The 144,179-nt window shown below is 44.2% G+C and overlaps 2 protein-coding genes and 3 pseudogenes across 2 annotated transcripts; 2 read left to right on the plus strand and 3 right to left on the minus strand.

Moving 5' to 3' along the window:
- Positions 1 to 21,927: 21,927 nt before the first annotated feature.
- On the minus strand, positions 21,928 to 22,888 carry LOC148590967 (uncharacterized; annotated as a pseudogene).
- A 14,790-nt stretch (positions 22,889 to 37,678) lies between these two features.
- Positions 37,679 to 94,410, minus strand: LOC104566265 (tyrosine-protein kinase transmembrane receptor ROR2-like). Its single transcript, XM_088538255.1, has 8 exons — positions 94,323 to 94,410; positions 74,441 to 74,728; positions 73,404 to 73,434; positions 53,442 to 53,569; positions 49,188 to 49,502; positions 47,159 to 47,404; positions 45,348 to 45,550; positions 37,679 to 39,348 (listed from the first exon to the last, which is right to left on the minus strand). Exons 1-8 carry the CDS (start codon positions 94,393 to 94,395, stop codon positions 37,897 to 37,899), a joined length of 2,736 nt encoding a protein of 911 aa, XP_088394381.1. The 5' UTR covers positions 94,396 to 94,410; the 3' UTR covers positions 37,679 to 37,896.
- LOC148590968 (uncharacterized) lies at positions 39,573 to 41,489 on the plus strand (annotated as a pseudogene).
- LOC148590969 (uncharacterized) lies at positions 43,457 to 44,899 on the minus strand (annotated as a pseudogene).
- On the plus strand, positions 65,030 to 65,746 carry LOC148590970 (uncharacterized). Its single transcript, XM_088538261.1, has one exon. The coding sequence runs from the start codon at positions 65,030 to 65,032 to the stop codon at positions 65,744 to 65,746; it is 717 nt and encodes a 238-aa protein (XP_088394387.1).
- Positions 94,411 to 144,179: the final 49,769 nt, after the last annotated feature.

Raw genomic sequence — 144,179 nt, forward strand, 5'->3', positions numbered from 1 at the left:
TTACTATATGGTTATTGGCATCTTACACTGCAATCTTCCTAACAAAACTGCCGAAGCATTCGCTATGCTCCTAGGAGCTGACAGCTCATAATGATGACATCAGCCTGCAAAGGTAGAGCAGAAAGCATTAGCAGCCACCCTTATTCTCCAGGATTATGATTTCTGGTTTGTGGTCCTGTCGAGCCGGTGACGGCCAAAAAGTTGTAACTTTGCCACAGATTGCTTTTTTTTTTTTTTTTTTTTTTTGAGAGAGAGAGACATCCTAAAGGGAAAAAGAAAAGGCGAAAGGGTTCTACTTTTGGCAAAAATCCCAGGTTCTGTGGGCTTTGCCACAAGCATCTTTGGGCGATTGAGAGCTTAACGGTGAATCAGGAAGCAAACACGTCCGGACCTCCACTAACAGGGAGCGGGCTCTCAAATGCAGACATTTATTGACGTGCTTTCAAAGCACCGATGGTTGCCTGCTCCTAAGTGCAGAAGGGACACTTGAGTCACAGCAGGTCAACTGATTTTTCCAAATTCGACCTTACTGACACAAGTAGACAGATTGCTGGCTACTCGATGTAAAACAAGTTGCATTGTCAGATCATATAGTGGGTCTGCGGTATCTGCTTTGGGAAAAGCCTGGGAGCACACCTCGAGATGGTCATCTCTTCTGGCTGACCACCTCCAACACAGCTCCAAGTCCCAGCGGCACCTTTACCACATTACACATTACCTATTGCACTTTTAATAACTTGACCTTGCCCTCACATCATAGTCACTTCCCCAACTAAAGCCAGCTGGTGCATTTCCCTGTGCCTTCATGATGCAAAGAGGTCCAGGCTTTCCCACCACATCTCCTCTGCATTCACCTTGTGCCCAACTTGCAGCATCTATCCCGGGATAAAAGCATGTTTCAGGGTAGCTCTGCTTGCTACTGGTCTAGCGGAATTGCTTGCTATTTGTCCAGGACTCGCCTTAAGAGTCTCAAGCTTGATTGATTGATGTCTAAGTCTGCCCAGATACAATCAAGTGTCAAATAGGATGCCAGTGTGGCAGTGCTGTCACAGGACAAAATGAACAATGTATTTCTGTTTTGGTCGCACCCAGTAGCTCACCTGGGACTGGAAGAGTTTGCACCTCAAGAAAGAAGACACGTAGATAGGATACTGAACTAGGTACTGAACCCAAGGGTTCCTCCTGATCTAGGCATGGCAAGTGAAGGAAATGGGGCAGGTTTGGTGTTGAGATGAGCACACACTATCCCAATCTTCAAGGGGTGCCGCAGCAATCTCAGTTTTCCTTCTGGGGTGAAGCGATTCTGTAGCGTTCCTGCCACAGGCCTCTTTCTCAACATTGTAGTTGAGCCACAAACCTGGAAAACAAAGTTGTAATGGCTAGTAAATGCAATAGTGTTGTTGCCAGGTACTGCTCAAAGCCACTTTTAAGTTAGATGCTACAGAAAACATTACTGTTTGTTTGAAAGAAAAAAAAAGCACACTGCACCTGTATGTAAAAAGCTAATTGAAGTCAGCAATAAAAGGTTAGCCAATCCATGAAGTATTTACTAAATTCTCCTAGCTACGGTGTACAGTTTCCTTGAATTTAATATCTTAATTGCATCCACAATTTCTTTGGGCATGAAATGAGAATGCGCAAGGCTGTCGTGTCCCCTGGCATGCCAGCTGCAGTCAGCTCCGAGTCAGCGCACCTCCCATCTCCATCTAAACCTCATGGTACAGAACCATTCTGAGATGCAGAAGTCAAAAAATTTTTTGGGGTCAAAATGCATGAGGTCAACACAGACAGGTTCTGATCCCACCTCTTCCTTCTTACATTAACCACAAGGCACAATAGCCTCTCTAACAACTCCCATGTCCCCGGTTATACCAAGCCTTTTTTATTTTTTTCCTAATTAAAAAGAAAATCCCCCCTCCTGTTGCTGATGAGACACAATAAATCAAAATCTCAATGTATGAATTCATACTCTGTAAATAGGAAAACAAACAGGCCTCCATAATACAAGAGAATTAATTGGAAGGAGAACAGTCAGTGGACTTGAAGGTATCACGAATGACTTTTGCTAGAGATTAGGTATTTGCTTAGCTTTAATTCAAAGAAGTTGTTACTGCAAACCTCCCCAAAAGGGTACAAAATTCACAGGCCACATGCCAAGGCAGAAGGGTGGTAATGTCTGTGGTGACTCGGAGGGTGTCATTTCAAAATGCAGCAGTGAAATGCCTGATGCAAAAGACAGAAGTTAATTATATGAGTAAGTGAGGCAAAGACCAAAGAAAAAGAAATAATTAAAAGTTACTAATTCAGCAGTATCACAACATCTTTTGAGGTAACTTACAAAGATGCATTGCTGGCTCCTGGAGAGAATGTTGGCTGCATGTGTTGTGTATATTTGGTAGGTTCCACCAGAACATTCAGACATTAATTGAACATTTAAAATGATGTCATATTGGATAAAAGGTGAAATTACCACTTCCCACATTAGTATTAAAACAAGACTCATAAGTATATGCTGTAATAAGAAATGTCTTTAGCAACAAAATGTGAGTGATAAGCCTAATTTTACTAATATTGGACAGTTCTCCTGCATGTTTAAAATCTGGATGCGTAGATGGCCCTTCATAGTTTTCTTCTATGTCAGAAAAAGATTAGAACCATACAGGTTTCCCCTGGCATTTTTAATGAGACAGTAGCAAATGGCTTTGTGGCCATATGGAATGAGTTTGCATTAAATAGGAGAAAAATGTACAGTATGCTTAGAAGTGACTTTTCCTGCCTCAAGAAGAGTCGTGCACATAAATGCATGGAACAGCATGATAATGTCAATGCTACCCAAACCTTTGAGCAAGCATTAAAACACAGACTGCCCTGACTCATGGAGAGCAAAGCAAAGGCAGTAAAACCTACACTGTGTTTGAGTACCCTAAACTAGAGTTAAAACAGGCTGCAAAGAAGATATCAACCCCACCAGCAAACTCTTAGAATCATAGAATCATAATGGTTGGAAAAGACCTTAGAGATCATTGAGTCCAACCACAAACCCATCACCACCATGCCTGCTAAACCATGTCCAGAAGAAGGGGGAAGTCCAGAAATGGTCTTGCCAAGTAAGGTGACACATCAGGCTTTTCTCTTTGGCTGCTAAGTATTTCTGGGAGTTTAGAAGATTGCTGAAGGAACACATTTTTCCATTTTTCCTTTTTTTTTTTTTTCCCGCAATGGTTTACACCTCGGTTGACACTGCCTTCCTGTTTTCCATATGATGTCCAGCAGAAACACATGAAATGGAGTAGTGGTATTCCCAAGAAGAAGTGGCTTCTCCTGTCCCACAAGCAAAAGTCTTTGAACAGTAAAAATCAAGCCATTCGCCCCAAGGGGGATCTGAAGGCCAAGAAAGGCCTTTCTCCAGGATCCTTGCTGTCTCTTCCTGTGCAATGAAATTGGTCTTACAGACAGGCGCAGGCAGCAGGGACTGTTTTTTCCTGGTCTGGAAGTATCACCTCATTTCACACAATGCTCTTTTTTTTTTTTTCCTCCAACTTCTTTTGCTGCCTTTCAGGCTCTCATAGACAAACACAGCATTTGAGATGTGAAAGCACTTGTACCTGAAGTATTTGTAGAGTGCCTCAGCTGTCAAGGCTGCAAAGAAATTCAGTAGGGAAACAGACAGTAGCTCACTTTATAGAGAAATTCTTTTTAGACTCTGTGCTATTCACCTGCCTTACATATTTGCTTGTGATACCCCAGAATCCATCACTAGTTGTCATAGCTACCAAGAGGGCAGATTTTCAAAGTTACGTGCACGCTACCATCCATCTCACAGAAAGATAAAGCAGGTTTTAAACCTGTAGGTCTTTTCACTGGGAGTTAATGATGCAGCTAATTTAGGTATAGCAAGGTGCACAGACATTTAAAATGCAATGATTTTGAGAAAAATAAGGCATGACAAGGCAATTTGAAAAATGTGCTTATAATAACACTAAGCCAACACGAAGCAAATAGAAGCAATCAGCTCACAAAGCTGAAACGTGCCACAAGAATGCACTGCTGGCTGGCATTTACAAAGGAATTCTGCTGTTCAGAGTCGCTGACATTGCCAAAGGATGCAATAATTTTATGATATTGGCTTAATGCACAGTAAACTCCTCTGTGGAGAAAATGGAGAAAAACTGTGTGATCTTCCAAATAAGCAAAGTCTGCAAAACTGAAACATCTCAGCTGCATGCCTGGCTGTGAATCAGTCCAAAGTCAGTATTAAACAGGGAAATAAATTACCTATATTTTACCAAAGGTTCAACACCTATCTAATTGTTTCTACTGTTAATTAGATACAGACAGCTACAACAGCAGAAGTTTGGGGATCTGTGCTTAAGGTTAATTGCAAAAGGCATGTAGCATTAGGCAGCTAGTCACAGTGAAAAAAAGGGAGGTGAGATTAATCAACAGGATTGGATAGAAAATTTCTCTCCATATAATTGTAAGGAGTAACTGTGCTTTAATCGTAGCATTGAGAGAATATATCTTTCGAATACTAAATTATTCATCATCTTAGATACTTGAATGATCTTTTCTTAAATCTCCATGTAGGAGGTAAAAATTCCACAGACAATACTTAAAGGGAAGATACTAGAGGAAAATTTATATGAAAAATTTAAAAGTCTCTCATCTGCCTAGACTGATAAGTAGTAAATATGGGAGGAAGAGCGGGGCGGGGGGGGAAGAAGGGAAAAATGCAGTCTTAAGTATATGTCCTCTCACTTCCAGTGAGAAGACTTTCTCCCATCCACTTTTAAAGGGGATTAAATTAAACTGGTATGAGACATTGTTATCATTCATCTGTGGAAAAACTTAGAACACATTGTATTTTAAATTTGCATTTTATCTGAATCCAAATTATCTTTCAGTGTAAACAGCAAGGGTGTATTTTTACATTTTATCTTAACCTACTTCCAAAGGGGTCTGAAAAAGAAATATTGTAAATGAAGAATAAGGATGCCTGTATAGTGATATGTGGAACAGTGATCAGGCTTTATATTATCACACTCCTATGGTTCATTTCTGCATGTTGACAAGAGTTTGGTGTCCATACAGTGACAATGCTGTCTATGTTAGCTCTGTAAATAAAGACATTTATACTGGTCTGTAATAGGAGTATCATAAGCGGATGCCTACGTAATACAGGACCAAGTGAAAACAAAATATACATACATATGCAAAAGAAGAGAGAAACAATTCAGTTAGTGAAAAATACAGTTTGGTTAGTGAAAAGAAAAAAAAAAGGTTTGTCTAGCTGTGAAATTCCTGTTACAGCTTGTGCTAAAGACACGAACGCAATAAAAATATAATTTAAAAATTAAAGAGCAGTCGTGGACCCACAGTGGACAAAAAAGATAGAGCCCCAGCTATTCTCCTGGAAGAAGAAAGATCACCTTGTAAGAACATCTTGAAAGCTTCCTGTGTATACTTATACTTTTACTACCTCTGAAAGGCCCAGGTTATTTCTTCCCATCATTTTCTATTAATTTGCAAGTGTTTTCTATTTGTTTCCACTAGATCTAACACTGTCAACAAACTAAATAATTGCAGCTGACTCTGACCAGGAACGCTCTTTCCCAATTGCTTTTATATTTATGGCATGCTCAGGTTTACGCTGTACTCAGGAGCTGATCCAAAATATTTCAGTTGTTAAAAAAGGAGCTAAGTGAGCCAAAAGAACAGTTTATCTACATAAAGAAACAATACCTAGAAATGCAGACAAGTGAGAAAAAGGTCAGCAATTTAAACAAACAGTGAAGTTAACAAGTAGCCCCTCTAGGTCTGATCAAATCTATCATGTGGGAATCTGAAGAGGGACGAACTAGCTTTAGTTTTGTCTTGTTCAACTTAACCATTTCACAGCTACACTTCTTCCTTTTTTTTTTTTACAGAGGGCTCTTTCTATGGTGAGCACATTTTAGTCTTATTGCCTGAGGTGTTTCATATTCTAACTTGGCTCTTTTGGCATGCAAGATGATTTGAATCTAAAGGGAGGAGAGAGCCCTTTCTTTAAAAATTGCTTATGTGAATGAACTTATAATAGCACCGTTTTGAAGAAGAACTAGAGCTAGATGCACTGAAGAGCTTCAGCACCTAAGCCAGGATTTGGGCAGAAGTCAGACCCCCTCCGCCGTTTGGATTTCACTTTTCAATCATGAAATTCCCAAGCTCAGATGTCACTTCAGCCTGCAGCTGCCCCATGTCTGATTCCTGCACTCCCATGGCACCTACGGTGGGGAGTCCATGAGTCACAACTGCATGGCAGGGGGGATTTCAGCTGCTTCTTTACAAACTTTCCTACCTTTGTTCTAGGAAGCTCCTTATTCAGGAATAATACTGTGCCCCCACTGGCTTTTGGGAAAGACCTGTTGTTTTACACTGTAGCTCACCACAAGGAGACCTTTTCCATGCTGCGTGTGTGCGGTGATCTCTCCTGGCTCCCATCTGTGGCACTTTTGGCCCTGCACTATTGGCATTATTACATTAACATAGAACCCAGAACAGAGATAGCTGCAGTCTATTGAATGTGGATCTGACTTTTTTTTTTTTTTTTTTTTTTTGGAAGGATGTCAATTTTGAGGTTTCTGTGGTTGTATTAACTTTTTAGCATCAAATACATAGCAGAGTTTTAAAGCTGATGACATTAGAAGGCCATGAGAAAGAACATGAAAATCACTATCAGTGTGCTATATGTTGTACAAACTGTATTTAGGTGCATTGCATCATTCTTCCACATTGAGTAGATGAGAAAACACGTGAACTATATTCTGTGTTTATAAAACACCATGCAACCAGAAGTTTTATTCAAGGAGTTATACGGTGAAAGCACTGAGCAATTTTAAAACCAAACAAATATCATAATTCTCATTAAAATGCAAATTATTTATTCTTCTAAATTCACATTCAGGAAAAATGATCAATGTGTTTGAATTTACTGTTTATACATGCCAAGCATCTATGCAATCTTGAGGTGAATTTTATGTTCCAAAATTTTGTCCAGAAATGTTTTTATGCCAAAATAATATTCATTCCCTTGACATTCAAATTTATAATAGATAATTGACACACTAACTGTAGAATGGTAAAAATATACATGGAACTATTTTCAGCTGCTATCAATTGTACATGACTTTCTGAAGCACTTAGTGAGCATGGATTGCTGATACATTTTCTGAAGGGAATATGTTTTGCAGAATGTTTATCTCTGTAAAGAGATATATCACAGGATTTTGACTTCACTTTCCATAATGCATAGTGCTGTCTGAGAAAGTTAAGCACATTGTAGAGGAAGCAGATCATAGAAAATAAATTGAAACTATATTTTAATCCCATTTTACACCAGCAGTGACATTGTTTTAGATATCAAGAACACAGGATGCACAAACATTTTCTCATTTGGCTACTGAGATGGAGATAACATGACTGGAAAAAAAATGCTTCTACAACTAAAATTTCATACTAACTAATTTACTAACAACATCTGCCATTAACTGGCACGGCTGTTATAGGGATGGGCTTATCAAACAGCAACTAGCAATTAGCACAACTCAGTGGAGTACACTGGTTGTCCCAATAAAATGCTATGGCATTTCTTCACCCTGAGTGTACAGGGTGCTCTCAACCTTGCAAGGAGTTGACAAATACTAGTGTATTTCTTCTTCCTGAATGTTCAGGGGACTCTCAACCTTATAAGGAATTACCTTAGCCCAGCTCCTAGGTAAGGGGAGGAGGGTGATCCTCATGGTCCAGCTGGAGGAGTTGGTCAGATATTGTTCCCAATCCCTGCTCAACTCGTCATTACTAGACTCTGCCCTTTATACCCCTAGGGGAGACCTACATGATCAAAATGACCATTACCAAAAGTTCCACAGGAACTTAAGGAAAAATTTTTTAACAGTGAGGGTGACAGAGCACTGGAACAGGCTGCCCAGAGAGGTTGTGGAGTCTCCTTCTCTGGAGGTCTTCAAAACCCGCTTGGATGCAGTCCTGTGCCATGTGCTTTAGGTGACCCTGCGTGTGCAGGGGGGTTGGACTAGATGATCTCTAGAGGTCCCTTCCAACCCTAAGCATTCTATGATTCTATGACTGTGCTATGGTCATCCTTATAAGGGGATCCTTCCAGAACCTTTGGGCGAGATCAGTAAGAGTATCTGCTCTTTGCACCATCAGCGAGGCGAATTTTGCAAAGGTATCAGTTCTTTAGTGAGTTTGGCACTGTTGCAATTTTTAGTGAAGTGAGACTGCCCTGCCTCCACAAGGCTTCCCACTTCCCTACCCAAAGTTTCCCCATTGTGTTTCTGTCACATCGACACAGTTCATGCAATTCGGCAGTTTACTCTTTACAAGTCCATCAGCCGTGAGCCACTGTGTCCAGGGGAAGGAAGGGGGCTGGTCCAGCTGCTGGGGCACACGAGGACATTCTTGGTGGGGCTGTGCTGGTCCTGCACCTACAACAGCCCTCAGTCACCCAGCATCTACCTTACACCCAAGCTTAAGCGAGGCACCAGAAGTCCTCCTCTATAGGGAGATCAAGGCATGTCTATCATTCTGCTTAAGAGGTCATGAGCAGAGGAGCCAAGTTTCCTGCTGCGAAAGAAATACTTAGGAAATGCTGTAGGAGAGCTCTGGTGGAGCACCTCAATGGAAACATTTGCTTTAGGGAAAAGAACTGAAATAACAAGTATATTTTGGGTTCCACTTATTCATATGCTCTTACGTGTTCATGCTACAGGCTTCCTAAACATTTTTACAAAACCAAAGTTGTAAATTTTACAAGCAATGTAAAACCTCCTCAAACCAATGTCAGTGGCTCGCCAGAAAGAACGTCATAAAACCGTTCTGCAACAATATGCTGAATGTATATAAAATCTCTAATACATACTTTGTAAAGCAGTAGGTGAAGCTTTACTAGGATGTACATACAACCAGACTATGAGTTAGAGCTTCCAGACCCCCTTCAGATAGATAGATATGAAAAAAATGTTACCCAAACCTTAAAAATATGTACATGTAGTAAAAAAGTATCTGCTCCAAGCCGTTCTATAAATAGAAAGAGGTCAATTTAGAAAGAAAATATTTTCTCATCCATACAAAAATTAATCAACTGTGAATATCCTTATATTAACAGGATAAAACAGACAGACAAGTAGAGATTGCATAATGGTAATTTCTTCAGGAAACCATATTAAAAATTCCTGAGTCCTTAGATGTAATAATTACATTTATTACCACATAATACACATTTCCATTAGCAATAACTCATTGAATACAGATAACCTTTGGCATTTAAAATGTATAACACCTTTTTGGTCATAAAAAAATAAAAGATTTAAATCTGAGGCAACTAAGAGTGATTAAAGTAAATGACTGAAGAAGGCCCAGTTTTCAAATTCAAATACTCAAGCTAGCAAGATGTTTGTGTTCAGTTTTGGGCCCCTTGTGTTCAGTTTTGGACCCTTCACTACAAGAAGGACATTGAGGTGCTAGAGCATGTCCAAAGAAGGGCAACGAAGCTGGTGAAGAGGCTGGAGCACAGACCTTAGGAGAAGCAGCTGAGGGAGCTGAGGTTATTTAGCCTGGAGAAGAGGAGGCTCAGGGGAGACCTTATCACTCTCTACAACTACCTTAAAGGAGGTTGTAGTGAGGCAGGGGTCAATCTCTTCTCCAGAATAACTAGGACAAGAGGAAATGGCCTCAAGTTGCGCCAGGGGAGGTTCAGGTTAGATATTAGGAAGAATTTCTACATGGAAAGAGTAGTCAAGCATTGGAACAGGCTGGTCAGGGAAGTGGTGGAGTCACCGTCCCTGGCAGTGTTCAAGAAACGTGTAGATGAAGCACTCTGGGGACATGGTTTAGTAGGCATGGTGTTGAAGGGCTTATGGTTGGACTCCATGATCTTGAAGGTCTTTTCCAACCATAATGATTCTAAGGTAATTTCTACATTTGGGTGCTTTACCAATATATTTGATGCCATTAGTAACACACTCAAGTATTCTCCCAGAAATTTCAAAAGCTGGATGAGGTCCTGGGTTCCTTACTCTACACATACAAGACATCTAGTTCAGTTTCTTGCTGCAGGAGGTTATGGACGCTAGCGTTTTTCATAGATTATGAAAGCTATCAGCCAAACAGACAACGGGACACAAAAAGTCTGCTGGTTCAGGAAGCCTGTGAGCCAAAGACCACTGGACATCAAAGGATGATTTGGGGAAAGTGTCACTTTATGCCTTTGGTGTGTGCTATTGGCCACCATTTTGCTCAGTTTTAGCCGAGCGCACCCCCTAAGCTAGACACAGAGACCAGGTAGCATCCCATGTGACCCAACACTGCCTCTCCTAGCAACTTCCCAAAGACATTTGGTGCCGTCGTTGACCAGCTGGGTCTTGGGCTGGTGGCCCTTCCCCATGGTGGTCAGCAAGCTCAGCCCAACCAGTAGAGAAGATCTACATGTCAGAGTGTGCTAGGGGTAGCTGCGACTGCCCCTCTTCGCCTTCATGTCCTGCTGGGCCGATGTCTCATGGAGACCCTACCTGCTCTGTTATGTCCAAAATGTCAATTGGAGCAGATGGTGTTGGGAGAGGGACGCTTGGTCTGTCCCTCCATACAGGTCTCAAACTCCTCCAGGTTCTGGCCCTCGACTTCCCATGCTCATGGGAAGAGGCTGAGTGTGAAATATGGTGTGCTTCAACACTACTTTTCATTACCTATTTTGCTAAATTTTGCATCTTTGTTAATTTTATTTATACAAACCTTTTTTGGATACCTGTTTTCTTTAGTAGTCTCTCATTATAAGCTCTCACACCATAATTCTTAAGTTAGAGCTTTTCTAATTGCCAAACACATAGTGGTCAGAAGGCATCAAAAGTATTTTTCCATCAGAACATATTTCATTCCTTAAACATGACTTCACCCAGCCCTTTCATACTAATGCTAATACCAAGCTATACATTTTCTTGATGAAGGGAAAATAAAAAAGGCCAGCCTCCTATATGTTCTATAACTGTGGCCTCCCCTTTAGATATGGTTGCCTGTTTAATAGAAATTGTTCTATTTATCTTTTCAAGAAAGTTCCCATCCTGTTTCTGTGCATCTAATATGAGGTACTTACTTCCCTATATTAAATACACTTATGTTGTCCTTGTTTTGAAGCATGCTAATTAAAGGCACATTTATAAATATGAAGAATATTCTATAAATACAGTTTGATTGCACAAAGTATATTATATTTAGACAAATCACGGGAAGGACCAGGGAACTTTTTTCTTTCAGATGAACAGCACTGAAAAATGCCATTTAAGACTGATGACGAATGTGCAAATGATCTCAAGCATAAGAAATACTAAATACCAAAGATTTGAGTAATTTTAAAATGAATGCAACATTTTGCTGTTTTGTCTTAAAACAAAGACAAAAAATACAATTAATTAATTTTTAAATGATATCTTTCCTTGTTCCCAAAGCTAAACGTTTCATTTCAGGTCAAAGAATGATTTAATTTGACTCAAAACTAACTTTATTTTATTGTCCGGGCACAAAATTGAGACATTCATTATTCGCAAGACCTCTGCTTGTAGGTAAGCTCAAAAGGCCACACTTGCATAATATTACATAGAATTTACTTACTTAAAACCTAAATCTTACCAAAGTAAACTCCCAAGGCCACACTTACATAAAATTGCATAGAATTTACTTGCTTAAAAAAAATAAATCTTACCTAAGGTTCACTGATTTATTTAAAAGCTGGTCCGCATTATAAATGAGCCTGGAGGAATATTTATACTTTTTGGAAAAAAAAAATGCATCCTCATTATTTTGTTGAGTCACTCTAATTTTGGTGCTTCCTACCTCCAGAGAATTCAGGGCAGGCAAAATAATTTGAAGCCTCATCTAGCATAGATTACTCTAAATGCCACCGTAGACCAAACACAATCACTTTCTGGCATCTCTCTGCTCCAAGGGAGCACTTCAGTACACCGTGAAATCCAGACAACGTCCAGAGAGTAGCAGAATTGTGAGGAGACTACACAGAGAACTGTAAATTAAAAAGCACAGTGTTCAAACCTTCTACATTGTTTTTGCTTGTTTGTTTGCTTGTTTTTTTTTCAAAAAAGTATGCCGTACGTGCTTATTGCCAAAGTTTTAAAGACCGAACTATAGAACTAGGAAGTCACCTAATCATGCTTGGACGCCAAGAGTTTGTTCTGCCAATACAGAGAAGATACATTCTTCAGTTTTTCCAACGAATTCAGTCCTATGCATGAATCTACAGATAACTTGAATAAGATATAAACCCCCCCCCAACACTCACACTTTTTTGTCTTCCAGTGAAACAAGATGCAAGAGTATGAGATCTACTAGTTCTAGAGAGACTTGGTGACCAAAGCCAATGCATTCGTTTCCAGCTCTGTAGATAATACTTGTTTCCTTAACTACATTCATTTAAAATCCAAAACTTATTTTGATTTTTAAAATGCACTGAGTATCCAGCACATTTACAGTAGTTGTACTGGTTAGTAGAAATACTTTTAAAATGTCATTCGTGTTCATTTTCATTAAATTCCAACTCCATTCAAAAGCAATTTGACATCGGGCATGAATAAAGAAATAGTAAATCAGAATTGTGTCATTGACTATTTTCAACGTAATAAGATACAAACTTGCTTAAACAAACATACACAGGTATACTATAGGCTTTTGGTTAGCCTTATATGTAAATATTAACACTGAGTTTGCTAATTTGCAAATTGAAATGTTTTGGTTCTTACCACACAAGACAAATCAAATCTTCTTTAAGAAACTAAAATTGTTAAATCAAAAATAAAATAATTTGTATCAAGGTTGCTGGCTTGCTGATACAAATCAAGGTACCTGCAAACAAACAAACAAACAAACAACAACAACAAAAACACAACCTTGGACTACCTTAAAAAGTCTTGTGAGATTATCCTTTTCTTTCCACCAAGGAAGATACTAATTTTCAGTGATCCTGGGGCCACACAGATTTGTTCTTCTGTAGACGTGACCAAATGATGTCAGGTCTCCTTGTGTCTTAACTGGTCTCAAAAAGGGCTGCTATTTGTTCAGACTTCTGATAACTGACTCTTTAGAGATTAATCAAAACATGATGCCGGAAACTTGGCAATTGCCTCAGTGACTCTGCACCATGCATTGCACATGACCTGCATACTAAGGCAGACAAGTGCGAGTGGGGAGGAACGCTTTGCATCATTGCTCCAACTCACATCTCATTACATCCACTGCCTTGCAGGCAGTGCTAGTGTTTTTGCTACACAAATGCTCGTGTATTTCTTCTTCCTGAATGTGCAGGGGACTCTGAACCTTATGAGTTACCTTAGCCCAGCTCCCAGGTAAGGGGAGGGGAGGGATACTCATGGTCCAGCTGGAGGAGTTGGTCAGGTGTTGTTCCCAATCCCTGCTAAACTCTGTCCTTTATACCCCTAGGGGAGGCATATGAGACTGTGCTATGGTCATCCTCATAAGGTGATCCTTCCAGTATCTTCAGGTGGGTTTCGGATCATTATCAAGTGTTTTACAAGTGTATCAGTTCTTTAATGAGTTGGGTATTGTTTGCAAATTTTAGTGAAGGGAGACCGCCTTGCCTCTGCAAGACTTCCCATTTCCCTATCTTGTTGCTGGGGTGAGTATCCAAAGTTTCCCCATCCTGTTTCTGGCACGTTGGCAGAGCTCATGTACTTGAGCAGTTTTGCTTGTTAACTCTACTCGCCCATCACTCCACCCCATGACCATAGTCACAATCATGCATCTCCGTCACTGTGCCCCTACGGAAAATCATGGGTTCAATCTGAGTCTACTTGTTGCAAAGGTTGATAAGCCACCTGGAGAGAGTTTATCTTAACAGACAAGGTATTCAGGATTACTCACTTTAAACATGAGAACACAATGCATATAATGATAAGGATGATGGGGAATAATCAGGCTAGTAAGTGCCCCACCCATCCGGTCAATCCTAGTCCCTTTAGCACAGAGATGACCCAAGACACTGGGTTCTAGTCAACTGTGGAGAAGACAGAAGGGACTGTCGCAATCTTCATATCCTTGAGGTCTTGTAACATTTGGCTTAATACTTTCAGAGCATCCTGAACTGTGGAAGAGACGTTTTCTATAGTGACACAACATTCTCCCAGCATCTTATTAAGGATTCCACACACTCCTTGCTCCTTTCTCCTGTTCTGTTTGCAGATTTTTGTAGTTGTAGATCTGATGTTTCAAATGCACGCACAGTCCAATTGGCTATGGCGGAAACCTGATCCATTAATGCCTCAATCTGGATGTCGTGTGAGATGAGTAATTTAGGCCAGGTTCTTGCTTGCTGCCTAAGCTTCCAAATATACCCCAAGTCTACGGGCAGTGCCTGCCTTTGCCTCACAATGAGAGCAATGGTTACATTTGCGACAGGCATAACTGCCATATCTTGTAGGACACATAGTCAGGACAGCGTAGGTACAGCGCAATCCTCGGTGTTCCACAGGCAGTAAGTGTGAATACATTATATTATCAGAGCAAACCCACAAAGTATGGCATGGAGCTGGGTATAAATCAGGGTGACAGGATTTACCAGTTTGAGCTATGCCATAACTAGTTAGGTTAGTCGGAGGGCTGCTAATACTAATGATAAGTGCATGTGAGAAGGGCTCTAAAGACAAGTACCCCTTACAGATGCACATGTCCCGAAGGAATTGGCACAAGGCTGGGACCACCCAGACTTCTCAGGGAAAATCATTCCACGACTGATTGGTACACTTGAAAACCTTTTTGGAAGTAAGATGTTGGTCAGTGGGTCTTTTAGGGAGTCAGTGTCCCAGAAAATCAGGGTATCTTAGTGCCAAGTGAGTTCATGCTCACACTCACTGGTTAGTTGCCATCTAATGTTCTCATCAAATGGGGAATGACTGTGTTGAGCTGTGGAGTTCCACAGGGACCATGCACGTAGTTCAGAGAGAGACCGTATAAAAACTTACAGAGGAAGATTCTTTAGTTTGACAGGTGTCTGTTGAATTATCTGTGATCTGGAAGCACCAGGTGGCATTCAAATCATAATTGTAGTGATACATGAGCACAGTGCCAATAACTGGCAATTCTGTATGCTCAGCTTCGAGTGCATAATTATCTTTTAAATTAGTGATCTTGAGGTGTTCCATCAGATTAAAAGGAATTCCCCTAAAGATAATACCCCTACCCAGTGGCTTGTGGATAGTCAAAGCACACCAATTGATTTGTAAGGTTCCAGATACCCACAAAACCCTGGATTAACCGCCATGCGAGATTACTAGCAACTTCCGAGGGGTGTAAGGAATAGGGATATCATCTAAAAGTAGCTGTATTGAAGTGGTGCAGAAGATAAGAACAGAGAGCTACTAAACAGAGTGTGCCGATAAGGTGAGACGATTTGCTGGCACAGGCCATTATTTTTGAACTACAATTTGGGTTTACACACTATAATTCCTATGAGAAATAGCAATGAAGAGGGCAATGGCCAGTGTACATTTGAGATCTACATAATCTTCCCAATGCCCCCACATGGAGGAGTTCCCTGTATTCGCTGTATATATGCTAGAGAGGCTTCAGTCCAGCAGCGCAGACATAGCACTTTCGTCTGCCGCCTTGAGGATCACTGTAAGAGAAAACAAAACTTGTCTTGGTGTGGAGTATGGTTGAACAGGTTACCCCATTGGGAAAGAAAGAAAAAAAAAATACATTCATCGTGCACTAATTTTTCAAAACTGTTATCAGTAGCTTCCCAGGTGCATAGGCATGATTCATAAGCCTAGCAGAATCAAAATTAACTTTCTATAGGTCATCCTCACACAAGGCTTTCTTTCACTAAATCCTTCTCTCCTGTATGTCCTCTCAGAGCATGCAGCCACTCTGCTATTCTTTCCCAGTTTGTTTCGTCAATAACCACCTCTCGTACCTTCAAAAACTTGTCTGCTATGCCATTCCATTTCTCAGTAACGCTTCCATCTGAGTTATGGGCTTTTACCCATCCTATTTTGATTTCACATCTCCTTCCCTCCTCTAGGATCTCTTTTCAGTCTTCCTTCTGCCACATCTGACATCCATTGACCTGCCAGTCGTTGCTTTCCCAATATCCTACCCAATCAATCGCTCCCTTGTATACTGAGTATGAGTCAGTGTATATCACCTTTGCACCACGATCTATCGCTATTTAGACAGCTTTTAATTCTCCTACTTGGGCATTACCTTCTTCTTGGATAATAGTTTCACCTGGGGCTACTTCTACTGCTATCACTTTATATCTCCACCCCGTGGCTGTTTGACATGGCGAGGCATCCATAAACCACACTCCCTTGATTGAGGTCTGACTCAGCCGTCAGGGGTTCAGCTTCTAAACTGGGAGACTTAGGTAATGTACTGATTTGGGGCCTTGTGTCTATTAAAAAGGAGACTGCATGTTTGTTTGGTCCTACGGGGATGATAACCCATGGTTCATTTGTTTCAGGCCGTTGCGCTACTGATGACATTCGGATTGGCTGGCCTGTCCTCTGACTAGTGCCACTTAGCTTTCCAAGTCTCGCAATTCCTTTCTCGTCTTTGAAAAGCTAATGAAAGAAATGAAGCAAGGAGGCAAAAGTGATCAGCAGTCTGTTCCTCCAGATTGAGGAGAAGGCCTGCCTCCAAATGCCTGCAACCCTTTCTCAATGTCCTCTGTCTTTTGGTTGTGCAGCATAAACCGGTGCACACCTAAAACTAGTGTCCTTCTCCATAATGCATTCCATTTTTCCTTATCCCCCTCTTTCTCTCTCCTTTTCCTCGGGGGTGAATGGCCTCCCTTTGGGGTGGCTTGTGCCTGGCACACCTGCCTTGACCTAGGGCTTGCATCCATCCCCCTTCTCCTGGGCAGCTTGATGGAGTTCTAACAGGGTGTTTGCCTAGGTAGGGACATGCAAGGGCGGAACCATAGGATTACGATTACTGGCCTCAGTGGCTATTATATGATCTCTCAAATTTTGCACCTTAAGTTTCAGTACCATGGGGAGTCCTCTTATTAAAGGTTGTAAGTTCCCGGGATTTATGGGGGCCCCTATTAATGTGGAGACGGTCTTTCACAGCCTCAATTGGCACGTTGAAATAACTTTCCTTGCTATAGCCAAATCTATAGGTCATCCTCATACAATTCTTTCTTTCACTAAATCCTCTCCTGTATGTCCTCTCAGGGTGTGTAGCCATTTGACTATTCTTTCCCAGTTTGTTTCATAAAAGGGATGGCATGAGTACCTGTCCCCTCCATGGATATCACAGGCCGTGATGCCAGAAAGTGAGCCAACATCACAGTAATGCATATTTACAAAGTATTTTGGTGATTCCTATTCAGAAATGATTTCTTCGATGAGAGCTTTTTACACTTGATGAATAGCTGATGATTGTCACTATTTTACAAATTAATTTAAAAATAAATAGAAATATAATTTTCCAACTACAAAGTGCCCTGAGACTACTAAGAAATGAATCACATTAAATGAACTTGGTTATAAATCATCATCTTCGCATAACACTCAAAAGTATGCATTGGAAGAAATTAATGCATCAAAGCAGGATTCTCAATGTTTCATTTAAATTGAAAATGCATTTTAGAATTAGTTAAAATGAAAAACTCCAGGTGAATACTGAAGTTGTACGAAACTGCAACACCAGAGTTGAAGCAATAAACTTATACCTAGTAATAGCAGGCAAATTGGTAAAGCCCTGTGCAATTTGACACTTACATGTAAACTTGGGAACAAGAAAAGATAGCAATGCAGGAAGGAGAACAAACAATTTTTGTGTTACACTTTCTATATTTAACCATAAGATCTTAATATTAAAAAGAACAAACTTCCCCCCACCTACACACAAAAAACATGAAAGCAAAATTAATTTCTCAACTTTCTTTAAACTAATCTTTTTTGAGGAAAACAAAAGGGGACACTGTCAGATAAGAGACAAGGCAAATATTGGCAGCCACATTTCGTAAGCACAGTTTTGTCCTCTGGTGAAATCCAAAGAAAAAGAGACAAACTAGCTCTGCACCAAGGTGGAAGGTGGCCCATTTCTAGGAACACATGGATATTTGCAAGTCATTAGTGCAACAAGAGTAACCAGAGGCAACAGGTTGGGTATTCAAAGTGGTCAGCTGAGAGAGCTGTGCAGAATATATTTACTAAACCACCAAACTGCAAATTCAGAAAAATCTAGCTTGCTAAGTTGGCCATTGAGCAAGGTTTTAAATTACTTCTAAATAAACCATAGCAAGTTTGAACTCCTGCAGGAGGCTTCCTGTGTTAGTGCATGTATTGCTGTCACGGAACGACTGGTAGTGGGGGTGAGTGACACAATGCACTTCACTCGTGGGAAAGAAATAGGAATAGGTTTTATTGGTAATGACAATGGTTTCACGAGATTCTATGGCAAGGTCACTTATTAGTTACTGCATGGAGGTTCAAGACACACAGAATTACCAAGGACACCCTCCCATTGGGTCATGAGGTTCAGATTGGACCCCCTTGCTTTCCAAACTCCTTCTGAGAGGAGTCTGGGTGCGGCTGGATCCAGTCTTAGTCCCAAACCTGGTCAACGGTTTATGTCTAAGGGATTTGTGCACAGTTACAAAGTAAAGTTTGCAAATTCAAAAAGAGAAAGGTGCGCTATACTCACTTACCGCGAATATGTGGTGAGAAGGCTCTCTTAACCTCGAGGAGTATCCTTGAGAGGTGTCCCTGCTCAAGGGGAGATCCCGGTGTGCAGCTTGCTGCCATGCAAGGAGCGCTCCATGGACTCTTGGGCTGTCCCCGTATTTATGGGATAAGATGCTTGACTGATAGTCATTCTTTCAATTCAGAAATGACTGTTGGCTGGTGTACTCACAGTTAGCCTTATCTCCCCATCAGGACAGGGTCATCAGGACTGTTATTGATGGTTAACGTCTGGGTGGGGGAAGAAAACAGGGAGGCAACTACCAGGATCAGATAATGTGGTAGTTAACACCTGAACAGGGCTATGTGTGAGAAGTCAGGATGAGCTGCGGAAGGAGCATATAAGTCACAATTGCTAAATGTGTAAACAATGAGAGATATTACTGATTTATCACAGTGGCCTACATAATGCTATGGGCATCACTTTTAAGATTAGTTTAGGAACTTAAACTTGCCCTGCTCATCCAGTTTGCTAGCACCTGATGTTTTGCCGAGTGCAAAACAAGAATTTGAAAATATAAGCCTAAATGGTTTGACATAATTTCAGGATCCAACGTGGAGGTGGCAGGGCTGTAAGTAGCCTTGCGACGATGGACTTCAGGAGGGCCAACTTTAGCCTCTTCAGAGACCTCCTCGGAAGAATCCCATGGGCTAGAGCTCTAGAAGGTAGGGGGGCCCAAGAGAGCTGGTTAGTTTTCAAGCAGCAGTTCCTCCATGCCCAGCAACAGTGCATCCCTGTGTGTAAGAAGTCAGGCAGAGGGGGCAGGAGACCTGCGTGGATGAGCAAGGAGCTTGTGGCAATGCTCAAGCAGAAGGCGGTGGTATACAGAATGTGGAAAAAAGGACAGGCCCCCTGGGAGAAATACAGGAACGTAGTCAGGGAATGCAGAGATGCAACAAGGAAACCTAAGGCGCATTTGGAATGCAATCTGGCAAGGGACATTAAAAATAACAAGAAGAACTTCTTCAAATATATTAACAGCAAAAGGAAGATCAGGGAAAACGTGGGTCCGCTGGCAGACGGGATGGGCACCCTGGTTACAAATAACACAGAAAAAGCAGAGTTGCTGCATGCCTTCTTTGCTTCGGTGTTTACCAAGGGCAGCCCTTTAGAGCCCCAGGCCCTAGGGACAAGAGAAGAAGCCGGGAGAGAGGAAGACTTGCCCTGGGTAGAGGAAGATTGGGTCAGAGAGCACCTAAGGAACCTCGATACCCACAAATCCATGGGCCCTGATGGGATGCACCCCAGAGTGCTGCGGGAACTGGCAGAGGTCATAGCTAAGCTGCTCTCCATCATCTTTGAAAGATCCTGGAGAACAGGGGAGATGCCGGAAGACTGGAAGAAAGCCAATGTCACGCCAGTCTTCAAAAAAGGCAAGAAGGAGGACCCAGGCAACTACAGGCCAGTGAGCCTCACGTCCGTCCCCGGAAAAGTGATGGAACGGCTCATAGTGGCCGTTGTCTCCAGGCACATGGAGGACAAGAAGGTGCTCAAGAGTAGTCAGTATGGATTCACCAAGGGGAAATCTTGCTTGACTAACCTAATAGCCTTCTATGATGAAATGACCGGCTGGATAGATGAGGGGAGAGCAGTGGATGTCATCTATCTCGACTTCACCAAGGCTTTTGACACCGTCCCTCACAACATCCTCCTGGGCAACCCCCGGCAGTGTGGAATAGATGAGTGGACAGTGAGGTGGATTAGGAACTGGCTGGATGGCAGGGCCCAGAGAGTGGTGATCAGCGGTGCAGAGTCTAGTTGGAGGCCTGTAGCTAGCGGTGTCCCCCAGGGGTCAGTCCTTGGTCCAGTCCTGTTCAATTTATTCATCAATGACCTGGATGAAGGCACAGAGTGCTCCCTCAGCAAGTTTGCTGATGACACGAAACTCGGAGGAGTAGCCGATACCCCAGAGGGCTGCACTGCCATCCAGAGGGACCTGGACAGACTGGACATCTGGGCAGTGAAAAACCTCATGCAATTCAACAAGGTCAAGTGCAACGTCCTGCACCTGGGGAGGAATAACCCTAGACACCAGTACAGGCTGGGGACTGACCTTCTGGAGAGCATCTCTGCGGAGAAAGACCTGGGTGTCATGGTGGATGACAAGTTGACCATGAGGCAGCAGTGTGCTCTTGTGGCCAAGAAGTCCAATGGGATCCCGGGGTGCATTAAGAAGAGCATCTCCAGCAGGTCGAGGGAGGTGATCCTGCCCCTCGACTCAGCCCTGGTGAGGCCACATCTGGAGTATTGTGTCCACTTCTGGGCTCCACAGTACAAGAGGGATGTGGAGCTGCTGGAGAGAGTCCAGCGCAGGGCTACAAGGATGATCAGGGGCCTGGAACATCTGCCCTATGAGGAGAGGCTGAGGGAGCTGGGCCTGTTCAGCCTGGAGAAGAGAAGGCTGAGAGGGGATCTGATCAGTGTATGTAAATACCTCAAGGGAGGCAGTGAGGAGGATGGTGCTGAGTTCTTTTCAGTGGCAGCCACCGACAGAACTAGAGGAAACGGCCACAAACTGAAACACCAAAAGTTCCACAGGAACTTAAGGAAAAATTTCTTAACAGTGAGGGTGCCAGAGCACTGGAACAGGCTGCCCGGAGAGGTTGTGGAGTCTCCTTCTCTGGAGATCTTCAAAACCCACTTAGATGCAGTCCTGTGCCACGTGCTTTAGGTGACCCTGCGTGTGCAGGGGGGTTGGACTAGATGATCTCTAGAGGTCCCTTCCAACCCTAAGCATTCTATGATTCATATGATTCTATGATAATTTGTTAAAGAATTGTCAAAATCATAAGCATTAAAGAATTGTCAAAATCATAAGCAATTGTTGGGAATGAAGCACTAGGGTGGCACATCGCAAACCGATCATAGAATCATTGTGTTTGGAAAAGACCTTCAAGATCATCAAGTCCAACCTTAAGTCCTTCAACGCCATGCCGGCTAAACCATGTACCTAAGTAAAAGTGCCTCATCTACATGTTTCCCGAACACTGCCAGGGACGGTGACTCCACCACTTCCTTTGGTAGTCTGTTCCAATGCTTGACTACTCTTTCCATGTAGAAATTCTTCCTAATGTCTAACCTGAACCTCCCCTGGCGCAACTTGAGGTCATTTCCTCTTGTCCTATTTTGGGCAGTTAGAAGAGATCGACCCTTGCTTCACTAGAGCCTCCTTTCAGGTAGTTGTAGAGAGTGATAAGGTCTCCCCCGAGCCTCCTATTCTCTAGATTAAATAATCCCAGCTCCCTCAGCCGCTCCTCATAAGGTCTGTGCTCCAGCCCCTTCACCAGCTTCATTGCCCTTCTTTGGACACTCTCCAGCACCATCATGTCTTTCTTGCAGTGAGGGGCCCAAAACTGAACACAGTATTCAAGGTGCGGCCTCACCAGGGCCAAGTACAGGGGGATGATCACTTCCCTGGTCCTGCTGGCTACACTGTTCCTGATACAAGCCAGGAGGCCATTGGCCTTCTTGGCCACCTGGGCACATTGCTGGCTCACGTTCAGCCAGCTGTCGACCAGCACCCCCAGATCCTTTTCTGCCGCGCAGCTCTCCAGCCACTCTGCCCCAAGCCTGTAGCGCTGCTTGGGGTTGTTGTGACCAAAGTGCAGTAGCCGGCACTTGGCTTTATTGAAACTCATACTGTTGGCCTCAGCCCATCGATCCAGCCTGTCCAGATCTCCCTGCAGAGCCTACCCTCAAGGAGATCAACTCTTCCTCCCAGCTTGGTGCCCTCTGCAAATTTGCTGAAGGTGCACTCAGGCCCCTCATCCAGATCATCGATGAAGATATTAAAGGGGACCAGCCCCAACACTGACCCCTGGGGAACACCGCTCGTGACTGGTTGCCAGCTGGATTTAACTCCATTCACCACCCCTCTCTGGGCCCAGCCATCCAGCCAGTTCTTCACCCAGTGAAGAGTACACCTGTCTAAGCCATGAGCTGCCAGCTTCTCCAGGAGAAGGCAGTGGGAGACTGGGCCAAAGGCCTTTCTGATGTCTAAGCACACCGTGTCCGCAGCCTTTCCCTCATCCACTAGGCGGGTCACCTGGTCATAGAAGGAGCTCAGGTCGGTGAGGCAGGACCTGCCTTTCATGAACCCATGTTGGCTGGGCCTGATCATGCTGTGTGATCACCCTCAAGATGATCTCCTCCATAACTTTCCCCAATACCAAGGGCAGGTGGACAGGCCTATAGTTCCCCAGATCCTCCATCCAACCCTTCTTGTAGATGGGCGTCACATTGGCCAGTCTCCAGTTGTCTGGGACCTCCCCTGTTGACCAGGACCAGTGATAGATGATGGAGAGCGGCTTGGCCAGCACTTCCACCAGCTCCCTCAGAACCTGCAGGTGGATCCCACCTGGTCCCATAGACTTGTGGGTGTCCAAGTGGAGTAGCAGGTCACTGACTGTTTCCTCATGAATTATGGGGGGTTTATTCTGCACTCTCTAGGTGTCTTCCAGCTCTGGGGGCCAAATACCTTGAGGATAACTGATCTGAGTGTTAAAGACTGAGGCAAAGAAGGCATTAAGTACCTCAGTCTTATCCTCATCCTTGGTGACAATATTCCCTATTGCATCCAATGAAGGATGGAGATTCTCCTTGGCCCTCCTCTTCTTGTTAATGTATTTGTAGAAACATTTTTTGTTGTCTTTTACAGCAGTGGCCAGATTGAGTTCCAGATGAGCTTTTGCCTTTCTAATTTGGTCCCTGTATACCCTAGCAATGTCCTTTTACTCTTCCCAAGATGCCTGCCCCTTCTTCCAAAGGTGGTAAACCCTCCTTTTTTTTCCCAGGAGTCTCAGCAATAGTTGTCTATTCAGCCAGACAGGTGGTCTTCCCCTCTGGCTCGTCTTTCGGCACACAGGGACGGCCTGCTCCTGCACCTTTAAGATTTCCTTTTTGAGAAAAGTCCAGCCTTCCTGCACCCAGGACTGTCTCCCAAGTGACTCTCCAAACCAATGTCCTAAATAGTCCAAAGTCTGCTCTCCGGAAGTCCAATGTAGCTGTTTTGCTGATGCTCCTCCTGACTTCACCGAGAATTGAAAACTCTATCATTTCGTGGTCACTATGTCCAAGACGGCCAGTGACCATCACATCTCCCACCAGTCCTTCTCTGTTGGAAAAGAGCAGGTCCAGCTGGGCACCTCCCCTGGTAGCCTCACTTACCAACTGTGACAGAAAGTTATCTTCCATGCACGCCACAAACCTCCTAGACTCTTTCCTCTCTACCTTATTGTATTTCCAACAAACATCCGGTAGGTTGAAGTGTCCCACGAGAACAAGGGCTGTTGATTGTGAGACTTCTGCCAGCTACTTTTAGAACGCCTCATCTGTCTCTTCATCCTGGTTGGGTGGCCTATAGCAAACTCCTACCAGGATACCTACCTTGTTGGCCTTCCCCCTGATTCTGACCCATCATATAACTTTCAGGTATCACTCAGTCCTTCATAATTATTATAAAGAAATAGATATTCGATGCTGCAGGTTTAAAGCTGGAGCAGTAAATGCAATAACAGTATTTTTAACTGGGAGACTCAGTGTTTTATTAATAAACAGGTTTGCATAAAATTAGTCATCTAGAGGGGAATGCTACATTGTGCACGTCTACTAAAGAAATAGAAAAGGGAATGAAAAATAAAAATGACCTAAATCCATACTAAGGAATTTAGCCTAGATTTAAACTTTATATGCAATATTCAATAGACTTCAAAGAAAAAAAAAAGTAGGGCAAAGATTTCACAATTTGAATTCAGCTAATTGTCAAATTTCAGGGGAAATTTCAGAATTTTTGTCAGACACCTGTTACAACAAAATTATGAATTCTCCACATGGACTCACTGTAATGTATCCTCATTGAAAAAAACATTTGGGGAAGACAGAATTTTATTCTTCTGTGTGCTCATTTTGCTCCACATGAGCAGACATTTCATAGTCAGCACCTGAGAACATGAAAGACTAATATACAGAGTCCAAACAGCAGATTCTTAAATGGATTGTGTTACTTACTTAGCTAGGTTATATTTACTTGACTGGACACAAAGGTCTATAAAAGGATTATTTTATGACCCCCCCACACCCAAACAACAACAACAAAAAAAAAAAAAAAAACATGGCTGCCCCCAAACCTATATGCCGGGGGAAAAATAATAAGAAGAAACCTCTGTGACTGCCTTCATTTTGCTCCAAAATAAATATTCATCTGCTTTTCCATAGCAGAGAGGGAGGAGGGAGGGAAAACACTAACTCAGTGGAGCCAGAAAGAGGCTTTGTTAAGTGCCTAAATTTGTCCCTCCTTGGAGAGTTATCTTATTTCAAATGCAAAACCTGGCCATGGATAATAGGGAAAAAATGAAAGCTTTATGAACAGCAGCATGAAAAATAGCACACTAGAGCTACCATCAATAAGGATGAGTCAATAGGCACTTCTTTGGAAGACAGGTTTGGATGTAGTCTCTAAGTGCAGGTATTAATCAAAGGTTGAATCTCTGAGCATTTGCAAGCACCATACCTTCACCATCTTCCTTCCCCACAGTCTGGCCAGGGGTAAGTTTCCATATGGCAACAGCTCAGCAATACCAAGGTCATTTTGCGCTATTTAATTACTATGTGGGACAAATGTAGCATTGCATGCTCATTGCTGATGTAAATTCAATTTGGTAACATGGAGTTATGAGCAACTTGTTCTTATGTTAAAATGGATCTGAATATATATATAAGAAGTAGCACTATAGTCATTCTGCTGTATTTCAGCAACAAGGCAGAATTAAACCCATGTCTGACAGTGCTGCAAGTATGCTGCAATATATAGACAATACTATAGATATACATTGTATATGTATGCAGCTGGTCCTTTCTCTGTATATTCACTTGTATTCACTTATATTCATTATGTACAAATGATAACATAGAAGCATAGCTGCAAATTAAATTTATGGGAGTGGGAACACAGACAAATATATCCCGATGTGTCATCTGCAATAATGCGAGCGAGGTCAATAGCATGTGGGAGAAAGTGCAAAGGTGGAAGCCTGGAAGACTGATGGTTTGGTAAATCAAAATGACTGCTCAAATAAATGTATTATCCAAGCAAAGAGCTGCCTTTCAAGGGCGATGAAGTAGATGGCAAATGACCAACACAATTACCTAGTTTTCTATAAGGTTGTCAACACAAGATGTTTTGTTGCATAATGAAGGATTTAAAATAAATTCATAGCTATGGTGCCATCATGGGTAACACATCTTAATACTCTGTTATTGGCAATGCTATACTCACGCAACACTTTAACCAAATCAATAAACACCTTTGTGAAAGTGTGAAAAGAAGCATAGGGGCATATCTCTGGGATATTCCAAAAAGCATCTGCCTTGCTCAGTGCCATTCATTTCATTAAACCCTAGAGGTTCTGACTGGTCTTTTTTTTTTTTTTTTTTTAAGAGCGTGAAATTAATCAACAGCATATAAATATGACGATTTTTGTTTAACAACAGTCCCTATTTTCAGGATCAGTGGCAATAGAAGCACCCCTATGAGAAAAATGCACATGAGAACATTTATTGAAGGACTACTGAAAAGTCAAGATAGGTTGATGTACATTTGCGGCCAAATCCTATTACTGAACACACTATAGCACAAATACGTATGTTCTCAGTACTGTGAAACCATATATACAAACTGAACTTCAAATGTCCAGCAATGAACAGTGAAGGCCTTTTATTTGAAATGTCTGATGTGTCTATGCTGTCCCATCTTGCATTTGTGAGACGGGTCAGCGCATTTCTTAAAAGTGTTTCCATGATTTATTACTTGGTACTATCCTATTGCAACTGTATTTGCAAAAATCTATCTATTGCAGATATATAATGATATTCAACGATATTCTCTGTGAATCTTTGGGCACTCTGCTGCCTCATCACAATTCTCATTCCTGTGGCCTCTGGTTAGTATTACTCATAGTAGCCACTAGAACTATATTTGTGCCTGATGTTAAACATATGATGACAAACTTGACCAGATCTGGGCTTATAGAGAGAAAAAAAAAAAAGGCAAAGAGTTATTGTCAAACATAAAAAAAAAAACATTCTTCCATATTGATCTTCTTGTAAAATGAGATGTATATCTGGATTTAGTATCTCTTTAAAGAGACTTCTATCACACCTTTTAGCTTTATTTTTCATATGTCATTTTTTTTCCTGTTTAGAATAAACCGAAAATCTCAAACTCTGCTCCCTGACAGGTTTTGTATACATGCAGGCCTCAAATGCAAGATGTCTTACAAGTGTGAGCCCCTAGGAAAGATTTAGTTTGAAGTGCTGCTGCTCAACTGTTTTACCATGATAAGTGAAAGTCAAGACAAAGAGGAGACCAAGGTTAGAGACTGGGAGTAAACCTGTTTAAAACTTTTTTACTTTGTCCTCATCACTATCTGGAACATGAATTGCAATAAAATGAATCAGCCCAACTTCTCTCTAAAGGAAACTACTTTCAAAAGCCTAAGACTTTCAAATTAGATGTAGATCAGCCAATTAGATATAGACCAACTTTACAACAGCCCCGATTCACTCAAAAGAGCTGATAATTTCAATTTTTCCCTAAGCTCAGCAAAATCAGCCAGCTCACCACTGCTTCTCACTTGTGCTTCCCGAGGGGCCGGGATCTCCTTGCAGGGCAGGAACCCCGGCATGAGCAAAACCATGCAATATAAAAGCAAAATATTTGTGACTGAATTGAGTGGGGTGAATTTCTGCCTCCTAAACAACAGCAGCACAGCAAAAATGCACCAAAAATGGAGGTGCTAATACATAGAAGCAAAAGACCAAGTTCTTCATTTATTGTTTATAAGAGGTTATAAGACAAGATTAAGTGTCACCCTGCTTCCACTTTTGTAACACAGATGCGCACTGCTCAGCAACTTTCCTTAAACCATTTTCAAGATCTAGGGCTTCACATGTTTTATTCTTAAATAAAGTAATAACTATTTTTAAAATCCCTTTAAAAATATTGATAAGAATTTCGCTGCCCTCTAATATTTTAAAAATTTGCTTTAAAGTTATTGTTTTAAGTGCACTCTTTGCCCAAACCATATTGTATAGGACAAGACGCTTCTGTTTGTTTAATACAGCTGTGAAAACACAGGGAAATATTGTCCACTTTTGCAAATGGATATTAATTCAACAGCCCACTCAGCCTCAGCACAGTGGTATACACATGCATGCTTACATAACAGGAATCTAAAACAACAAGAATTTAAAGTATGTGCAGTTCACAAGTCCAAGCTCAAAAATATTCTGGCTTCAGTGGATTTCCAGTGGGAAAAAATCCCGTACAATCGAGTCTAGCCATTCCTCAGAGCAATGCAAACTAGAGATTTTCTTAGGAAAAACTCACACCGCAATTACTTTGAAACCGTGCTGTGATGTTTAATAGCAATATGAAATCCTGGCATTGGAGAGAGCTAACATAACTCTAAGCTTTGTATAGCCCATTGTCATGCACCTTCCCACTCCCAGGGGCCGGCCAGATGCAGAAGCACTGAAACAGCAGCATGAGCGGGTCAGCTGTGCCGTATTTTTGCCCTAAAGAGAAATGCCAACAACCTGGAACAAAATCATATTTTCATCATCATTCACAGATGCTCTTTCAGCTTCCCGACAAGCCTGAAAACAATGTCTCCTTGTTGGAGGTGCTTTTTCAGAAGAGGGCCAGGTGAAAGCATTGAGCTTGGCTGCTTTTTCAGAAATGCCACCAAAGGGTAGAGCAATGTTTTGCTCTCGGCGGCTCTTCACCTTGATCAGGCACAGCCTGGTAGGCTCAAACTGCAAACAGGTGCCGTTCAGAACTGCTCAATATACTTGTGAGGTCCCATTGGTGATAAACCTCCCCCCAAACCCTCAGATTAACCAACTCTCTTATCAGGCTCTGGAAAAAACTCTTCTTGTACAGTAAAACATTTTATGCTAGCCAGCTTAAAAATGCATGTTCAAAGTAAGTATATTAACTCCCACTTATTAAAAGCAGATTACTGCAAATATGTACTCTGATTACCATGCAAAACCACAGAGCGGGAAAAAAAAGGGTTTCGTGATAAGTTATTTTGGCAAATATTTTTTCCAAAGGCATAGATTGGTGAACAACAACGATTACAAGAAAATACGTTATGTACCATGAATATTTTTGGAATGCACAGAATAATTTAAGGTGCTATAATGTCACTGCCATATTAAAAAGAAAAGTCACAGGCCATTGAGAAAAGAACACAACTTTAACTCGGTATAATAGAAGTTACATAGAAGCTATTACTTCTATTCTAAGCTATTATGAAGATTAGAAGCTACATAGAAGCTACCTTTCCAAGTGCAAGGTTCTGCACCTGGGGAGGAATAACCCCAGACACCAGTACAGGCTCTGCAGAGAAAGACCTGGGTGTCATGGTGGACGACAAGTTGACCATGAGGCAGCAGTGTGCCCTCGTGGCCAAGAAGGCCAATGGGATCCTGGGGTGCATTAAGAAGAGCGTCTCCAGCAGGTCGAGGGAGGTGATCCTGCCCCTCTACTCAGCCCTGGTGAGGCCGCATCTGGAGTAGTGTGTCCAGTTCTGGGCTCCACAGTACAAGAGGGATGTGGAGCTGCTGGAGAGAGTCCAGCGCAGGGCTACGAGGATGATCAGGGGCCTGGAACATCTGCCCTACGAGGAGAGGCTGAGGGAGCTGGGCCTGTTCAGCCTGGAGAAGAGAAGGCTGAGAGGGGATCTGATCAGGGTCTACAAGTACCTCAAGGGAGGGAGTGAGGAGGATGGTGCTGGCCTCTTTTCAGTGGTGGCCACCGACAGAACTAGAGGTAATGGCCACAAACTGAAGCACCAAAAGTTCCACAGGAACATAAGGAAAATTTTTTAACAGTGAGGGTGACAGAACACTGGAACAGGCTGCCCAGAGAGGTTGTGGAGTCTCCTTCTCTGGAGATCTTCCAAACCCGCTTGGATGCAGTCCTGTACCACGTGCTCTAGGTGACCCTGAGTGTGCAGGGGGGTTGGACTAGATGACCTCTAGAGGTCCCTTCCAACCTTAAGCATTCTATGATTCTATGATTCTATTAAAGAAAGAAAAAAAGCATTTTAATAAAATAGTGATTAGAAGTTGGGGAGTATTTTTCTAAAAGAACAAGATGATTTTTTTTATGGCAAAATTCTTTGAAACTGAAGATTTTTTTCCCCATGACTTCAGTGGGCTTTGGTTCAGGCCCCAAGAACATTTGTCATTATAAGAAGTACCTACTCATTTCAGTCTGATATTCCAAAAAAAGAAAGCGCTACATCTGCATACAGCATGTCTGTAGTCAGATGCTTAGCTTAGATCTAGCCCCAGAGCCTCCCAGACGTCTATTGGTGGAGAAGATGCCTTTTAATGACACCTTCGGGCCTCCTCTAGTATAGCGGACACCATCACCCAGCTGCTCAGCTTGCCTGCAATACGTATGTAGCTCTTGGGTTTCCCCATGCAGGACCCACATGAAGCACCGCCATATCACTGTTCACAGCAGAAGAAACAAGAAGAGGAAGCTGTGGGCACCCAGGCATTGTACTTCGGATAACCGGGGAGACATTCCACCCCTTATGTGACATGACCTGCTGGAGTCCAGCCATGTACCTTAGCACCCCACAGCTTTATGCCACAGGCTGGCGTCCTCGCAGCCACATGGAACATTTTTTTTTACATGTTGCCCAGCCAGAAGTCACACAACACTTGGTTCACTGCCTCTTTTTTGGTTTAAGCAGCTCCAGCCACTGTATTTAAGGCATACCAACAAGCCCAGCCAGGGTCTACTCCTTGCTGAAGTCTATCAAAGTAGTCGTCTATTCCAGAAGAGAATTTCCCATGCTTAGCTAGAAACTTCCATGCTGTAGAAATGCAGCTTTAATTCTCCTGCCTAATTTTACAAGCAGTAGTTACTGTGCTCCTCATTTGCAGGGAAAACTCAGAGTTTGTGCAATGGAAATAGATGATTTGCCTAAGTAAAAGGCGTGGAGGATGGTTAAGAGCCTAATTCCTCATGTCAGATATCTGGATAACAGAATAAGTAAAGAAATTACAAAAAAAAAAAAAAAAAAAACTAATTATAAGCAAAGATATTGCAAAATGTCACTGAAAAGCCAATCCCTATGTGGTACAAGACATACAAGCACAGGTCATAGCGAAGCTGGAGGTGAACTTTCAATGAAGACCAAAGGTCCTGCTTCCACATGCCCTCTCATTTGGGAGTGTTTGGATTTGCAAGTCAACAAACAATGTCTTTGAACTATTACTCCTGCATGTTGTTCTACCTGACCAGATTGATTTAATTTGTGAGCATATTTGTTTATAAATATAAAAACTGAGTCCTCTAGCCTGCCTTTAGACAACCACAGCTCAGGTAGAGGAAAAGAATTAGCAAGTGCTGTGGTCATTTTCTGAGAAATACCTAGTGGAGGGCAAGGACAATGAAGGTATTAAAAGAACGAGGAACAGAAGATACAAAAATAAAACTCCTTCACTATAAACTCTTCAGTATAGACTCTTTCAGATGGAAACAAATTATTTATTCCCTATTCTCACAGTGCTAATAGTATATAATTTAAAATACTTCCCCAGTAATTTATACCGGAAAAGATCACCTAATGCGGGTGTATTGAGGAGCAAGGTCTCTGTGATAACGAGCCAAAGACCTTTACTTAGTGTTAAACACAGCTTATACAGTTTCCGATTCCAGAGCAGCCCCTGCCCTGCTTGGGCAGCACACGGAGCCCAGCAACCCAACCAGCCAATCAGGCAGGTGATCACGAGACGACCACGCTCGAGGCCGCCCAATGAGCTGCCTGGTCACGCGCTGGCCAAGCGTGGCTGCAGCTCCCGCCTCTTCTGCTCAGCTCCCCCATCTGCTGAGGAGACACTGCCTGTCACCAGCCTCAGGCTGACTGCAACAACCTAACTGTGTTGGGCACAGAAAGATGCACTAACGAGACATGCTCGGTATGGAGACAAGAGACCTGGGGAAAAAAAAAATGCAATATCCCATCCTTAGTATGAAAGGCATGTGGCTATTAGCTCTTTTGTGAGCTATTTTCCACTTTAGGTTGCATCTCAAATATATTTTTTAATTAAAATCTGATATGAAAGCAATTAAATGGTAAACTACATCAGCAAAAAAAAAAAGTATCAATAGGATTAAAAACTGGGCAAGGCAAAGATCTTTATTGTAATTGTAAAACCTCAGAGTATGTTTTGGGGAAAAAATATCAGCCTCAGCTGAAATCTTATTATATCCAAATCCAATTAATGCTATGCACCTGAAGTGCTTCTATTTTTAAATGACTTACTTAAAGACAGTCCCTATGTGGTCCTTTACTTCTCCAGGTTGCTACCTGTGTTTCTAGCCCCCATCACGTTTCTCAATTACAATGGCATTTGCGACTCTGAAATTCCTTTATGAATTGGTTAATGGTGATATATATCAAATAGTTACTTTTAAAGTACACTAGAAATTAAAAGTTGGATTCCTTGGTAAGAGTATTAAAAATGATGGTTCTGAATCCAAATTACACTGGCTCTGCAAATCTCTGTGAGCTACTTAGTAGATTTGAAAAAAAATTTGAAAGGCTATGAGGAGGGTGGTTTATATAGAAAATATGTATTTAAGTAACAAATCTAAAATGCATGGCAACAGAAATGCTTTCATACTGCAAATCCCCATGATGATTAACTATTAGTTGGTACATAGAAACAATCTTTGGTTTAGTTAAAGGAACATGGCAATTTTAATCATCTGGCTTCTTTCTAATTCCATAACATGTAGAGTTAACAAAGGAGCCTAGTGAACAGATGCATTATTTTCAATTTTAGTCAGAGGTCTTAAAAAAGGACAGTTAAACCATCAGGTACACTGTACTGAGATAAAGCTCCTCTTTCAGATAAATAGAAATGAGAAGTAACTGCATCTGATTCCGAGTGTCTTCAGTATTGCATTATTTTAAATTCCAACTGCAACTCTCCTGGAGATTTAGAACCCTGTGAATGTCACACTATTTCCAGTTCCTGAAATAACCTCAGTTATATTACTTCCCTCTACTTGTGCAATCTTGCAGTAGAGCTAACTTTGACCTCTTCAGGGAGCTCCTTGGAGGAAGCCCCTGAGCCAGGGTCCTAGAAGGAAAGGGAGTCCAGGAGAGTTGGCTAATACTGAAGCAACACTTCCTCCAAGCTCAGGATGGGTGCATCCCTACAAGAAAGAAGTCAAGCAAGGGGAGCAGGAGATCTGCGTGTATAGGCAAGGAGCTCTTGGGAAAACTTAGATAGAAGAAGAAAGCATACATAATGTGGAAGAAGGGCCAGATGATGTGGGAGGAATATAGGAACATTGTCAGAGAATGCAGAGATACGATAAGGAAGGTCAAGGCCTGTTTGGAATTAAATTTAGCAAGAGACGTCAGAGACAACAGGAAGGGCTTCTACAAATACATCAGCAGCAAGAGGAAGACTAGGGAAAAAGTGGGCCTCCTGCTGAATGGGGAAGGTGCCTTGGTGACGGAAGATACAGAGAAGGCAGAGTTACTAAATGCCTTCTTTGCTTCAGTCTTTACTGCTGAGGCTAGTCCCCATGAACTACAGAGTCCAGAGACAAGAGAGAAAAGCAGGAGAGAGGAAGACTGTCTCCTGCTTGAAGGAGGATTGGGTTAGAGGTTATTTAGGCAAACTGGACACCCATAAATCTATGGGCCCGGGTGGGATGCACCCAAGAGTGCTGAGGGAATTGGCGGGCGTTATTGCTCAGCCACTCTCCATCATCTTCAAGAGGTCACGGAGAACAGGAGAAGTGCAGGAGGAGTGCAAGAAAGCCAAAGTCACTCCAGCCTTCAAAAAGGGCAAGAAGGAGGACCCAGGAAACTACAGGCTGGTCAGCCTCACCTCTGTCCTTGGAAAGGTGATGGAGCAGCTCGTTCTGGAGGCCATCTCTAAGCATGTCAAGGAAAAGTAGGTGATCAGGAGTAGTCAGCATGGATTCACCAAGGGGAAGTCGTGTTTAACCAATCTGATAGCCTTCTATGATGAGGTGACTGGCTGGCTGGATGATGGGAGAGCCGTGGATGTTGTCTACCTTGACTTCAGCAAGGCTTTCGACGCCATCTCCTATAACATCCTCATGGGGAAGCTCAGGAAGTGTGGGTTAGATAAGTGGACCGTGGGACGGATTGAGAGCTGGCTGAATGGCAGAGCTCAGAGGGTGGTGATAAATGCGGCTGAGTCTAGTTGGAGGCCTGTGGCCAGTGGTGTCCCCTGGGGGTTGGTACTGGGCCCAGGGCTGTTCAATGTGTTCATCAATGACTTGGATGAGGGCACTGAGTGAACCCTCAGCAAGTTTGCAGACGATACCAAACTGGGTGGAGTGGCCGACACTCCAGAGGGCTGTGCTACCATTCAGAGGGACCTGGACAGGTTGGAGAGTTGGGCAGAGAGGAACCTCATGAGGTTCAACAAGGACAAGTGCAGGGTCCTGCACCTGGGGAGGAAGAACCCCAGGCACCAGGACAGATTAGGGGTTGACCTGCTGGCAAGCAGCTCCGTGGAGAGGGATTTGGAAGTTCTGGTGGACAACAGGTTAACCACGAGGCAGCAACATGCCCTCGTGGCCAAGAAGGTCAATGGGATCCTGGCCTGCATGAGGAGGAGTGTTGCCAGCAGGTCGAGGGAGGGGATCCTGCCCCTCTCCTCAGCTCTGGTGAGGCCGCACCTGGAATATTGCATGCTCCAGGTCCTGATGGTCAGGTACCTCCGGAGATGGGGAGGAGACATGCCTCACCAGGCACCACCCCCTGCCTTGTCTGCAGGCTGCCATGGACACTACCAATGCCACCATGGGCTCTATCTGCTTTTTTCAGAATCCATTCCTGTCTTCTTAGAAGGATCAGACTGCCTGAGACAGAGCAGGGAACTAACAAGATGGAAGAGAAAGCTGTAGATACCTCCCCAAATACCCTCCAAAGCACCTTGCCCTCTCCTAGCTATTTGACCATATATTTATTGCCTGGAATGGCTGTTCTGTCATCAGAATAAACCCCAACTTTGCTACCCAAGGCAGAAAAAACAAATGCAACAACTTTGTATGCCCTAGTGAGCAGTGCTGTGCTGGGACTCAACACCAATCGCTCCCTCCCTGTGTCCCACCTAACTGCCTTGCCCCATCCACTTACTTCCCTGCCAGCAGGTCCCAAAACTGGAAGAGGAAAGGTCGGTCCCAATGTTGGATGGGTCCTTGTGGCAGACATCATCTGGGGAGCATCCTAGGGGCCAAAGATCACTGGCTTACCACCAACCTGCATGACTTAGGGTAAATGCTAAACAATACCAGTTGGTATTGGTTTGTGCTTACCTGAGCAAGGAATTTGTTGCCTGACATTGGCAATCGACTCCGTCTGCCGAGGCGGCCAGGCACGTCCAACCCGTGCCTGGGCCAGAGAGCACAGACACCAATATGAGGATGCTGCAAATGGCGTTTAATATACGCAGGCTGGATCTTATAAAGGTAGCAAAGGCGGAAGCATGCCTATATAGCCAATAAGCGTTGCTCTTTACCTAATATGGCATATGCCTTAGTTCCCTATTCTTCCCGTACATCGCGAGATCTTCCGAGCGCCGTACCCTACAGGAATTTACAAGCTACTGATCCCTGGGTTGGGTCATGGCAGCCCAGAGAACTGCATCCCCACCAACAGATGGGAGAAAACCTCTCTGCAGTAGTTTGCAAATCACCAAGGGTAGCCTAGAGCATCAGATACTTCTTTTCCACTGCCCCTTGGAGAGCAAAGCCATCTCTTAGTGGGGACAGGAAATCCAAGGTAAAAATCCGGGCTATTTTTTCTGACTGTTGTGATTTATGGGCTTGAATTTACAAGGCTGGAAGAGGCTAATTAGGAGTTTCCCAAACTGCATTAAGCACCAAAAGTCTCAAGTTAGCTTGACTGTTGAAAGAGGGATAGACTTTAGCCCGTGCTGTGCAGAAGTTCCCACTGTCTGCCACTCATTCACTTACTGTATCTCTCCTCTGAATTGGTGGTGTAAGTGGACCAGCTAGTTTCTATTTCCAGTAAGTTAGAGAAGGAAGGAAAAAGAAATTAACAAATAGAATACATGAATATGAGAACATGAGAATCCTAGAAGAAACAAAATACTTAAATGAACTTCACATTTATTCTTTATTTATTAATAGCACCCAAAGCTACATTATATTAACACAAGCAATAAAGTTTTCATGTTTTTTCCTATCAGCACATTTCCAAATCTAAGTAAGTGAAGCGCTGGAAGCAAGTAATGCTGCCATGACTTCGAAACAGGCTGTAGGTCATAATGATGCATGACTTCTAAGTGAATCCAAATGCAATAAAAAATAAAGTTGAGGTTTCAGTATGAAACCTGCAACCATAAGGAACGGAGGCCATTTCTTCTTCCACAAAATACTATAACAACAACAGCCGTAGCAACTATAAAGGTAACACAATTAATCATACTTGCATCACTTTATTGAATACTCCATATGTTGGACTTACAACTTATAGCTATAGTGTATTGGCTTCAACAATGCTACAATGAGAGTGTGTATTGTTTGTATTACAGCAAGAGTCATGAAATGTATGGACCTGTCTCCATGTTTTACAAAATGAACCAGCCATACAATCAAATTTCACCACATGTGAATATCGTAAATGGCTAAATTATAAAGTCATTTGTTCAAAAATCCAAGCATTTAAATGAAAAAGTATATAAAATGTAATAAAACATAAATTACATTTAAAGTTCTGTACATGATTCATCTTGCAGAGAAACACAAAACCAGCATTCTGTACAATATTGCTTATTTTGGTTTTCTAAAATTCAAAGATCCTTTTTCACTAAAGAGGCAGGAAGCAAGCATGGCTTCACATGCAGTCCAGCACTAATTGCAGTAAATCAAGTGAGTTTATAACCCCGCACAAAACCAAAACTTTTACAATAGAGGAATAAGTATCTGGAGCCCTTTTCTATACTTGACAAACAACATGCAGTTAAAGTTGGATTAAGTTAATGCACACCTACCATATCCCTTCTTTTGGTTAACAGTGTATTAAGGCTGCTTGCTGCTAAAAGAATATGCAGCAGAGAAGGAGTACTTTCATTCACAAACACAGTTGGCAATGTTCATTTGGAAGGTTCTGTCACAGTCATTCATTGGGAATGATGAAAGAAAGACATCCTCTCCCATCTTATGTGAATGCTCTAAATTTATGTGAGTTCAAAATCATTTGGGTAGATTCATGGAAGCAAATTATATCAAAGGTTATTAAAGATTCCATCTCTGGCTTGGGAAATCCCTAAACCGCAAATCACTGGAGGCTAGGAAAATCCTCGGGGGAAATATCACTGTATGTTTGCCCTATCTTTGTACTCTTCCCTAAGCAGCCACTATCAGCTTCCTTTGGAGACAGGCTACTGGGTTAGACCCATGGTCTGAATTAGCACAGCAATTCTGATGTTCAGTTTCCCTACTTTTCTCGCTATTGTAATACAAACATGGGTCAGTATTCTCAACTTGCTATTTTTTTCAGTCTCAGAAAGCAAAAAACACAATCTCATATCTATTATATCAAAGAGATAAACACTATATACTAAGCCCCTCCGTCACATCCAGGGCACTTCTTTATGCTCACAGCAATTCTGTAACTGTAGTTTGATTCCTTCTCATGTTATTAGTTTAAGCATAATTCATTAACATTACACTCACATATCATGATATACATGATGTGCAATGTTACTCTGCAATGTGTTGCACAGCAACAGTACATCAGTACATTATTGAAAAGCAGCTTCCCCTCCAGAACTGTAGGACAGCAAAAAAAAAAAAAAAAAAAAAGACAAAATCCAGCAATTCCATACTATCATATTTGCAAAATCTGATGGTGACAACGGTCAATAAACCCGGTACATCATTATTGCTAAACTTTATATAGGTGTAGGGTTTTGGGGTTTGTTTCATTTATTCAGATCAAAATCACTGATCTTAAGTCTAAGGATTTACAGTTTCCATGCACTGAAGTGATGTGAAATTCTTAGTAAAAAGACCAAATTCCTTTAGGCTTCTGATTGAATTTTTGCTTCATCTATCTGAAGTGTGTCATTATCGCCCAGTAATTCCGTTTCTGGCACTGAACCTTCCTCTTCCTCCTGGACAGGATTCTGGGCAATATCTTCCATCCCATTGTGCATGTTGTCCATGCCCTCTGAGAGCAGAGCTGCCCTGTTGGCCATTGAGATGTTGGCCACCGAGGTGTTGGAGGGTGCCGTCGTTACGTAGCCAGTACTGGTGGATCCACTCCCGCTGTGGTGGGAGCTTGGTTTCGGAATGATTTGGGGTGGCATCTGCTGAGGAGCCATTTGCATTGGAATCTGGACAGGGTAAAAATTTGGCAAGTAAGCACCATAGGCGGGCATTGGCTGATAACCATTGACTGGAATATAGAGCTGAGGAGGTGGGACCATTGACCTCATCTGCCCCTTCATTTGTATGAACTGCGATTGAGGGAAAGCTTGAGTTTTCTGCTTTGGTCCAATGTACCTAGCATTGCTGACATTACTAACAGGGCTCGTGCTGAGAGAACTTGTCTGTGTGGTGTTGCTCGCCCCAGAGGTTTGTGCTGAGCTGTTGTAATTAGAAAGGCTTCCCCATGTTCTTAGTCTGTTGTATATATCTTTAAATCTTGGTCTTCTATTGGGAAATTCATTCCAACACTCCAACATCAAAGTGTATATCAACGTGGGACATTCATCAGGACATGGCAAAACCTGTTGATTCCTGATCATCTCAATGACATCCTGGTTAGAATAACCACAGTAAGGTTGTAGGCCATAGCTGAAAACTTCCCATAACATAACTCCATAAGACCAGATATCCGAATCAACAGAAAACTTGCCATACATAATAGCCTCAGGGGACATCCATCGAATCGGAAGAAGGGAATTTCCCATCAGTTTATAGTAATCAGCAGCGTAAACTTCCCTGAAAAGGCCTAAATCAGATATTTTCACATTAAGTTTATCAAACACCAATATATTTCTAGTGGCTAAGTCTTTGTGGACAACATGGTGGCTTGAAAGGTATTCCATTCCTGCAGCTATCTGAGTCACAATGTGGAAGAAATCTACTGGTTCCAGAGTGGATTTGACTGTCTTGTCATCATCTGTGCTGCTGACATCTGAATGGGGAGATCGCATAAGCAAGAACTCATGGAGGTCACCGTGGGAGCAATAGCTAAAAATCATGCTAATGGGTTGTTCCTTTGTCACTATTCCCAGCAAACAAACAATGTTTGGGTGCTGTAATCGTGATCTCATAATTGCCTCATGTTTGAATTCTTCACAAAGAGCTAGTTCTGCTTTGTCTTTAAGTGTCTTGATAGCAACAGACTGTGTCTGTTCGCCTGGTGCCAAACCAAAAAGATGCCCCTTGTAAACTTTGCCAAACCTCTCTTCTCCTAGTTCCTCCATAAACCGCACTGTAGACAGATTGATTTCTTTAAGTTTAGCCTGAAATGAAATAAATAATAAAAAAGGTAAAAAAAAAAAAAAAAAGTGTTTTCTAAGCAATGCAATCATCTACTAAAGAAAAGCTTCCAGTAGATAGATGCTGAAAGGAAGATAAATTGAGTCAAAATAAATTGAGTCCAGCTTTTTGTATACTCACAACAGCACATTGAATAACAGTTAACCTTGGAGCAAGTTACTCCATTATCAGACATGTAAACTGAATTATGCTGCAAGAGGATGAGTATAATTATTTTTACAAAGCAGCTACCATATGCCCTGCAAGCTAAAAGACTAATTAATCCAGAGCAAATCTGGCAAATAACACCTATTAGTGGCAACTGCCTTTGCCCTCCAGGTCTGTCCAGAGATGCACTGCCCATTCGATAGTCATCAGAAAAGCCATAGGCGCAGACCCAGGATCCAAACAGAATCTTAATAAGGAGATCATTTATTTAGCCCAGAAAAGTATTTTGAGGAGCTCACAGTATGGACAGAAGTTCAAAGCCATGTTTGTTTCACTGTCCTTTGAGTTACATATACTCAGAAATATGTTGCACTTCGACTCAATTCCTGTCTTGGTGGTGGCTCAGATAACCAGAAGACTAAGCAGACAGATTAGAAAAGAAACCGATCAAGCTTTCTGCTTGAAATAAACCATCAGCAGGATTTCCAGGAACGAAAATGAGCTGCTAACTGAAGACTAGATCAGAAATAACATTTCTTGTCACCAAAACAAGAGGCAAAATGGGAACTGGCAGATGCCATAAAATATTTTGTACTGAAATCTATTCATAGAATCATAGAACCATTATGGCTGGAAAAGACCTTTGAGATCGAGTCCAACCGTAAGCCCCACAACACCACGCCTGCTAAGCCATGTCCCTAAGTGCCTCATCTACATGTTTCTTGAGCGCTGCCAGGGAAGGCAACCCCACCACTACCCTGGGCAGCCTGTTCCAATGCTTGACTACTCTTTCCATGTAGAAATTCTTCCTAATGTCTAACCTGAACCTCCCCTGGCGCAACTTGAGGTCATTTCCTCTTGTCCTATTTTGGGAAGCTATTTTGCAGAGGAGATCGACCCCTGCTTCACTAGAGCCTCCTTTCAGGTAGTTGTAGAGAGTGATAAGGTCTCCCCCGAGCCTCCTCTTCTCCAGATTAAATAACCCCAGCACCCTCAGCCGCTCCTCATAAGGTCTGTGCTCCAGCCTCTTCACCAGCTTCATTGCCCTTCTTTGCACATGCTCCAGCAGCTCCATGTCTTTCTTGCAGTGAGGGGCCCAAAACTGAACACAGTATTCAAGGTGCAGCCTCACCAGGGCGAAGTACAGGGGGATGATCACTTCCCTGGTCCTGCTGGCTACACTGTTCCTGATACAAGCCAGGAGGCCATTGGCCTTCTTGGCCAATGGGGCACGCTGCTGCCTCATGTTCAACCGGCTGTCGACCAGCACCCCCAGATCCTTTCCTGCCGCGCAGCTCTCCAGCCACTCTGCCCCAAGCCTGTAGTGCTGCTTGGGGTTGTTGTGACCAAAGTGCAGGACCCAGCACTTGGCCTTGTTGAACTTCATACAGTTGGTCTCAGCCCATTGATCCAGCCTGTCCAGATCCCTCTGCAGAGCCTTCCTACCCTCCAGCAGATCTTCCCTTCCTCCCAGCTTGGTGTCCTCTGCAAATTTGCTGAGGGTGCACTCAAGCCCCTCATCCAGATCATCAATGAAGATATTAAAGAGGACCGGCCCCAACACTGACCCCTGGGGAACACTGCTCGTGATCGGTTGCCAGCTGGATTTAACTCCATTCACCACCCCTCTCTGGGCCCAGCCATCCAGCCAGTTCTTCACCCAGCGAAGAGTACACCTGTCTAAGCCATGAGTTGCCAGCTTCTCCAGGAGAAGGCAGTGGGAGACTGGGCCAAAGGCCTTTCTGAAGTCTAAGCACACCACGTCTTTCCCTCATCCACTAGGCGGGTCACCTGGTCATAGAAGGAGCTCAGGTCGGTGAGGCAGGACCTGCCTTTCATGAACCCATGTTGGCTGGGCCTGATCCCCTGGTTGTCGCACACATGCTGTGTGATCACCCTCAAGATGACCTGCTCCATGACTTTCCCCAATACCAAGGGCAGGTGGACAGGCCTATAGTTCCCCAGATCCTCCATCTGACCCTTCTTGTAGATGGGCGTCACATTGGCCAGTCTCCAGTTGTCTGGGACCTCCCCTGTTGACCAGGACCAGTGATAGATGATGGAGAGCGGCTTGGCCAGCACTTCCACCAGCTCCCTCAGAACCTGCAGGTGGATCCCACCTGGTCCCATAGACTTGTGGGTGTCCAAGTGGAGTAGCAGGTCACTGACTGTTTCCTCATGAATTATGGGGGATTTATTCTGCACTCTCTAGGTGTCTTCCAGCTCTGGGGGCCAAGTCCAGCCTTCCTGCACCCCTTTGCTCTCCAGGACTGTCTCCCAAGTGACTCTCCCAACCAATGTCCTAAACAGTCCAAAGTCTGCTCTCTGGAAGTCCAAAGTAGCTGTTTTGCTGACACTCCTCCTGACTTCACCGATGTGGAAGAATTGTTTGAAAGCAGGAACTGAGAGGAAAACTAGGGCCTAACCGAAGTTTTGGCATTACGGAAGCTTGCTTGGGGTGATACGCAGTTGCCACTTCCAGGATGGTTGGTACACACGGATTCAGCTCCTCCATGGTTCCCCAGGCAACACAATCTGCCCTCCTTGCAGCTGCAATGGGGAGCAATGGAGGATGGAGCGGGGTGAAGACACCGCAGTCAAACTCTGTTGCACTCCCTGTGCTGGGCTGCTGAGAAGCCGCATAGTAGCTGTCTAATAGGAGATATATGATAACATGTCCGGTGCTGAGCTAGCAAAGGTGGCAAATCACTCCTTTCGGATGAACTTTGCTTGAACTTTGCTCATTATAATGTCAAAACCACACCTCCATCCCAAAAGTTACCAGCCTCCGAGGTACGACCACTCCTCACTGAGCATGCGCTCTAGATTTTCGATTGATTGTACCTTTAAATGAAAGCGAGAAACTTTTTCCCCAATCAATAATAATTTTAAGTATGACTCTAGTCACTCAAGCTCCACCTGAATATAAAGAAAAGTATAAAAGGTGAACTAAGGATGAAAAGGACGGGGGAAGAAACCATCATAACTCCTGGGTCAGTCGACATGCTGAGCCCCCTTCCCTCCCCTCAGGTCGGGACACTGTCTGAGGAGACTGAGGAGTGAGGAGGGAAGCATCCATCGTAACTCTTGGGTTAGTTGACAAGCTGATCCCCCCGTTTCCTCCCCTCGGACTGGAACGCCGCCTGAGGAGACTCGAGATCGAGAGCCCTCTCCCATCTTCTGGGGTTAGTGATGATTGCACATTTGTACATCAGAGCTAGCTAAAAACCCCACGCTGTGGGAGAGAATTTCCTGTACTGACATCTGAAACCTGCTTTGTACATGTTGCATTTGAATAAATCATGCTGTTTGTGAACTCGACTACTTGTTGGGGGGGAGGCGATCGGACCTACAGTTGACAGACTATTCGTGAATCTGATACTGCCAGAGTCGAGCTTATAGTTGATCCCACTATTTGGGAACTCAATTCGCTCCTAGGAAGGCGATTGGACCTACGGTCCACAGACTGTTTTTGAATCCGATACCGATTTGATATCTCCTTCCCCCCCCACCACCACTGCCTCTACGGCTTTCAAACTGCAACATTTCACAACCGAGAATTGAAAACTCTATCATTTCGTGGTCACTATGTCCAAGACGGCCAGTGACCATCACATCTCCCACCAGTCCTTCTCTGTTGGAAAAGAGCAGGTCCAGCTGGGCACCTCCCCTGGTAGCCTCACTTACCAGCTATGACAGGCAGTTTTCTTGCATGCACTCCATGAACCTCCTAGACTCTTTCCTCTCTGCCTTATTGTATTTCCTACAAACATTTGGTAGGTTGAAGTCTCCCACGAGAACAAAGGCTGCTGATAGTGAGACTTCTGCCAGCTACTTGTAGAATGCCTCATCTGTCTCTTCATCCTGGTTGGGTGGCCTATACCAGACTCCCACCAGGATATCAGCCTCGTTGGCTTTCCCCTGATCCTGACCCATAAGCACTCAACTTTTCCATCGCCCACTTGGAGTTCCATGCAATCAAAGCCCTCCCTAACATACATTGTTACGCCACCTCCTTTCCTTCCTTGTCTGTCCCTTCTGAAGAGCCTGTAGCCATCCATTGCAGCACTCCAGTCATGACAGTGGTCCCACCACGTTTCAGTGATGGCGACAATGTCATAGTTTTCCTGATGCGTGGTGGTTTCTAGATCCTCCTGTTTGTTGCCCATGCTGCGTGCATTGGCATAGATGCACTTCAGCTGGGCTACTGAGCTCTCCCTCAACCCTGGCATGCTGCCCCTAGACTCATCCCTAGTGATCCCAGTTTTATCCCCCTCTGCCTTCATTCCTAGTTTAAAGACCCCTCACTGAGCCCCACCAACTCCTGGGCAAGGATGCTTTTCCCCCTGAAAGACAGGTGAACCCTGTCTGTCACCAGGAGGCCCAGTGCTATATAGACTGCCCTATGGTCAAAAAAAACCAAAATTCGACCAATGACACCAGCCTCTTAGCCATGTGTTGAGCAGGTGGCTTTGCCCGTTCCTCTCGGTGTCCTTCCCTGACACTGAGGGGACAGAGGAGAACACCACCTGCACTCCCCCTCCCTCAACTGATCTCCCCAATGTCCTGAAGTCCCTTTTGGTGGACTTCGGGCTTCTCTTGGCAACTTAATCGCCATCAACCTGGAATGGCAATAGTGGGTAGTAGTCAGAGGGCTGCACAAGACCTGGGAGCCTTTTTGTGATGTCCCTTACCTGGGCTCCAGGGAGACAACAGACCTCCCTGTGGGAAGGGTCTGGTTGGCAAATCAGGCCCTCTGTTCCCTTCAGAAGGGAGTTGCCCATAACAGTTATCCTTCTTTTCTTTTTAGTGGAGGCAATCTGAAGGCATGGGCTTGACTACCTCACCCTAGACAACTGCCCAGATGGACCTTGGTCTGTGCCCGCATTTGGCTATCCCTCGAGTTCCAGGGCCTCATACCTAATGTGTATGGACACCTGGGGAGGCGAGGCAGGCTGGTAGGAAATTCTCCTGCCACTTTTAGCAGTTTCCATTCCTCCTCATTCCTTAATTCCGCCCCTCTGCCCTACAGCAAGAGGGTAGGGGTTCCTCAGATGTTTTAGGAGTGTTCCCCCGGTGCACTTCTTGAGATGACTGGAGGGTGTGACTCCACCAGTCTATCTGTTTCTCACACTCCCTGATGATCTTTAACCTTTCTACCTCCTCCTTCAGTGATGCCACCAGGCTAAGCAGTTCATCTACCTGTTCACACCTAATGCAGATGTTGTCTCTGCTACCCCCCAGTAACACTGAGAGGCTGAGGCACTCCCTGCATCCAGAGACCTGGACTGCTGCATATACATGTAGCATCTTAGTCTGTGTCCCCACAGTCTTCCTGGTGCTGCCTTTCTGCCAAGTAGACACCATGGCTTTGGCTGATTCCTCACTGAGGTGATAGTGGGGAGAGCTCTCCTGCTGAGCCGGGAGCAGATCTGCCTGTGCCAACTGCCACGCCACGCCCTGACTAGTCACTAACGCTCCCTGGGGGCTGCTCTTGTACTCCAGGGGCTTGGGCCACCTTCCCTCCTGGCCCCACCTACACTGTCTCAGAGCCACCTCTGGTGAGGGGCTCAGCGCTACCCGCTTGGTGGGGCTGGGGCTGCCTCTCGCTTCGCGGCTTTGCCCGTTTTTGCTCCACAGGCAAGGGAGCTGGAGGCCACGATTTCTAGGCACTAGTGTTTCTGCTCAAGTAGTGGCTAGCACGAGATGAAAAGTAGGGCCCCGACAACATTACTCACTTTCAACACCAAAAATGTGAACGCTGAAAGTCATGACACTGAAAAACTGAGGCCTAAGCACATTCTGCAAGAAATACCTGTTTGTGCTGATTGATGAGTGGCATTTCCATGTCCTGACTAGCAGATGCCATTAGTTGGTGACGCTGAGGTGTCGCAGCAGATGCCTTTTGCTTGTTCCTGCACATACAGACCAAGAAGAAAAGGCAGGTGATAACCAAAGGGATAGCTATGCTGGGAACCAGGATGTAGAGGATTCCCATTTTGCTGTTGTCATGTGGGCCTGTAGGGCACAGAAAGATTCATTGGTTACAATCAGCATTTGTAATGCATTAGACAATAAAGAAAAACAAAAAGCACTAGAGTCTGGTGTCTGACAACATGTTTTTAAACAAAAAGTAACCCTCTACAACCTGAAAACAGAAGTCATGCTTTTTTCCCCACACAGTAATTTTCCTTTGAATGTTGCAGAGACATCTGAATGAACACAACAGCAAGCAGTATGAAGATAATGTAGGACTCCCAAATTTAATACAGTCTGTTTTGACTGTACTAGTACATGGTTTATCTTACATTATTTTTGAGGTTTCCTGCTGTAGCAAGTGCAAAATACAGATTGTAGAATCATTGCATTAACTTGTTGATTGGATATAAAGTAATTGAATACTCTTCCTTATAGCATATGAAGTCTCAATGTCATAAACTGCAGCACAACTTGGCAGTCTGGCCTTCTCACTCATCTTCAACTATTTCATCAGCACTTTGCCCTGTAATTTACCTCCATGGATACTACCTTTGTGCAGAATAAAAGATATCTCACTTCTCACTGGCAGGGACATTGTGTACTTAATAGAATTAAAGTCCTCTTGTTAACACAAGTTACAATACAACAGAGATAAAAAGGCCATCATTACATTTAATAGGACTATTTGGGAACCTTTGGAAATTTTTTTTTTCCTTAGCGTTTAGAGACTACAGGACAGCACAATGATGTCCAAAGGTTTATTGGTTGTCTTCTGCAATCCGTGGTTGTGCTATTTGTGACTGCTGTTTTCACCATAACCACATCCCAGTGTAATCTTTACACCATGTTGCATGCAATGTAGAAATTTATTGTATATGTCAAATGCTATTGCTGTAAAAAAAAAGTCAAGTAAATCAGAAATTTCATATCAATTCTGGGTGCTCTTAGATATCCAGGAAATCTGTACTGAAACTACTTGTATGGCTTCCACAGTACATTTGTTGCTGCAAGAAACATGCTTTTCTTCTTAATAAGCACAGTATTAAGTTGCTTTGTGGTCTCTAAAGACTGTTAGGAGTCTAACAGCTCTAGAATGAAGTCTGCACCAGTACGGGAAGTAAACAGTACTGCATCAACATGCTGTGAGAGGCTGTTGCTTATTTTTGCTAACAGTAGTGCAGTACTGATCCAGAAGCAGATAGCATAAGGCATTTCTGATAAAAAAAATCTTTCATGACATCTCTGTTTCTGTGCTTTGGGTTACCAAGCAAAGTGCTATATCTCCCTCTACGGGATCTGAATATCTTTCCTGCCTGCAAGATACTGTACAGAGTAAAAGCAATAAGTACACTAAGGTATGAAATTTAACAAGTTTGAAACCAAACCACAACAGTATCGTGAATTATCATCTCTGCTTCAGCCTTTAATACATAATAAAAAGTAGCACAATATTTCATAGTTACAAGCTCTGCTCTAAAGCCAATGTTGCATGTGTGCAACGCAAAACAAGGATGCCGCATGACAGCAAGTGAAATATTTGAAAGCACAACTTGCTAAGTGAAGCACACTTGTAACAACACGGAACATTTAAAAATCACAAAGGATTTAGGCCAGTTGTAGAGGGGGAAAAGGAAAGAGAATACATACTACAAGAAGGTATGTCACACAGTTCCATGCGTACGTTTTTATTCTTTGTAAAACACCAGGGCCCGTCCATCTGACTGCCAGGATTTCGGCAATATGCATGCCCACCGCCCAGTTCTGGAAACTGTGCGCTGGTTAGATTGTGGGTGTGGGGATTCTGTGAGTCCCAGAGTTGACAAGTGTGGCCAGATTTGGTGATGCTGACCATCCCTCTGTAATCCGCTCCAGAGCCGTTGTAGCACTGGTGATCTGTAACACAGGATTTGACAAAACGTTACAAACCACAAAATAATCAGGAGGTAGGAAAACCAAAACAGCTGTAGTGCATACATCACATGCATAAAATGAAGCACATTAAGATTTAAGTACTTAAATGTAGGCATTTCAATAGCAGTTGTACTTTTTGAAATTTCAGCTCTGTGGATACCTCTCCTCATGGATGTTTTTGAATTCTGCCCTTAAATGTCTCCATCCTACAACTACACATAAAATCATTTGGTATCTCTGAATGCAAGTGGGTACCAAGTAGCATGCAGATTGGCCCTCTAGACACAGGACAAGATAAGTTTGACTAAATTAGAGATGTGAGGTTGACTAAATTAGAGATGTTCCCTTCCTAGAGAAATTAGCATTGAGGTTTTTAATGCCTCTTGCTGATTTTCCCTTCATTTCTCTTCTAGAACAGCAACAACAACAACAAAAAACAAAACAGGCTTTTCTTTTCTTTATATGCACCACTCTCTCGTATCTGGTGAACTCTGGTTCTTTCCTCTCTTCACATCCTTTTGCATGCTTGTCTGCAACATGCAGCACCTGAACTGAACTGTGCATTTCCCCACACATTTGCAACATTACACTCTCCACTTTCCTGAGTCCCCTTCCCCAGCCCTCAGGAATCCAACACTCGCAAAACAGCTTTCCATTTCCTAAAAAAATCAAGGATACTCAACTGGAGCTGTTCCACTAGAGGGAGCAACAGCTGACTATAAGCACCAAAGACAATCATGCTTTCAAATCTGCCAGATTTCAGATTGGTTGTTTTTATTCTTATTCCTTTGGGTTGCTACCTCTTCCCTGGCTGATCTGGCTCTGTCATCACTTTCTCAGTTATTTCTGAGCTCTAATGCACTAATTCAGTTATTTTCAGCTCCAATGCACCTATGTCCCACTGGCATACAGGCAGTTTTCCATGACCCCTGCTCCTAATGGGGGGTTCAGAAAACAGATATTCAGAATAAGCTGAACACATTTTGAGTTTTAAACATCTTTTTAATCATGCAGCTTTCCCATGGAGCCAGGTATGGTGGTGGTGATCAATTCCTGGGAAACAGGCAGAGAAAGTGTTGGCGCTAACAACTGACAACCTTTCTCATGCTGGGTGCAAATATAAACCCACAGAAACAAGATGAATGTTTTCATCCATTCTCTGTGTCAAAAGGTCAAGTACACTCAAAGCTTGATTTACAGGATGAATGTTATTATGGATTTCTATATAGAAAGAATGAGCATCAAATATCCTAAAATGTGTAATTACTTACTAACCATTCTCAGTGAAGTTTCTGCAGTTTATTTAAGGTTTACTGACACTTAATCGGTACTCACACATAGTTGCGTGGGGTGACTCATGCAGAAAGATAAAGACTAAAGAAGATGGGTAAATGAATCATCTCTTACTGGTCAAGGACCTCAAGCCAGAGTTTGGGGAAAGGTGTGTGGGTAGGGAAGCCTGCAATGCACTATTGCCTCTAGCAAATCTGTGCCAAAATTGGTGTGTGAACACATAATTTTATTATCTAAGGTCATCGATATAATTCTTTTCAGTGCTAAACAACATTTTTTTAGCTTCCTCACCACCCTAACCTTGCAACAACACAAAACTAAATCAGTATTACTTTTTATGCTGTTAATAATGTCCAATATGGCCGTATTTTCTATGCAAAAAGAATCTCTCATCATATATTGTCTCTCAGTCTCAACCAGTGCTGAAGGCCCAGACTTCACTTTCTCCCCATGATGAAGCATCAAGACTTACATCGGTTGAGTCTCTCCACAGGGATCCCAATCCTTATGCAATTGGCAGCCTCCATTGTGTTAGGTTGTGGGAGATCCTCACACTTCGGCAACTGCAGCTGCATCAAAATGAGGGGATTTGACCTGGCGATGTTATACTCTTGCCGGCAGAGATCGTTCTCTAGGACTTCGCATTCATCCCTGCACAGCTCTCGCGGCTTCGGAGTCCGTGAGTGCTCATCACACAGGGGAAACACAAAGTGGCAGAAAGATGGTATGGCAAACTGTGAGCACTGGTCGGACAAATGCGTGGAACTGCCAATCATGGTAAATGCAGCTGGAAAGAAAAAAAAATCATGGCTATGTACCAATTCATAGTATGTACAAGCAATGCATTATTTTTATAGTGTTTACCTTTTACAGTTCTGTCCTTTCTGAAAGTCTACTGAGTAGTGGGGAAATAAGGTCATTTTTCTGCAAAGGACAGACAGCAAATGCAGAAAGCAAGCCCACCACTCTACTGTCTCTCTGATGTCTGCACATAGTTTGCAGGACCTCATTTCTTCGGAAGTCACCCAGGTGATTGGGACTGAGCAAGTTGTGTAGTGTTGAACTAATTTCGACTTGAAAGAATTATGATCTGAGTCGACGCACCTGCCAGGATGTTAACCTGGGCTTCCAAAGTTTCTAAGTAGGTAAAATAAGGATCACTTAGCTTCTTCCTGCTATAGATGTTTTGATCAGTAAACAAGATATGTGTTTTCCAGTCCTTGAAAGGCAAAGGGAAATGTGCTCTTGATATTTGGGGAGATATTGCTATTAATAGATAAGAGAAACATAATAGGCAGCGGTTTGGGGAAAAATGAATGTCATTAATCTCAGCATACTGATCACATTAAGATGAATGTCATAATTAATTAAGCACTCAATCCTCCCCTTAAGCTCTTAGTGCTGACACGCTTGCATTTATCTGGGAGTTTTCTTGCACATTTGAAAGAAGACACAAACGTGCACGTGCATCATCTATCAGGGGGTGAATCAAGCTTTGAATGTAGGAACATTCCCACATTTTATAAAGCATTAATTGTGAGTGAAGGTTGCTGGACTGCACATCCCACCAACGCATGCTGTAAGAAGGAAGGAAATGAGCAGTTTAAGTCATTCAGTACTCATGATATCAGGCCTTGAATGACAGCTGTGAGGTGCGCTTGTCCCTAGGACTAACAGAGAAAAATAAACCTGAAGGAGCCAACTAGTAACTGTTGGTTATCCAGAAAAAAAAATAATTTTTGTGAAGGTCTTGCAGAATTTGGATCAGCATGTCTTTATTTTGATGTGAGCAACAAAAGCAAGCAGGGATGGGTGGTGACAGTGTAGCACTCAAATAAGATGTGCAGAGGGGCAGAAACATGGGGAGCTGGTGATTACCAGGGTACCAGAGGGCAGGCAGCAACGCTGAGAGCAAAATATCAGCAGCCTTGGCCTCTGGAGGAGCCTCTAATCAGCAGTGATACCTTGTGAAGGTGAGGCAGTCACCAAAGTCTAAACATCTGGGTGCAGAAATACAAAGGTCTTCTTTACCACTCAAGCCCTGCGCATTCTTGCTAAGATCTTTGGTCTCCAAAGAATGCCAAAAATGGCCCAGAAAGTCAATTAACCACTCATGTTTTCTAAGATCCTTTCTCAAAGCTTGTCTACTTCTATAAAGTTATGTTAAATCTAGGATTTACTCTATTCCCAAGCCTCTTTCCAGGTTCACTTAGTTATAAGGGCCACGAGCCAGGGATCAATGCAAAAGCATAAAGCTGATGAAAATGTTCAAAGAGGGGGGGAAAGCTGAATTTTTTAATTATTTCTTCTATCTTAGATAATTTTATCCAAGTGAGAAAGTGAATATACAAGCACAAATATGCAGACAAATGGCATTTAAGAGTCTTGAACACTGGCATAATTTCAGTAGAGCATCTGAATGAAATATGTGGGAAACGGCTCTTTCAAGAAGAGTCTATAGGGGGTTATTTTACTCTTTATTGCTGTTTTTTCTGTCTCGTAAGTCATGTTTCAAGTTTTACTCCAGAAATGCCCTTCTGTAGTAGAAGGCTGAGATTCTCACCAAACCACATGTGGAAGAATTGTTTGAAAGCAGGAACTGAGAGGAAAACTAGGGCCTAACCAAAGTTTTGGCATTACAAAACCTTTTTTGGGGTGATACACAGTTGCCACTTCCAGGATGGTTGGTACGCACGGACTCTGCTCCTCCACGGTTCCCTAGGCAACACAATCTGCCCTCCTCGTAGCTGCAAAGGGGAGTAACGGAGGATGGATCGGAGTGAAGACACCGCAGCCAAACTCTGTTGCACTGCCTGTGCTGGGCTGCTGATAAGCCGCACAGTAGCTGTCCAATGGGAGATATACGATAATATGTCTGGTGTTGAGCCAGCAAAGGTGGCAAATCACTCCTTTTGGATGAACTTTGCTTGAACTTTGCTCGTTATAATGTCAAAATCACAGACAGTAGAGATGAAGGGAACGTATATCACACATTGGCACAGCAAGGACATGGAAAAACAGAATGAAAATTCCCCACCGATTTTGTCTGTGTCCTTTTTAAATAGATTTTTGGTGTTGGACAGTAGATGTCACTATTATCCATTCGCAGCCTCCACTTAAAATATTGTGTGCCTTTGAATACAAAGAGATCCCACCAAAAACTATACTTAAAAAGCATAAAGCAAATATAAGCAGAATATAAGCAAAATTTACATAGTTGTTTTTTCCATCTCACAAAACACTTTGGTCTCAGAAGTATCCTGGCATTAATTCAGAGAACATTGCAATACTTAAGCTTTGCATTTAAGATTTGCAAGAAGCAAGTATGCCATAAAATCAACAGTGATTACTTTGTACATGGCTTCCTTTAGATGAATATACCTTAGAAATGCTATATAATACTATTATCGTTACTGCTTCAATAGGAACTACAGTACTCTGTGTGGTGAGTTTTCCCAATAAAGAATGGTTCAATCATAAATTCTTCACAATACCAGCCCATAATCTAACCAATAACCAGTGGAAGTAGGGAACATGTAGTCTGATCGTGAGTGTCCATACTATATCTTCCAGGAATAAATATAACTTGATCAGTAAATATTTTTGGAAGACATTGCTGTTTAATTGCTTTTTGAAAAGGGCATTATGAACCTAATTCACAGGATTACAGATTTAGTCATTGTTGAAAAAACATCTAAACAGAACAGAGATGATGTCATAGGGAACGATGTCAAATCCTTTAAAAGTATGAATTAAGAGGTGAGAATTATAATAGAGTACAGGAGATATGAGAGAGGGGAATGAGTCTTAACAGTACGGGAAAATCTTTGACAAACCCAGTATCTGATCACCATATCCCCATATCAGGAGCAGGAAAAAAATGAATTTCTGGCTTGACATGTACTCTCTTAAGTAAAGTCTTTACAGGAATAGAGTTGAGGAGCAAAGTCAAGCTTTTTTGGCAACTGATTGTGTTTACATAACAGATTCAATTAGCTAGCCATATTTGACTAGATGTGAATAAGCCCCTCCTGGACTGAGTTAATTTGCCATACATTACTATAAACAGTTTGCACTATTCCACAGATTCATTCACTTGCTCTAGTTGTGTGCATTCAAATCACAGCTGCTAATGTCAGTGATCACTCTGATGAGGTCCAGTGAAGAAAATCTAGGTTGATGTACAACCCATTAAAAGTCATTAAGGCTTTGGACACGTATTTGCAAGAAATGATGATCAGAGAAAGAATCAGCAGGGGCAGAGCACAGGAAGGTCAGCTCTTGTTTTATATAAAACAATGTGAAATCCAAACTCTGCTGGGACTTATGCAGTAGGGGAGGGAAACCCAAGGGAACATCCATCATATTTATTTCAAGAGAACCAAAACACAATCATTTTCATTACATCCGAACGCACTTAATTTTTTAAAAAAATCTTCTATTTGAATCAATCATGCAAAAAGTGCCAATGCAAATCACAAGCTGTTAAAAAGTCAAGACTCTGACACTTCACTTAAGGTGGAAAATTCTTTTATATGATAGCAACTTTTATCTTCTTTGTTCCAAAGTTTTCTAACTGGAAGAAAAAAACTGGATCACCGACTCTAAACCCTTATATATCTCAGTCATTAACTGATAAAGTTGAAAAGGATGATAACATGTTTGCACTTGCATTAGATATTTTCACAAATGCTTATTGTCCTACTACGAAGGTACATAATCTTACCAGTAATTCGGTTTTCAATTTCCCCTTGCATCTGGAGGGAGTCCACATAAATAGTTCTGTTTCCAATGAGTCGGGCACATGCAATTCCCCGGTAAGGCTGACAGAACCCATCTTCATGGTAATCTTCTCTGCAAAAAGACAGATTGGGATTGTATAAACAGATGTCTAGCTGTCCCCAATGATTTTTTAGGAAACGTTCTGTTATGAAAGAAGAATGAAAACAAAAAAATGTAAATCTGAAAAGGTTTAGTTCCCCAAGTGCAACTTACTCCTCCAATTCTCTCTTTTCGCTTTACACTACCTTGGAAGTATTAATGAGGCACCTTGTTAATAGCTCATTAGCAAGCCAAAAACTGATATTAATTTAAAAGACATACGCTAATAGCAATGGGATTTGGCAGATTAATCTATTAAAATCTATTAAAGCACTGTTAGGCTGAGACAGTAACATAGATCATGTTACTTCATTCATTTTTGGCATCTAACTGTATTCAGTACAAGTAGGCAAACAATTGGCTCTCTTCTCCCACCTCTTTCTCCCATTCTTCATTTTCTGTAGTTTACAGCACAAGAGAACTTGCAAAGATTTAATAAAAATATGGAATAATTTTGAACTATGAGTTAGATAAACACAATGAAAAGTAATCCAGAGTATAACTTCTTTTCCTCCTCTCCTTGTTCAGTCAATGCCAAATTCCCCTTCCAACATATACTTGAATGTATTGCTCAGTTCAGCTATTGGACCACATTCTGCTCTCCTTACTGCAGCATAAATATTTTGAGATAAAAGGATTAGCCTAAAGGCCCAGTGGTTCAACATATCCTCCCCAAAGCCCTGGTAAATAATATAGAGCTGGTCTGTAGATCATAACTGCTTGAGTACTGAAAAGTCTCCCTCCCCAATTGAGAGCGCTCTCAGGTGTAATATCCATCACACCACATGCTTCCTCTAGCATATCACATCCTCTGCACTAGGATCCGCTACTGCATGATGGACCGAAAAACATATAAAAATTAATCTGGAAAACTATCACTCTAGAGCAATCCTAGCATACCCAAAAACTTATTCCGCTTTTTCTTAAGCAAGCAGTCAGTTTATAAGTCTGCGTTTCCCCTCTATAATTTTAAGTGTCATTTCAATACTCTCCTGTGCTTTGTACCCTATATATTATCTTTGCTTACTCATTTAATCCACTTTTCTTTCAAATATCTTCAAATTTCCTGCATTAGTCATGCATGTGAGCAGGACAAAGTTGTCAGTGAAAATGTGTGAAAACAGCCTGCTTAAACTTTGGCTGAGACAAAAGAGCACAGAAACCTACCATCACACATGAACTAGTCATGATGAACAGCTCACCCAACACCTGTGCAGTGCAGCCCATTGCTTCTGGCATGTCATGCTGCCTTAGGTCCCCCCTTTGTTTTTTCTTGTTGTGTCTCCCTGATAAAGCTCATCTCTTCTGGGAAATGTCACCACTGTTTCTTAGATTAAAACTCTTCAGAACCAGCAGTCTGGGCAGGATTGTCCTCTAACTGTGCAGTACAAAACTGGCACCATCCGCCATCATGCAAGCAGCAATTCTCTCTCTCCTTTGGGAGAAATAAACACTAAATGGAAGGACCTGATCCATCACATGGCAGCAATGTGGACCATGTGGATTTATGATATGCATATGAAGTGCCCCATGCAGTTGTTGTACAGCTCTGGCCTTCATTTCCTATCACAGTGTGATTGCTCCATATTTATAAGACAATGTTTTGTCTACATACACCAAAACGAGATCAGCTTCCACGAAGATGCACAATTTTTCTATTACGGAGGATGAAGCAAAGGTGGAGCCTTTTAGGATCAGCTAATGAAATTCTTTCACGCTCACTACAAAACCTCTAATTTTGCAACAATTGCATCATGCCCAAAGGGACGAAAATATCAAAGCGTTTTGTCTGTTCCTGTTTTATGAGCCCTGGCCACCTCAGCAGAGTCAGCAATGCCCATAAGGGGCAGAATGAATATGAAATCCCTATTTTACCTCTTTCTTGAGGGTAAATTCATACCCCTATCCTGAGCAACAAAGTCTGCAATGTCTCAAAGCGCAACTGTATCTTGCACTTGAACTCTCAGCACAGGACTCCCTTGCCAGCACATATACACACAAAAAAGCATAAAAAATAGTACTCCAAACAGCATAGTTTAGTGACAAAAGCTGTGTGATCTCTCACTTAGTTCCATTTATTTATTTCTGTCACAAAGTTTCGAATACATATACATGTATGTTAATGCAGATTTCTCCTGCCACATGCAACTGCTGATTAAACAAAACTGGATATGACCATTGCCATGGATGCAAGCAAAAGTAAACAGTAAGTCAACGTCAGATACTCAAAGAGAAGGGCTTTTGCTCCGCATGTATCACTGTCAGGACAGATGGGTCCTTAAGGCACAGAGCTTCACCAGTACTCATGATCAAGGGGGACAAAATGACCAGAAATACTGACCCCTCAATTCTCTGCTGCTTAGGCTGTAAAGTCAACCCTGATCAGGATCCCCAGTAAGAGTAGAAATACAACTCCACGTGAGGAATCCAGAAGAGTTCAATTTGTCCCAATCACAGGCATCTTACAAGTTAACTGCCACAGATACTTTTTTTTCTTTTTACCTCTATTCTTTATTATTTCTTGCTGAATGTTTCAAGGTGGCAATATTTTTCCCACCAGTGATTTTCTTACATTTATATATAATTATTATTTTTTTTTACAAGACAAGAGTCAGGGACATTCTATGCCTTGAGTTTCTTCTTCCATTTCTGCTGGAGGACTGTCTCGAAGATAGGACACCTGGAACACAAATTTTCTCAGCATTAAATTGGAGATAAGGTATATTGTCCCAATGAGTAAACTCTCCTCCCAATCACTGGTCAGATGTTTGAGCAGAGTTTAGATTTAAACATGAAATTGTGAAGAATCTGACTGAGCAGTCCCTCTATTCCTAAACCTCCAAATGTTGAGGTCAGCCTGGGGTCAGTCTGGGGCCGTATATTGGAGATGGAAATTTCTATGATCTGTAGAGTCATAAAAATCTCCTGGGGGAAGCAGGGGCCAGACCTTGAGAAAGATGTTTGCCTGCCTGGGCTGAGTGATAAGGAGCACAGAGGCAGCAGCTCAGCCAGGTTCACAGCCAGGCCCCTCCGAAAACCCAGCTGAAGGCGGCTGCTCGACCGGGCTTGTAGCCAACTTAACCGCAGACGTCCTCCAAACTAGCTTTGGAGGCCAAAGACCCGGAAATGAGGAAGAAGAGGAGGAAGGCAGGACCCTCGAATTGAGGCCTGGGACCCCCGACTGGTATGCACGCCTGCGCACCCAGGGGGCAGAGTTGCGCAACTGGAGGTGGAGTTTGTCCACCCCCCTCGGCCTGCCTCCTGGGTCGTACTGACCCTACATGCCAGGATGCACTGGGCATAAAAGTGGACAGTGAGGAGAGAGCAGGGGGAGAAGAAACTCCTAACTCTGAGTCCTACGCTACCTACCATCAACTTCCTTTAATATCCATTATATTAAATGAGAGAAAAATATATAAAGGCAAAGTGGTAAGCACTACTGTTGGGGCCTTAGTAAGAATATATAAGAAAGTGGAGTTTGTGGAGAACTGGACCGATGCCTAGCAACCGAACACCTGGAGGAGAACCAATCAGCTGGGAGCCTGTAGCCAATGAGTGCTGCTCCTCAGCGCATGCCCACCTGCACCGGTATAAAGCCCTGCTACAGACAACAGTAGGGTGGAGTTGACCTCACTTTGTGTGGAGGTGTTGTTTGCTCTGGCTTGTGGGGGAGGGCCCTGGCACTTGGTGTGAGAGTGACCCTCGACATCTGGTGACCCCGACGTGATCGTGTGAGAACGCGAGGGATCTTACTGGAGAAAAGCGGATTGTGACCACGACCTGGTGAGTCAGAATGGGAATTGGCGCATCTAGAGTGAAAGTTGCTGCAACAGCAATGGAACATGATACTGTTGAACGCTTCGTAAGGCTTGCTCAAAAAACTAAGATTGAGGTCTCGAAAACCGAGTTAACTGATTTATTACTATTTTGTAAGAAGAGAAAAATCATAGAAGAAGCTTCCCAAGCATATAAATTTGAATCATGGGAGCGAGTAGGAAGAGAACTATGGGACGGTGTACAATTAGGCTCGGAGGAAGCGTGGCGCCTCACAAAGACATTTCGTCTAATATGGCCTATGTTTGAGCGGTTAGTTGCTATTGCGTTTTGGGAAGCGCTCCATGGAGAAGAAAAGGAAAACGGGTCTGAAAGTTCTGAATGTACCAACAATACTGAGCCAATTCAGTGTAAGAAAATAGATAATAAGAGAAAGGTAACCTCACCTAAACAGGCATGTCCGGTAACTTTGGCCGAACAAGAAGTATGGGGGGGAGTGGATGAGTATCTCCCCCCGTGGGAGGGGGAGGAGCGACCACCCCCCACAGCGCCCGAATGGGAGGGGGAGGAGCGACCACCCCCCACAGCGCCCGAATGGGAGGGGGAGGAGCGACCACCCCCCACAGCGCCCGAATGGGAGGGGGAAAAGCGACCACCCCCCACAGCGCCCGAAATGGAAGTGGACCCAGTTAAAGTGCCGATCCCAGATGGATCGGACGATGATAATGCCGTGGTTCAAAAAATGCGACAAGAACTTCGGGGACAGGCAGAGAGAATGACAGAATTATTAGAACAAATGCGGCGATTAGACGGTGGGTCCAAGGCCAGAGATGTGAAGGCAGCATATAAGGCTGCCCATAGGGCTATAGTCGAAGGGTTGGAAAATGTAGACAAACAATTAGAGCAGTGGGAGGCATGAAAGATGCTCCTAAGATTCAAAGGAAAGCAGCTGGAGGAAGTGACCCAGCTGAAGAAGGATTGTTGCCGGAGCTCCCAGCCACTTCCACTGCAGGTGGAAGTAATGATGAGGAATGCCACCTGTTAATCCAACATTTAATGCGGGAGCACGGTATAAAGGGCTCATAGAGAATGCTCAGTTACAAGGAGAATTTGTATTAACACCACTAGCAGCTCCTGTAGTAATGGGAGCCCAGGGCCCCAGGTGGGAACCTCTCGATTGGAAATTTGTTCAAGGCATACAAAAAACAGTAATGCAGTATGGGCACGACAATAAGTTGGTGAGAAATCAGGTCTCCGCCCTGTTTAAATATTCCCATATGGTACCTGCGGATAGCAGAGCGATAATGGAGCTCCTGCTTTTCCTCTACCGCTTACATGCTTTGGTTAGCAAAATGGCAGGAAAGATTAGAGGAAAAACAATTGGAGAATCTAAATCGCAGTATGACGATCCATTAAGGGTTGCCACCCTTGATCAACTGATGGGCAATGGCATTACCGGGCAACCGAGGCCCAGGCAGCGCTCCACCCCAGGATACTACAGCAATCAAAAAATGCAGCGCTAGCCACTTTTCTTGCACTACCACAAATAGGAACGCCACAGTTGCCATACACCAAAATAATACAAAAGCCGAATGAGTCTTTTTTCAACTTTGTTGATCGACTGAAGGAAGCCTTGGATATGGCACCTAATGTGCCTCTGGAAATGAAAGCAATATTGGCAAAGGATCTAGCAGTTCAAAACGCGAACCAAACTTGCAAGCAACTGTTAGCTACTTTGCCACCAGGAGCTTCAATTGTCCAAATGATAGAGACCTGTGCCCGAGCGCCATTGATGGAGGAAGAACAGAAGGCAAGAATACATAGTGCGGCTTTGGCCGCAGCAATTAAAGGAGAAAGAATGTCTAGAAAGGGAGACAAGAGATTTCATGGGACATGTTTCCTATGTGGTCAATTAGGACACATGAGGAGGAAGTGTCCTAACAGATTCAGGATGGAGGATATGGGCCCGAGAGGATTCAATGGGACCTGTGCCAGATGCCAGAGGTTCGGGCATAAGGCAGCGGAGTGCCGATCACGGTTCCGCAAGAACAGCACGCCAATACAGGGAAATGGGAGCCGCCGCGTTGTGAGGGATGCGGCAAACAAGTATCCCCAGACAATGGCTGCCTCCACGAACTCTCCGCCGCAACCCGCGGAAGCACAGGAGTCAACCTCTCTGTGGCAAAATCCACAGTGATTAGAGACTGATGTGCACATATTAGAATTGATGTGCACTGGTCCCCTGGGGAGGAGCTGAGAACCAGCGATGCCCCCCCCCCCCCCCACCCGCCACCCTCTTCTCCTTCTCCCGCCCCGCAAGCTGCAGTGTCGCCGGGAGCAGGCCGGGGCGGGCGGACGAACCGGGCAGGATAATGAGCAGCGGGCGGAAGGGCAGATTTGTGGTCCTCTCAGAGGTGGCAGTGAAGTGCAACTTTAGCACGGGAAAATGAGTGAGCTTGACCAGTTACGCCAGGAGGCCGAGCAACTGAAAAACCAAATCAGGGATGCTAGGAAAGCATGTGCTAACGCCACCTTGACTCAGATCACAGCTCCGGAAGCGTTTACTTTGAAAAAATTAGAGTGTTCAAAGCAGGCTGGCCGCCGGAATACTCCAGCTAGGAATAATGGAATAGGACCAACATTGACCCCGTGGGGAGAATTCAAATGCGTACTAGAAGAACGCTCTGGGGACACTTGGCTAAAATTTACGCAATGCACTGGGGGACTGATTCCAGGCTTCTAGTCAGTGCCTCCCAGGATGGCAAGCTTATAATCTGGGACAGCTATGTCTCCTCCTAGCTGGTTATGACGACTTCAACTGCAATGTCTGGAATACACTGAAAGCTGATAGAGCAGGTGTCCTTGCCGGTCATGATAACTGTGTCAGTTGCTTAGGTGTGACTGATGATGGAATGGCAGTGGCAACAGGATCGTGGGACAGCTTCCTCAAGATGTGGAACTGAAAAGAGCAGCGGACTCTGTGACTGGAAGAACTTTCCAGCAGTTGAAAACTAAAAATGATAGCATATCCAGTCTGACCATACTAACTTGGACCCCCATCCTCCCCAGCTCCAAAGGGCAAGATTTTTTCCTTCTCCTGTTGCTGAAATGAAGAGCACAATTACCTTTCCAAGAATTTCTGTGGTTGTAAGCAAAATGAAATTGTGTATTCCTTTGGGACCATTTTTCTTTGTCTTGGGAATTTAAAAATGAAACACTAACATAAAAGCGTGACCGGAATGATTATATTTATGCTTGCAACTAGTTACTTTGTTTTTATTTGTAATATTTGATGCATGATATTGCCAATTTTTGTTTTTTGTAAAAAGAGGGGAAAATGCTGAGGTTTACAGCTATGTTAATTTGTTTTTTGTAAATGTTGCAATGTTTATTGCTAATTTTTCTTTTTTGGAAAAAAGAGGGGGAGATGTTGGGGCCTTAGTAAGAATATATAAGAAAGTGGAGTTTGTGGAGAACTGGACCGATGCCTAGCAACCGAACACCTGGAGGAGACCCAATCAGCTGGGAGCCTGTAGCCAATGAGTGCTGCTCCTCAGCGCATGCCCACCTGCACCGGTATAAAGCCCTGCTACAGACAACAGCAGAGTGGAGTTGACCTCACTTTGTGTGGAGGTGTTGTTTGCTCTGGCTTGTGGGGAGGGCCCTGGCACTTGGTGCGAGAGTGACCCTCGACACACTACCTTCATTATATGCTGTCCAACCTGTAAAACAGTATCTTGGTGGCACTGCTAATCACAAGTGGGGAGGTACTGTCTCACATTTAACCCTAAATTAGGTTAACTGTAATATTATACAGAAGTGTATCTGATGGCCTCTTCTTCCTATGCAATTTGGAAACCTTGCTGCAGCAGCAAGAGAGTCCCACAAGGTTAGTTTATTGGCTTTGTAACCAGGTAATGCAGTACAAAGAAGCCATATTACACCTTGGGAGCTGGGACATTTGATTTATAGGGTAGCACAGAAGGTAAAGCTTTCCTGGAGGTCTATTTTTAATCATCTTTTACATATATGTTTAGCATGCCATTGTTTTTTGGAAATCTGGACAATATTAATTAGCAAACATGACAGATTACCACAATCTTTTCCTAATATTCTCCATCAGCTTCCTTCCTTTGCTCTCTCATTCCTTTAAAAGAAAGGAAAAGACTACCACTCACAATAGTATTGCCAGATAACAAGCTGCAGAAAGACACACTTGTATCTACCCCAAGATGCTAAGCATAGTAGTTTGAATATACACCTGGAACTTAAATTAGTCACCTTTTTAAGCCCACATTTCATTCCTATTTCTAACATTAAATAACATACAGTGTATTAGATCCTTCAGCATTTATTTGAGACTAGACAAGATTTAAGTGGAAACTCAAAGCTGAAGAAACAGGGTAATGTGGGAAGAAGATGGGATCTAACGCTGTGCAAAGCAACCCAAATCATTATTTCCCCTGCTCTTTATTTCTACCGTAAACTATACTTATTCTAGGTCTTCCTGAGCAAAATCAAACTATTCCAGAGCACAAAAAAACGTTAGGGAAAATTTTCTCTCTTGGTTTCCATAATAAGACAGAGGTTACTGCTTCTTCCACGTGTGGTCTATGATTCTGGACAGACAAAATTTTTAGTAATATATATTATTTGTGACACAGTACACACATCAGCACTACTAGGAAGGGTGCTATTGAGCCACAGTAAAAAAAAAAAAAGTCACTGCACCACAAAATTACACTCTCAAAACAGATAAGGTAGAAGAACAGTAAGAAAAATGAGGTACAATGGCTGGTTCAATGCAGCATCATGGAAGCTTTGGTTTCCATTCCTGCCTTTCTCTGCAAATTTCCTGTCTCAGCCTGAACAACTTGTCAAAGGACATTAAAATCAATGGGTCCAGAAGCGACTCTGAGATTTTGGATCTCTGTGCTCTGACAGGATCCTCAGCCCTAAACCAGGCTGAAATCCAGACTCCCTTCCACCTTTGTGCCTTGCTGGGGAGGTAGTCTGCAAAATCAAGACATTGGCAGGCTAGAAGGGAATTGCAGCATGTTCCAGACAGATCCCAGATTGGATTGTCAGGGAGCCAGGAAATCTGCCAAAGTAAATGCATGCTGTTTAATGTAGACCAGCTTTGACTAATCTGTGCCTCATTCGTAAAATAGGAAGAGTCTTCCCTGTTGTACAGGGGAAGAAGGTACATTTCTCCTGGAGAAGCTGGCAGCTCATGGCTTAGACAGGTGTACTCTTCGCTGGGTGAAGAACTGGCTGGATGGCTGGGCCCAGAGAGGGGTGGTGAATGGAGTTAAATCCAGCTGGCAACCGGTCATGAGTGGTGTTCCCCAGGGGTCAGTGTTGGGGCTGGTCCTCTTTAATATCTTCATCGACGATCTGGATGAGGGGCTTGAGTGCACCCTCAGCAAATTTGCAGAGGACACCAAGCTGGGAGGAAGGGAAGATCTGCTGGAGGGTAGGAAGGCTCTGCAGAGGGATCTGGACAGGCTGGATCAATGGGCTGAGACCAATCGTATGAGGTTCAACAAGGCCAAGTGCTGGGTCCTGCACTTTGGTCACAACAACCCCAAGCAGCACTACAGGCTTGGGGCAGAGTGGCTGGAGAGCTGCGCAGCAGAAAAGGATCTGGGGGTGCTGGTCGACAGCCGGCTGAACATGAGGCAGCAGCGTGCCCAGGTGGCCAAGAAGGTCAATGCCCTCCTGGCTTGTATCAGGAACAGTGTAGCCAGCAGGACTAGGGAAGTGATCGTCCCCCTGTACTCAGCCCTGGTGAGGCCGCACCTTGAATACTGTGTTCAGTTTTGGGCCCCTCACTGCAAGAAAGACATGGAGGCACTGGAGCGTGTCCAAAGAAGGGCAATGAAGCTGGTGAAGAGGCTGGAGCACAGACCTTATGAGGAGCGGCTGAGGGTGCTGGGGTTATTTAATCTGGAGAAGAGGAGGCTCGGGGGAGACCTTATTGCTCTCTACAACTACCTGAAAGGAGGCTCTAGTGAAGCAGGGGTCGGTCTCTTCTCCAGAATAACTACTGAAAACAGGACAGGAGGAAATGACCTCAAGTTGCGCCAGGGGAGGTTCAGGTTAGACATTAGGAAGAATTTCTACATGGAAAGAGTAGTCAAGCATTGGAACAGGCTGCCCAAGGAAGTGGTGGAGTCGCTGTCCCTGGCAGTGTTTAATAAATGTGTAGATGAGGCACTTACTTAGGGACATGGTTAACAGGTCTGGTGTTGAGGGGCTTACAGTTGGACTCGATGATCTCGAAGGTCTTTTCCAACCATTATGATTCTATGATTAAACATTTTTAAATGATCTGATCGCAGAACAAGGAAAGGCAAAGAGATTCCCAAGATTGGCCATCTCCATTTTGTGCAGAATAAATGAAGAGACAAAGGTTAAACAGTTTGCACAATCACACATGGAAGGCACAGCCAGAAATGAAATCCAGATTTATGAAAATCACAATTCAGTGTTTTAATCACAAAATACTACTTCTTCCTTGATTAAAGCCGGAAAGCAGAATACAAAGTATGCACTTATTCTATAACTTCGAAATGTTACCACAAATATCTCAGAAAAAAAATAGTTTACATATGGTCATCTCAACCAAAGGAATAGTTTGATGAAACAAAAGGTGCACATGTGGTTCTGCAGGAGCATCACCTTTGAACACCTCATCCTTATGGGCCTGAATAGAAAGAAGGAATATCTGAATTGATATACCTTTGTTGCACTCAGTATAAAATATTTGGGTCTGTGAATTTTGAGAAAACTTTGTATGACACTGAAGATGGTATTATCAGTGGCTGAATTGGATTGAAACTAGAGGAGAGCTTTTACACCACCCAAGGAGAGGGAGAAAACATGAACTGTGTTGCTGACTGAAGGCAAGGAAATTATTCTTCCCTTTTAACGCAATGTTGGGTACTTGTGTTAGTCCTCGAAGGGAATGGCTCCAGAGCAGAGGTTCACGCCAAGGGACCTTTCTGAGAGGAGCTAAATCCGCGGCCAAAAGTTGCGTAATGAAGAGCAGGAAGAGGGAGGCACCCCTAGCCCCAGGCTGCGCTGACACAACGTGGGTGGGGCCAGCAGGGAAGGCGGCCCATCCCCCACGTACAAGAGAAGCCTCCAGGGAGTGTAAGTGATCAGGAGCACGGCCAAGGGAGCATGGTCCAGCAGAGCAGGCAAGCAGGGTGCGGCAGTTGGCATGGGCAGGGTGGGCAGGCAGGATGCAGCAGCGAGCTCCCGGGGGAAATACTTGTTGGAGGGCTGTGTCAGCACTTGCCAAAAAGGAGGCAGGGACCCAGACTGACCCTACAAAAAAGCATGCAGCTGTCCAGATGTCAGGCTGCAGGGAATACCAAAGCTTCACACCTCATTTGGACAGCTGTGGGGAAAACAATTGTGGGAGATGCGAGCAGAGCAAGTGGAAGATCTGCTCAGCATGGTGGCAGAGTTACGAGAGGAGGTGGAAAAGCTGAGGAGCATCTGGAAGTCAGAGAGGGAAATAGACGGGTGGTGCCAGGCTCTGGCCTCTGCAAAACATGAGCAGGCACTGGGAAGTCCCAAACAAGAACAAAGGAATACAGAATCCGTCCCCTAGCTGACACAAGGTAGAGTATACCAGGATGAGAATAAATGGAAAAAAGTCCAGGCTCAAGGTGGCAGGAGAAATCCCTCTTCTCCCTCTCACCCTACCAGGTCCCCCTATGCAACAGATATGAGGTCCTGGAGAATGAAGGGCAATCAATGGATGGTGAAGGCGAGAGCCCCGCTCCTCCAAAAATATCGCTATGGTCAGAAAGGCCAACCCCCTGTATTGTGACCACCTGCAGGAGGAAGAAAAGGCAGGTTATAGTTGTGGGTGACTCCACAATAAAGGGAACAGAGGGTCCGATATGTAGAACGGACCCTCCTCTAAGGGAAGTCTGCTGCCTTCCTGGGGCCTGGGTTAAGGACGTGACCAGAAAACTTGCCAGCCTGGTTCGACCTACGGACTATTACCTGTTGCTGGTCCTAAATGTGGGAGGAGAGGAAGTGGCAACACGTAGCCCGAGGACAATCAAAAGGGTCTTTAGGGAATTGGGTCAGATGATCAGGAACTCAGGCATGCAGGTCATCTTCTCTTCCATTCTCCCCAGTGCTGGCAGCAACATGGAAAGAAACAGGAGGATACAGTCCATTAACATGTGGCTCTGGGGCTGGTGTCATCGCCAAAACTTAGATTTTTCTGGCAATAGGAAGCCTTACATGGCACCAGGCATGCTGGCATCAGATGGGATTCATCTTTCCCAAAGTGGGAAGAGGGTCCCTGGTCATGAGCTAGCGGGGCTCATTGATAGGGCTTTAAACTAGATTCAATGAGGGAGGGGGATATCATCAGGGAAGCAGGTGATAAGGTATGGGATGCCATGCCATGCCATGCTATGCCATTCACAGCAGCCTAACACCAGAGCCAGTGAAGGATGCCTGGAGCCTGGAGAGGGAACACAGCTTAACAGGAGAGCTACTGAAGACTCATGTAGTCGAGCTATAGCTGCCCCAGCTAGAGAGAGAGGCACATTGAGAGCCCAACCCAAATGCCTCTATGCAAACGTATGCGGCACGGGGCATAAACAAGGGTAATGGGAGATGTGTGTGTGGTTGCAGGGCCATGATCTCATTGCAATTACTGAGACATGGTGGGACAGCTCTCATGACTGGAACGTGGCCATGGATGGCTTTGTGCTTTTTAGGAAGGACATGCTAGGAAGGTGAGGTGGTGGAGATGCTCTTGACGTGAGCATGTGAGAGCAACTGGAATGTATGGAGCTCTGCCTAGGGGAGGACAAAGTGCAAGTCGAGAGCCTGTGGGTGAGGATTAAAGGGCAGACAGCAGGGGTGACACTGTGGTGGGTGTTTACTATAGGCCTCCTGACCAGGAAGAGGAAGTGGATGAGGCCTTCTACAGACAGCTGAGAGTAGCCTCACGGTCACAGGCCCTGGTCCTTATGAGGGACTTCAACCACCCTGATGTGTACTGGGAAGATCACGCAGCTAAGAGACAGTCCAGGACGTTCCTGCAGAACATTGCAGATAACTTCTTGATGCAGGTGGTTGATGAGCAAACAAGGGGAGGGGCGCTGCTAGACCTGATAACTAACGAACAGAGATGGTCTAGTTGGAAATGTGAAGGTTGGGGGCATTCTCAGCTGCAGTGACCATGAGATGTTGGAATTTAAGATCATGTGAGGAAGAAGCTGGGCAAGAAGTAGGATTGCAACCCTGGACTTCAAGAGAGCTAACTTTGACCTCTTCAGGGAGCTCCTTGGAAGAATCCCCCCTGGGCCAGGGTCCTGGAAGGAAAGGGGGTCGAGGAGAGTTGGCTAATATTCAAGCACTACTTCATCGAAGCTCAGGATTGGTGCATCCCTATGAGAAATAAGTCAAGCAAGGGGAGGAAGAGATCTGCATGGATGGGCAAGGAGCTCTTGGGAAAACTTAGAAGGAGAAAGCATACATAACGTGGAAGAAGGGCCAGATGATGTGGGAGGAATATAGGAAAATTGTCAGAGAATGCAGAGATACGATGAGGAAGGCCAAGGCCTGTTTGGAATTAAAATTAGCAAGAGATTTGGGTCAGAGAGCACCTAAGGAAACTCAATAACCACAAATCCATGGGCTCTGATGGGATGCACCCCAGAGTGCTGCATGAGCTGACGGATGTCATAGATAAGCCACTCTCCATCATCTTTGAAAGATCCTGGAGAACAGGGGAGGTGCTGGAAGACTGGAAGAAGGCCTATGTCACGCCAGTCTTCAAAAAAGACAAGAAGGAGAACCCAGGCAACTACAGGCCAGTCAGCCTCACCTCCGTCCCCGGAAACATGATGGAACGGCTCATACTGGCCGTTGTCTCCAGGCACGTGGAGGACAAGAAGGTGCTCAAGAGTAGTCAGCATGGATTCACCAAGGGGAAATCATGCTTGACTAACCTGATAGCCTCCTATGATTGAATGACCGGCTGGATAGATGAGGGAAGAGCGGTGGATGTCATCTATCTCGACTTCACCAAGGCTTTTGACACCGTTCCTCACAACATCCTGTATTGGAGATGAAAATTTCTGTGATCTGTAGAGTCATAACAATCTCCTATGGGAAGCAGAGGCCAGACCTTGAGAAAAAAGGATTTTTGGCTGCCTAGGCTGAGTGATAAGGCAGCTGCTCAGCCCGGTCCACAGGCAGCCCCCCCGGAAACCTGTTGAAGGTGTCTGCTTGGCTGGGCTTGTAGCCAGCTTAACCGCAGACGTCCTCCAAACTAGCTTTGGAGGCCAAAGACCCGGAAATGAGGAAGAAGAGGAGGAAGGCAGGACCCTCGAATTGAGGACTGGGACCCCCAACTGATATGCGCGCTTGCGCACCGAGGGGGAAGAGTTGCGCAACTGAAGGCGGAGTTTGTCCACCCCCCCGGCCTACATCCTGGGTCGTAATGACCCTACATGCCAGGATGCACTGGGCATAAAAGTGGACAGTGAGGAGAGAGCAGGGGGAGAAGAAACTCCTAACTCTGAGTCCTACGCTGTCTCCATGGGAGCCGGTCAGCAAGTCTCTCTCTCTGATCTGCGAACTCGAGAGGATGTTCGGGTCCAGTATTCCACCGGCAGGTATCACCTCATGACTAATTATCCATACTTTGCTTCTTTTATGTGCTTTCACCTGAATAAATGCTCGATGTAGTCACCTCGTTCTGGCATGATTATTGCTGAATCCCGAGCCCATCCGGAACACATCCTCCTGGGCAAGCTCCAGAAGTGTGGGATAGATGAGTGGACAGTCAGGTGGATTAGGAATTGGCTGGATGGCAGAGCTGATCACTGGTGATCAGCAGTGTGAGTCATCAGGCAGTGTGAGATCAGCAGGCGTGAGTCTAGTTGGAGGCTTGTAGTTAGCGGGGTCCCCCAGGGGTCAGTGCTCGGTCCAGTCCTGTTCACTTTATTCATCAATGACCTGGATGAAGGCACAGAGTGCTCCCTCAGCAAGTTTGTTGATGATACAAAACTGGGAGGAGTAGCTGATATCCCAGAGGGCTGCGCTGCCATTCAGAGGGACCTGGACAGACTGGACAACTGGGCAGTGAGAAATCTTATGAAATTCAACAAGGCCAAGTGCAAGGTCCTGCACCTGGGGAGGAATAACCCCAGACACCAGTACAGGCTGGGGACTGACCTTCTGGAGGGCAGCTCTGCAGAGAGGGACCTGGGCGTCATGGTGGACGACAAGTTGACTATGAGGCAGCAGTGTGCCCTCGTAGCCAGGAAGGCCAATGGGATCCTGGGGTGCATTAAGAAGAGCGTCTCCAGCAGGTCGACGGACGTGATCCTGCCCCTCTCCTCAGCCCTGGTGAGGCCACATCTGGAGTATTGTGTCCAGTTCTGGGCTCCACAGTATAAGAGGGATGTGGAGCTGCTGGAGAGAGTCCAGCGCAGGGCCACAAGGATGATCAGGGGCCTGGAACATCTGCCCTATGAGGAGAGGCTGAGGGAGCTGGGCCTGTTCAGCCTGGAGAAGAGAAGGCTGAGAGGGGATCTAATCAGTGTCTACAAGTACCTCAAGGGAGGCAGTGAGGAGGATGATGCTGGCCTCTTTTCAGTGGTGGCCACCGACAGAACTAGAGGAAACATCCGGAAACTGAAGCACCAAAAGTTCCACAGGAACTTAAGGAAAAATTTTTTAACAGTGAGGGTGACAGAGCACTGGAACAGGCTGCCCAGAGAGGTTGTGGAGTCTTCTTCTCTAGAGATCTTCAAAACCCGCTTGGATGCAGTCCTGTGCCACGTGCTCTAGGTGACCCTGTGTGTGCAGGGGGGTTGGACTAGATGACCTCTAGAGGTCCCTTCCAACCTTAAGCATTCTATGATTCTATGAAGAGATGTCAGGGACAACAGGAAGGACTTCTACAAATACATCATCCGCAAGAGGAAGACTAGGGAAAATGTTAGTCCACTGCTGAATGGGGAGGGTGCCTTGGTGGCAGAGGATGCAGAGAAGGCAGAGTTACTAAAAGCCTTCTTTGCTTCTGTCTTTACTGCTTAGGCCAGTCCCCATGGACTGAGCCTGGAGACAAGAGAGAGAACCAAGAGAGAGGAGGACTTTCCGCTGGTTGAGGAGGATTGGGCTAGGGATTATTTAGGCAAACTGGACACCCATAAATCTATGGACCCAGGTGGGATTCTGTTGCAGATAGTTAGGGTCCGGCGGCCGGAAGATATCGTGCTGTACGGAAAGATAGGGCCCCTAACAGCCAATAGTGTTTAGTTTATGATGTAAGCAGACAGATGTGACGTTGTAAACCAAGCTATATAACACCTTGTTACCCATCAATAAACGCCATTTGCCGTCCACCACATTGGTGTCAGCGAGCTCATGGTCCGAGCGGCTTGGGGGTGGTCGCCGTGCCGTCCCTGAACCAGGTCGCTGCACCGTTTGAACTGCAACAAGTGGTGCTGAAACCCGGGAAGTCATCGCCTGGACGGGTGAACGGCGGCCGGAGCAAGTGGACCAGCCTGGCGGAGAGGACGCTACCAGAGCAACAAGGAGGATGGAAGCCCTCGTGAAGGTCGTATCGCAATTACATAAGCATTGGGGGATTGATTGTAAGCCAATAGATTTTACTCTCGCTGTTGCGAGGCTTTTAAAAATTAAGGTTATAGACCAGCCGGTGGATATTCTGAAGTCCCTGAAGCATGTCCCTGAAGCGTGGGACAAATGTACTAAGGCGTTTGCCGAGGAGATGATGTCTTCGGGTTGTGGGAAAAACCTTAAGGCTTGGGGAAAAGTTGTACAAGCCTTGCAGAAAGCTAGAAAAGAGCAGGAGACCTGAGTAGCAGTAAGGGACTGTTTGTTGGCCACCCCGAAAATGGGAGTCGGGGCAACCGCACAGACTTTGCACCCCCCAGATGATGGTAATTCTGCTGAGCCTAAAGGTCTGCAAGAGGGTGATACATCCCCTCCATCCCCGAACCCCGTCCCGCTTACAGAGGAGCAGAAACAGCTGAAATCTGTTTGGAGTGAGCTAGCCGAGGAAGCTAGGAACATTGAAAAGAATTCAGAGCATGGTGACGTCTGGGCCAGGCCACCACCCTATGCCCCTCAAAATGGCGCCGAGCCGCAAGGGGTAGGGCGGGGCGAGGGTGCCCCCGGCGTGAGTGAGGCGCCGAGAACCAATGGGAGTGACCGGACAGCTGAGGGAGGCCCGAGTGAGGGGTGGAGAGCAAGCCCGAGTGAGGGGCGGAGAAGAAGCCTGAGTGAGGGGCGGAGAGCAAGCCCGAGTGAGGGGCTGAGAGCAAGCCCGAGTGAGGGGCCGAGAACCAATCAGAGAAGCCCGAGTGAGGGGCCGAGAGCAAGCCCGAGTGAGGGGCCAAGAACCGATCAGAGCGGTCATTTCAAAAACTTAAGGAAGGAGAAAAAGAAGGTAAACAGAACTAAGAGCCAAAATATTCCCATCCGAATTAAAGAAAAACTGGCGGGAGCAGACATGATTAAGCATGTTGCAAAGGAAGAACATCTGACCCCAATTCAGGTGGCTGTTACCTTCAAAATAAAACTAATGAAAATTGTGAGTTTCTATTCACAGTACCGGATCATCGGACACCCCCATAACCCGTACGCCCCGGTGACAAGCGTCCCGCCCGAGCCTGTGAGTTCCACACCGACCGAATCCAGAACACAACAAAACAGCCTCCGCAAGAGGGGGCCGCGATGCCTTTGCATTATCTTAATTTTGCAGCTTGTCACTATAGGACAGGTAGAGTCACACCAGCCCTTTAAATGGGGTACTTGAACAGATCGAACAATCTTGAGCAATTAGTACAAAGATAACTACAAGGCCACCAGTTTTCAGTGCCATGCCTTGCCAACTAGCACCCATTGAACCCTGTTCCAAACGCAGCTGGTACGAAAATTTGTTCACCGGTTCGCCGTGGTTAACCACCCTGATATCCACCTTGATAGGGCCGATAGCAATGATCATGATGACACTAATCTTTGGACCCTGTATACTGAATAAGCTCATGCCGTTTGTCAAGAATCGGCTAGAAAAGGTTAACATCATGTTAGTAGAACACCAACAACTGCTTTAAGAATATGTCCACTCAGTATTACCCCCAAGTTATCCCAAGGTACACCCTATTCCTACACCCCGGTATTACCTGTCATCCCCTACCTTCTGCGCGCCTTCTTCTTTGTGCCTTATGTTTTATGTCAAGTTTATGATATATAATTTTAAGATTGGTATAACTATAAGAATAGAATAAGATAGTAATAAGAATAAGTAAGAATAAGATAGTTGTATTTTAGCTAGTTTTGTTATGCATAGGGAGGGGGGAAGTTGTTGCAGATAGTTAGGGTCCGGCGGCCGGAAGATATCGTGCTGTACGGAAAGATAGGGCCCCTAACAGCCAATAGTGTTTAGTTTATGATGTAAGCAGACGGATGTGACGTTGTAAACCTAGCTATATAACACCTTGTTACCCATCAATAAACGCCATTTGCCGTCCACCACATTGGTGTCAGCGAGCTCATGGTCCGAGCGGCTTGGGGGTGGTCGCCGTGCCGTCCCTGAACCAGGTCGCTGCACCGTTTGAACTGCAACAGATTCACCCAAGAGCGCTGAGGGAACTGGTGGGTGTTATTGCTCATCTGCTCTCCATCATCTTCAAGAGGTCATGGAGAATAGGAGAGGTGCCGGAGGACCGGCAGCAAGCCAACGTCACTCCAGTCTTCAAAAAAAGGCAAGATGGAGGACCCAGGAAACTACAGGCCAGCCAGCCTCACCTCTGTCCCTGGAAAGGTGATGGAACAGCTCATCCTAGAGACCATCTCTAGGCATATTAAGGAAAAGAAGGTGATCAGGAGTAGTCAGCACAGATTCACCAAGAGGACTGGCTGGATGGATGATGGGAGAGCTGTGGATCTTGTCCACCTTGACTTCAGCAAGGCTTTCAACACTGTCTCCCATAACATCCTAATGGGGAAGCTCAGGAAGTGTGGGATAGATGAGTGGACAGTGAAGCGGACTGAGAACTGGCTCTATGGCAGAGCTCAGAGGGTGGTGATAAATGGGGCCAAGTCTAGTTGGAGGCCTGTGGCCAGTGGTGTCCCCCAGGGGTCAGTACTGGGCCCAGGGCTGTTCAACGTGTTCATCAATGACTTGGACGAGGGCACTGAGTGAACCCTCAGCAAGTTTGCAGACGATACCAAAGGACCAGTGCAGAGTCCTGCACCTGGGGAGGAATAACCCCAGGCACCAGGACAGATTAGGGGTTGACCTGCTGGCAAGCACCTCCATGGAGAGGGATTTGGGAGTTCTGGTGGACAACAAGTTAAGTAATTAACATACACCAGGGTCTCAGATAGCACTCTTCATTCTGTTAACTGAGCCACAGTAGAAAATATCTCTAGAAATCATACAATGCACAGGATTTAAAGTAATATTAACACATAAAACAATGATGAAATAGAACTGATCTATTTTCATCTTTATAGCTGGTTCAGCATGTGAGCTGAAACAACTAACCAAAATCACCAAGTTGCCTCTAAAACAGCCAGAATTACACTGACTATTCAAACCGAGCATCCCAGTCTGTTCTATCTGACCTTTCCCGTTATAACAATATGACATAAGTAAATTTACCCCTGCAGCAATCTAAGCATTTGACCTGTTCTTTTTCAAACACTCATCCAGCTCATACTTGCCCTGCAAATGATTACTGTTCAAACATAATGACTTTGTGCTATTTTGCTTCTCTAAAATATGAAATATGTAAGCATAAGTTGTTCAAGAAATTTCTATGAAATCAAAACCCACTCTAACACAGTGCTGTCCTTGTCCGAGTTGGCTTGAGCCATTTTGAGAGTTTTCAATCAAATATTTTTAGCAAACACAGTGTTTGCAGTGTATATTGTGTTTACCACCAAAATTCCTATAGATCAAAATTGGTCAGAGTTCATTAAGTAACTTCCAAAAAGTACTTACTGCAGATTGTGATTTGGGCTGTTGGTTGGACCTGCAAACACAAAACAAATAAGCGTTGTTGACAGGTTTGACTCAAGGATGACAGCATAAAAAATTTCAATAGCAATCGAGGGCAAACGGTGTCTCTTTAAGGAAGGCTCGCTTCAAGATTCAAACAAAAGTTTCTGGCTTCCCACGTATAATTGCATATAGCTATTTTCAAAGTCACAAATAAAAACCACATGAATCTTCTGGCCATTGAGGCAGCAACTTGAATGGACTTTTTTTTTTAGACAATGTCTCCTCTGATTAAAAAATAGGCTGTTAAAAAAACAATGTGTTATCCCAACAATATGCTGTCTTCACACATCACTTACCTCATATTCAGCCCTATTAAATCCACCTGAGCTTTACCGTCAGAGTTTATAATATGGCAAGGGCATGCTCTTAACTTTTGTCATAATAGCAATAACATACGGTGCTCCACAATTAATGAATCACCACAAAACTGGGGACTTAACTATTATTATCACAAAATTAAAAGAAAATTTTGGAAAATGTCTCTAATTTTTTCCCCACCACTTCAGAAACACTTACAAATAAAATAAAATAAAATAAAGCCTGGCTTCCAGCCTGAATGACCAACCTTCCAAAAAGCAATATAGGTACTTCTTGAAAGGTGTGGTGCATCTTCAACTATCGAAGGACAGCCTAGGAAGGCAAGTCAGCAGCAGAACAAACACCCTCAGCAATGAAATGTTACCTTTTCAGACTTTCCCTTGGCACTTCTTTATATTTTCTTTTTTTGCACTATGTATTTATAGACCATTCTATCTGTATTTACTTTCTCTTATTACCAGTAAATGGGTATTGAGTTCAACCGAGAAGCCATACACTGGGGGAGAGGCCCCTGGCAGTGGCTTTATTCATTTCCTTTCATGCTGAGAATTTTTTCTTTTTATTCGGAAAACACCAAATTCATTTCTCATTAAGCCATTGTGAAAACTAATACCCAGTCTATAAAGCAACCAGAGTGATAATAAAAGCCACAAACTCACCAAGCCTTACAAACAACACTCCCGTTGCTGTTATGGTCTTCATCCTGTTGGAAGCTACACACTGGTAGTACCCTGTGTCAGTGGTGTCAAGGTCCTGTATTCGCAAACGCGAACCATAATCCGTTTTTCTTATGATGATCCGCCTCGGCTCTTGAACCAGCGGAGCATCGTTTTTTAGCCATCGGACATTTGGGAAGGGATTGCCTGCTACCTTGCAGTGGAGGATTGCGGTTTGCCCCTGGACCATGGTGACGTTGTTTACTGGCTCCAAAAAGGTCAGAAAGTAGCCTGAAAGAGTACAAGGTCAGCAAAGATCAAACTTCAGCTAGGCTGGGCAAAGGCACTGCCCAGAGGCACATTTTTAAGAGTGGATCTTGATGTCAGAAATCATTTGAGTTTTCTTTCAAACATATACTCCAAATAAATGCAATTTGCTCTCCTAGATCCAGAATAGCATTGCACTCCAGTTTTTCTTTCACGATTGATGTCAGGTTTACTTGCAGTCAAGTACATACACACATTATGAAGTATAATACTATAAAGTATGAATTAATACTGTTACAAATCTAACTGTCTTCATGGGCACCTATTCTAGAGCAACAGTGACTGTTTTTAGTTTGTTTGCAAGTTGTTGGGAAAGAATTTATGCCATAATAGAAAAGTTCACTCTTATTCCATACAAAGAGAAATCCTAGCTGCAGCTACAGTAGGCTATCATTATAATTTTGCCAGTTAATCTTCTTACACAGGCATGTGCTTGTCTTACAAATTGTTAAAATTGCAACAGGTACTTTTAGATATTATCAATTTGCCTTGCCAGATACTCACCCAATGAGAGAAATTTGAGGTATATCCTGCACATTAAGCTTAAAAGTTCATATATAAATTTAAAGAAAGGATATCTTAATTGCATAAGTAACCTGTGATACAGATGGTACTTTTACTCAAATATAGGCTGCCATATTTTACATCAAGTACCAAAACAGCACAAAACTGGACAAAGAACAGCCTGTATGGATATTGAGGAATCAGGTTTCATGGGTTTTAGCTTTATAAATGCAAAAGCTACTCAGTTGTGAGCTGCTGAAAGCTAAAGGCTTGTCAAAAACACGCATGCTGTATGGGTGATCTCAAGTGGTAAAAAAGGAATAATGAAGGGAAGAACACTGTAAAAATCATTAATCAAAATTTTTATCAGTTATTGTTGCTAAATTTAATTTGGTGTTAGAAGTCTTGCAACTGACTCTCATCACTTGTTGAAAGCTTGAAAGCATGCAGTTCTATTGAAATAATAATGAGATAGTCAAAATAAGTAAGAATAGCATCCAGCTGTCATGCTCATAGGTTTGCTTGTATGAATTTACACTAATCAGGCACAGAGCATTAAGCATGCTCTACATTACATCTGGATCAAAAAATACAAAATACTATCAATATAGGTGATAAGGCTTTGATGCATGACCACATGTGCCATGCCCCATCAGGTAGACCATTTTGCAGCTGTTTAATTGGGAAATAGCATTTTACTGTGCAGAAGTCCAACACCAGAAATGTAATAGTCAATGTTCTCAGTCTAAGTGCTGAAATACCTGGAAAAAATGATGCTCTACCTTGATCTAGGTTTAACATGATCATGATCCTCAATTCCTCTGTAATGGCTAGGTACAGCACTGTAGCAAGTGGTAGAAGAAACATCAGAATAGAGTGAACTAGGAAAATTACATTTTGCTGGAAATCTGGTTCTTATTGAGTATTACCCTGCTGTCTACAAGTGTCCTTTTGTGATGGGGGTGCTCCTTCTCCAGCCTGACCTGACCTCCCACACAGAGCCCTGCGTGGGTGTCACCAGCAGCATTATCTGGTTGTGGTGTCTGCCTCCCTAAATCTCTCCCTCCTCTACCCACTCAACATTAACCATATGGCTGCATTCCACTGGGGGATGCTCCAATGGACAACAGCACAATAGCCGAGGACTAACTAAGATGGTGTCGGTGGAAGTTCAGCTAACATGCAAAAATGACTATAAATCAAACATCTTATCCTATAAATAGAGGGACAGTCCCAGAGCACCGGTGAGCTCTCCTTGCAAGGCGGTGGGCTGCACACCAGGACGCCTCTCAAGGATACTCCTCGAGGTTGAGATCCCTTACCAGCAACAGATCCATGGTAAGTGAACATAGCATGCAAAAACTTTCTAACACTGAAAGTTTTACTTAATTGTATCCAGGATTGATTGTGCACATAATCCCTTAGACATAAACTGGTGACCAAGTCTGGGACTAAGATTGGATCCAGCTGCACCCAGGGTCCTCTGAGGAGGAGTTTGGAAAGCAAGGGGATTCAATCTGCACCCCGTGACTCAACGGGAGGGTCTTCCTGGTAATTTTATATAAACTTGTCCTTTATGCAGTAAATAACAGTGACCTTGCCATAGAATCTCATTAAACCCACTGGCCATATCAATACAATATATTACTATTTCTTTCATAAGAGTGAAGTGCATCACATCACTTGCCACCCCCCCCCCATTCATTCCATGACACCTTTCAAAAGAAATCTTGCTTTGATAGACAATATGGAAATATGCACATGGAAAATTAAGTAAAAACAAAGAGTTAAGATAGCCATATGACATTGTAAATTTACAGGAAAACTATTTTGTTGTCTTCTTTTCTCACAAAATGATAAATTATTCTATTTGTAACTTCACCTCAGTTTTCCCTGCTCTTAGCCTACAAACCTTTAGTGCAATTTAAAACCTTTTGACAGAACACAAAAGACATTTGTTTTTCAATGACCTTCAACAGCTGGTTAAAAATAAAAAAGGGAAAGAAAAGAGTACCCAAATGTATTCTGAAATGTCATGCTTATTTATTGTGGTTTACAGTCAAATTTTACATCTGCAGATTTAGAATTAATAAAATTACATTCTTATAGGTGACAAAAATAGGTGTATTCTCCAAATACAGCCCCAGTGTGATTAGATGCATTTTTCCTGGAGTCAGTGTAACTGAATCCATTTCCTGCAGGTCAGAATTTGGCTTTAGTTCATTATTCCTCCTGCCAATTTTACAGGCATTTTCTGCATTGTTTTAAATTACCCTGTTATTACAAATCAGGTAATAAATATTTTAACCTGCTGAACTCTGAAGTACTTGCTTTTTCTTCAAAGTTCAGCAGAGAAGTTCAGAAACATCAGCACGACTCACTACCTATCCACTGCCTGGGCAAAGCCTCGAAGTGCACAGGCTTTATTTGGGACTTTCATTTCCTCCTTGAGAAATGGTACTCAAGCCTGGTGTTTACATACTTACTAAATCTGAAGAAATTGTGTGACAGAGCGGCCAGCCATTTGTTAAGCTGCCCTGTTATTTCAAGTCTGCTTTAGATAACCCATAATTGCAATCCTTGAAACAAAGTGGAAAATTCAGCTGCCTGTAGCCTTAAGAATGTTTTTTTTTTCCTATTTAATTTCTGTGGTGATAATGAGCAGTTGCTTTTTATGATGCATGATGCCGCAAATATTGTTTGGATTGCAGTTTGAGGCAATGATTTGGGGTAAGAACAAGCAGTTTCGTATGCTTACTTGGGCACCTCTGCAATACCCAACAACACGCAAAACAAGCTTTCACAATGAATCTCACTCTCTTGTTCTCTTGCTCTCTCTTAATAAATATCCATTTGGCCAGATATGGTGGGAAATGAAACATTAAAGCACTAGAACTTGTATTCTACCCGAGTCCTATATTTTGTACCAAACAACTGGGTTTTTAAAAATCTGGAACATATTTATTAGTCTGTTTTAATACTGAGATACCTATGAAATATAGAATAAATCACACACACACACACAGAACGGTTGAGGTTGGATACTCTCTTTAAAATGGTTTGGGCTCACTGCATTTAAAGAGCATTACTAAGCTTGCAACTGTCGTATTACAAACAACTATACTTCCTTTGGGATGTGAATATTCAAATAGGTTTTGCTTTTAATCTGAGTATAATGGACAACATTTTTCTCCCTTATATGACAATTATTGTTATTGACAGTTTTCTATAGCAGCCTTTGATCCACAGCCCCCTGAAATAAGAAAAACCACTGCCTTCAGTGGTCTTTGGCTTAGACATCTGTATGCTTAAAATATTTCAAAGGGAAAAGCCCTCTGATGGATAATTCTGCATTTGCTGTGGGCAGAAGTGCTCTAACTTAAATTTCTCTTTTGTTATGGTTTCCAACATAGTCCACAAATGATATCAACAGTTTGTTTTGCTCAAACAGAGTAAAAAACGTTCTGTCAAGATGTTTTGAAAGGATAATACAACTTTATATATTGCTATAGTATGATACCCTAATGTACCCTAAGAATAAAGCAGCCTAGGGAAGTCACTGACATTACTGTTGGCAAAACTTTTTCATACTTTGAAATGCCTTTGTTGGGTTGCCAGTCCTTCATGTTTTAAAATGGAATAAATTTGACAGAAATATATCAAATAGAATCCCACAGCAAATTCAGATTAAGAGGAAAGAGCCATTTTGTGTGCTTTGGCAAGAATATAAAAGTAAAGTTTTGCCACACATAGTAAGAATGTTGAATTATTGCCATATGCACAAGTACAGATATTAAGCTAAAAACAGAAAAAAACTGTCAGTGTCCCCACTGTAAGAGACTGTTGTAGTTGTGTTTGCTTCGACATCGTTGACACACCATTTACCTGAACAATATCTCAGCATCTTACCTCTAGGAAGACCAGCTCAAGACCGAAACAATGACATTATCTCTCACCATTTACGCTTCTTAACCCCAGCATGCTGCCTCTAGGAAGATCAGCTCCAGATCTGAACAATGACATTCTCAGCAGTGCCTAACAAGCGGTGCTTGCATTCGAATCAGGTGAAGAGGAACACCAGAGCACACAGCAGCGGGTACAACACGAACAACACGTACCAGAAAACTTCAAGAAAGTGGGTGGACTCTTTGAGAAGGGGGACATAAAAGGACTATGTATTCCTCCCTCGGGGTGCGCAGCCTTCTTTCCCCCCTCCCGAAAATCACCTGCACCAGAACATCACCTGCACCAGTTGTGGGAGCATATCTAAGTAACGGAGGCTTCCCGATAGAAGACGGATACGATGAGCCGGACTAAGACCAAGGCGAAAAGATCGTGGGAAAGTCACCAGCTGCAAGAACACAGAAGTAGGAGAGGAAGAACCTGTAAACAAGTTTATCAGTGCAGGAGAGAGGACTGTGTACGAGCCAATCAAGTAAACGCGCGCCCCGATATCTACAGCCAACCTAGTACGGTAGAAGACGCATGGACAGTAGTATGCAACCAATCGCAATGTAAGCGTACGCGTGGCTAGATGACTTAGCAGAAATGTAGTAGATAAATAGAGTGCTATAATGCGAATAAAGTGATTTCTGTTTGACTCATATTGAAGCCTTCAGGAGTCGCGTCTGGCCTCCCGCAGATGGTGACCCCGACGTGATGCGATTTCAGCGCATTTGAAGAGGGACACCCCGACGGGAGCACCTGGCTGGGGAACGGCTCGGTGGGACTGAGGTCCGGGACGGACTGGGTGGCAATCCGTGAAGATTTGAAGATTCGTTGCAACGGTCACCTGGTGGAGGTGAGCAGCTGAGGCAGGAGATGGGGCAGTCGGTAACTAAGGAAGAAAGTGCAATTGTTAAGCTCCTCCTGCATATTCTCTCTAAGAGAGGAATTAAGTATGATGAACAGACCCTCTGCAAGCTTTTGATCTGGTGCAGAGAGAATGGGTTCAAAGCTGAGCCCCACCTAGCCTTCGATGTGGAGACGTGGGAGGATGTAGGGCGACAGCTCTGGGATCATATCGCTGACGGGGATAAGCAGGCCAGGGACCTTGCTACTACATGGCAGCCGGTCCTATCTACTTTATCCGATATGAAAGCAGAAAAGAAAGTGGCCGCCGGAGCCACGGCAGCCTTTGCGAGCACTTCAGGAACGGGACCGCCACACCACCGAAAACCGTTGGTGTTTCGAGATCCATTGCCAACCCCCGCGCCCGCGCCCCCGTCCCCGTCCCCGTCCCCGTCCCCGCCCCCGTCCCCGCCCCCGCCCCTGTCCCCGTCCCCGCCCCCGCCCCTGTCCCCGCCCATGTCCCCGCCCGCGCTCGCGCCCACGTCTGCGCCTGCGCCATCTGCGCCCCCGCTTCCGGACCCGCCCCGGAGAGCCTGAAGAATGGCCCGGCTGGGTCCAGGAGTTGTTGGATCGCCTTGAAAACTTTTAGAAGGGGGCCGGGGAAGGGAAAACGAATGAGACCAAGGAGACAGTGGTGCAGGGAAAAGCGGATTGTGATCCCCAAAGTCACTGGAGGGAGATGAGACCCTCATTAGTGAGGCAAGGAGTGTTGTCAGCATTTCCTGTAATAGTGGGTCCTTAGGGTCAGCCAAATCAGTGGACACCTTTTATCATTTGATTTAGTGAAAGAGGCACGTAAATCAGTACAGCAGTACGGCTTACACAGTCCACAGACTGTTTGTGAATCCGATACTGAGAAAGAGATTTGATTCATCTTTTAAAGTGGGCGTTGGAGAATTGTAATGCTTTAAGTGAGGACAGAAACCGTTATTAGGGCTATTCTTTCTATTTGCTATGTTCGTCTGTATTATGTGTTGTATCCTTTGTATAATGATGCTGACACGAGGTATGGTTGAAACTGCTATGAAGACGTTATCTGTTCGGGTCCTTCGCTACAATAGATTGACCTCTACAGATCACAGTGTGCGGAAAATCTCGCTGTCAAGAACTGAATGTCGAAAAAGGAGACAGAGGAGTCCTAAAACTTTATTCGAATAAAGGGAGAGTCCACCGGGCATGTCCCTGTGGGGTCTCTCAAATTGCTGGGGGACGCAGCCCCCCTTTTATCTTAATTTCTGAGGGACGCCCTCTCCTTTTCCCCATTGGCCAAGGTACTCAGAAGTTACAGCCTTCCCGGCCCGCCTACACGGAACTCCTGCCTCCTGCCATCTGTTCTCACCTGAGGTCACCTGACTCCTTTGTCCCCCTTGCTGAAGAATGTGGGGGAATTGCCCTATTTCCCTCCTTTGTAAAGGCCTCCATCTCGTTGCAGATGGCTCTTTTTGTCCCACTGGCTCATGGCTCCACTCGGTCTCCCCTCCCTTTGTCCTGCTCTTCAGCCAAACTGTGGAGAAACCCCCTTATTGATGAATACAGAAACTTGAGCATTCCGCTCAACAGGGTGGCATGTATAGGAGGTGGGAATTTGTATGATCTGTAGAGTCATAAAACTATTGTGTGAAATAGAATCCAGATCTTGAGAAAGAAGATGCTTGCCCACCTGGGCTGAGCGATAAGGAGCACGGAGGCGGCTGCTAAGCTCACAGCCGACCTCCTCCAAAAGCATTTGAAAGCGGCTGCTCGACCGGGCTTGTAGCCAACTTAACTGCAAACATCCTCTAAACTAGTTTGAAGGTCAAACACCCGAGAGGGAGGAAGATGAGAAAGGCAGGACCCTCAGACTGACGGCTGGGACCCCTTACTGGTATGTGAGCCTGTGCACCCAGGAGGGAAGGTTATGTGGCTGAAGGTGGAGTTTGTCCGCCCCCCGGTCTGCCTGCTGGCACGTACTGGCCCTACGTGTCAGGATACACCGAGCATAAAAAGACAGTGCGGGGAGAGGAGGGGGCGAGGCTCCTAACACCGAGGCCTACGTTATCTCTGCGGGGACGCCCGCCAAGTTAGGAGCCTGTCAGCAACCCTCTAACCCGCCAACTCGAGAGAATGTTCAGTCTCAGTATCCTGCCGGCCAGTATTACCTCAAGAGTAATTATTCATACTTTTCTTCTTTAATGTGCTTTCACCTGAATAGCTGTAGCCACCTTGTTTTGTGTGATTATTGACGAATCCCAAGCCCATTCGCAACCTAATTGGCGACGAGGATGGGATTCAGCAATTGAGACAGTGGAACTCACTAGTGGAGTGCACAGCTACGTGAGGCCGTGCCACTGGATAGAAATTGTGTTTGTGGTGTTTGTGTCTGTGGTCTTTAGATCTTTATTGTGTAATATATATCAGCAGAGAGGGCTGCATAAGCACAACAAGAAAGTGCAGAGTTTGAAAGCGGGAAAGCCAGGAATAACTCAGACCACGGCGCCCCCCCTACCAGTGGAGGACTGGGAGCCGTACTCTGACTTGTATCCTTGGAAAGAGACTAGGGAAGTACTTCAGCATGGGAAACAAGAATGCGACGGCCAAGCTCCAGTGTGACTGACACAGAAGGACTGGCAACGGTCCTTACAAATTGTAAAAGCCTCAATTGCTACTGGAGCGGAGGCCTCCTTAATATATGGAAATCCCAAGCAATTTCTGGGGAGGAAACCAAATTGAAGCTGTGCAAACATAAATAGAAATGGAAATAGAGAACCTCCCAAAAAGACTGGGACATCTTAATAATCGATTTAAAAGACTGATTCCTTACCATACCATTGCATCCTGAGGATCATGAAAATTTCGCGTTCTCTGTACCCTCCGTTAACAAACAAGCCCCTATGCAGCGATATCATTGGGTAGTGCTTCCCCAGGGTATGAAAAATTTGCCCACCCTGTGCCAGCTCTATGTCTCGTGGCCATTAACTCCCATCCGTCAGATACACCCTGAACTACTGATCTACCATTATATGGATGATATCTTAGTAGCCGGAAAGCATCTGGAGGCAGAAAATCTGCTGACAGAGATGGAAAAGATCCTAGGAGCGGAAGGTCTACAGATAGCGCCAGAGAAAGTACAACAGCAGCCAGCTTGGCGGTACCTGGGCTGGGAGATTACCAGAACAGTTGTTAGGCCACAAAAGCTCTTTCTACGAACAGAAGTCACTACCCTAAACGATGTGCAGAAGCTCCTGGGCGATATTAATTGGGTACGCTTGGTCTGCGGTATTTCCAAAGTGGATATAGAACCCCTCGTACAACTCCTTCGAGGGGGGGCGGAGTTGATGACCCACGTGAGCTTTTCCCCAAAGCAAAACTAGCACTACAAAGGATATCCAAAAGGGTATCAACTCCATATGCCAGCTGCTGGGACTCTGATAAACCGGTGGGTTTGCTCTTGCTAAACCACAACCACTACCCGCTGCTGCTATTAATGCAATGGTTTGAGGATAGAGATCCCCTTCATATACTCGAGTGGATTTTTTTGCCTATTCAACCCAAGCGTATGGTGACAACTCGTTTAGAAGCTTTTGCACAGCTGATAATGAAAGGACGATCTCGGGCAGTGGAAATAGCAGGATTTGAACCCAGTTTTATCGTTGTGCCATTGGCTGCAGAATACCTATAGTGGGCTTTACAGAACTCTGGGCCACTTCAAGTTGCCCTCTTGGACTATCCAGGGCAGGTTAGAGTCCACCTGCCACCCCATCGTTTTATGGCCGCGGTCAAACTTGGACAGTTCGAGGAGCGCCCTCCTCGGCGATCCCCAACGCCGGTTAAGGGAGTGACTGTGTTTACGGACACCGGAGGGAGATCACAGAAGTCAGAATTCACCTGGAAAGAGGGAAACGTCTGGAAGGAGGTGGTGCTATCGGACTTTAGTGGTTCCACTCAACAACTAGAATTACGTGCTGTCGTCATGGCTTTTCAGCGCTGGCCGGATCAGGCCCTGAATGTGGTCTGTGACTCCCTGTATGTAGTAGGTATTATTCAATGCATGAAATGCGCAATTTTGAAAGAAGTTGGCGATGCAGCTCTGTTTGCCGTCTTTAAAACACTCTGGCTATCGGTTGACAAACGTGAGGCACCATATTTTATTACACATATTTGGAGTCACACAAATTTACCAGGTGAGCTGTCCGAGGGAAACCAATGGGCGGATCGGCTGGTAGCTCCAGCATGGACAGGCCCCGCGCCGGATAAGTTTCAACAGGCTCAGCGTTCCCATCAATTTTTCCATCAGTCTGCCAAGGCTCTACCACGACAGTTTAACCTGACAGACGCTGCAGCACGAGGGATTATACAAGCTTGCCCTGATTGTCAGCAATTCACGGGTGGCCGCCCGACTGGGGTGAATCCCAGAGGTACCGGTCTGTTGGAACTGTGGCAAATGGACGTTACCCATATGCCAGAGTTTGGCAGACTAAAATATGTCCATGTGTCGGTTGACTGCTTTTCTATGGCCGTCTGGGCCACGGCACAGACGGGTGAATCCAGCAAATATGTTCAATGCCACATGCGGGTGGCTATGGCAGCATTGGGAGTCCCACAAAGGGTAAAAACTGATAATGGGTCTGGCTATGTCACACGAGGGACACAAGAGTTTTTCCATCTTTGGGGCATAGAGCATGTTACGGGCATTCCACACTCCCCTACTGGGCAGGCCATAGTGGAACGTATGAACCAAACGCTGAAACGCCAGCTTCAAAAACAAAAAGGGAGAGAATTGGGAATTATGCCTGCAGAGAGATTGGCAAAAGCAGTATATGTTTTAATTTTTTTGAGACTACCCCAGGATAGCCTAGTCCCTCCAATGGTCAAACACGGGGCTGGGCTAAAGGGAGCCCTGACAGACGTAAAGTCGGGCCCGGGTAAGGTGATGCTGAGAGACTGGAACACGGGAAAATGGACGGGACCTTTGGACTTGATAACCTGGGGAAAAGGGTATGCTTGTGTCGTTACAGATACTGGAACCAGATGGGTGCCAGCGAAATGGGTGAGACCTTGGCTGGAAGCAGACTCGCATACATCAGACGTAGCAGGCAAGCAGCTGGTACCCTAGCTGTGGAAAGTGTGAGCCTGCAGAAGAACAACATGGGAGGAAGAGGTGTTGCTGTTATTATTAGCTGTATATTGTGGCTTTTAGGAGGTAATGTTGCTTTTAAAGCTATTATAGGAGCTGATGCTGCTTTTAACGCTAATGGATATGTTATGCTTCTTAGGCGGATTGTTAATTATACCCAAATCAAGAGTTGTTGGCTTTGTGGGACAGCAGATCAATTTGATGCACTGGTGTTAGGTATTCCTATAAGCAACTGGATAGACCTGAATCCGTATAGCCCACTCAATACGTCACATCAGTGTACACAAGAGAATGTCACAATGGAAGAAACGCCTTTTACACTTCAATTGGTTAGTAACACAATGCCTTATATATATTATAACTTATCAGGCCCGAATCTAGGCACCTTTCAAAACAAAACAGGCCATTGGACGACCATAAAGCTTAAATTGAACCATAGCGGGGATATAAATTCTGCAAGTAGCTATTCTTTGGGAGTAGGAGACCAACACTGGAAGAGCCACCACGAATACATATCTAATATCGATCAGTCTGGAAAAATACTCATAGATGTCCAAGACATTTGGGATCACGCAAAGATTTTGCATAACATCACAGAGGATGAGGGTCTGTCATGGTTGGACAATTCATTAAGTGGATGGGGAATTTCAGGATGGTTTCGCTCGTTATTTAGAAGTGCTGGGATGGTGTTGTTGATTCTGTGTTTCATTCTACTAGTTGTGCCTTGTTTATTGAAATGTGTATCCAATATGATTGAGAATGCTGTAAAGAAGGTTTGGCTGGTTCAAGAACAAAAAGGGGGAATTGTGGGAGGATGTCTAAGTAACGGAGGCTTCCTGATAGAAGACGGATACGATGAGCCGGACTAAGACCAAGGCGAAAAGATCGTGGGAAAGTCACCAGCTGCAAGAACACAGAAGTAGGAGAGGAGGAACCTGTAAACAAGTTTATCAGTGCAGGAGAGAGGACTGTGTGCGGGCCAATCAAGTAAACGCGCGCCCCGATATCTACAGCCAACCTAGTACGGTAGAAGACGCGTGGACAGTAGTATGCAACCAATCGCAATGTAAGCGTACGCGTGGCTAGATGACTTAACAGAAATGTAGTAGATAAATAGAGTGCTTAATAAATAAAGTGATTTCTGAATAAATGAAATGAATAAAGTGATTTCTGTTTGACTCATATTGAAGCCTTCGGGAGTCGCGTCTGTAGGGTACGGCGCTCGGAAGATCTCGCGATGTACGGGAAGAATAGGGAACTAAGGCATATGCCATATTAGGTAAAGAGCAACGCTTATTGGCTATATAGGCATGCTTCCGCCTTTGCTACCTTTATAAGATCCAGCCTGCGTATATTAAACGCCATTTGCAGCATCCTCATATTGGTGTCTGTGCTCTTTGGCCCAGGCACGGGTTGGACGTGCCTGGCCGCCTCGGCAGACGGAGTCGATTGCCAATGTCAGGCAACACGCGTCTGGCCTCCCGCAACCAGTGTGCGCACCTTCTGCCCCTGAACATCACCTGCACCCAGGCATCTGCACCGAGATGGAGCCAACGAAACCTAGTCGGACTGCTGATGGTGGTAACTATAATCTTGTTGCATCTCTCCTGCTTGCTTGCTTATATTTCTTTTCTTCTTCTTCGTCTTCTCCTTCTTCTTCTCTCTGTCCTATCGCGCTTATGAGAATAAAGCTAACAAGGTTGTATGACATTTGACCCCGTTGGTGTCTTAACCTCACTCTTGGGATTGTATCGAAACCTTCCCCAACAGTGGATCGGGACACCCACATGCATATATTCTTTCTTAATTTTATGTATATCATTCTAGCACTTAGAAGTCCAAGCTATAAGTTCAAACCCTCTGTGCTAAGCATAGCATAAATACAATACAAAATGATTGTTCCTGCTTCTGTTTTTTTTTTTTTTGTTTTTTTTTTTAAAGGACCTTAACTGTGACTTATATTTGGATCTACCCTCTTTAAAAACAAAACAAAATAAAATCTTTTTAGATCTTTTTAGCTACTTTGAATCAAATTAATTCTGGTTTATCTGATCTTGCCTTGTGTTTTGATTTCTATTCTTTTTGTTCCTTTTTGCCTTTATCAATTTTAATAATGATGCATTACTGATTTTCAAAACAACTTTAAGATGGTCTCCTTGAATATATTCATTGCACTTATTAAAAATTAGTAACTCTATCTGGGATCTTCTAAATGATTTATGAATGTTAGAGTCTCATGAGATGGGAAAATATCAACAACTTTATTTTCCAAATGTGGAAATTAAAGCAAGGAGTGCTTAAGTGACTTGCCAAATTTACACGTTGCCCAAGTGGTAAATTTGTAGGGTAGTATTCCAGGATTACATATCTTCCCATGTTCCCATCCTGCTATGGGAATGAGATAATTGTGCCTTTTCATGGAACAGTTGATTCTCTTTTCTTCCTGTAACGCATAAGGGAAACAAACATATAAAATGCCTAATTTCTGAGAAAGGGATGGAAAATCTGAGTCTTAAATTGCTAGATACATGAAAATACAAACAATCTCGTCAGAGGAAGTAACAATAATAATTACCATATTTTAGAACATATCTTTCTAGGTAAGACATGATATATTTAAAAAATTTTAAATCAAATAATCAAAATAATTCTATAAACCCATCTGGTTCAAGATTACAGAAGACATCACAACTTGAAAGACAGCTTTAAATGTTGAAAAATTTAAACTCATCTGCTTAAAAAGAAGGAAATACTTTCTGTCTGCATAACTGCATATAATTTAGCGTATTTTTAAAATCATGTGTTAAAACTTTCTAAGTATTTTGATAGAACTAGAAAAAAAGTAGTATGTTTAACAAGTGTTTGATAACTTGATTCAGTCCAGGGTCCTTTCCATGGGAGCTAGAGTTCCTGGACTGACTGGTGAAGGAACACACTGAAGGTCAGAGGCTTGAAGCATTGTGTCTCCAAAAGTATCTCACCTCACGGAATGTCTCAGCTGCTGTAAGTTGCCCTGACTTATGCACTTCTTTAACCATTAAAACTCCAACACCTCTGCCACCAGACAGCATTTCTGATGTAAGATTTCACTGACAGCTCATCCATGTATGAAGAGTCAGTATTATACCCTTTAATACCTTCCCTAGACATATTTTAAGAGTATGAGAATGTGAGCAGTGAATTCCTCTCTGATCCATTTGTGACACAGTTGACATCACTTTGTGATATCTCTGGAGAGGAATAGGGACCTGACAGTTCCATCTCAAAGTGGTTGGAAAGAGACTTTTTAGGAACCAGGAGTTTGTTGTAACACAGAAAGCCACTGACAATCACTGAATTGAGATCAAGATCTGAGGAAGGGACCACCTTTTCAAGGATTCACTGGTGTGGGAGGAGATTTATTTTCATATCCCTTTATTTTTACTCCAATGTATCCAGTAGATCTGAGTTCTTCTATAGCAAAAGCTCATTTCTCTATGCTGGTTTCCAGGGAAACTGAGCTCAGAGGCAGCCTTGTTCTGGCATTTCAGGTGCGCACTTAAAGGAAATGGGTAAAAGTAAATTCTCCTCATCACCCTGGCAAAGTCATGGTCCTAATTCCATCAACTTCAGAAGGCTAGTTTCATTTGAAGGAAGAATTGTGCAACCTTTTTTTAAATGCACATGATTAATAATATCTTGCTTAACCTTGTTACTTCTTTGGAGGCAGAATAATTTTTCAAGATTTCTGGAGGATTCGAAAGAGACGTTGATCTATATACCGAGTTCTTCTAAAATGGATTTAACTTTTGGCACTATTAAGGCCTATTAAATTTTATTTTCAAGTCTATTTTGTGTCAATTCTGCCAGAAGAGAAAGGAAAGAATACATGTCGAAAGCAAATCAGACTAACAAAACTTTCCTCAATAAAAGAAAGCAGGATGATCATAGAATCATAGAATCATAGAATCATAGAATGCTTAGGGTTGGAAGGGACCTCTAGAGATCATCTAGTCCAACCCCTCTACATACGCACGGACACCTAGAGCACGTGGCACAGGACTGCGTCCAAACGGGTTTTGAAGATCTCCAGAGAAGGAGACTCCACAACCTCTCTGGGCAGCCTGTTCCAGTGCTCTGTCACCCTCACTGTTAAGAAATTTTTCCTTAAGTTCCTATGGAATTTTTGATGTTTCAGTTTCCAGCCATTTCCTCTAGTCCTATCAGTGGCCACCACTGAAAAGAGACCATCCTCGTCCTCTGCACTCCCTCCCTTGAGGTATTTATATACACTGATTAGATCCCCTCTCAGCCTTCTCTTCTCCAGGCTGAACAGGCCCAGCTCCCTCAGCCTCTCCTCATAGGGCAGATGTTCCAGGCCCCTGATCATCCTTGTAGCCCTGCGCTGGACTCTCTCCAGCAGCTCCACATCCCTCTTGTACTGTGGAGCCCAGAACTGGACACAATACTCCAGATGTGGCCTCACCAGGGCTGAGTAGAGGGGCAGGATCACCTCCCTCGACCTGCTGGAGATGCTCTTCTTAATGCAGCCCAGGATTCCATTGGCCTTTTTGGCCACGAGGGCACACTGCTGCCTCATGGTCAACTTATCATCCACCATGACACCCAGGTCTTTCTCTGCAGAGCTGCTCTCCACAAGGTCGGTCCCCAGCCTGTACTGGTGTCTGGGGTTATTCCTCCCCAGGTGCAGGACCTTGCACTTGGCCTTGTTGAATTGCATGAGGTTTTTCACCGCCCAGTTGTCCAGTCTGTCCAGGTCCCTCTGGATGGCAGCACAGCCCTCTGGGGTATCGGCTACTCCTCCCAGTTTCGTGTCATCAGCAAACTTGCTGAGGGAGCACTCTGTGCCTTCATCCAGGTCATTGATGAATAAATTGAACAGGACTGGACCAAGGACTGACCCCTGGGGGACCCCACTAGCCACAGGCCTCCAACTAGACTCTGCACCGCTGATCACCACTCTCTGGGTCCTGCCATCCAGCCAGTTCCTAATCCATCTCACTGTCCACTCATCTATCCCACACTTCTGGAGCTTGCCCAGGAGGATGTTGTGAGGGACGGTGTCAAAAGCCTTGGTGAAGTCGAGATAGACGACATCCACCGCTCTCCCCTCGTCTATCCAGCCGGTCATTTCATCATAGAAGGCTATCAGGTTAGTCAGGCAAGATTTCCCCTTGGTGAATCCATGCTGACTACTCTTGAGCACCTTCTTGTCCTCCATGTGCCTGGAGACAACGGCCAGTATGAGCCGTTCCATCACTTTTCCGGGGACGGAGGTGAGGCTCACTGGCCTGTAGTTGCCTGGGTCCTCCTTCTTGCCTTTTTTGAAGACTGGCGTGACATTGGCCTTCTTCCAGTCTTCCGGCACCTCCCCCGTTCTCCAGGATCTTTCAAAGATGATGGAGAGCGGCTTAGCTATGGCATCTGCCAGCTCCCGCAGCTCTCTGGGGTGCATCCCATCAGGGCCCATGGATTTGTGGGTATCGAGGTTCCTTAGGTGCTCTCTGACCCAATCTTCCTCTACCCAGGGCAAGTCTTCCTCTCCACCAGCTTCTTCTCTTGTCCCTAGGGCCTGGGGCTCTAAAGGGCTGCCCTTGGAAAACACCGAAGCAAAGAAGGCATGCAGCAACTCTGCTTTTTCTGTGTTATTTGTAACCAAGGTGCCCATCCCGTCCTCCAGCGGACCCACGTTTTCCCTGATCTTCCTTTTGCTGTTAATGTATTTGAAGAATTTTTTTTTGTTATTTTTAACGTCCCTTGCCAGCTTGCCTTCCAGACGTGCCTTAGCTTTCCTTGTCGCATCTCTGCACTCCCTGACTATGTTCCTGTATTTCTCCCAGGGGGCCTGTCCTTTTTTCCACATTCTGTATACCGCTGCCTTCTGCTTGAGCATTGCCACAAGCTCCCGGCTCATCCACGCAGGTCGCCTGCCCCCTCTGCCTCCCTTCCTACACACAGGGATGCACTGTTGCTGGACGTGGAGGAAGTGCCGCTTGAAAACTAACCAGCTCTCTTGGGCCCCCCTTCCTTCTAGAGCACTAGCCCATGGGATTCTACCGAGGAGGTCTCTGAAGAGGCTAAAGTTGGCCCTCCTGAAGTCCATCGTCGCAAGGCTACTTACAGCCCTGCCTCCTCCTCGTTGAATCCTGAACTCCACCAACTCATGGTTACTGCAGCCGAGGGTACCCCCCACCTTAACATCTCCTACTAGGCCCTCCCTATTTGATAGCACGAGGTCCAGTAGCCCACCTCTCCTCGTCGGCTCCTCCACAACCTGCGTCAAAAAGTTATCGTCGACGCTCTGCAGGAACCTCCAGGACTGCTTATGCCTGGCTGTGTTGTCCTCCCAGTTGATGTCGGGGTAGTTGAAGTCCCCCATGAGAACCAGGGCCTGTGACCGTGAGGCAACATCCAGCTGCCTATAGAAGGCCTCATCAACCTCCTCGTCCTGGTCAGGTGGCCAGTAGCAGACACCCACCACAGTGTCTCCCACATTAGCCTGCCCTCTAATCCTTACCCACAAGCTCTCAACTCGCTCATCCTCGACTCCCAGATTGAGCTCCATGCATTCCAGTTGCTCTCTCACATAAAGAGCAACTCCACCACCTCGCCTTCCCAGCCTGTCCTTCCTAAAGAGCACATAGCCTTCCATGGCAGCGCTCCAGTCGTGCGAGCTATCCCACCACGTCTCTGTGATTCCGATGAGATCATGACGCTGGGACCGCACACAGATCTCCAGTTCATCCTGCTTATTCCCCATGCTTCGCGCATTGGTATACAGGCATTTCAGGGAAGCAACAGAGGCCACAGGTTTCCCAGGAGGGGTGAAAGAGGACCCTCTGTGATCATTTCCTACCCTCACTTCCCCACTACCATACTCCCGCTTTAAGCCATCTGACCTAGGCTGCGTGGTACTGCTTGCCGCGTCAGTGTGCCACTCCCCTTCCCCCTTCTTGCCTAGTTTAAAGCCCTCCTAACCAGGTTGGCCAGCCTTTTGGCAAAGAGACGTGTGCCCCTCTTGCTAAGATGAGTCCCATCATTCCCCACTAGCTGTTGGTCATCAAACAGAGACCCATGGTCATAGAAGCCAAAACCCTGTTGCCAGGCCCAGCGGCGCAGCCAGTTGTTAAGCTGCCATATCCGCCTTCTCCTCCTTGAGTCCATTCCCCTCGTTGGCAGAATGGAGGAGAACACCACCTGGGCACCTGTACCTTTGATGGCCATCCCTAGGGCTCTGAAGTCTTGCTTGACGTCCCTCATTTTCCCCATGGCATCATTAGCACCCACATGAATCAATAGTAGAGGATAATAGTCCGACTCGTGAACTATTCTTGGGAGCCTTTCTGTGATATCCTTTATTTTGGCCCCAGGCAAGCAGCAGACCTCTCTGGATGAGAGGTCCGGTCTACATATCGGTGCCTCTGTGCCCTGCAGCGTGGAGTCACCCACGACGATCACCCGCCGCTTCTTCCGGGTGCTCCTTTTCACTTTAGGGGGAGCAGCCTTGCTGCATGGATTAGACTGCCCCTCTGTAGAGATCCCCTTAGACAGGCCTTGGTTCAAGGCCTCCTCTATCTGATTCACATGTTCCAGGGCCTCGTACCTGTTGAACGTGGTCACCGGTGGAGGTGAGGTGGGCTGTAGAGGGGATCTTCTGCCACCTCGAGTGGGGACCTGTTTCCATTGTTGGTCGTCCCTGAATACTGTTAAGTCCACCCCCTCTACCCTAGGGCAAGAGGGCACTGGACTTTCTGACTGAATTGGGGAGTTCTCAGGGTAGCTTTCCTGGGAATACTGCAGGATGCAGCTCCACCAGTCGATTTCCCTTTCGCATTCCCTGATGGCCCTCAGTCGTTCTACCTCCTCCTTTAGCTCCGCCACCAGGCTGAGCAGGTCATCCACTTGCTCACACCTAAGGCAGGCTGTGCTTTCGCCACTCCCCGGTAACATGGAGAGGCCCAGGCATTCCCCGCAGCCAGAAGCCTGGACCGCTGCATGTTTCTGTGGCGGTTCAGTCTGGGTCGCCACAGTCTTCCTGGCGGAAGCTCTCTGCCGAGTGGAGACCATGTCTTTACCTGACCCCTACTCCCTGACCCCTGCCCGCACCTCCTGCCTGCGCTAACTGCCGCGCCGCGCTCCTGGTCGCTCGCGCTCCCTGGGGGCAGCTTTTGAATTCCCACCTGCCCTGCCGGCTCCGCCCCCACTGAGTCAGAGCCGCCTCTGGCCGGGAGCTCAGCACTGCCCGCACGGGGGTCGGCGCTGGGGCTGCCTCTCGCTCTGTTGTTCGCCTCTAGACAAGGAGCTCCGGGACGAGCGTCCGCTCCAGAGCCCTTCCCTTCGAGAAAAGGATGATGTGATATAAGAAGCCGTAGGACTCTTTTTAAGGGTCTCTAAATGAGTGTCGAGTGGATAAAACAGAGCATGCAATGCTGCTGCTGGGATCAACTGTGTTATTTAAATTTAATTCCCTTTCAGAGGACAAAGTTTTAAAATAATCCGTGAGCTTCAGGAACGGGAAGAGAGTTGGGAAGAGGAGTGCACTAAGTCTTCCTCCCACACGGGAGGGAGGTAGCATCCCAGATTAATGGATAGCTCTACTTCCTAACTAGACTAGATAGGAACCTAGTTAGAGATATACAAAAGTAAACACAATATTTTTAAAAAATCCATTCTGTTTTTCTACCTACTTAGGGATAGAAAGTAATAGAAAATTAAGGGAAGGTTCTGAACAATCTTCCTATAGGTCTTCCTATATATCTTCCTTTAAAAATTCTAATTCTTTTCATAGAAGCCACCTGAGAGACAATATGGCAGGTAACTATAACAGCCCTCTGTGTTTGGTCAATCATCTAAGGCCTCGGCATAAGCCTTAAGAGCATGTTTAATAATTATTTTTTATAAACTCCTAAAACCTAGCTCATATCGCTGTTTAGAGTTAAGATTATGAAGTTGTGTGAGGCTTACTTTCTCACAGGCATTTATTCACAGGTAAATCAAGCAAATGTATAACGAGGATTTTGCTGGTGCTTTCTAAAGTATGCTTACACTTGAGGGAAAAAAAAAAAGCATTGGAACCATGATTAATTTTACCTTTGGGAGTTGAAAATGATCTCTCAAGTCCATCCACTTGACCTAAGGGGTCATTTGAATATGGAATTTCCATTTCACCTGGGAAGAAAAAAAATATTGAATTTAAGATGTTAGGTCTTTCTCCTCTTTAACAGAATTAAGATGGTGATTTCTGCAACTCTTCAACAAGGCAAGAGTTAGACAAGCTTCTATAGCATGCATTATTGTATAGATGCCCTCAATTCTTCTTTTTGCCAGTGTGAAACAGGACCTCTTAAGATCTTTTTCAGTCTTATGATTCTATGAGGGAAACAACCATTCCTCTGTCATTGTATGCTAATTCCCAAAGCTTAAGAATAAATTTTTCAGTATTAATAACTGCACCCAGCTACAAGTAGGGAAACCAACAATTTTGCTTTGTTCCTTCCACTGATCAATAACGCTATGCCTAGAGCGGAAACTATTTTCCCATTGAAACAGCAAGGCACAGCCTTCATTTCTCGTGACCGTAACCTTCAGCTCAGGTTCTAACTTTATTCTGATTAAAAAAAAAAATGCGCTCCTCTTCAGTCTCTCTTCAGCCTAATACTGCCTACTACTCTGTTCTTTTCTGCATAAAATCGTGCTGCCCTCTGGAGCACCCAAAGGGCCCACTGTACGTTTTGATTCGGCTGCCAACCTGCTTGCTTTGGCCAGGGGGGAGGCTGGTTCATTGGCTCGCTGAATCAGGGCCTTTCATTGCAAGGCTGCTTTTCCTACATCTATAGTCCCCGGCAAGCCGCTGCAGAGTGGGCTTGGCAAAACCCATGACAGGTGGTGAAGTGCCTACAAAAGTGCAGTTAGCAGCAGAAAAATCAGTGCAGCCCTTTCACAGACATGGCAGATTGGGACATCTGCAGCACATGTTACTTAACTGCTGCAGTTGCAAATAAAAATAGCTGAGGGTGAGGGAAAATCACCTGTGCTTTTGTTTCAGCTGCTCTGCTCAGATGGCCGTGCAATTTGAAAAATGGGCATTGCTCAGCTTGCTGTCAGGAGCAAAACATAATATTTGCATGGCATAGGGACGTAGCAGCTACCACAGACACAGTACAACTATGTACATTCATTTTTTTAGCCATCCAAAACTTACTTTCAAATGACTTTCATTTAAAATCATCATCATAAAAAGCTTTCACTAGGAGACAATCAAATGTGGAGTTGGCTTTTGCACATCTGCTGTATTAAAACAACAAAATAACCCCTCAAATAAGGTTAAACAACTATGTTTAAGGTAAGACCAACACGAACATGCAAGTAACAGAACCTTCCAAAAGCTGGTGGAAAAACACAATCAAGAAAACATTTTACAAGAGCCAAGGTTCAGTTACATTGAAAAAAAAAACATATAAGCATTCCTTATGGAAGCAAATATCTTGTTTCATTACTGTAAATTTTCCTCCCTTTAGATTTTATTCCATTTTACCTAATAGCGCTATGAAAATGGTTTCATTTCAGGAAGTATCAGAAAAAACGCCCTATGGCAAAAGGTATGAACTACGTAAGGGGACAAGTTCAGACCTGTATTTTAAGAGCTGTGGCAGTGGAAAGGGCTTTCTTATTTGCTTTGGACAAAAGATTTTGCATTAAATTAAAACAAAATTCCAAACAAATACATAAAATTATCTTCTTGCTGAACAGTGACAGCTCATTTCACAGAATCACAGAATGGTTGAGGTTGGAAGGGACCTCTAGAGATCATCTAGTCCAACCCCTCTGCTCCAGCAGGGACACCTAGAGCACGTGGCACAGGGTGGCATCCAGGCAGGTTTGGAAGGTCTCCAGAGAAGGAGACTCCACAGCCTCTCTGGGCAGCCTGTTCCAGGGCTCTGTCACCCTCACAGGAAAGAAATTCTTCCTCACATGGAGGTGGAACTTCCTGTGTTTCAATTTGTACCCATTACCCCTTGTGCTCTCACTGGCCACCACGGAGAAGAGTTTGGCCTCATCCTCCTTACATTCACCCCTCAGGTACTTGTACATGTTGATCAAATCTCCTCTCACCCTTCTCTTTTCCAGACTAAACAGGCCCAGCTCGCTTAGTCTTTCCTCATATGATAGATGCTCCAGTCCCTTAATCATCTTTGTCGCTCTACGCTGGACCCTCTCTGGAAGTTCCACGTCCCTCTTGTACTGGGGAGCCCAGAACTGCACACAGTACTCCAGGTGTGGCCTCACCAGAGCTGAGGAGAGGGGCAGAATCCCCTCCCTCGACCTGCTGGCAACACTTCTCCTGATGCAGCCAGGATCCCAGTGGCCTTCTTGGCCACAAAGGCACGTGGCTGCCTCATGGTTAACCTGTTGTCCACCAGGACTCCCAAATCCCTCTCCACAGAGCTGCTTTCCAGCAGGTCAACCACTAATCTGTCCTGGTGCCTGGGGTTCTTCCTCCCCAGGTGCAGGACCCTGCACTTGTCCTTGTTGAACCTCATGAGGTTCCTCTCTGCCCAACTCTCCAACCTGTCCAGGTCTCTCTGAACGACAGCACAGCCCTCCCAGTTTGGTGTCATCTGCAAACTTGCTGAGGGTGCACTCTGTGCCCTCGTCCAAGTCATTGATGAACATGTTGAACAGCCCTGGGCCCAGTACTGACCCCTGGGGTACACCACTGGCCACAGGCCTCCAACTAGACTCAGCCCCATTTTATCACCACCCTCTGGGCTCTGCCATAGAGCCAGGTCTCAGTCCACTTCACTGTCCACTCATCTATCCCACACTTCCTGAGCTTCCCCATGAGGATGTTATGGGAGACGGTGTCCAAAGCCTTGCTGAAGTCAAGGCAGACAACATCCACGGCTCTCCCATTGTCCATCCAGCCAGTCACCTCATCGTAGAAGGCTATCAGGTTGGTCAAACACAACTTTCCCTTGGTGAATCCATGCTGACTACTCCTGATCACCTTCTTTTCCTTCACATGCCTAGAGATGGTCTGTAGGATGAGCTACTCCATCACCTTTCCAGGGACGGAGGTGAGGCTGACCAGCCTGTATTTTCCCGGATCCTCCCTCTCGCCTTTCTTGAAGGCTGGAGTGACATTGGCTTTCTTCCAGTCCTCCGGTACCTCCCCCACCCTCCATGACCTCTCAAAGATGATGGTGAGCAACTGAGCAATGACCCCTGCCAGTTCCTTCAGCACTCTTGAGCGCATCCCATCTGGGCCCATAGATTTATGAGTGTCCAGTTTGCCTAAATAATCCCTAGCCCAATCCTCCTCAACCAGCGGAAAGTCCTCCTCTCTCTTGGTTCTCTCTCTTGTCTCCAGGCTCAGTCCATGGGGACTGGCCTTAGCAGTAAAGACAGAAGCAAAGAAGGCATTTAGTAACTCTGCCTTCTCTGCATCCTCTGCCACCAAGGCACCCTCCCCATTCAGCAGGGGACTAACATTTTCCCTAGTCTTCCTCTTGCTGATGATGTATTTGTAGAAGCCCTTCCTGTTGCCCCTGCCATCTCTCGCTAACTGTAATTCCAAACGGGCCTTGGCCTTCCTCGTTGCATCCCTGCATTCTCTCACAATGTTCCTATAGTCTTCCCATGTGGCCTGGCCCTTCTTCCACATTACATACATGCTCTTTTTCTCATTAAGTTTTTCCAACAGCTACTTGCCCATCCACGCAGAATGGGCAGGATTTCTCAAACACCTCTTAACAGGGCTTCAAAACCCTGCAACTTGATACTCAGTGACTTCAATTCCTGCATGTTGTGTGAATGCTTGTGCTCCCAGGCTGATGCACGATGCAGTAGTTTGTCTGTGTTGCAAAACTGGTAGTCAAGTGCATGTTGAAATAGCTACTTTATGGGTCTCACAAAGCTCCTGCAGGAATGTCTCAATTTAAGACAACAATCCCTCTGAGCCTAGCATCACATCACTTAAAAACACAATAGAAGATATCAGCTGGCTATCGGATAAAACATCAGAGAAGGAAGAAACGACTCTTGAGTTTCCCACAGAGCTGCAATGAACCTCCAAAGCAGAAAAAAATAGTATACTGAAAATGTACAGTTTATTCTCTTACCAACCAGGTGCCTCCTCACGTACTATGAAGTCAGCATGAAAAGAACCAAATCAGATAAGTCATTAAAAATAAAATTACCGGGGATTCTTACAGAGAGTGCAGCAAATGCTTTGATTTATGTCAATGCCTGATACTGTTAATGCATATTTTGCATTAACCACACAGCTGCATTTTCAGTTTCACTGTCAATCTTTACCCCTTCATTTATACAGCTCTTATTTCTGAGCTAAGATGTTACATGCTTTACATTCTTCCTTCTTGAAATCATATTTGCTACTTAAAAATAAGAGTTCAGACAGATCATCAAGACAAAACTGAAGATGAAAATTTATTCAGATTTAGTTTTGTTTACAGAAGAACCCTCATTAACAGCTATTTACATTACAGGAAAACAAACAGCACCTATGGATAAGAATATGCTCATTTTAAATTACCATCTTCAGCACTCATTATCTTCTCAAGAAGATAATCTATGAACTACAAATTATTGCACCAATTTACAGCCACATAAATATTTTAAGAAAGCTAATATCAAGTCCAGCCACTCTTATTTTGCGACACCAAGTGGAGGTCATTAAACAGGGACTCAGCCTGCATCGAGGAAGAGCCAAATCCCATTCTCAGCTCTCAAGACTTCTTTCCTGAAAAGTCCTGGCCAAGTCACCCCAGGCCAGATTGCTATAAGTATTTGATGCCAAAAGATGCAGACAGATGTCTGCCCGGATTTTCAAAAGTGGGTGGGTACCTCAATCTCACTTCTGCGGAATACATCTTTCATATCTCCGGTGCCCATAGGGAGAGAAGGTTAGCTGATGCTGTTCCTGGTGCAGAAAAAAATTTAGGGAAAAAAGAAAATGGGGATCGCTCATGTCAGCATGAGGAAGGAGCAGTACAGCAGCAAGGGGCAGAGCAGAGGAAAGGCGAGGCACAGCTTTTTGATGGCTGTAATGATTTATGCCACTTGCAAGCAATCATGCAATTCCAATGTAAAACTCCACTCCTGCACTACAGGGAGAAACTTGTGCCTGGTAAAGAAATGCAAAGGATAAACATGCTATTTGAAAACCAATTAACACATCATTGTGCCAGTAAAAACTATTCTGAATGCTTAATACAAACAACACCTATATTATTTACAGCATAAAATACTTGACACTTTTTAAATCACAAAAGCATTTCATTGCCATTTCTAATTCAGCAGCAATGGAATGAAACCCACTAAGCCATTACAGGCACAGCTTTTCTGCATAACCACATCCCTGGTAAGCAGTCCAAATTAATATGTTGAGGAACATATAAAAGCCTTGAATTGCAAAGGAAAAAAAATCCAAGTGATTCTGGATTTCATAACAGTTTTTGTTGGTTATGTATTATTTAAAAAAAAAGCAATTGTGTATACATTCCAAAGCTCTTCACCACCTCAGCTGAAAAATCACCTTTTAAACATGACCAGTGGAGGTTCTGAACACACCTGCAGTAGCTCAAAGAACACCAAACAACCATGATAATTATTCGTGTCATTATTATGTGATTGATAATTTTACTGCTCCTGGCTGTGAAAACAAAATAGTCCCCACCAAAAGCTTGTAAATAATCATGATTTATGAGTGTAACACTCCATCAAAAGGGGGAGGAAAACGATTTTCACAGTGACTTTTTTTTTTCCCCTGAAAAATAATTTAGAATCCCCAAATATCAGTTCTGCTTGCAGCCTTAGGCCAAAATCTTTAAGACTTCAATTCAGAAAAACGCTCTTAGGCAGGCAGGCTCTTAAGTGCTTTCCTATATTAGAAACAAGACATCATTAATCCACCTCAGTCTGGCAGCTAATACAAAAATAGCACAGAGTCCAACTGAGTTTAGGAGAATATAAAGTCGAAGTTGCTATTATGTATCCTAATGGTTATTCTCTCTTGCTGGACCAGGATAGGTAGTGAAACTATAGCAAATGCAAAAATCCTTCCTACAATTGGTTTAATTTTCATTCTTGAATTGCATTTTTAAAGTGGATGGACATCAGGTTTGGCAAGTAGGGCTCCTTCTAGCCACCCTGCTCTCCTGAATATACTGAGAGCAAATAACACGTTCATAGTAACCAATGTCAGGAACATTTTTTTGAGAAATGCAGTACTTTTAAGTAAGCACTATAATCTCCACCTTCCTGACACAGGGGGCACACTGGAAACAAATGAACAAGTGATGCTCAAAGCCAGATACCAACTACTCAGGAAACTGTGGTGCCCAAACAAGGGCCTGGAGGTTTACCATGATTCTGAGAAATAAAAGCTGGCAAAGGAGCCAAGGATAGGGCAATAGTCATCCTTAAAGAATACGTGTTAAATAGATGCCTAGATTTGTAGCTTCAGTTAGCACCACAATTTTTGTAAAGCCCCAGGGAGACAGAAAAGCACATTTCTGACTCTCTGGAACATTACCCTCTTGGGATTTGCCTCCACCAAGTTCTATTAGAACCTGATTTTATAAAGTCTTGCTGCATGTAACACTGCATATACAGTGTCCAAAGAGGAGCAGCTGCTCATTAGTCAACATTATTTCAGCTCTAGGCTTTACTCAAGACCAGTTGGCATAAAGTTAAACACAACAGTTTCAATTCTGGGAGACAGCAAAATTATTTTTAACATGGCGGGGGAGGGAAGTATCCTGGCTGCTACATCAACCTCTTAAATGTCTTAATTTTCTAGTGAAAGCCCTCTTTATAGCCAGTAATTATTTATGGCCTATATATGTTTGAAAAAAAAAAAGAGGAACTTTTCTTCCCTACTAACAGTTCACCTTGCCCTGATGGCCAAAAGAGCAAGTATAGAGGGGATAAGTCTGCATCTGGGCATGACACAAGTGATTACTCTTGAGTGCTTGCTTAGCCCCCAACAACCTAAATATTGCTACTAGTGTGCACAGGCATATGCGTGTAGAAAAGGGGCAAAGGAAGATAAGGGGGAATTCCAGGTTTATAGGAAATAAACAGATGATCGGTATTTTAAGGCTTGAATAACACAATCCAGTTATTTTAAGTTCAATTTTAAAAGATGACTGATTTATTTATTTTACTATTTCTTTCCAAACTTTTACAGAATAGAATTACTTATTTACACTCTCCACTTTAGAATATCTAAAGCACAAAATACTTGTGCTAACATGCTGCTTGAGCGGAATGCTCAAGTTTCTGTATTCATCAATAAGGGGGTTTCTCCACAGTTTGGCTGAAGAGCAGGACAAAGGGAGGGGAGACTGAGTGGAGCCATGAGGGAGTGGGACAAAAAGAGTCATCTGCAACAAGATGGGGGCCTTTACAAAGGAGGGAAATAGGGCAATTCCCCCACATTCTTCAGCAAGGGGGACAAAGGAGTTGGTGACCTCAGGTGGGAACAGACGGCGGGAGGCCGGAGTTCGGTGTAGGCAGGCCGGGAAGGCTGTAACTTCTGAGTACCTTGGCCAATGGGGAAAAGGAGAGGGCGTCCCTCGGGTCAGGAAATTAGGATAAAAGGGGGGTTGTGTCCTCCAGCAATTGGAGAGACCCCACAGGGATATGCCTGGTGGACTCTCCCTTTATTCGAATAAAGTTTTAGGACTCCTCTGTCTCCTTTTGGACATTCAGTTCTTGACAGCGAGATTTTCCGCACATGCTCAACTGGCCCAGATAAGAAAAATCTTTTTCTTCACTTGCAGGATCTGTTTGATTAAAAGTGAGTGCGTACAGTGAAGTAGAAGAGGTTGTCTAGACTAAAAATAAACAAAAAACAAACTCTCTCCTGTCCTATTTCTCTTTCTCCCACTATTTTTAGCTACCTTAACTGCTACAAAAAAAAAAAAAACTAGCTCAGTTGTCTAAATTGATCTCTTCAACACAGTTGTTGTTCTTTATTTTTAATTAGGACGACTAAGCAATACTTCCCCTGCATGAGAAGAGATAGTATATCAGATGTCTGCTCTTTCCTCAAAAATAATAGTAAAAGAAGAGCCCCAAGGTACAAGACAGAATGGCCAGAATGCTTCCAGATGTATATCCATGCAGCCTCTGGCAGGCGGACAGCCTAGCAGCTAAGTGCAAACCTGGTCACCATCCCACCAATGGCAGCTGATGCCATAATGACACTCAAAAGCACCCAACTGCTGCATTTGCCCCCAAGCCAGGCAGGGATATCCTGAGTTCCCACTGTCTTTATCATCCTGCTTAACCCTTGCAACTGATGTTCATCACCATAAGCACTTTATTACAAGTTAGCTTCAACAGCAATGTTGAAGGCCACAGCCACACTGCCATTTTAACAAATCCTGGAAACAACAGGTATGCAAAGTGCAATGCAGTGCACAAAGTCACTTTAAAAGTAGAGTTTTCCCAATGGCAAGCTCTGAAAAAGGCATGTGTAAACTCCTGATTTACAAACCAAAAGCTTTCTCTCGTCTGTGAATGAGCAGTTCCAGCCATCATCAGATATAGGACGGGAGCAAGCTATGGGCAACCAGCAATATTTATTGCTGGAAAATTGTTTGGTTCCACTCCTAATGCAGGGAGTACCCAAAAGCATACAGCTCTTCCAAGCAACTGCTGAGCATGCTGCCCATTATTCCCAACACTTTGGACTTATAACGCACTTCCATTGGCCTTAGTACTGGCTAGAGATTGTGTATTAAGGAAGGAGAGTATTCTTCACAGTGTGAGTTAAGATTAGGAAAAGTATGTATTCTGTTTTAATGTTTTCTTACCTCTGAACATTTCAAAATATACATGGCAGGTACTCCACACAGATCCAAAAGTTACTTACATTCCCTTGCCATCACTGTCTATTTAACCAAAATGGATAGCTGTGGTTTTCATTATCCTTAACCAAATATTTGCACAGGTATTAATTTCTTGCGTTATACATTACCATAAAGTTTTGCAAGTAGAAGTCAACCATGCCAATCCAAATGCCCCCACACATGAATTTTTTGTAACAAGTGTAAGCAATTGCCAAAGAAATTGTTCCAAGTGTATAAGCAGTTGCCTTCACCTTAGCTATGGACAGCTTGAGAACAGCATTAACTCCAAAGCATGAAAATAGACTGCTAGCTCGAATAAGCGAGAAAGCACATAGACACAGAAAAACATCTTCACATGCTATTAGTATAGCAGCCATTATAACATTAATAGATCATTTTAGGTACTTGCAGGACATGCCAAGACTTCTGCTGGTAACAAAGCTTCCATGAAGTGTCCCATTTTGCATGACATACACAGACACAGTGCATGCATTGTTGGCACATATTGCACCAAAGAAAGATCGACTAAGCTTAACAGGCTGCATTTTAACTGCAAATGCTCCTGTGAAGTTGTGAGGGATCATATCTCAAGATGAATGTCTCAAAGCTTGTTTGCCTTATTTTATCTAGTAAGAGAAAAATGATCAATTGATACCTCCCTTACTGGTGGGAGCACTCAGAACTGGGGAAAAGATGAGTGGCCACCAGAACGAATTATACAGCATTATGGACCAGCCACTTGGAACCCTAACAAACTGATTAGTGGTGCTCGAGAACCTATCTATAACTTAAATCGCATCATCCAGTTACAAGCCATTCTAGAAATTATTACCTATGAGACTGCCCGTGCCCTTGATCTATTGGCAGATCAAGCCATGCAAATACCAACGGCAATATTTCAACATTGCATGGTTCTTGATTACCTACTAGCTGAAGAAGGGGATGTCTGTGGTAAACTAAATGATTCTAACTGCTGTTTAAAAATTGACAACAATGATCAAGTTGTTAAGCAAATCATGTCAGAAATACGAAAACTGGCTCATGTTTCCATCCAAACCTGGAAGGGTTGGGAATTTGATCCCTTCTCTTGGCTTCCAGGTGCCCCGTGGGTTAAACATATTCTCTTCTATATGTTATGTGGTATTGCATTGTTATTGTTCCTTCTCTGTTTAATCCCATGTTTTGTACAGTTGATCCAACGCACTGTTTCAAGTATGCAATTTGTAACCACCTCGCCTATAAACTATGCTCTTTTCCACACTTAACTAACTTCTCTACTTTTCTACCACCATGGACAAAGAAACAAGAATCTTTGAGCCACGGGGTGGTGTAAGGGACCATATCTCAAGCTGACTGTCTCAAAGCCTGTTTGCCTTGCTGCTGCATTCGCTGCAAGAACCGAGCTCAGCAGCTGTGAACAGATAAGGACTCGAAACAGTTTTCGGATGGGGTCAAGGAATGGCTGCACTGCGTTGAGGATGTGTACCACCCCAACCTGCCAAGGCAGGAATGCCGTTGTCCAGGAAACAACCTTCCTGTATACCCCATAAAAGACGGGGCAATCGAATAATAGAGGGCGATCCGGAGACTCCCACCACTGACATGCACAAGGACTATGGACCAATGGGACACCTCTGGATCCATGGTGGTGGCTCTCTCTTGCAATCCTATCCTGACTGCTTGCTAGATTTCCTTCTTTCCTACCTTTCCCTCCCGTTCCTATCGCTATTTTCTTAGTGCATGTAAGTGTTCAATAAATTTCCTTGATTGGTGGCATTTGACCTCGTTTGTGTCTTAATCTCACTCAGGGTATAACAGAGAATCTTCCCAGCTCGGCTCTTCCTGGACCGTAACAGTTGTCTAAACTACTACTAATATCCATCTAGCTAAGACATTTAGCTAGCTAAAGTGCCTTCTTGGGAAACTGATGTCAGCAAAAGAAGGCAACTGGGTTTCCTCAGGCAGTGAAAGGAAGTATAACTGCATCTTTCCATCCTTGTTAGTATATATAACCAGGCCATCTTGTGCTGAGTCCCCCTAGGTCTGGCTGGTACTGAGCCCATCACACAGTTACCAGCACAGGCTGTGTCCTGTGCGCAGTAACTGAATTGCCAAGGGAACCACCAGAAACAGATACGACAGCAGTTCAGCACACATGGAGCTAGGGCTCAGTCGAGATCAAAAGGAGCCAGGTTGTCATGGTGACAGCAGCGGGCCCTTCCAAGAGGAGGGACTCATGACAGCATTGGAGAGCTGGCTGTCAAGATGACTTCAAAGCACATCTGACCATTTTGCTGCTCATATTAGCCAAAGTTAACCCTAGGCCAGCAAAACATAGGCTTCCTGTTATGAAATATGTCTAGTCACACTTCAGCTTAAATTGCCAAGGCTTCACAGAGTTAGAAATAGTTATCTGATGGTTGCTTGGGCACTCAGCCTTACCTCCAGTAAATAAAATTTGCATGGCAAAAGACTACCATAAAAGTTAGCAACTGCTATGTATTCTTGCTAGCATTCACATAGATGTTATCAATAATGTAGGTAGAGGGGACCCACCATGGTACAGATGACAAGAAAGGTTTATTACCATCAACCTGATGGGCGAATGAAAAGTCAGCAACAAAACTGCTGAAGCACACGAGCTCTGCTGATGTGCCAGACGGATGGCAGAAAAGCCTATCAGGAAAGCAAAGGTGAGACTCTGGGTGCTTTCCCCAACAACAAAGAGAAAGGGGAAGTCACCTGGAGGCAGGATGGTCCCACTTCACTAACATTTGCAAAGAAAGACCCAACTCACTAAAGAAATGATATGCTTGCAAAGCACCTGATAAGGGGCCAAACTTGCCTGAAGATACTGGAAGGACTACCTTGTGAGGATGACCATAGCACAGACACGTACTCCTTTCCAAAGGGTGTAAAGGACAGAGTCTAGCAGTGATGAGTTGAGCAGGGATAAGGAACAACATCTGAACAACTCCTCTGGCTGGACTGTGATGCGAGTATCCCTTCACTCGCTGAGCTAAGGTGACTCCTCACGAGGTTGAGTGTCCCCTGTACTTTCAGGATGTAGAAACGCTAGCATATATTTTTCACTCCTTGCAAGGTTGAGAGGCCCCCTGTATATTTAGGGTGAAGTAACACTATAGCATTCTATTTTCCTTTTATTTTACTCTATTTTATTTTACTTTATTTTTTCTTTTCCTTCTCTATGGAATTCCTGTTTACTAATTGATTAGCTCATTCCTATAACAGTCGCGCCAGTTAATGGTGGATGTTGTTACTGAAAAGATCTTGCGCTGGTGAATAAAAGCAACTAGCTAAAGCCCCACTGGATTATTTTACTCTCTATCCCTTTAATGGCAGATAGCGGGACACAACCATAACACATTAACTGTCTGTTGGGGCACCGAAGAAATGCATCTTTGAAAAGACTGGAGTGATTATTTGTAAGTAAGTCCTGCACTTTCTATCACTGGACATCAAATTCAGAATGCACTGGGAAAAAGCTTCTCCATATCTACCACTACTCGCTGCCTCTAAGACTTTCTATAAAGCAGCTAACATGAAAGTGTCAGTGATTTACAGTTCAGCACTATGAACGTAGATAAGATCTGATCAAAGTTCTAACACAGAACAAAGAAATCTGTATTACTCCTGGAATGGCTTCGCAAATATTTAAAACTACTATGACACAGAAGGCCAGCAGATGGATATATTGCCCTCAACCTTGTCAGTCTTTGCTAGTCTGTTCTTCTTTGCTCTCTGTATTCTGTTTTGTTTATACTAATCTGAAATTCCTAACCTTGCTTCACTGATAAAGTAAGCATTAGATGTATAAGAGCTTATTAAGTTCCCTGCTCAATTACCTGCCTGTCCACTAGTATGTTGGGGCCTTAGTACTTTTATAAGATTATAAGGAACTGAGGTAATGGGATTCAAAGGTTACCCAGGGGAGAAGAACGTGTTCGTGGGCAGTTCCAGGGGGACTGGGCTGGCCAGATAGATGCCCGGGAGACCTAGCAACCAAGTACCAAGAAGAGCACCAATCAGCTGCGAGCTTATAGCCTGACCAATGAGAATGCTGCTTCTTAGCACATGTCCACGTGTACTGGTATAAAGCTCTGTTGCAGATGGCAGCAGAATGAGTTGAACCTGTTTCATATTGAAGTGTTGTTCATTCTGTCTTGTGGGGGTGGGACTTGGCATCTGGTGACCCTGACATGATTGTGGGTAGAGTGGAGCAGAGAACGCGAGGGATCCTGCAGCCAGCGGAGAAGTAGCTGGGTGCCCGAAGAAAGGCGCATTGTGGCAATGGCTGATCTGGTGAGTCAGGACTGACCTAGTGAGTCAGGGAGCAGGATGGGAATTGCTGCATCAGTAACTAGAATGGAAATTGCTGCATCAACAATGGAGCGTGCTACTGTAGAATGTTTGTTAAGGCTTGCTCAAAAGACTGAGTTCTCAAAAGCTGATTTAATTGACTTACTGCTGTTTTATAAGCAGAAAAGACTCATAGAGGAAACTTCCCAGGTATATAAGCTCGAGTCATGGGAGCAAGTGGGAAAGGAACTGTGGAATGGTGTGCAAATAGGTTCAGAGGAAGCTCGGCAACTTGCGAAAATATATTGTCCTGTACGGCTAATGTTTGAACAGTTGCACAGGGAGGCTCAAGTCGCTGCTGCTTTGTGGGAAGCACTCCGTGGAGGAAAAGGGGAGGAGAATGGTTCAGGAGGCTCCGAGTGGATTGAAATTACTGAGCCTCGCCTATGCGAGGAAATGGATGATAAGGAAAAGGGGGCTTCATCTCGGCAGGCGTGTCCAGTAACTTTAGCTGAATGTGAAGTATGGGGGGAAGTGGATGAGTATCTTCCACTGTGGAAGGGGGAGGAGCGACCACCCCCCCACAGCGCCCGAAATGGACGTGGGTCCGATTAAAGCACTGATCCCGGATGGATTGGATGACGATGACGCCATTGTCCAAGGAATGCGACGAGAACTTCGGGAGCAAGCGGAGAGGATGATGGAGTTATTGGAACAGATGCGGTGATTAGACAGTGGGTCCAGGGCAAGAGATGTAAAGGCAGCATATAAGGCTGCCCATAGGGCTATAGTAGAGGGGTTGGAAAATGTGGATAAACAATTGGGGCAGTGGGAGGCGCGAAAAGGTACTTCTAGCTTTAAGGCGAATGAAGAGGTTTTGAAACAGAAAAGAGTGGGTACTGCAGATGGTCAAAGAAGGGAGTATGACACTTGATAAAGCAAAAAATTATCTCCAGGCAAAGTTTGGCCTGGAGGGCTGCCTTTTGGGCAGGGAGGTTGAGGAGTTATGGGAGATTCAAAAGAAAAGGGAAGCAGATGGAGGAAGCGATCCAGCTGAAGAGGGATTGTTGTTGTGGCTCTGAGCCACTGCAGGTGGAAGTGATGATGGGGGAAAGTGTAAGGGTGTGGCACCACCTGTTGATCCAACTTCTAATGTGGGAGCGTGGTATAAGGGGTTGATAGAGAATGCTCGGTTACAGGGGGGATTTGTATTAACTCCACTAGCAGCCCCCGCAGTAGTGGGAGCCCAGGGCCCCAAGTGGGAACCTTTAGATTGGAAATTGGTGCAAGGTTTACAAAAAACAGTGATGCAATATGGACATAAGCTAGTTTGAAACCAAATCTCTGCTTGCTTAAATATTCTAATATGGTTCCTGTGGACAGCAGGGCTATAATGGAACTTCTGCTTTCCTCCACTACTTATATGCTCTGGCTAGCAAAGTGGCAAGAAAGGTTGGAAGAAAAGCAATTGGAAAATTTAAATTGCAGTATGGATGATCCATTAAGGATTGCCACTTGACCAACTGATGGGAAATGGGCGTTATTGGGCACCCGAGGCCCAAGCAGTGCTTCATCCTAAATATTACAACAGTCAAAATGCAGCTTTAGCAACCTTTCTTGCCCTGCCACAGGTAGGAACACCTCAATTACCATATACCAAAATAGTACAAAAGCCAAACGAGCTTTTTTTTTTTTTTTTTTTTTTTTTTTTTTTTTTTTTTTTTTTTTTTTTTTTTTTTTTTTTTTGGCTTTGTTGACCGGCTAAAGGATGCCTTGGATATGGCACCTAATGTGCCTCCAGAGATGAAAGCGATATTGGCTAAAGAATTGGCAATTCAAAATGCGAACCAATCCTGCAAACAACTACTGGCTACTTTGCCACCAGGGGCCTCAATTCTTCAAATGATAGAAGTATGTTCTCGAGCACCAATGGTTGAGGAAGAACAGAAGGCTAAAATACATGCTGTGGCTTTGGCCGCAGCACTCAGAGGGGAGAATGTCTGGAAAGGGGAATAAAGGATTTCACGGAACGTGTTTTCAATGTGGCTAACTAGGACATGTGAAAAGGAAGTGTCCTAACAAACTTAGGATTGAAGGTGTGGACCCGAAAGGATTTAATGGGAACTGTGCAAAATGCCAAAAGTTTGGGCATAAGGCAGTGGAGTGTTGGTCACGATTCTGTAAGAACGGTACACCGTTGCAGGGAAACGGGAGCTGCCGCGTTGAGGGATGCGGCGAACAAATGATGGCTGCCTCTGCGAGCTCTCCTTCGCAACTTGTGGAAGTGCAGGAGTCGATCCGGCCGTGGCAAAATCCACAATAATTAGAGATTCTGATGTGCACATCTTAGAGTCTACGTGCACTGGTCCCCTAGGGAGGGGTCTATCCGCTTTGGTGATTGGCTGTTCCTCAGTTTCAAAAATGGGTGTTTTTGTTCTACCAGGGTGTATTGATGCTGATTATTCTGAAAATATTGGTATAATGATTAATTTTTTTTAACCCTCCTATTATTATTCCAGTATTGAGCAGGATAGCCCAAATTGATACCTTTTCGAGCCGGATGGTTATACTTGTGTTTGTAGCTATGTTGCTTTGGTTTTTGTTAATGTTTGCAATGTTTGTTGCTAATTCTGTTTTTGAAAAAAGAGGAGGAAATGTTGGGGCCTTAGTACTTTTATAAGATTATAAGGAACTGAGGTAATGGGATTCAAAGGTTACCCAGGGGAGAAGAACGTGTTCGTGGGCAGTTCCAGGGGGACTGGGCTGGCCAGATAGATGCCCGGGAGACCTAGCAACCAAGTACCAAGAAGAGCACCAATCAGCTGTGAGCTTATAGCCTGACCAATGAGAATGCTGCTTCTTAGCACATGTCCACGTGTACTGGTATAAAGCTCTGTTGCAGATGGCAGCAGAGTGAGTTGAACCTGCTTCATATTGAAGTGTTGTTCATTCTGTCTCGTGGGGTGGGCCTCGGCACTAGTATCTTCTAGCTATGCTGTATTTCTTTCTTCTTGTCAAAAGAAAGTATCAGTAGAAGAGCCTATTCTGGTACCTGCTGAGATAACAAAAGCCACACTTGAAACATTAAGAGTATTTAATTCCAGTTGGTTTGTTCCTAAAGTGAAAACTGTAGTAGACAGTCTGCTTAGAAACAGCAGAGCAGCTTGGGGTGAAAAATGTTACTGTCACATTAAAATCAAATTAAGCTTCAGCAGGCTGGACAAAATAGGCCATTTAAAAAATGTTAGCACATCTATGGAGGCTTGTGTGTGTGGTGTTTTTTTTTTTTTTTTTTTTTTTTTTTTTTTTTTTTTTTTTTTTTTAAAAACACACATACCTTAATTCTGTAGCTTCCCTCACTAACAGTACAGCCTAGACATCTTACCATTACTTTTGTGGTCATAATCTCAGGCTAACTGACAGTACACACTACAGTGTTTCTGTAAATATTCTGGACAAGAGCCATAAAGCATGAACCATCTATGTTTGTATTAAAAATTCCCCAAACCAAGGACACATTTTACCTTGGCATACACAGGATTTCCAGCTCCCTGCTCTCACTCCCAAAGGAAAGCTCTTAATCCTCCCCACAGCTACACATTAGCAAGCTCAGCCAAAGGACTTGCACTAACACTGGTAAAAATAGTTAAAATGTGTGTGCTTAACTTTAAAAAGACCTGACTTTAAGAGCCCAACAAAACCAGACTCAACTGCTAAGTTGCTGGTTAAGGCATTTTCTGCTGGGGTCCACTGGAGTTGCAGGTGTATGCTTGCTAATGGGCAAGTAAAGAGTTAATGATGACCCTGCTGAATGGCACTCTGACAGTGTGGCAAAGACCTGATAAGGGAAAGAATGGGTACTGTCCCCAGCAGCAAGATAGGGAAGGGGGAAATCCTGTGGAGGCAGTGTGGTCTCACTTTGCTAAAGACTGCAACAGTACCAAACTGGACATGCTTGCAAACACTGATAAGGGACCAAGACCCACTATGATGATTATGATGGCCATGCAAAAAAGCAGATGCTCTTATCGATCTTGCCTGAAGATTTTGGAAAAAGTGTTTGAAAGAATGACCATAGCACAGTCACGTACTCCTTCCCTAAGGGTATAAATGGCAGAGTCTAGCAGTGATGAGTTGAGCAGGGATCAGGAATGACACCTGACCAACTTCTCTGATGGGACCATGATGTGCTTATCCCTCCCCTTCCCTTATTTGGGACGCTGGGCTAAGGTGACTCCTCATGAGGTTGAGTGTCTCCTGTATACTCAGGGTGTGAGAGCGTTCATTTGCAGCTCCTTGCAAGGTTGAGAGTCCCCTGTACTTTCAGGGTGTAGAAATGTTAGCATATATTTTTCACTCCTTGCAAGGTCGACAGACCCCCTTGTATTGGAGATGAAAATTTCTGTGATCTGTAGAGTCATAATCTCCTATGGGAAGCAGAGGCCAGACCTTGAGAAAAAAGGATGTTTGCCTGCCTAGGCTGAGCGATAAGGCAGCTGCTCAGCCCGGGCCATAGGCAGCCCCTCCGGAAACTTGTTGAAGCCGGCCGCTCGACCGGGCTTGTAGCCAACTTAACCGCAGACGTCCTCCAAACTAGCTTTGGAGACCAAACACCCAGAAATGAGGAAGAAGAGGAGGAAGGCAGGACCCTCAAATTGAGGGCTGGGACCTCTGACTGGTATGCGCGCCTGCGCACCCGGGGTGGGGGAGAGAGTTGTGCAACTCGAGGCGGAGTTTGTCCGCCCCCCCCCCCCCCCCCCCCCGGCCTGCCTCCTGGGTCGTGCTGACCCTATGTGCCAGGATGCACTGGGCATGGAGAGGACAGTGCGGAGAGAGCTGGGGGGGGGGGGGAGGAGAAACTCCTAACTCTGAGGCCTACACTGTTTCCATGGGAGCTGGTCAGCAACTCTCTCTGGTCTGCCAGATCGAGAGGATGTTCGGGCCCAGATCAGCAGGTATCACCTTGTGAGTAGTTATCCATACTTTGCTTCTTTTATGTGCTGTCACCTGAATAAATGCTCAATGTAGTCACCTCGTTGTGGCGTGATTATTGCCAAATCCCAAGCCTATCTGGAACACCCCTGTGTATTTAGGGTGACCTAACACTATAGCATTCTATTTTATTTTCCTTTTATCTTATTTTACTCTCTTTTTTTTTTATTTTCCTTCTCTATGGAATTCTTGTTTACTAATTGATCAGCTGCTTCCTATAACAATTGCACCAGTTAATGGTGGATGTTTTTATTGAAAAGATTTTGTGCGGTTGAATCAATTCAACTAGCTAAAGCCCAGTGGTTGTTGCCCCTCTGGATTAATTTATTGTCTCCTTTAATGACAGATAGCATGACACTTGCTTTAGCATAGAGGGGAGAAATCAGCTGCTGCCATTTAGGTCCTCAAACATGGGGATTTAAAGACCTTCTGCCTATTCAAGTGGCAAAGTTTAAGAACGAATGAACTTTTTAAACTATGCTCCAATGAGGCACATTTCTGCCTCACCTAGCTTTTAATTCGACATTAACTTTAAAGTGTAATGTGTGAAGCAATATAGTTTAATGACTATATTCTGCTTTCTTCCTCTTCTTTCTTAGTTTCACTCAGGGAAAAGATGTTTATGGGCAGACTTCTCCAAAATGCTGACTCATCACTCACAACATAGGACAGCACTGTACTCTGTTTATAGCACTGCACAGCTTCATGCATTTTTGAGGATTTTTTTTTCCTGCCAGGTGTTGCCCGAGTCAAAATTTGTACACAGCAAGAGAAACATTATTGCAAGTTTTTGGCAAAATGACAAAATAGATGTACATTAAATGTCAGCATTTTAGAATTTATATTGCTCATGTTCCTCAGTCTACAAGGACCTACAAATTACAGCTGTCAAAGTTTTTGCATAACCTAAACTTTCAGCTCTAGAGAACCCTTACTTGTCTACATTTATTTATATTCTTGGTAATGGAGTGGCTCATTATTTATACAAGGTGTTTAAACAGTAACAGGTCTGTTTTAGGAATTATGTGTTTGTGCAGAAATGGGCTGTGTGTTTATTTGAAGAAAAAACAAGTTGCAGCAAATCATAATAAGCTGAAACCATTTTTCATAGCCATAATAGTAAAATAGCTTTCTCCAAAATGTTTCGCAACAGTTTTAGCATGCAGACAATGTAGATTGTTACCTCTCACACCTACTAGTCATGTAGTCTTACTAGTCACCTAAGCATCCAGTTTGGATCGTGTAACCTAAACTAACTACTCTCTCAGATCAGAGAAGATAAGGTTTGAGGAACCCAGGACTCTTAGAAAGGTCTTTAGAAGACTTATCAAAAAAAAACATTGGAGAGGAATGATTTGTGGCTTTCAAAATAAAGTTTGGTGGGCCCAGCCTGAAAGCATGTGGTTGGTATCATATATATCCTCAAGTACACAACCACTTTGCTCAAGGATATCTCATAATGTGAAGCACTGCTTTGCTTTACTTTTCTATCACAGGTTGAAAAGACCAAGACTGCATGAGCAACAGCAATGGGTATATTTTTAGGAGAGGAAAAAAAAAAAAAAACACTAATAGCTTAATTTACAGCCAAGAATGACAGATATTCATGTAAAATATTTTTTAACTATGAGAACAATTAAACATTAGATGGATAATCCTTTTCTGGAGATTTTAAATTTATCAATTAATAACCAGAAAAGATGATAAGCTGTAACTCATCTTTTGTTGTGAAGTAGTTAACCAGGCTGAGTTATTTCAAAAAATACAGTTTTTGAAAGAGCAGCTTGCCATCTTGTTCTGTAAAGTCATTCAATCTCCTGGTAGTAACATGTGAAGAAACATAAGCCTATCTAAAGCATCCCCCAGTGATTGTTTCTGAGAGCAGACAGACAGCAAGAGAACCCCAAAACAGAGAAAGGAAAAAGCACAAATGATTTAGACCTGATCTCTTTGCCTTTGTCATAAGCAAATGCAACCTGTACATACAACAATGGATGTTCTAGTCAAAAAGCTTGCCTAGGTATTTGTTCCAGCATCAAATAGATATAACCCTCAAGTTTGATACCTATGCAACTCAACTGTTACATACTCAGAATAACAGAACTTCTTCTCGTATGGAAAATGAAAGAATAAAACAGCTCTACCAGTAACCACAACTGTTCATCTTCTTGCTTACACCATGCAACTAAAGAAAATAACTACCAGCAGAGAGCAAAAAGAGCTCAGATGTTTAAGGAAGCAAATATTTCAACTGTGTGTGTTTGATTTTCAGCAGCCTATGCTTACTGCCTAATAAGAGTTGTGCGATTGATGTAAGGAACAGGATATTAAATACATGCATTTACTCTTCTCTGTAAATCAACCAATCTGGATCTCCAGTATTACACATACTAGTATATGTGTGAAAAAAATACTATGGCTCCTCATCATTCATTATAATAACCATATAGTCCAGAAAGTTATTTTCTTTTGAAAAACAGCTGCTAAGCAAGTAGTACAATTTATACTGGTAGCAATGTGCCTCAAAGAATTTTCTATCATTAATAAGGTTTGTCATTTTACAAAACTATACTAAAGCTTTTTGTATTCTGCACAACATTCAACATTTAAAGTAAAATATGTACACTTCAAGTCGGAATGAGGCACTAAATCAGCCAAAACTTGCTTCTGACAAACTAGTAATGAATTATAGGATTTTCAGCAATCCTCCAATAAACAAAGTGAACACTGTTCTTCATGAAGAAACTTATGCTTGAATCACATGACACAGATCAGGTATTCTTGCCAGAAAATACAACATTAACTTGATTGTTAGGCAGCCTTCTAGAAGCACTCACTTTTCCAGCTTGCCTATCTATAATCACACAGTTTAAAAGAAAAATTACATGATAGAAGTCATCAGCATACACAAACTCTACCTAGCAATGCAGACCTTAAGAGTTTTCTATGCTCAGGATCAAGGGAAGACCTCAAAGGGAAGGGACTCCAAAGCAGAGGCTTGCGCCGAGAAAACCTTTCCAGAGGAGCAAAACCAAAGGCATGAAGCAAGAAACAGCAAAGAGCAAAAGGCAGCCATAGAGCAGCGCCAAGTGCCTGAAGAGAGGCAGCTCTGATGCAGCGTGGGTGGAAAGGCAGCCCAACTCCCCCGCATACAAGAGCAGCCCCCAGGGAGCACCGTAACTACAGTGGACAAACACTGGTGTGGCACAGGTGGACCTCCTAGCCCAGGAGGTGAGCTCTCCTCACAGTCATTGCTCTCACTGACAAATCAGCTGCAGCTACGGTATCCACTTGGAAGAAAGCCAGTGCCAGAAAGAATGTGGCAACACAGACTGAGCTGTGACATGTACATGCAGAAGTCTAGCTCTGTGGATGCAGAGAATGTCTGAGCCTCTCAGTGTTACCGGAGGGTAGCAGACACAACACCTGCATTAAGTGTGAACAAGTGGATGACCTGCTTAGCCTGGTGGGGAAACTGCAGGAGAAGGTAGAAAGAGAAAGAGAGAGAGAGGGAGAATTCCCTCTCAGCCTGCCTTGCCTCCTCAGGTGACCTTATGCAATAGATATGAGGCCTTGGAATTAATGGGAAAGGCAAATGAAGATGCTGATCAAGGTTTGTCTGAGGTGAGGTAGTCAAGCCTGTGCCTCTACTAAAAAGAAAAGAAGGATAACTGTTATGGGCAACTCCCTTCTGAAGGGAACAGAGGGCCCAATATGCTGACTGGACCCTTCCCACAGGGAGGTCTGTTGTCTCCCTGGAGCCCAGGTAAGGGACATCACAAAAAGGCTCCCAGGTCTTGTGCAGCCCTCTGACTACTACCCACTATTGCCATTCCAGGTTGATGGCGATTAAGTTGCCAAGAGAAGCCCGAAGTCCACCAAAAGGGACTTCAGGACATTGGGGAGATCAGTTGAGGGAGGGGGAGTGCAGGTGGTGTTCTCCTCTGTCCCCTCAGTGTCAGGGAAGGACACCGAGAGGAACGGGCAAAGCCACCTGCTCAACACATGGCTAAGAGGCTGGTGTCATTGGTCGAATTTTGTTTTTTTTTGACCATAGGGCAGTCTATATAGCACTGGGCCTCCTGGTGACAGACAGGGTTCACCTGTCTTTCAGGGGGAAAAGCATCCTTGCCCAGGAGTTGGTGGGGCTCAGTGAGGGGTCTTTAAACTAGGAATGAAGGCAGAGGGGGATAAAACTGGGATCACTAGGGATGAGTCTAGGGGCAGCATGCCAGGGTTGAGGGAGAGCTCAGTAGCCCAGCTGAAGTGCATCTATGCCAATGCACGCAGCATGGGCAACAAACAGGAGGATCTAGAAACCACCGCGCATCAGGAAAACTATGACATTGTCGCCATCACTGAAACGTGGTGGGACCACTGTCATGACTGGAGTGCTGCAATGGATGGCTACAGGCTCTTCAGAAGGGACAGGCAAGGAAGGAAAGGAGGTGGCGTAACAATGTATGTTAGTGTGCGGAAAATCTGTCCACCGGGCATATTCCTGTGGGGTCTCTCCCTTTATTCGAATAAAGTTTTAGGACTCCTCTGTCTCCTTTTTGGACATTCAGTTCTTGACAGCGAGATTTTCCGCACAATTGGGGGCTCGTCCGGGATCCTTCCACCTTCCGGGAATGGCAGACGGCGATTGGAGTCGACGGCGCGCCTCACCATAGCTTTTGGTGATTGACTCCCTTCGACGGCAGCCTGCACCGGACGACTGATTGGGTTCCCGAGACTGTCCGGAGACAGACGAGAAGCGGATCGGGGGATCCGCAGGTAGGACCGGGAGGGGGTCCTCAAGGGGTCTGATGGAAGGGACTAGGTCTGACGGAAAGGACCTCTGGGTAGCGCTAAGTCCGACGGAAAGGGCTAGGTCTGAAGGAAAGGACCTCCACGTGGCGCTATAGTCTGACGGAAAGGGCTAGGTCTGACGGAAAGGACCTCCGGGTGGCGCTAAGTCCGACGGAAAGGACTAGGTCTGAAGGAAAGGACCTCCGGGTAGCGCTAAGTCCGACGGAAAGGACCATTGAAATTTCACTGGTGAGTGCTATGGGACAGTGGGGAACAAAAGGGGTGATGACCCCGATATGGACATCCAGGGAGGGCAGCAAAGGGAAGCCAAAAGAGGGTGCTGGGAAAAAGGTATGACGACCTCGACTTACACCTATATAGTCCCTTGGGAAGACTTTTGAGGGTTTGAGATAACTTATGCATTCCCCCAGAAATAATTAAGGAACTAATGATAAAATATTGTTGTTTTGTTTGGCCAGAATATAAATTACCGGGGGATTTAGGTGGCCCCCTGTAGGGTCGGACGACGATCCTAGTCTTTGTCAGGTTTTGTGCCAGTATCGCAGTGATACTGAGAAGGGTCTCATCAAGAAAGAATATGTGTCAATATGGCTAAGGGCAACATCTAGAGGAATCTATGTAACAAAAGAGAGAGGCAATCTGCTGAGGGGTTGGAGTTGATGGCTGGATTGGGAATGTCAATTGATATTGTGGGGGATGATAAAGAAGTTAGCACTGCTGTAACTTTGTGCAAAGTGTCTGATAAAGCTAGGCTGAAGTGAACTCAGAAGTGTGGGCAGTTACAGTCGTCCCGCAAGGATACACCAAGGCACCGATCCTATTTGGACAAGCCTTGCAGAAAATACTGAAGGAATTTATCCCACCCCCAGGAGCCAGGTTATTGCAGTATGACTTGCCCCTATCAGGTGAACAAGAGAGGGTGGTGAAGGAAACTGCTGTGAAGTTACTGAAATATATATATATATGTATATGTATATTATATATATATTTGGGGCATATTTTGGCTGGAGGTTTAACCCAAAACAGCCCCAATGTTGTGGTATGGACATGAGAAGGAGAACAGAGCTTTAGAAAATTAGAAAATAAATTGACCAAGTCTTTCGCCTTAGCTCTTCTGGACACAGAGAAAGGTTGAATTATATGTGGATGTCAAACAGAGCCATGGCAAGGGAATTTTAGTGCAAAAGCATGGAGGCATGAGAATACGAGATTTAAAATTAAGAAGCGAGGGAGGGTTTAACCCAGCTTCTTGCCTGACTGGCCCCAAGGGAGAAGCACGGAGGGTGGCGGATCTCCAGACTCAACCTAGGGAAGATTTGAGAGATATTCCTTCGCCAGATGGGGACAATGTGTTTATTGATGGATCTTCAAGAGTAATAGAAGGGAAACGGGCTGCAGGATGTACTATCATTAAGGGAAGGGAGCTGCTGGAGGGAGGAAAGCTGCCGTCTACCTGGTCAGCCCAAACTGCAGAATTGTATTAACAAATAATTCCAAGATATGGGTTGGTAGAGGCAATAGATTCAGACAGAGGCACTCTTTTACAAGAAAGGTCCTTCAAGGTGTCATGACTGCCCTAGGGATTCGATGGGACTTGCATACCCCTTGGCATCCTCAGAGTTCTGGTAGAGTGGAAAGGATGAATGGGAACATTAAAAAGCATCTTTTAAAATTGGTGTTAGAAACTAAGATGCCGTGGACACGACTTCTCCCATTAGCTTTAGCAAGAATAAGAGCAAAACCAAGGGGAGACATTCAGCTGTCCCCCTTTGAAATAATGTTTGGGATTCCCTATCCTGCTAACACCAAACCTGGCAAGGAGGTAGAGATAAGTGATATATATTTAAAGCAATATGTGGCCAGAATACATTCTCCTGTGAAGTCTCTCTGACAGGAAGCCCAGCTCGCACAGACCCTCCCCTTGGATTTTGCAGTCCATGATATCCAACCAGGGGATTGGGTCTTGGTCAAAGAATGGAAAGAAGCACCACTGCTAGCAAAGTGGTGAGGACCTTATCAGGTATTACTAACCACAGAAGCATCAATCAAGACAGCTGAGCATGGATGGACTCCAGAAGTCTGAACTTCTCAGTTGATCTGTACCGCTGGCTGGGAGTGGGTCGGGAAAATAAACTCTGGGTTGCTGGGTCTGTGGGAGTCCAGGAGGATATGAAGACTACCCATGGGTACTAGACATACTGAACGCAGGTTGTTAGTTAATAACCTAGTTTGTAAAAACAAATATTGTCCAAAGGAGGAAAAAAAAAAAAAAGAAAGAAAAAGAGGAGGGATTGAGCCGAATGCTCGAGTTTCTGTATTCATCAATAAGGGGGGTTTTCCACAGTTTGGCTGAAGAGCAGGACAAAGGGAGGGGAGACCGAGTGGAGCCATGAGCCGAGTGGGCCCTTTACAAAGGGCAATTCCCCCACATTCTTCAGCAAGGGGGACAAAGGAGTTGGTGACCTCAGGTGGGAACAGACGGCGGGAGGCCGGAGTTCGGTGTAGGCGGGCCGGGAAGGCTGTAACTTCTGAGTACCTTGGCCAATGGGGAAAAGGAGAGGGTGTCCCTCGGGTCAGGAAATTAGGATAAAAGGGGGGCTGCGTCCCCCAGCAATTTGAGAGACCCCACAGGGATATGCCCGGTGGACTCTCCCTTTATTCGAATAAAGTTTTAGGACTCCTCTGTCTCCTTTTTGGACATTCAGTTCTTGACAGCGAGATTTTCCGCACATTAGGGAGGGCTTTGATTGCATGGAACTCCAAGTGGGCGATGGAAAAGTTGAGTGCTTATGGGTCAGGATCGGGGGAAAGCCAACAAGACTGATACCCTGGTGGGAGTCTGGTATAGGCCACCCAACCAGGATGAAGAGACAGATGAGGCATTCTACAAGTAGCTGGCAGAAGTCTCACTATCGGCAGCCTTTGTTCTCGTGGGAGACTTCAACCTACCAAATGCTTGTAGGAAATACCGTAAGGCAGAGAGGAAAGAGTCTAGGAGGTTCATGGAGTGCGTGCAAGATAACTGCCTGTCATAGTTGATAAGTGAGGCTACCAGGGGAGGTGCCCAGCTGGACCTGCTCTTTTCCAACAAAGAAGGACTGGTGGGAGATGTGATGGTCACTGGCCGTCTTGGACATAGTGACCACGAAATGATAAGAGTTTTCAATTCTTGGTGAAGTCAGGAGGAGCGTCAGCAAAACAGCTACATTGGACTTCCGGAGAGCAGACTTTGGACTGTTTAGGACATTGGTTGGGAGAGTCCCTGGGGAGACAGTCCTGAAGAGCAAAGGGGTGCAGGAAGGCTGGACTTTTCTCAAGAAGGAAATCTTAAAGGTGCAGGAGCAGGCTGTCCCCGTGTGCCGAAAGACGAGCCGGAGGGGAAGACCACCTGTCTGGCTGAATAGGCAACTATCACTGAGACTCCTGGGAAAAAAAAGGAGCCTGACCTTGGTATCAGGGAAAGTTATGGAGCAGATCATCTTGAGGGTGATCACACAGCATGATCAGGCCCAGCCAACATGGGTTCATGAAAGGCAGGTCCTACCTCACCAACCTGAGGTCCTTCTATGACCAGGTGACCCACCTAGTGGATGAGGGAAAGGCTGTGGATGTGGTATGCTTAGACTTCAGAAAGGCCTTTGGCCCAGTCTCCCACTGCCTTCTCCTGGAGAAGCTGGCAGCTCATGGCTTAGACAGGTGTACTCTTCGCTGGGTGAAGAACTGGCTGGATGGCTGGGCCCAGAGAGGGGTGGTGAATGGAGTTAAATCCAGCTGGCAACCGGTCATGAGTGGTGTTCCCCAGGGGTCAGTGTTGGGGCTGGTCCTCTTTAATATCTTCATCGATGATCTGGATGAGGGGCTTGAGTGCACCCTCAGCAAATTTGCAGACCACACCAAGCTGGGAGGAAGGGAAGATCTGCTGGAGGGTAGGAAGGCTCTGCGGAGGGATCTGGACAGGCTGGATCGATGGGCTGAGGCCAACTGTATGAGTTTCACTAAAGCCAAGTGCCAACTCCTGCACTTCTTCTCCAGAATTCTCCAGAAGTCTAAGTTTTGCAGTATGTTTACAATGACGCTCTTTTGGTTGTGATTTTGTAGCTAGGTTTAGGGGGCTAGGATTTTACCTCTGAATTTTCAGGTTCACTTGAAAATCTGTCTTTCTGGTTCTTGGCCAGTGAAGAGTTCCAAGTGGATGAAATTTAATAACCCTTGGGCTGTTTTGATTTGCCTTCCACACCATCTGGTCTATATCTCTCTCTCATTTTTTTTTCTCCTTCTTTTTTCTGAAAAGGTAGCATTTTTTCAATAATTTAAACTTCAGGCATGGCATCTTAAAATATAGTGTGCTATGAAACCATACGAGGTTCAACAAGGCCAAGGGCTGGGTCCTGCACTTCAGTCACAACAACCCCAAGCAGCGCTACAGGCTTGAGGCAGAGTGGCTGGAGAACTGCGTGGCAGAAAAGGATCTGGGGGTGCTGGTCGACAGCCGGCTGAACATGAGGCAGCAGTGTGCCCAGGTGGCCAAGAAGGCCAATGGCCTTCTGGCTTTTATCAGGAACAGTGTAGCCAGCAGGACCAGGGAAGTGATCGTCCCCCTGTACTCAGCCCTGGTGAGGTTGCACCTTGAATACTGTGTTCAGTTTTGGGCCCCTCACTGCAAGAAACACATGGAGGTGCTGGAGCATGTCCAAAGAAGGGCAATGAAGCTGGTGAAGGGCTGGAGCACAGACCTTACGAGGAGCGCCTGAGGCAGCTGGGGTTGTTCAGTCTGGAGAAGAGGAGGCTCAGGGGAGACCTTATTGCTTTCTACAACTACCTGAAAGGAGGCTGGAGTGAAGCAGGGGTCTATCTCTTCTGCAAAATAACTGCCCAAAATAGGACAAGAGGAAATGACCTCAAGTTGCGCCAGGGGAAGTTCAGGTTAGACATTAGGAAGAATTTCTACATGGAAAGAGTAGTCAAGCATTGGAACAGACTGCCCAGGGTAGTGGTGGAGTTACCGTCCCTGGCACTGTTCAAGAAACATTTAGATGAGGCCCTTGGGGACATGGTTTAGCAGGCATGGTGTTGAGGGGCTTACAGTTGGACTTGATGATCTTGAAAGTCTTTTCCAACCATAATGATTTTGTGATTCTATGTTAATGCCTAGAAAAGGAAACATATAACTCTCCGTGCGAGTGATGCTTGTATGGGATATTATTTCAAGCTTTTAAAGTGAGAACCAGGTCATTTGAATATATATATCAGATCATTTGAATTAATAATGGATTCAAATTTCTTTAAACAATATTTTAATTATTTTAAAGTACATGATCTCACAAGAAAAAAATGCAAGACAGAAATATTTGGGTTTTCTTTACATTCAATTATTTTGCTTTTCCATAATTTAGAATGTCTATTCTCTAGTATTTCCTGGTCTCCAAGCCAGGTAGTTCATATATGATCAGGTGTTCAATAAACAAACCAGATCATTTAGCAAGAAGTCTCTGTAAATCTCTATTTTTGACTTCAAAGAAACTAGAGTAGGGAAGAACACAGTTATTCTTTCATAATCTCACTTTTTCTTTCTTGTTTTTTTTTAAATAATTCATTATTCTTTTGTTTCAGAGAAAATCAGTCTGCATCAAAATCTGTGACTAAGAAAACTATTTTGGGAAAGTATCACAAGCAGGTGTCGTGCTATCTCATTAAAGGAGACAGTAAAATAATCCAGAGGGGCAACAACCCCTGGGCTTTAATTAGTTGTTTTTATTCACCAGTGCAAGATCTTTGTGATAACAACATCCACCATTAATTGGTATGATTGTTATAAGGGATGGGCTTATCAATTAGTAAATAGCAACTAGCAATCAGCACAACTAAATGGTTTACAATGTTTGTCCCAGAAAAAGAAATAAAAATAAAAAGCTAAAATAAAATGAAATAAAATAAAAATTTCTATAGCGTTACTTCACCCTGAGTGTACAGGGGCCTCAACCTTGCAAGGAGTTGAAAACGCTAGCGTTTCCACCCCCTGAATGTACAGGGGACTCAACCTTGCAAGGAGTTACTTTAGCCCAGCGTCCCAGATTAAGGGGAGTGGAGGAATCCCAATCACTGCTCAACTCATCACTGCTACACTCTGTCTTTTATACCCCTAGGGAAGGAGTACATGACTGTGCTATGGTCATTCTTACAAAGCAATTTTTCCAAAATCTTCAGGCAAGATCCATAAGAGCACTTTCATCGTGATGGGTTTCGGTCCCTTATCAGTGTTAGCAAGCATGTCCAGTTTGGTATTGTTGTAATCTGTAGCAAAGTGAGACCCCCTCCTGCCTCCACAGGATTTCCCCCTTCCCTATCTTGCTGCTGGGGACAGTACCCATCATTTCCCTTATGGCATATCTGCCATATCGTCAGAGTTCATACAATTCAGCAGTTTCATCGTTAACTCTCTAATCGCCCATCAGCAGGCATTCAGATAAAACTTTCAGTCATTCTACAGCTCTATAAACCTTTTTTTTCATAATGCGTGTGTGTGTGTGTTCTGTTTTATTTTTAAGAGAAAGTATATTGTGTTGTCAGGGCATGACAAAAGCTGGAATCATTTTTAAAATCTTTCTTACTATAAGTAACTTAGTGTAACCTCCAGTGCATCATCCATAATGACACCTTTATCCTGCTATATCTCTTTACATATGCAAGATAGTGAAAGATAGTTTGCAGGACTGGGACCTAAATCCTTCCATATTTTTTTATACTGTTAGTTACATACATGTTTGCATTCATATATCATAAAGATGTACAGAATCTGAAATTCAAAGAAAAAAAAAAGAAGAGCAAAAGAGAGAGAGAGATTGCAAAATGATCATTTATGAACACCATAACAATAGTTGCTTAATTTACATTTGTACTAATCACTTACCAGTGAAAATTAAAAGCACGAGCAATTCAGAATGAAGTAATTCATTCACCGACAAAAATTGTTCAAGCTACTCAGAACATACTCAAAAAGGGTTGCCTTTTGAATTAAAATTCTTAATTTAAAAACAGCTTTTTACTCAAAGAAAAATGTAGACTTTTTAATAGAAGATCCCCCTTCCTCTTCTTATGAATGTTCTTTGCATGAGTACACCTTTTTAATTTTAAAGCATCTGTTCATTCTGCTCCTTCTCACTAACTCAGAGGCAAAGGCAATACTGAAAACTAAGATGGAAGCATCTACAACTTTTATGCTCCTCCACTTGGCATTAGGCCACAGATCCCCAGTTTAGCAGCCATGCAGAACTGTACTGTATGAACAGGAGACTCACCAAGTATCTCAAAGTGTTACTGACTTCCTAGCGCAATAAGGGACCACTCTTGATGGGACAGACTGCAATGATCTACAGGCTTCTATTCTTTGAGTGTCAACTAGCCTTCGTAAAACACCCCAAAAGAACCAGAGAAATAGTCTCTCGATTTTTCCTTACATACAACAGATTGCTACGCCACTTATGACTGGGAGAATGAAGCAGCAGAGCTCAGGATTTCAGGATGCAGGGTTTTATTTTTCTGCCTCAGGTAAGAAAAAGGTCAGACTCATGGCTCTGCACTCTTTATTTGCACCTATGTAAGGAACAGGAAATACTTCTCAACTTATACTCAAAACCCAAGACCTTTAAATTGCACAGTCCACTAGATAGTAGTCCACTTGGGCAGTGAGAAATCTTTTGAAATTCAAGAGACAACTGCAAGGTCCTGCACTTAGGGCGAAATAACCCCAGACACCAGTACAGGCTGGGGACTGACCTTCTGGAGAGCAGCTCTGCAGAGAAAGACCTGGGCATCATGGTGGATGACAAGTTGACCATGAGGCAGCAGTGTGCCCTCATAGCCAGGAAGGCCAATGGGATCCTGGGGTGCATTAAGAAGAGCGTCTCCAGCAGGTCGAGGGAGGTGATCCTGCCCCTCTCCTCAGCCCTGATGAGGCCACATCTGGAGTACTGTGTCCAGTTCTGGGCTCCACAGTACAAGAGGGATGTGGAGCTGCTGGAGAGAGTCCAGCGCAGGGCCACAAGGATGATCAGGGGCCTGGAACATCTGCCCTATGAGGAAAGACTGAAAGCTGGGCCTGTTCAGCCTGGAGAAGAGAAGGCTGAGAGGAGACCTGATCAGTGTCTATAAAAGTACCTCAAGGGAGGGAGTGAGGAGGATGGTGCTGGCCTCTTTTCAGTGGTGGCCACTGATAGAACTAGAGGAAACAGCCACAAACTGAAGCACCAAAAGTTCCACAGAACTTAAGGAAAAATTTCTTCACAGTGAGGGTGACAGAGCGCTGGAACAGGCTGCCCAGAGAGGTTGTGGAGTCTCCTTCTCTGGAGATCTTCAAAACCTGCTTGGACACAGTCCTGTGCCACGTGCTCTAGGTGACCCTGCGTGTGCAGGGGGGTTGGACTAGATGACCTCTAGAGGTCCCTTCCAACCTTAAGCATTCTATGAAAGGTAAAATATCTTTTTGTGTAGCACCAGACACCATATTTCAAGTGATGACATTTTACAATGCCATCCCTTGGTTGATATACTACAACTACATTGCGCTCTCTTCTATTTTTTCTATATAAATTGTTAAACTGTTTCTGAATCCTTCTATGTGAAAAAGAACACACTTGATCACGGTGTGTCATTAGCAGAGATTTACGTATGGCTCTATTTTAAATTTTAACATAAAATGCTTGAGATTTTTCTCCATAACAGCTTTGAGGTTTTCTTGTTTTTACTTCAATGGTTTAGTTCTTAGTGTGATCAAAGACTTGCCTACGAAACAACATAGGTTAGCATGGCATAGTTCACATCAATAGTGGACAAGAGCAGCTAGAAGACTTCCATTGCCCCGGGCCATTGGGGCTGCTGGAGGTGTCTCTGCACAATGCGACATGAGGTTGCACTTTGCAGTCATGTAAAGCTTGCTTTCCTTACATTAGTGAGGAATATAAAAGCTCTGTAAGGCCCTTAGCTCACGTTATTCCCAAAAGCCAAGCTGGAGGATGAATTTTGTTCTTACTGCCTATCAAACACTTATTTACTACTTGGCAATAAGTAAACATGGATCAAACTTGATAGGCAGCAGGCTTATACAGATGGACTAATGAAATGTAACACCCAGGCTTGTCTCTAAACCCAGGCTTAGTTTACAGAGCTAATATGTGCATGCATGTGTGTTTATAAGCAGGTGTTTATAGGTGCGTGGGCAGTTGTGAAGGATGTGTAGGTGCATGAGGGTATAGGGGCATAGGCTTGTATATAGAAGGTGTGTGCTGAGACGCATGGGTACCAGGGCATGTGTAAGTGCATGTGTAAGTATGTAGAGAGGTGTGGGTATACACGTGTGCAAGAAGACTTGTGCAGATGGGCATGTATTTATTTACATGTATGTGAGCAGGGATGCACAGCAGGGCTAGAGTATATGTGTAGATAGGGGTGTAGTGGTGTGACGTGTGTGTGCAGGAATGTGTCTGGGTGTAGGGGGTGTAGAGATGTGCGTGTGTATGTAGGTAAGGGTTGTAGGGGGTGTATACATGTGCGCACACACGCTATATAATTCAGGTATGTATGATATAGATATATTTAGATACATTCTTATTTTTATATATGTATTATAGATATATTTAATTGAATAGAGTATTTAAATATAGAAGTCCAATCAGGTGGCACCTTTGACAAAACTATATTCAAAGCTAATTTAGAGATCACTGTGATATCTATGACTTATTCTTATGAGTAAGAATTCACAGATCATCCACTAATATTGATATATTTAGTTTCATAAAGACTGAACAGCCAACTTGAAAGGGACTTTTCAGCCTCAGTGTCTCTAGCTTTCTTTCTTGCATTTATCCAGAAAGGGGATCCTCTACATTTTCCAGCACTGATGTCATTTTATAATTCAGCATGTTCTAATATATTATCATGTTCAAAGGAGTGCTGTCTTCTGAGAAACTCTTAAACTGTGCCTTCTAGTTCGATTTATTAGATTGCCCTCTATCATGCAACTGACACCTTACTACAAAACATTAAATAAAGCCAATTTTTTCTTAAATATTCTCTTGATTACATAGTAAAAGAAAGTCTGGATTTGAATTCACCTAATATGATAGTTAAGTCTTAGTTTTACACTTGAAATGTCAAATAAGAAAATCACCAAGATTCAGCAAGAAACCACAATATTTCAGCACAGAAGAGTAGCTAAGAGTATGAAAGCAGGATCGTCAGCAGAAGTCATCTGTATAACTTAGGAAAAAAAAAGAGAGAGAAAGAGAGACATTGAAAAACAACACTAACGTCAATAATGCTACCAAGGCAGTGATTTTTCAAGGGGAAGAAAATCAGAGCATCTGAAACTGGAGACACATTTCTGAAAATATGGCTACAAGACGTTTAACGGTGCAAGAGGTGACCTTAAGGACTATACTGTAATTCTCAGCAGCTAGTTGTACTTGCATTGAGCTGAGAATTATCAAAACATATACATGTCTATACCAAAAATTGCAAGTGGTAGAAGCGAGCAATCAATGACTTGCGCATAGAGGAAGAATGTGCACCCTGTCTTGCTTTGTACCTAACGGAATTCAGTACAAATTGCAATGAGATCACGGTCCTGCAATTACTGAGACATGGTGGGACAGCTCTCATGACTGGAACGTGGCCATGGATGGCTTTGTGCTTTTCAGGAAGGACAGGCCAGGAAGGCGAGATGGTGGAGTTGCTCTTGACGTGAGCATGTGAGAGCAACTGGAATGTATGGAGCTCTGCCTAGGGGAGGACAAAGTGCAAGTTGAGAGCCTGTGGGTGAGGATTAAAGGGCAGCCAAAAGGGGTAACACTGTGGTGGGTGTTTACTATAGGCCTCCTGACCAGGAAGAGGAAGTGGATGAGGCCTTCTACAGGCAGCTGCAAGAAGCTTCATGATGCCAGGCCCCGGTCCTTATGGGGGACTTCAACCACCCTGATGTCTGCTGGGAAGACCACGCAGCTAGGAAGAGACAGTCCAGGAGGTTCCTGCAGAACACGGCAGATGATAACTTCTTGATACGGGTGGTAGATGAGCCCACGAGGAGAGGGGTGCTGCTCAACTCAGTGCTAAAAAAACAGAGATGGTTTGGTCAGAAATGTGAAGGTTGGGGGCAGTCTTAGCTGCAGTGACCATGAGTTGCTGGAATTCATGATCCTGCGAGAAGGAAGCTGGGCAAGAAGTAGGATTGCAACCCTGGACTTCAAGGAAAAGAAGGTGATCAGGAGTAGTCAGCATGGATTCACCAAGGGAAAGTCATGTTTGACCAACCTGATAGCCTTCCATGATGGGATGACTGGATGGATGGATGAGGGGAGAGCCATGGATGTTGACTATCTTGACTTCAGCAAGGCTTTTGACACCATCTCCCATAACATCCTCTTAGGGGAGCTCAGGAAGTATGGGATAGATCAGTGGACAGTGAAGTGGATTGAGAACTGGCTCTATGGCAGAGCTCAGAGGGTGGTGATAAATGGGGCCGAGTCTAGCTGGAGGCCTGTGGCCAGTGGTGTCCCCCAGGGGTCAGTACTGGGCCCAGTGCTGTTCAACATGTTCATCAATGACTTGGATGAGGGCACAGAGGGCACCCTCAGCAAGTTTGCAGATGATACCAAACTGGGTGGAGTGGCCGACACTCCCGAGGGCTGTGCTGCCATTCAGAGGGCCCTGGACAGGTTGGAGAGTTGGGCAGAGAGGAACCTCATGAGGTCCAACAAGGACAAGTGCAGAGTCCTGCACGTGGGGAGGAAGAACCCCAGGCACCAGGACAGATTAGGGGTTGACCTGCTGGAAAGCAGCTCCATGGAGAGGGATTTGGGAGTCCTGGTGGACAACAGGTTAACTATGAGGCAGCCACGTGCCTTTGTGGCCAAGAAGGCCACTGGGATCCTGGCCTGCATCAGGAGGAGTGTTGCCAGCAGGTCGAGGGAGGGGATCCTGCCCCTCTCCTCAGCTCTGGTGAGGCTGCACCTGGAGTACTGTGTGCAATTCTGGGCTACCCAGTACAAGAAGGACATGGAGCTTCTAGAGAGGGTCCAGCGTAGAGCAACAAAGATGATTAAGGGACTGGAGTATTTGTCATATGAGGAAAAGCTGAGAGACCTGACCCTGTTTAGACTAGGGAAGAGAAGACAGAGAGGATTTTATCAACATGTACAAATATCTGAGGGGAGAATGTAAAGAGGATGAGGCCAAACTCTTCTCAGCGGTGGCCAGTGACAGAACAAGTGGTAATGGGTATAAATTGAAACACAGGAAGTTCCATCTCTATGTGAGGAAGAACTTCTTTCCTGTGAGGGTGACGGAGCCCTGGAACAGGCTGCCCAGAGAGGTTGTGGAGTCTCCTTCTCTGGAGACCTTCCAAACCCGCCTGGATGCCACCCTGTGCCACGTGCTCTAGGTGTCCCTGCTTGAGCAGGATGGTTGGACTAGATGATCTCTAGAGGTCCCTTCCAACCTCTACCATTCTTTGTGATTCTATGATTCTGTGAAAGGCTAAAACTGCCCTTTAGCAGAGTATTATTTTTGTGTAATCAGGCGTTTGGGACTTCTATTATTCTCCTAGTTGACTTCCATCCTTCTACCCACCTTACTTGAAAACATAACACACCTCTAGTCACTGCCCTAGCTACCCACTAGCACTGCCAAACACCCTTCCTCCAAAGGGTACTTCAGGGGAGAGGAAAAAAAGAGGGATCAAAAAATCAAAATCAAAATCAATCTTGTTTTCCAAAGTTGTGCAACAAACAAGCCACAACATGATTTTGAGTCAGCAGAAAATTGTTGGCAAATTACTGTTCGTTCCCTTGAAACATTGTAACCCCTGCCCAGAAGGGAAGTTGAGAGGAGTTCTATTGTACTACCTACATTGCTTTGGCTTCTCTGGTTCTCCTCTATTGGCAGCTTACCATGTATATTGGATGGGAACACTCAAAATCAGACCGCAGAAAACTGTAAACAAGTATGTAAAAAAACAAAATATGGAAAACTTGTCATAAGACATAAATCATTCAATCTGAACCTAGTGGATATTTAAAAGCCACTAATCGCTAACATAGTTTACTTTTAAAGCTGTAACTGTTGCTTCCATGCTGACTCACACTAAACTGTGCCTTTGGATTCTTAAATCATAGTTGCTTTTCTGGGAACTAATAAAATAGTCTTAATAACTAAAAACAAAAGATCAGGGATCAGTCTTGATTTGTAGCTGATATTTACTGAATTAATTATTTGATATGTATCCACTTTTGAATAGTCAACATGACATAGGCCTGGCTTTTGGGCAAAGAACACTTAGCAGCTTTGTGAAGTTTCTTTTAAGTGCCTCAAGTTGAGTATTCAAAATAACTACTTTTCAGTTAAGATTTTCTGAGGGTTGTAGGAGAGACAACAAGGAGAATAATAATACAATGTGCCAAACATCTGAGATGTCTATACACAAATGTCAGGAGTATTAAGTATAAACATGAAGATCTTTGAAGTCTTTAGTACCAACCAAAATTACCACTGAGACCGTATCACAAAGACTTGGGATAAATCCCAGGGCTGGAATACTGGTATGGAGGGGTGCAAAGACTGCTGATGAAACAGAGGTGGGAAAAAAAAAAAAAAAGGATAATCAAGCAAGGATAATCATGTCTTGTTATGGATTTGCTGTAGACCACCTAATTAGAGAGAGAAATGCATGAGGTTTTCTCACTTAAGCAACTACTAGAGGCATCCAGACTGCAATGCTTGGTAGTAATGGGGGCTGCACCACAAAAGCCACTAGAGAGGAGAGGAGGGGGAAAAAGAGCAACATACGGACAGTTCAATAGGTTTTGAAACATACTTGAGTTATCTTTTCTTTCTGAGAAAATTTCTTTCTGAAAAAAATTCTTAGGTGGGGCTGATTTATATTTAATTCTAGCTAAGAGAAAGATGAGTCAGGAAACAGAAGGCAATTTAGTCATCACAAAATGATAAATTCATTATTTTATGGAAAGAAAGAAAGAAGACTGACAGAGCAAGGAAAAAAGATACAGCAAGGAATGTTGTATTCATAAATGAATGCAATAACATGCTGAGGGTACTAGTGTCTCTGGGGATGAAAATTAAGTAAAAAAAAAAAAGTAGTGAAGAGGTAATTTGCCCCAAAACAGCAAAAAAACAAGCAGCGTGGGAAGAGACCAGTCCAGCTGTATAAGGACTTCATTATAATGTGAAAAATCAAAAAGGAATTATAGAAAAGAATCTAGAAATAAGATGATATAGATGATAATATGATGAATTATTAGTCATAGTATAGAGGAATTACTGAAACACATGGGCAAAATCAAAAAGGCCAAAGCACAAAATGAGTTACAATCAGCCTGGCCATAAAATACAATAAGAAAAATGAAAAATCTTAAAACACGTTTGGTCAGGAGGCAAGACTATCTGTGTGTACTCAAGGCTAGGCAACCAGTGGGACCATGACTGTCAGAGTTGGGGACGTATGTCTAAATGGGAGTCATGCAGCAGCCACAGGACAAGACATGCAAGCAGCTGCTGGACACATCACGTAATGTGATGAAAATTCCCTTCATGTAGAGGCATATGGAGAGGCATGTCACCATTTTGGTCACAGGAGAAATGCACACATGATCACAACAAGGGCACAGACTGTGAACCGGGATTCCCAAGTGCCATTAGGAAGCATTTGTGACCTGCCCTAGACAAAAAAAAATAATTGTACTCACAAGAGGAAATCATACAATGTCATACATTTTGACAAGTTACAGTTTCTCACCTTCTCTTCAAAATAGAGAACTGGAGCCTAGGTAAAACATCACCATAAGGTAGATTCACAATCAAGGGTAACTCTTCCCCCATCAAACCAGAAGGGGCTCTCCAGTACCATGCTGCAGGTCTACTCTCCTGGATTTCATTCCACAAAATATTTCAATTAATAACCTAAATAACAGACTAGAGTATAAAACCCACCAATAACTCTCAGAGAGGAGGCATCGCAAACATTCTGAAGGACAGGCTCAGAATTCAAAATAACTCTCACAAAGAGGAGAAAGGATACAAAATCAAAAAGATATATTATAAAAAGCTTCTGAAATATATGGCATTGCGGAAGAGTAAAAAAAAAAAGTATAAAATGAGGAAAAAAACACCTAGGTGTCAATCTGCAGAAAAAACATTGGACTGCTGCAGTCAATCAAAAAATAAATACAAATCTTTAACACTCAAAACTCAAGGAAACCTTACTCTAGTCAGTTTTAGTGGAGGTGTCTTACTGAGATAATGGAGAGGATTTTTTTGCTCTACTGGATGTTGGTGAGGACTGGAAGTAATTATTCTGCTGATAAAATACCAAGGTCCTTGTCCAACTTCGGGCATCACTGGAAAAAAAACTATGATCAACTGACAGTTCCAAAAGTAACAGAAAATGAGTTACAAAGAAAAATAGCACAGCCAGGTTTAGTCTGAAAAGATAAGACATAAGTAAACATTTTCCCAATGTGTAAAAGGTTGTTACAAAGAGGACAGAGTGATGATTTTTCATTTCTGCTAGATCAAGGAAAAAGAGAAATCAGCTTTATATTAGATACCATTAGAACTCTTATTTTGAGAATAGTTAAGCAAAGGAATGGGCAATGTATTCACTGGAGGTTTTAAGGAGCAGGATAAACATGTCAGAGATGGTCTAAGTACACATATCCTGCTTCTGAGCACAGGTCTGAACAGCATAACCTCTTGTTTACTTTAAGCTTTCACTTTTCTCTAAATCCTGATTTACCCCATTGTCATTTATATCCTACAACTGAAATATCAGCAATGTACCTATAATTTTTCCATTTTAAAAAGAAAATGGTATAGGCTAACCTCCAAATATTTTAAAAGTTCATTCCACAAAAATTCCTAGATAATTTTACCAGCTTCCTCTTCCCAGGTACAAGCTCGATGGAGAGGAAATAACTACCAAAAAATTGGTGCAAGGTGAAGGAGAAGAGACAAAAAAAAAATTGTTGGACAAAAAATAGGAATCTCACAGAAAAAAAAAAAAAGGCCAAGTGAAGAAGTGAAGATAGTGGAGCTTCTGATACAGGAAGAAGATACCATTCCTCAGATCCTAGGGGAAAGCCCTAGCACAGATTAAATTTTCATCTAACAGCCACAAGCAAAATGATGAGGAAAAGTTTCTTTGTGTGACCAAAGCAGACATAAAGCACTTGAAAACTACAGAATAAGTAGCATTTCATTTTTTTCCCCACATTTGAAGCCAATAACATGTTAAATCAGGAAGGGCTTTAGAACATGCTTGAATTTGGCTTTAATAGATGTTGAAGAGGTGCTGTCAAGAGGTGTCTTTTCCAATGGTCAATATTCTGCTGTCTCTTCCACTCCTACTCCCTACCTTAAAGAGCAAATATGTAGTTTTCACTTCTAAACCCTCAGTGAGCCTAGATTAGGCCTAAAGTCATATTGGCAAGAGAAGAAAATAATTTCTGATCACAGTCCAGAGACTGATGTAATCTGGGAGAAGGGAGAGAAGTGGGTGTGTTGATTCCTGACATAAGTTTTTCCACTCATCTTTACACTGGAGAAGAGGTGAGGCTTGAAATCTTTTTAAAGATGGGTGAATTTATTCCTCCCCAGGGGGAGGACCTTGCACTTGCCCTTGTTGAACTTCATGAGGTTTCTCACTGCCCAGTTGTCCAACTTCAATGTAGTAGACTATAGCAGAAATTCTGCAGTCCTTACACATTTTCTCCCTGAATTATTAGACCTGAAGCCATTTCACTCCTATCCCAACATCCTGTTAACATTAGTGCTCTTTCATATGCCAATACTATTCTATCATTTTTATACCTCACAACCTAGTTTAATACTTTATTGTTTTCAATACTAACACCAAAATATAATCAGCAATTGCCAAAAACACAGAGTGTAAAGCAAAGTTCATTTTAGTGTTCCTAAACTGGAAGCAGCTTTAGGTGTTTTTCACCTAAAATTATTATTCTGGAAGGTAAAGAATCAGAACTGGGAGGATGTGATCTGACTCCTACCATTCACTGTTTTTTTTTTTTCTGTTTCTTTTTTTTCAGAAAGCTTTTTATTACTCACCGAAAATGGTGAGCTACCAGACCTTCATTCACATTAAATTTCCCCTAAGAATTTCGATACAGATTTCATTTATCATGGGAAGGAAGGAAGTTCAGTAGGGAAATAATACTATTCATTGTGGGGCAGAGGAGGAGAGGAAGAGAAAAAGCAATGTTACATGTAAATAAATATGTTTTGCTTCATTTCAAGTTAATGACTTTAAGTCCAACTTTCCTCCCCACCTAAATTGGCAAAGTGGGTACCTACTTCACTGCCATGGGCACTTAGTAACTCCATAATAATTTAAATTTGCAATGTGAGAACCCTGATAAAGTGACATCCTCTCTTTCCTCTCTCAAGGTTTACATCTGCTTACAACCAATAGTGTCATGCAGTTCCAAATGCAAACTACAGAGTCCTTGCAAGACAATGTTTAAGTGTCATTGTCTTCTCAATAAAAAATTAAACTCTTTAGACTGGCAATACATTGCAAACAAACAAGAACAAGATTGCCTCTAAATTTCCTATCCATACATTTTTAAAACGTCTCTTATTCTATTGGTCACAGGCCCTGGTTCTCATGGGGGACTTCAACTACCCTGACATCAACTGGAAGGACAACACAGCCAGGCACAAACAGTCCTGGAGGTTCCTGCAGAGTGTTGATGATAACTTTTTGACGCAGTTTGTGGAGGAGCCAAGGAGAAAAGGTGGGCTACTGGACCTCGTGCTAACAAATTGAGAGGGACTTGTAGGAGGTGTGAAGGTGGGGGAGTAGCCTCGGCTGCAGTGACCATGAGTTGGTGGAGTCCACGATCCAACGAGGAGGAGGCAGGGCTGTAAGTAGCCTTGCGACGATGGACTTCAGGAGGGCCAACTTTAGCCTCTTCAGAGACCTCCTCGGAAGAATCCCATGGGCTAGAGCTCTAGAAGGCAAGGGGGCCCAAGAGAGCTGGTTAGTTTTCAAGCAGCACTTCCTCCACGTCCAGCAACAGTGCATCCCTGTGTGTAAGAAGTCAGGCAGAGGGGGCAGGAGGCCTGCGTGGATGAGCAAGGAGCTTGTGGCAATGCTCAAGCAGAAGAAAGGGATATGCAGAATGTGGAAAAAAGGACAGGTCCCCTGGGAGAAATACAGGAACGTAGTCAGGGAATGCAGAGATGCGACAAGGAAAGCTAAGGCGCGTTTGAAATTAAATCTGGCAAGAGACGCTAAAAATAACAAGAAAAACTTCTTCAAATATATTAACAGCAAAAGGAAGATCAGGGAAAACGTGGGTCCGCTGGCAGACAGGATGGGCACCCTGGTTACAAAGAACACAGAAAAAGCTGAATGCCTTCTTTGCTTCGGTGTTTACCAAGGGCAGCCCTTTAGAGCCCCAGGCCCTAGGGACAAGAGAAGAAGCCGGTGGAGAGGAGGACTTGCCCTGGGTACAGGAAGATTGGGTCAGAGAACACCTAAGGAACCTCGATACCCACAAATCCATGGGCCCTGATGGGATGCACCCCAGAGTGCTGTGTGAGCTGGCAGATGCCATAGGAAACCCCTCTCCATCACCTTTGAAAGATCCTGGAGAACAGAGGAGGTGCCAGAGGACTGGAAGAAGGCCAATGTCACGCCAGTCTTCAAAAAAGGCAAGGAGGAGGACCCAGGCAACTACAGGCCAGTGAGCCTCACCTCCGTTCCCGGAAACGTGGTGGAACAGCTCATACTGGCCATTGCCTCCAGGCACATGGAGGACAAGAAGGTGCTCAAGAGTAGTCAGCATGGATTCACCAAGGGGAAATCTTGCTTGACTAACCTGATAGCCTTCTATGATGAAATGACCGGCTGGATAGATGAGGGGAGAGCGGTGGATGTCGTCTATCTCGACTTCACCAAGGCTTTTGACACCGTCCCTCACAACATCCTCCTGGGCAAGCTCCGGAAATATGGGATAGATGAGTGCACAGTGAGGTGGATTAGGAACTGGCTGGATGGCAGAGCTCAGAGGGTGGTGATCAGTGGTGCCGAGTCTAGTTGGAGGCCTGTGGGTAGCAGAGTCCCCCAGGGGTCAGTCCTCGGGCCCGTCCTGTTCAATTTATTCATCACTGACCTGGATGAGGGCACAGAGTGCTCCCTCAGCAAGTTTGCTGATGATATGAAACTGGGAGGAGTAGCTGATACCCCAGAGGGCTGCGCTGCCATACAGAGGGACCTGGACAGACTGGACAAGTGGGCGGTGAAAAACCTCATGCAATTCAACAAGGCCAAGTGCAAGGTTCTGCACCTGGGGAGGAATAACCCCAGACACCAGTACAGGCTGGGGACTGACCTTCTGGAGGGCAGCTCTGCAGAGAAAGACCTGGGTATCATGGTGGACGACAAGTTGACCATGAGGCAGCAGTGTGCCCTCATAGCCATGAAGGCCAATGGGATCCTGGGGTGCATTAAGAAGAGCGTCTCCAGCAGGTCGAGGGAGGTGATCCTGCCCCTCTACTCAGCCCTGATGAGGCCACATCTGGAGTACTGTGTTCAGTTCTGGGCTCCACAGTACAAGAGGGATGTGGAGCTGCTGGAGAGAGTCCAGCACAGGGCTACGAGAATGATCAGGGGCCTTGAACATCTGCCCTATGAGGAAAGACTGAAAGAACTGGGCCTGTTCAGGCTGTAGAAAAGAAGGCTGAGAGGAGACCTGATCAGTGTATATAAGTACTTCAAGGCAGTGAGGAGGATGGTGCTGGCTTCTTTTCAGTGGTGGCCACTGACAGAATCATAGAATCATAGAATGCTTAGGATTGGAAGGGACCTCTAGAGATCATCTAGTCCAACCCCCCTGCATACGCAGGATCACCTAAAGCACGTGGCACAGGACTGCATCCAAGCGGGTTTTGAAGATCTCCAGAGAAGGAGACCCCACAACCTCTCTGGGCAGCCTGTTCCAGTGCTCTGTCACCCTCACTGTGAAGAAATTTTTCCTTAAGTTCCTATGGAATTTTTGGTGCTTCAGTGCTTCAGGTGCTTCAGGAATTTTTGGTGCTTTGGTGCTTAATGCACCCCGGGATCCCATTGGCCTTCTTGGCCACAAGAGCACACTGCTGCCTCATGGTCAACTTATCATCCACCATGGCACCCAGGTCTTTCTCTGCAGAGCTGCCCTCCAGAAGGTCAGTCCCCAGCCTGTACTGGTGTCTGGGGTTATTCCTCCCCAGGTGCAGGACCTTGCACTTGGCCTTGTTGAATTGCATGAGGTTTTTCACCGCCCAGTTGTCCAGTCTGTCCAGGTCCCTCTGGATGACAGCGCAGCCCTCTGGGGTATCGGCTACTCCTCCCAGTTTCGTGTCATCAGCAAACTTGATGAGGGAGCACTCTGTGCCTTCATCCAGCCAGTATGAGCTGTTCCATCACTTTTCCGGGGACGGAGGTGAGGCTCACTGGCCTGTAGTTGCCTGGGTCCTCCTTCTTGCCTTTTTTGAAGACTGGCGTGACATTGGCCCTCTTCCAGTCTTCCGGCACCTCCCCTGTTCTCCACGATCTTTCAAAGATGATGGAGAGCGGCTTAGCTATGGTATCCGCCAGCTCACGCAGCACTCTGCGGTGCATCCCATCAGGGCCCATGGATTTGTGGGTTTCGAGGTTCCTTAGGTGCTCTCTGACCCAATCTTCCTCTACCCAGGGCAAGTCTTCCTCTCCACCAGCTTCTTCTCTTGTCCCTAGGGCCTGGGGCTCTAAAGGGCTGTCCTTGGTAAACACCGAAGCAAAGAAGGCATTGAGCAACTCTGCTTTTTCTATGTTATTTGTAACCAGGGTGCCCATCCCGTCCGCCAGCGGACCCACGTTTTCCCTGATTTTCCTTTTGCTGTTAATGTATTTGAAGATTTTTTTTTTGTTATTTTTAACGTCCCTTGCCAGATTGCCTTCCAGCCGTGCCTTAGCTTTCCTTGTCGCATCTCTGCATTCCCTGACTACGTTCCTGTATTTCTCCCAGGGGACCTGTCCTTTTTTCCACTTTCCGTATACCGCTGCCTTCTGCTTGAGCACTGTCACAAGCTCCTGGCTCATCCATGCAGGTCTCCTGCCCCCTCTGCCTGACTTCTTACACACAGGGATGCACTGTTGCTGGGCGTGGAGGAAGTGCCGCTTGAAAACTAACCAGCTCTCTTGGGCCCCCCTGCCTTCTAGAGCACTAGCCCATGGGATTCTTCCGAGGAGGTCTCTGAAGAGGCTAAAGTTGGCCCTCCTGAAGTCCATCGTCGCAAGGCTACTTACAGCCCTGCCTCCTCCTCGTTGGATCCTGAACTCCACCAACTCATGGTCACTGCAGCCGAGGGTACCCCCCACCTTCACATCTCCTACAAGTCCCTCTCAATTTGTTAGCACGAGGTCCAGTAGCCCACCTCTCCTCGTCGGCTCCTCCACAACCTGCGTCAAAAAGTTATCGTCGACGCTCTGCAGAAACCTGCAGGACTGCTTGTGCCTGGCTGTGTTGTCCTCCCAGTTGATGTCGGGGTAGTTGAAGTCCCCCATGAGAACCAGGGCCTGTGACCGTGAGGCAATATCCAGCTGCCTATAGAAGGCCTCATCAACCTCCTTGTCTTGGTCAGGTGGCCTGTAGCAGACACCCACCACAGTGTCTCCCACATTAGCCTGCCCTCTAATCCTTACCCACAAGCTCTCAACAGGCTCATCCTCCACTCCCAGGTTGAGCTCCATGCATTCCAGTTGCTCTCTCACATGAAGAGCAACTCCACCACCTCGCCTTTCCAGCCTGTCCTTCCTAAAGAGCACATAGCCTTCCATGGCAGCGCTCCAGTCATGTGAGCTATCCCACCATGTCTCTGTGATTCCAATGAGATCATGATGCTGGGACTGCACACAGATCTCCAGTTCATCCTGCTTATTCCCCATGCTTCGCGCATTGGTGTACAATGAGGAAACTAGAACTAGAGGAAAAGAACTAGAGGAAACAGCCAGAAACTGAAGCATCAAAAGTTCCACATGAACTTAAGGAAAAATTTCTTAACAGTGAGGATGACAGAGCCCTGGAACAGGCTGCCCAGAGAGGTTGTGGAGTCTCCTTCTCTGGAGATCTTCCAAACCCGCTTGGACGCAGTCCTGTGCCACATGCTCTAGGTGACCCTGCGTGTGCAGGGGGGTCGGACTGGATGAACTCTAGAGGTCCCTTCCAACCTTAAGCATTCTATGATATTGTGAAGAACACTAGGAAAGTTACTAATCATTTCCACTGCAGTAGCGATGTTACAAAGAATGATGCCAGTATAAGAATATAAGCAAATACTCTGACCTTAAAAATCCACATCCTTCAGTCAAATTCTAATTCTAAATACATGTACCACCACATTATCACTGCCGCCAGGCAGTGATGGTGCTAAGCAGCATCCTCCATGCTAAATTAGTGCCTTACTTGGACCACTCAGTTCTGCTTTGTCTTGGCTTCTGCAGCACCTCCGGGACTGCCCTTTCACTCCTGCAAAGAAAAGGGGAAGGGCTGAAGGCACCTACCCTCCACTTTTGCCGGAAGTAATCCCCTTCTGCATAGCAAAGGGTGAGAGAAGTGAAGAGCACCTTGGCCAACCAGAAATTTTTGTTTTCCAGGGTGTGAACAGTGGAAATGTGGGTTTAGGCTGGACTGTGAAATCTTATTTCAAACACTTAAAAACTTATTTCAAACACTTAAAAGAAAAACATCAGTAGCAGGATGTTAACTTTCATTGTCTAAGAGCTTCTACCAGTTATATCCCAAAATGACCAGGTTAGCCCTCTATTGGTCAGAGTTCTTTTGATGTTGATGGAAACCTGCTTTGCAATTAATTGCCAAGAAGTGAAGCACAGATACACACATACTCCATTGCAACTCCCAAGCTAAAAATCTTATGATAGTATGTAAACCCTCTGTTAAATGCAGAACAGATGAACTTTAAAAGAAAGTTACTTAGATCATGGAATCTTTCAGTCAAGTTAGGAACTAAGGGTGACATATCACCTGCGTTCTCCACTAATAATACCTCAGGATGGATATTAAGAGTGTACATATGCAGGAAAAAAAAGTTTTCTTTAAAAATAGAACTCTTACAGTAATCTGATGACATTTCTCATCTGTAAACTCTGGAAGGGGAAGTTAACAACAAATCCATGGACCAAATGGAAAAAAAAACAACCAAACAAACAAACAAAAACCCTCAGGCCTTACATGCAGCTTAGTTTAAGACTTCCCAATTTAATAATGGTTCCACTCTGAGCAGCTTTGCAAAAGACATCATTGGTTTTCTGGTTTATTGTTTCACTGATTTCCAAAGCAAATGTACTCAATTTACATTCCAGCTCTGCAAATTTGACCTATTGAGTCAAATATTGGTAGCATTTGACTTCCAAACTGCATTACCTTCTTCCTGTAGAAAAATCAAGAATGGAGATGCCTAAATTCTGCCATCTTCTGCTATCTGTGACACTTCTAAAACTTTATCATTTCCACAGCATAGATAATTGTGTGTGTGTGTATGTGTGTGTGTGTGTGGATAGATGTCTTGTTCCAGGTTTAGCTGAAACATTGCCATCTCCAGCTCTTCACTGATGCCCACCAGCCCAAGTCTTATTTCCAAAAGCTCAGCTGGGGCTACAGACATGCTTACCAACTGCTTGTAGGACACTAGGCAGGTGTGCGCATGCTGATTTCACCAGCAATACATGCTGAATTGGCTCACTTTAGACAAAATGGATAGGCAATGCTGATATTCCATGGCAAAAGATGGCCCCAGTTTGGGTGACACAGAGTCAGCATACTACTGCAGTTGTCTGCAAACTGACTGCCTGACTGTGTCCTAAACTCACCCCCATGGCAAAGCCACCGTTTACACATTCACGAAGCAATTCAAAACCAAATCACATGGCCTCGCAACAGAGACCTGTTATAAAATTATAGACAAGTGCCTTAGATGTAATGCTATAACCTGTTTAAATATGGCAAGTTTGTGATGCTTAACTGTGCCTTAGTCCCGATCAAGACCTCCGCTGTGCTCAATGAAAAAAAACAATGTGATAAAAGAGAATAAACATATTAATATTAATAAAGTAATAAAAGGGATAAATATAGTAATAAAGTAATAAATATAATTCAAAATGCTGAGTCAAGAGAGAAGGTATCCTCCCTACAAGTTCATTAACAGCGTTAATCTGATCTTCAACTAAAGATGACACTTTTCTAAAATTACTAAAATAAAATGGGATTACTCAAATGCAAAATTATGAAAGTGTTTAAAGAGTTGTGGCTTGAACATAGCAATATTGAGAAAAAAATTCCTGGCATACATAGTGCCCTTTCTTTTTAATACAATTCATACATTATAAGTATCACATAGCTTCATATCCAGTAAATGACAATAATTTCCAGCATTAGCCACATAAAGGACTGATAAATAAGTGCAGGTATAGATTCTGTTTTTAATGTGAACAAAACGTGCTCAAGAAAGTATCAAAAAACGTGCTCAAGAAAGAATCATAGAATCATTATGGTTGCAAAAGACCTTTGAGAATGAGTCCAACCGTAAGCCCTTCAATACCTTGCCTGTAAAACCATGTCCCTAAGTGCCTCATCTACACGTTTCTTAAACACTGCCAGGGATGGTGACTCCACCACTTCCCCGGGTAGCCTGTTCCAATGCTCGACTACTCTTTTGTGTAGAAACTTTTCCTAATATCTAACCTGAACCTCCCCTGGTGCAACTTGAGGCCATTTCCTCTCGTCCTAACCGTAGTTATTCTGGAGAAGAGACCAACTCCCGCCTCACTAGAACCTCCTTTCAGGTAGTTGAAGAGAGTGATAAAGTCTCCCCTGAGCCTTCTCTTCTCCGGACTAAATAATCCCAGCTCCCTCAAGTCACTCCTCATAAGGTCCACAGCCTTTCCTTCATCCACTAGGCGGGTCATGGGGTCATAGAAGGAGCTCAGGTCGGTGAGGCAGGACCTGCCTTTCATGAACCCATGTTGGCTGGGCCTGATCCCCTGGTTGTCGCACACATGCTGTGTGATCACCCTCAAGATGATCTGCTCCAAAACTTTCCCTGATACCAAGGTCAGGCGGACAGGCCTGTAGTTCCCCAGATCCTCCATCCGACCCTTCTTGTAGATGGGCATCACATTGGCCAGTCTCCAGTTGTCTGGGACCTCCTCTGTTGACCAGAACCGCTGATAGACAATGGAGAGTGGCTTGGCAAGCAGTTCCACCAGCTCCCTCAGAACCCGCAGGTGGATCCCACCTGGTCCCATAGACTTGTGGGTGTCCAAGTGGAGTAGCAGGTCACTGACTGCTGTTTCCTCCTGAATTATAGGGGATTTCTGCTCACCATAGGCGTCTTCCAGCTCTGGGGGCCAAGTACCTTGAGGATAAGTGATCTGAGTGTTAAGGACGGAGGTAAAGAAGGCATTAAGTACCTCAGTCTTATCCTCATCCTTGGTGACAATATTCCCTATTGCATCCAATGAAGGATGGAGATTCTCCTTGGCCCTCCTCTTCTTGTTAATGTATTTGTAGAAACATTTTTTGTCTTTTACAGCAGTGGCCAGATTGAGTTCCAGATGAGCTTTCGCCTTTCTGATTTCCTCCCTGCATACCCTAGCAACTTCCTTGTACTATTCCTGAGTTACCTGCCCCTTCTTCCAAAGGTGGTAAACCCTCCTTTTTTTCCCAGGAGTCTCAGTGATAGTTGCCTATTCAGCCAGAATGGGTGGTCTTCCCCTCCAGCTCGTCTTTCGGCACACGGGGACAGCCTGCTCCTGCGCCTTTAAGATTTCCTTCTTGAGGAAAGTCCAGCCTTCCTGCACCCCTTTGCTCTTCAGGACTGTCTCCCCAGGGACTCTCCCAACCAATGTCCTAAACAGTCCAAAGAATACATCCTTCTCCCTTCCTGCCACATATAATGTCTAAAAAAAATAAGTTTTGACATCTGTGAAAATTCTGTATTTTATAGTCAGAGTTGATGACTCAGAAATTGATGTGCACCATCTGCTTAACAATCAACATAAATACTAAATAAACCAGGCTAACTGCAAAAAAATCTGTTTTCCTATTGCTTGTTTCCTGCCCTAGCAATGTTTCTCTATTCCTGAGAACAAGCCAAAACATGAAATAAAATCCATCACTTCTCTATTAACAAGATTTTTTTTTCAGTCTAAAACCAGTATGCTAGCAATGTATAATATTGTACCTTTTTCTCCAAAACATCTTGCATTGCTGCTCTAACACCTTCATGGGAAAAAAATCCTTTGTTTCAGAAGACCACGCTTTTGTTAACCAGATAGCTATATAGGGAATTTTCTACCTGTTTGGAAACAAAAGGGAAAAAAAACTCACCCAACATACGAAAGCGAAAAGATGAACCTCTGTCCTCTGTCACAGCAGAAGAGATGGTTGTCTCTGTCTTGAGAGGAGCACCCCTGACTCGATTTTTTTTGAGAGACTAGGTAGTGAGTGGCAGAGAAAAGCACTGAAATCCTTGCATGTACAACCAGATCTGTTCACCTTAGCTCAACACAAGACTCTGCTACAGATCTTCTCAGGAATAACTTGAATATAAATTAGTAATAAACTGCTACTATTGTTACATGAAGAAAAGACAAGATGTGCTTTAAAAATCTTGAGAAAATACTATACAGCATGTCATATCTATCCTTTTTGGACAAACTTTTCCAAATTGGTTGTGGAGCATGAACTCAAACATCCCCAGTTCATAGGTGTACCAAACAGCTATGACAGAGCAATAAGTGTGATAACCAAGAGAAAAATATCAACAGTGATCCTCACAATTGGATTTCGATCACTTAAGAACAAAAGTCCAAATCACA

This window comes from Tinamus guttatus, unplaced genomic scaffold (genome assembly GCF_059628265.1).
Source record: "Tinamus guttatus ecotype Peru unplaced genomic scaffold, ASM5962826v1 Tinamus_guttatus_pri_ptg000949l, whole genome shotgun sequence".
Taxonomy (NCBI): domain Eukaryota; kingdom Metazoa; phylum Chordata; class Aves; order Tinamiformes; family Tinamidae; genus Tinamus; species Tinamus guttatus.

What these genes read in the sequence shown, in the direction of transcription:
- LOC104566265 (XM_088538255.1), bottom strand. Translation starts at nt 94,395, where the DNA reads ATGGAAATTCCATATTCAAATGACCCCTTAGGTCAAGTGGATGGACTT. An exon ending in ATCATTTTCAACTCCCAAAG is followed by an intron (nt 74,729 to 94,322) that starts GTAAAATTAATC and finishes GTACTCTTTCAG; the next exon opens with GCTACTTTCTGACCTTTTTG. An exon ending in AATTGAAAACCGAATTACTG is followed by an intron (nt 49,503 to 53,441) that starts GTAAGATTATGT and finishes TTTTCTTTCCAG; the next exon opens with CTGCATTTACCATGATTGGC.
- LOC148590970 (XM_088538261.1), top strand. Translation starts at nt 65,030, where the DNA reads ATGGAAAAAAGTCCAGGCTCAAGGTGGCAGGAGAAATCCCTCTTCTCC.